This window comes from Drosophila obscura, unplaced genomic scaffold (genome assembly GCF_018151105.1).
Source record: "Drosophila obscura isolate BZ-5 IFL unplaced genomic scaffold, ASM1815110v1 contig_9, whole genome shotgun sequence".
In the NCBI taxonomy this organism is placed as follows: Eukaryota; Metazoa; Arthropoda; class Insecta; order Diptera; family Drosophilidae; genus Drosophila; species Drosophila obscura.
Window position 1 is genome coordinate 4,756,668 of NW_024542883.1, and position 121,896 is coordinate 4,878,563.

Consider the following 121,896-nt stretch of genomic DNA (forward strand, 5'->3'; position numbering starts at 1 on the left):
ATTAAAGCAATGCTGTGGGCGGACTGGGAGCCAATTAAGAGGACTGGGAATGCGGCGAATCCCCATCATCATCGAGACGTTGATATAGGCATTTTCGCGAGCATTTCTACTAATCAAACTAATTAGGAAGTTATTTCCATTTGTCTGTGGGATGCGTGGGCGGAATGCGCCCAAGTATTTGCATGTTTTTAGGAATTCATATGAAAGCGTATGTATCCTGAATATGCGTATTTACTTGCTTAAGGCAAGGCCTTGTGTGTAAAAATAATTTATGTATGATGTTTGTTATCTGCCTCAACCCGACACAGCACCTACCACACTGGCACCCGCCCGGGAAGGCCCCACGCACATTTGGTTCCATTCATTTGTTTGTAATTAGGGATTAAATAAGATTACAACCATCAATATCAATTATTGGAGCTACTATTTCCCTTCACCGATTTCCCGTTTCCCGTTTCCATTCCCCACCTCTCCACACATGCCAATGTATTAGTGTCCATTAGAATTTATGCACAAGAAAGAAAAACGAGGCGGGAAGGACACGTAAAAGTGTAACGTAAGCCACAACAATAGCCCTGAAACAATACATTAAATAAATTAATGTTAATTTAATGAACGGAATGCATATTCATTAGGCCGTGCCAAAATCGCTTTGGGTTTCCGTGTATTTAGTTAATTGCAATCGAACTCTGACAGTTCAGTTGTAGGTGGAGGCTTTTCTTATCCGTAAAATTGTGTTCTGTTTGCTTTCACAAAAGTACGCAAAGCCGATTACGGGGGTATGTTAGGCGGATGAGCAGGCAGGCTGACAGGTGAAGGGGGCTTGAGTGAACAGGGTATGCATATTTAAAGCAGTAAATATTTGGAGTTGTCCCAATGTATGATATAATGGGTATAGACTCATCATTTAGAAAACATTAAATTTTATTTAAATTGAATTTTTCTCGACAGCTGAGAAATTCGGAAAATATTATTTTTAATTAGAATTTAAGCACAATTGTGATTCAACTAACTAAAAATCTTATACAAATACCATTTTATTTAATTTCGAAAATATACGTATTTTGTATTATTATAATGAATAAAATGTCTAAAACAGCTAGTCCACAAATGTCACCATCAAAAATGTCCCTATCCTTCGGGATGAATGAGAACCATGATAACCAGCTTCTCCTTTTGTCGGAACGGACGTGTTGACTCTTGTGCCTGCACGTCATGTGCTAGACAGAAGATTCTGTGCCAGAAGACTCTGACAAGAAAACTACATTTAGGTAGGTAAGATTTTACATTATACACGATTGATATCATCTTAACTTCAATTCATTTTTATTTAAATTAAATTAAACAATCAGTAAGGTTAGGGCTCAACCTATTCTGCCCATTAATTGGACTATTTTAACAACTTTGCGCAATCTTTTTATTTTACTTATTGCTCTGGATATTTAGTGTCAGTGTTTTTCGTCAATTGGAGAAAAAGAAAGTTTTGAGTTCGAATGCTGTGCAACGAATGGTTGAGACTCACATCCCAGCGAATGCTCGAATGCTAAATTTAATAAATACTTCATACAACGAAAAATTATATTAAAAAGCTTTCATAGAAATATATCAGCTTGAGATTATGGAGAATATTTTTCCCTTATGAAACGAATTCCTCATATAAATTGCAGGAGCATTTCCAAAAGTTTAAATATCGTCTTTGTGCCGATTTTCCAGTCATTTTTGCAAGTGCAGACCAACAATTTACTGTGTTCTGACTCCGACACCCTCGAAATGTCCCTGCTACTTCCACCCCACCTTCCAGTGTGTGACATTGAAATATTACAATAACATGTATGCATGTGCACGGGTGTGCGTACATATATCGATTTTCCTCTGCTATAGGCAGAGTTTCCACTCCAAAGGAAAACCCCGAAAAAAGCAACCAAAAAGTCAAATTTTCTGTGAATGTTTTTGTCACAAATGACTTTTCCGTTTTAATTGATTGCTGGCAATAAACCGAACAGGCGCCCATTGTGAGTGGGAGTGTGAGTGGGTGAGTGTGAGTGTGAGTGTTTGAGTGCTGGCGTATGAGTCGTTTCCTCTTCTCCCCTGCAACCCGCAGCTGACGCAGAAAGTTGAAATGGAAAGCGTCAACGTCATGCATGGGAAAAGCGAATTGTGGGTGTGGATCGCCCTTTTCCGCTTTGGGCTTTGCGGAAAATTTTCTGTTTTATTCTTAGACATTTCTGCGCGACAATTTCAACTTTTATTCGCTCAGTCCTGCTTCACCTCACCCTCAACCCTGCTTCACCAGCCCTCATAAAATTCTCAATTACATTTATGATTTCTTTCGCTGTTTGTCCCGCTCTTCTATAAGATTTTTTCCGCCGCTGTTGTTCCGAATCCAATTGTGCTACACATATACATACATATACTCGTACATACTCGTATGACTGTTTCTTTTTTTGTTTCTGGTTTTTATTTTTATGCCACTTTTATTGCATTATTTTGAACGGGGGCCGCCGCCCCATTCTATGCATGTGTTTATTTTGGAATGTGCCAGGGAAAATGGAAATGGAGCCATTTTCCCGTTCGTCTCGGAACGTGACTGAAACGCAATTTGCCGAGCTTAGTTTAATTTGCTCGTATTAAGCCGGTCGAAATGGTCTGCAATAAAGAATCTCCCATTTTGCCACTCGATCTCTTTCCCTAGTCGGCGGGAACTTTTCAATAATACGCATACGCCCAGTCTGTTTGATTTTTAACGGCGACCGTCTATTGACAGGAGCATTCTCGGAAATTTGTTCTCCTCGTTGGAGAATGTCGAGTCCTAGCCATTTGTCCCTGATCCTGCTCTGAGGCCCCTCTTAATCCCTTTAATGGACTATTAAGCGTTTTTACGGCCACAACAGACCGTTGCCGTTGCCGTTGTCCTGGTCTAGGTCTAGGCCTGGGTCTGGGCCTGCTTTATGGTCCTGCTCTAGTTTACGATAATCTCATCATTTGATGTTGCAGCACGTTCGTCAATGCCCGTTTTATGCTCTACAATATTTGCATTGTGTGTGTGACCGTGTAGAGATGTAAATTTGTCGAGTCCACTGGGCAGTCCGTCTCGGTCTCGGCATCGTTCTCTGTCCTTGGCATTTCCAGAACTTGTCGGCAGCCGTGTGCAATAAATTGATTGTGCCAGCAGGGGGTTGTTCGCACACCCTTCCTCCTTTAATTTTCGCTTTGGAAATTGATACCCCTAATGGCTGGGACTCTGGGCCAGTGGGGTGGTGTGCGGTGTGCTGCCCTGATTGACATGTGAATAGGAAAAGACGCAGCCACTTTCTGTTAGCCGCCCAATTAAGAGCGCTTTTTGCCTTTGTGCCAGCAAACAAAGCCAAACACAAAGGACATAGCCAGACCCATAGCCATAGCCATAGCCAGAGCTAGAGTTTGAGTTTGAGCCCAGCCCCAGACATGGCCAGTGGACACCGGATGTGGATGGAGACGTTCAAGTCCCGGACTGCCCTGGCATGGCGTGTCAGTCACGCAGTTTTTTAGACTGACGCCGTTAATGCCAACGACCACAGACAGAGTCAGGGCTCAGGGCTCAGGGCTCAGGTCAGAGACAGTCGACTCTTCTGGAGGCAATACGAGGGTACTCGTACAAGATGGGGCGTGGCATCGGCGGAAGGGCGTTTTGTGACTTTGTTGCGTGATTACCCTAATTGATGGGCATTTCCGCTGAACAAATGAAGCCACTCAATTAACACCTTTCACGAGTATAAAAGCCGCACGTCAGCTGCCGCGAATCCAGATACACATTTCGTCTGGAACCCCTCCTCGTTATTTATTCAACTATTGTACATTTGTTCAAGTGAAGTACCACCTGTCTGCCTTAAATCTGTGAAAACAAGTTTTGCGGTGTATATTTCCATATTTTGGTTTATTCTACGGCAGACTTTCTACCTGAGATGCCGCTTGGCCTTGTTTGATTTCACCTTAAGAACCAATTGTTTATTTTAGTTGATTTTGCCGTGCTCCATCGGAGATAGTAATGCTCTTCCCACAGTCGGAAAACTAATTTCCCCATCTGGTACCTCATTTTAAAATGAAGAAAACTCTTGGCAAGCTTTCCACTAAAAAGAATCGCAAATTACATGTGTAATTATTTTGGCCACCAGCGACGCGACTGTCAAAAATGGTTCGTGGCGCGTATTATAATTCCATTTGCAATTCTCTTTCATTTTCCTTTCTAATTTAACAAAATTAGCAAATAAAAAAGTTTTTCCGCAAAATTACACAAATGTAATTCAAATGCCACGAGACTGCGCCACCAAGCTCCATTCTGCACCATCTTCCCTCCACCTCCTCCTCCACCCAGTCCATCTCCATCCCACACCAAATTGCACAAGTCAAAATGGCAAAGCGCCCAAAACGAACCCCAGGAGAAAGTGGGCTGTAATGACTATAGGGAGGGGTCTTTTGGGAGCCTGGTGGCCTCAGGGTCAGGTCAGCACTCATTTTCAGCGAAACTTTTTGAAATTGTATGATAATTTAAATATACAAACAAATTGTGTGGCGCTTTCAATAAAACTTTGGCCATTTCTTATGCTCTTTGCTGGACTGGTTCTGGTCCTCCTCTGGTCCTCGGCTTTCTTGCCCTGCTCTGGTTCAAGTTAGGGCTGAGTTATTAGCGTATTAAGTGTGAAAATTTGTGCTGTCCGTGGTGACAGTCATAGACTGAAATTGTTTTTTCCGCCCTGGCTGCCAGACGAATCTTCTATGCTTTCGTTCAAGTGCCTGTCAGGCAGCTTTGATTGATGGAACTGACAATTGCGGCGGCATTCGTGCAACAATAAGTCACACACACACACACACGCTCACACTCGCCATGGCATACCATTTCCACCCAAACACCCACAACTCCGGGGATGTGCCGGTGCCCATGTCAATTCCTCAATCTCGATGTACGATGCTGCAATTTTCGAGGCCTGTCAACTTCAAAAACAGAAATGGCACATTTGCATGACAGCTCAATTCGTGAAATATTCACCAAAAACATTCACAGAGATACTCGTACATGTGTGCATCTGTACCAGTGAGTTAGCCGAAAAAATGCTACCATGCGCTCACATTCTGCAACTGTTGGATGCAGGGTATCATGGGTATACTCACGCAGGTGCTTAGAGTGTGACAAAGGATATTCAGAGCAGAAGAAATTGTGCTATATATGGTATATAGTATATCCCAATATGTTTATGAATACTCTAATCAATACTATAAGAAGTTCGTTCCACCTTTCCGAATGGTCTTCCTGCAATTTATTTCGTTTTGGTTATTATATTTGAAATGGATAAGTTCTTTCATGAGGAACAATTTTTTGAGATACATGATATTTTTATTCGTAAACCTATTTAACAATAATTATAAAGCAATTGCGGCCCGGCCACGCTTCACTGTGGCACATTGTGGTTGCATGGATGAGGAGTGAGTCGAATAAACGTTTAATATTAATTTAATTTTTGCAATAGTTGGAGTGTATAAAATACCCAATATTCCGTCTCCCGCTATGCATATGGATGCTTCGTGTTTTTCTCTCCCGTTCTTCATCATTAATTTTTGAAAACAATCTTTTTATACTATTCCGACTAAGGAATACGATTGATTTACAATTTCACTTTGCCATTGAGGCAGCACAATCCAGGCGTTTCTCCAGCAAACTTCAATGCCCCACAATGCTCGCCAACTTTCGTGACACACAAACGCGGCGCTCTTCTCGTGCAAATTATCGATCTTCATCAGCTAATTGATTCGCAATGTACCGTATCCTAAAAGACGCTGACGTCTATAATAATATGCTCTAATATTTTTTACATAGAAGTGAGTACCTATCCTAACAGGGTAACCCTAAGTCGGTCAATACTGGGCAATAAAGTATCTTGATTTATTTGCCATTCTGCAGGTGTGCTTGCTGTCTTTCATCCTCGGCCTATGTGTGTGTGTGTGCCGTTTGTAATAAATATTTGACGCAGAGACTTTTTATGGCCTTAACTGGAATGAAAACAACGTCAAGCCGCACTTAAAATGGCAAATGGAAATTCTCACCAGTCGAAACCACAATTAATACACCGTAGAGCCGGTTTGGTCTGGGCTTGCATCTGTGTTTGTGTCCGGGTCCGAGTGGGGAGTCCATCTGTCCGGCAGTGGCATTGGCACTGCGGTTACTGCATCATCATCTCCGAGTAGCGACAGAGGCTGCACTGCAATTGGAGCTGGCCAATGCAATCAGAAACGATTCGCATCCGCAATATCAGCGATGACCTCAAAATCAACATGGCAGTCCGGGCTGACGTCCGGCCGGCCGCCGCTCGGCCAACCAATTTATTTGTTGACCCGTGGGCAATGCAGTCAATTTCTGTGACTGCCAGTCCTGGCCAGGCTGGGTCCACTCCCGCCCAGTCCCATGCCGGCCAGGCCCTGGCCAGGCTCCCTTCCAACCCGAGCCGAGTCGAGTCGCAATCTGTGCCAGCTGTCCGTTCGTCCCGCCATCTGTACGGCTGTTTGTCTGTTTTGCTGGAAATAAACCTTTGAGTCGCAATTTTTACGTTCGACTGCGGAAGACCACAAAATAATGACAGGAAATTATCTCACAGAGCACGATGGACCCAGAGGTCCGGCTCCGTCTCTGGACAGCTCGATTGGCCGGCATCCAAAACAATTTCACTCTGTTGTGATTACGACTCTTGACTGTGACATCTGCAGCAACTCATCTTGCCTCGGACTTATTGGATTTTCGCAATCTGCTCGGCCCGGCCTAGGCTGGAAGGCTAGCTGCATATTGCACTTTCCACATGCTCAGCTCCGACTAATTCAGGACTAACCAGTATGGAGGCCAGCTGGGGCTTTTGGCGGCCCGCAACACTTTGTAATTGAAAAATTAAATAGAATTCCTGGGCCGCGGCCCAGGCAAAGTACGACCAACAACTTTTTACACCTGAAGTGACGCCGGAAGAAATCGGCAAAGTTTTATAATATTGTTAACATCAAAAAAAATACAAGATGAAAAAAGAAAATAACGAGATGAGGGTGGAGCCAACCGGCACACGTTTTGTAAAAGAGAGTGGAAAAGTTTTGCTTTGTTTCTGCTTTTGGTTTCTTGTAAAAAGGTTTCCTTCCACCTCGCCTCTTATTTATTTTTTCATTATTAGCCAATTTGCAAAGTGCTATTAAGTTTTTGACAAAGCCTAGCCAACTTCAAATGAAAACTTTACGATATTGCACTGAGCGCAGCTCAAATATTTGACTTTTTTATGGATAACTAGTTTAGTTTGAGCATGAGAAAAACTCCAGAAGAAATGGTGTGAAAGAACGAATGTAACGAAGAGGAGATGTCGGGATTCTCCAAGAAAACCAACTCCGGGATGCCTCGCTTGTCCATCCTATCCTGTGTGATGGGAAAGCTCCTTCAAGTCAATATTTTAGATGTCCTACCGGCCGCACCTTCAGCTCTAATTAAACTTAAAAGTTCCAATGATAAGAACATTCTTGATTAAATCGTTTTGGGCCAGGATTAGCCTCTGACAGAGTAAGGTCACATTTTCGTAGTATCCTGTGCAAGGATATGTGACTATTTTTCTTGGATTTTTTTTAATATTTGTATCTGTGATTGACAGCATCGAGTCCCAACTAATGCAACTGCTTTTAAAAACACGGAATCTTAAGTGCATCGACCTCATCAAAGTGAGTCATTAGCCTAAACGTTGGCAAATACGAGTATGTAGGTCTCCGAGTGCACATTGCCATTTGCAGTTTGTTTGTTCAATAAATTGCACAGACGCATACATTTATATGGGAGACGAAGTCATTTCAAAATCTAAAATAAACATCAGAGTCAGGGTCTGTGGCACAGGAGCGGCCAGTCCGGAGAGTGCCGGCAAATCAAATGTGCAGCTGCTAATACTAAATGAACACGAGCCGAGGAGTTAATCCTTATCGACAATTTGACATTGGCAATTTTCGATGCTTTTGCTTTCGACTAACGGAAACCATTAAGTTGTCACATGCAGGCAGCGACCCCAGTGCCATAAAAAAAATATATCTATACATTTGGCTGTGAGTGAATCGGATCCCAATCCAGCGACCATGGTGATGTGGAGGAGGATTGGTGGCTGGGAGTGCCGTGCATTGGAAAAGCAAGCCACAAGTGGTCATTCAGACAAATGGCCAAATGGCGGGGCTCATGAATAATTCAGATTTTAAATTGCATTTATGCAAATGCGGATGCTCGCAGATTTTCGCCACTGGTTGTCGCACTGGCCATTGCCGGTTCGGTCCGGGTCCGGGTCAGCGTCAGCGTCAGCTCCAACCCGTCCACTAGGTGCCACTGGCGCCTTCACCAAACCCCTTCCCCGGTCTGGTCCTGTCCGGTCAGGTCCGACGCAATGCATTTGCAACTTAATGCGCCGAAAGCTGCGAGTTTTTCGCTAATGCACAATTTGTATGCGTCAACACTTTCGTCAGACCTGGGGCGTGGGGAGCAGTGCAGCATTCACCGGGCTTCATTTTTATCAACGCAAATATCAAAAAACTTATTGATAAGCCTTGCCACCGTCATCCGCCCCATCCCCCCATCCACCATCGGCAGCCGGGCATTACTGTTGAGAAAACCCAGCCAAATGGAGGCCAAGTAAATCAGTGACCTGCAAGACATAAAATGCTCCTCCACTGACGATGTCGGCCTGGCTCTAGTGCCAGTGCTGCTCTTGGTCGTAGTCGCCCTCCTGGGCCACCTGTTTTGCGCCCAACTCTTTCGCAATTTGTGTGCATCGCCAACTGCAGATGTTTTTCCTCTCGAGGTCTCGCTCTGGAAACTTGCAGATTTATTGCCCAGAAACTTTTATTGCCTGCAAGAATATGTAGAGGCAAAGATAAAGACGCAATCTGGAGCTTGTTTGGCGAGTAAAACACTTTGCCATCTGCCATCCAAAAGTGTGTGAGATAATTGAAGTCACTCAGGAAGTCAGGATGTGGCATTTGTCCAGGTCAAATTTGTCTATATGTATGTAATTTTCCATTTGCAATTCTGCTATTTCTTAAATTCAAGCCGGTAACTTTTCCTATTTCACGGTCGGCAATCACCTCCGAAATATTCATAGTGTGGGTGACTCTATTTATGTTTTCATTATTTTCCGAATTTCTTGCTTGTCAGATTTTCCTTGGATTTGTTATAGATTTTCTGTAACCTTCGTAGATTAAAAGAACAGCTGATCATAGAATTCATGTGACTGGTTAGATGATTCAGAAAATAATTTAAACTACAACTTGGCTGCCCGATTGGTTCAGAAATCGAAAGATAAATATTGCTCCAAAGTGTAGCCGAGCTGTGGCCCGAAGGAAAGTTTGAAATTTATTCGTTTTTCTTATGTGAACTAAATGTTTAAGTACACCCATTCGAAATTACGAGTGGATCGGGCCCAATGCCACGCAGCTGGGCAAGTCTCAAAGGACTTTGACTTGGTATTGGACAATATTTGTCGGGGAGATGATACTGGTCGCATACGCAGGTAAGTAATACACTTGTCTCCTCTACTACCTGTTTTATTTGTGTCAATCGTCTGTGCTCTAACAATTCGAGCACACAAACAGAATATTTCCCTTGAATGTCAGTTTACATTACCTCTCCCTGGGTCGTTCACCGTCTGGGACACATTAATGGTATCTCTTCAAGCGAAATCAATCTAATGGAAGTAATAGACCCTTCGACAACAACTGTGGCCCTACCAAATGATGATAATCGGATTTGAAAATAAGAATCGGGACGGACTATCACACACCACAACAACAGTGCCAAGAGGAGCCTTCTTCCTCTTGAACGGGTGCAAAGAAAAGGCGGAGCCGGCTTTTCCCCCTGTCCGTTTTCGGGAGGGTCTAACACCCTCATTTGGCCAGTGTAAACAGTCGACAGCCGCATGGAAATGGACAGCCACGGGTAACCCAAAGATGTCGGGGCTCTAGATGGGCTGTGTTGTTGCTAGTCTTTGAATGGAAATAGAATCGAAGCGATTCGATCCGGCTCAATTTTATATTCATTTATGCGCCTCAGAGATAAGCACTAAATAAATAAATCCCCCCATAGAAGGCCGGGGGCCCGGTCTGGCGGGAGTTGGCGAGAAAATGTAAATAAATGACTGCAAAAATATGGCGAAAATCGAAGTCAATCGCCGGCGGGCGATTCATATGGAAATTATATGGCATCTGTCCCAAATTCCCGACATCAGCATCCTTAAACGACAGGCAGCAACTGTAAATTTTTCACGGCCTGCTTTAAATTACAACTGTCAATTGAAGCGGGGAGAGCCAACCAGTCCTGAACAAGCTAGGGATTCATCCGTTTCCATGGGTTAAAGTTTCGGTTTCGGCGTGCTTACGCACATATGGTGGCTGAAATCAAAACATCATGAAATTGTTTTTCCAACATAATTTGCTTGGAAAAATTTCCCTTTCGTTGGATACACATTTCCGTGCGTTTACAGAAGGGATATGAACAACATCCGGCGTGTTCGGGCCATAATTTCTAACAGCATTTTACTACTCATTGCATCTGACCAAACAAGCAGGCAACGCCGACCCATCCATCCTCCCAAATCTATCCCCATCCCTTTCGAAACAAGGAACAAACCGCACGTCCAACCATCCAACCGATTTGCTTATTACAAACTCATATGTATCTTGTGTTCCTGCCGCTGGTCGGGCAAAACCAAAGTGACCGCAGGGCGAACGGAATGGAAGGCCTGGCCCAGGATATGGTTCTGGGTTGGAATTGGGGCAGAAAGAGCTCTGACCAATTTCGGGGCGCTGCTAAAAATTGTTCAAAATTTGCATTTTATATTAACGGAAACAGTTGTTGCCTTTGAGCACACATGCTCCCTTCACCCACTCACGGCCCTCCGTCCTGCTCATGTCCGGCCTGTTACACAATTCTAAAACAAATTTGACGCGTTTATGCATGTAAATTAAACAAATTTGATTTTAAATATCTTCTGGCAAAGGCAAAGCCATCGTAGCAAACAGACCTGACCAGACCATGTGCTCGGAGACCAGCATCATAAATAAAATAAATTCAACAAATTATGCCGGGCGAAAGGAAATCCCTGAGAGAGATAGGCAAGGAGGAGCATGAGGATGAGTTGGACTTAGGAGAGCTAAAGTCACCTTATTTTATGCGGTTCTTGAACTTGAGGTCCATTAATGTTTGGCATATTGAAATGCAAAACCCTCATGAGAGCCAACCACTTGTTACGCTCCATTGGAACTGTCCAATCTGGACATCGAGCCATTGTGTAGGGGGGAATCTATGACAAGGGTTTGGAGGGGCCCTTGCGGCCTTGGGTATTGATTTATTCAAGAAAACATTTGGTTAATTAATGGCAGGTTAGTGTAATAGATACACCACATATGAAAGGTAAAAAAAATATATAGGATTTCCGCACATATGCACTTGGAATATGTCTACTAAATTTCGTCTTTTGAATCTGATGAAACTTATAGTGAAAGAAACTGATTCATGCTATTGTAAGTAGTTCTTAAGCAGAGCTTCCAATATACACATGAGATTACTCATTACAGTACGTCGACTTCGTCCACAGTAGTACACGACAAGTGGAATTTATGGATTGGTTATTCTGATAAGGCGGAAATAAGACTAACAACAAACATTTTACTGTACGCTTACTTGGAGCTTTATTCTAAAATAACTAAGTAAGCAAATGTATGGCCTCGCCAACAGTTCCTTGAGCAACAAAAATCCATTTTCTATATCTATAAAATAAAGCTCCACTACAATCTTCCTATTTAAACTATTTAATTTTGTATTGCCACTTGGACCGAAAATTGCGATTTGTGGGGCAAGAGTCGAAAAAAAAAACCAGTGACGAAAAGTTCGCACGTGTCGGAGCATCAAGCCAAGGGATTATGGGCTGAGTGTCGCAGCAGCACCAGATGCAGAAGCAGCGTCAGGACCGAACCGCCAGGATCAGCACCTCGAACCTGAGTGGGGACTGACCCACTCGACCCATTGGGTGCGATGCTTTGGGGTTGGAGGGGGCTGGTTTCATATGTACAGCAAATCGGAAGAGAAGAACATTTCGCCACTAAAGTCAAACACAGTGGGAGAACATTGTTGGCCGGCACTTAAAAGTCCATTAATGGCATTAAGTGGACATTGTGAGAGTTTTAAGCACATTTGCTCCACAATGTTGGCAGATTCTGGGTGGAGAGAGAGAGAGTCTTACTGCTGGAAACTAAACTAGTTTTAGCTAACCAATCGGATGATAAACTTTCGTTCCTTTGAATTTTTCCAATTTAAGAGCCAGGCCAAACATAATTTTGATGGTCTGCTCACGTTGTGCCGGGGATTTGCATGACAGGCAACACCGAAATTCGACAATAGCAGTGAAATTTCAATGGCTGAAAAAGGTTCTCCAGGATGGTGTGGGTGTTAGTCCTCTTGTTGATGCCGCGGCTGGTGGGACCTGTTTGGTTGTTCGATTTTGCGCCGCTGGCTCTGAATTCACGGTTTCGGCCGGGAATAAAACGCACGAATGCCCCGCCATCGCAGCCTCCGCGGCGCAAAACAAAAATGACAATGGCAGGCAGCAAATTTTTGCAATTCCCAACAGCACTTCAACTTCCGGCTGCCGTTTTTTTCTCCCCCGTTGACAAAAGTTGTGCGCAGCCATTGAAAATGTGACTCCATTTGAGATTTGCCCAACAACTACTCGGTTTCGTACTATTTGTGTTGACAGAAGGGATCGACCCCATGATACCTAAATGGAGGAAAACTATGTGTGTGTAATTAGCATTCCAAAAGGTTTGTAATTTAAATGAAGAAGGGGATGATGATCCTATTGAAACAAACTATGATTCCTTTTACAGGCTCCAATATTCTTCACCTTAAGGTAGAATACCCATTTAAGGCAAAAATAAACATTTGTGATATTAATATTTATCTGCTTATCTACAATATTTAAAAATATCCTTTACTGATTTGAGGTTGATTTTTTTGTATTCTGTAGTTTCCATCTTCTAGTTTGTATTTATTTATTAGCAGCCAAATTATGGTATGGTTTATGTTTGTTTATGTTTATTTAAACTATCTCTTATAACAAAGGAATGAAAGTATCTCACAATTCAACTAAACAAACATTCAAGTTTCATCCGGCCTTCCATTGGTCCTTTTTAACCGAGTCCAACTCATCCTCTTACCCACTTAAATTTGGGCGTAAAAGAAAGAAAATATATTTGTTTTTGTCACATTTTAGATCCCGTGGAGTAATGGCCGTTGCACTTTTAAAGCGCACGAAACTGTTAGACACTCGTACTGCTACGTACCTCCAGGATCCTGACGGAGTGCTCGTCTCGCATCCGTGTACGTATGCAGTGCCGCAATCAACTTGCAATCGAATGCAATCTGATGTGCTGATGTGTAGAGTGGGTCCGGATTGGGTTGGGGTCTGGTTCTGGTTCTGGGCTGGGTATTGAGTGACTTGTTCACTGGCTTCCCCATACTTCAGTCACTCTTTGAATGACATCCGCATTGCATTTGCATTTCGCAGAGCTCTCAATCAAATGTCTGGAACAAAGTGCTGTGCTGTTGGGAAAAGTTGTTCAGCTTTCTAGAGGACCAGACCCCGAACAGGGGACTCGACTTGATGTAGCTGCAACGACAGGACCAGAAGCAGGAGAAATAGGAGAAAGAGCGGAGCATTAGATGGACACAAATTAGAATCAGAGCACGTCCTACGCTTGGCCATCAATCAAATCTCGATAAGGAGCAAATTCAATTTTGACAAATCACAAATAGGCTTTTGTAAACCGAAATTAATGGCAATCGCCCGATCTGGGCCGTGATGACGAATGCCTGCCGTAATTAAAGGCACATACTATGTACATATGTGTGTACAGATGCATACATACATACTTATGTATCTCAGGAAGACAATGTTTATTTCTGTTTAAACTGGACTACTTAACTACTTTTAGATTGAATTTTATTTAAGGCCCCCTTGGGGTGTGCACATTGATTAGGCTGTTCCACCATAAGGTATAAAAAGGCAAACAAACCCATAACTTTAATTTGCGCTTCCTCAGTCGTGAGCGATTTTGTGAATATGATGTGCTCAAATAAAAATAAATATTTCATTATGGCAAACAAAAAGAAAGACATAAAACCATTGTGGCTTAATGCATAAAAATGCAGAGCCGCAAATGCAATGTTCATGTGAATGCTGTGCAAATATTTACAGAAATGTTCTTTTGATTTATTTGAGTGGAACTAATTGTGGGCGTTGAACTGCAAAAAAACCGAAATAAATCATACATTTTGCAGCAGAGCGATAAAGATTTGTGATAAAAAAAAAAACAAACAGATGCAGATACACACGTTCCGACTGATGGGTTTCCATATGCAGTGTCATATTGAACTCCACTCTGCTCGACTGACACGGACTGAAAATTATTTAATTAAACTATCATCAGATAAGTGGAAACAGAGAACTCGGCCACCTCCTCCCGCCCAGAGAGCTTCGTGTCTATGGAAAATTAATTTCGACATTTACAGCGGGGATGGCATGAAGGCTGCATTCAAGACATTTGCGTGTTTACGTGCAATTTGTTGTTGGCAGAACAAAGAAAGCGCCAGAAATTTAACACTTACCAAAGTCACATGAGACCCAAGAAGCCCCTGCGGAAATTCAATTTTATATAAAAGACGAAAGGTCAGATATGTATATGAAATATACTGTGTTATAGGGGAAACTCAAGGAGATTTGGGCTTTCAGATTAGTTCTTGGAGGGCCAAAATCTAATTAACACGTGCTATCAGACGGCCAACAGAAATCCTCGCCCCGAGCACAGGAATATTACAATTTAAAAAATAATTATGAAAATGTCTGTAACGAAAACTGCTGGAAGGCAGCTTCAGAAGGCGCTAAATGTTAATGAACATTATAAAAACAATTGCAAGTAATTATAATTTGAATGATAATAGCGCAACTTCTTAATCCCCGGAACGGTAATTTTTATCGCTCCTCGCTTCTCCATTTTCCATTCGCACTCACAAAGGAGAGTCGGAGACAAAAGCAGAGAACGTGAAAAATGCATATTAAAGGATGCCGAAAGGAAAACACGATGCCACGAGACAACGAAGCGGGTAAGAGCTCGCGTTGTAATTAAATTTTTTAAATGAAATGAAACCTCAAAAAAAAGCGAGAAAGCCGATCTGAATCAAAGATGCTGGTACAAAGAGAGAAGGAAAGTAGGGGAAGACAGGAACGAGAGAAGGAAAATGAATATGAAAGCCAGCAAAGTTGAATTACAATGGAGCCATGCACAGTTCTTAAGTTTGACAACATTAATTTGGCAATAATGTATAAAGTACCACCACTGAAAATAGCTGATATATTGTTGTGTTATTTAATTATTTAACTAATTAACTAACAGGCAAATTCGAAATATCACAACTGCTCGCGATTTCAGTGTTCGGTAGGTTTTTTAAACGAACTTTGGAATGTCACAAAGTAACACAAAAGTCTCATGATAGTTTTGGTTATTCTAGTCCTGCGACTGGCAGGCATACATGACTGAATAGATTCTACTACTATGTACGTATTTATATGTATTATGTGTAATACCCATAATTAATCTATGTACTCAAAGGCTGCCCTGACCGGAACTCAATGGTCCTATGGATCTCGATGCTGTTTCGTTTCCGTAGGTATGGAACTGTCGAAGCATCATGAAAATGAATTCTAATTTGTAGTTTCGCCCACAGTAAACCACACGCCCACGATGGACGTGAAGCTCATCAAGTTTTCGCCGTTTGGTCCTGGCCGTCAGAGACTTTGGCCACTTTGCAGCTAATTATTCTGATGGAAGAATGAAGGGAAAGGGAAACAACGGCAAAGAGAACGACGGAAAAAATCGAGAGCGAAGAAATTTGCTGCGAAAAATCAAACAACGAAATTGCTACTTGCAATTTCTCGTCACGTTCAAAACTTAATTAGTACATCAGGCTATCACCGAGGCTGAGGCTGAGATGCGGCTGGAGCTGGAGCTGGAGCTGGAGATGGTGATGGCGATGGAGTCTGGTGAGGAAGCGGCTGTCATAAGAACGTCATGTTTCTTAATTAGTTCTTTGTTATCATAACTTTGCGGAACAGTTTGGGCTCGGTCAGCCCATAACCACTGGGCAAGGTCTGGCGCTTCATTAGCGCGGCCAGTGGGAGCCTTGAATACTTCCTTTGCATTTAAATCCAACCTGCATAAATGATGTTTTCCCGTCCGCACAGTTTACCTTGAACCCGTCCTGCATCCCAGATCATTTCCGATGCGGATTGTCAGTGGGAGTGGGATTCTGATTCGGATGGGTTGGTTCTGGCCCGGGGCGCATTTCTGTACCGTGCACATATTTCGGGTCTTGGCATGCCGCACACGTAGCAGATTTCCGCACGAATTCGCAAAGCAACTCTTGATCCCTTTGACTCACTCGGCGACATGTTTTCCCTGCCATTCTCTTTGATGTTTACAAATTACACCGAAAGTTGGCAAACAAATTTTCTTATTCACTTTTTCCCGAGTGCACACAATGAAATGGCCAAGCCGCACTACGACTAAGCCAACGGATGGAATCGGACTAGGACGGGATCCCATGCAAGGGGGGGACTGTTGAATCGGGGCATGCGATGAGGAATGCCTGTGAATGTGCCAAGTGAAATTGCGACCGAGAGAGACCGACAAAATTGTGTAAATACATTTACAGTGCATTCTTGAGCGTTGGCCAAATACGAAGATACGAAAACTTTGGGCGGCATTTGAAATCGATTTGGCAATTGGATTTGCTCAAGATTATGGTGCAAAACCAACGATACGAGTATATCTGGCATTCATCCCTCCAAGGGTGATGGAGAAGGTCCTTTGACGGCAGACTAACAACTAAAACAAAACTTTTTAAATTTCTCCAATTATATTTTTACGCTATGGAAAGTTTGATGCTTTTTCCGTGCAGAGCCCTCTCCGTCAGTGTACGTATGCTGATCTGTAGCCCCCGAACAAGAACTGAAACAACCCACTCGTACCAGTACTAGTACACAAAAAGGCGTAAACTTTCTGTGCCAGTGTGTGGCAGAGTGTGGGAATGTCGACGGTGGGGACGGTGGGGACGGGGGGATGGGATGCCGTTTGTGCAAACAACAACGATAAAAACATCTTGAGGTCTAAGGATGAGCAAACTTTTTTGTTCACTCATTCATAAGTTTTTAATTAAATTGACGTCACATTTTTTAATTCATTTTTTTTTGTTTGGCTCAAACAGAGAATGTTCCTTTTAATGATGCCGACACTGATGTCTGATAGCGCCTCAGGAAGGGTTGTGAGCGGAATTTAAAAGTTAATAGTTTACACGTGAAGATGAATGTTTTGTGTGATAGAGACGGTACATACATATCTACTTATATACGTATGTTATTTGTCTTCAACTAAGAAGAACAATTTCATTATCCAGGGTGCCTGAAAAATATAAATCCAATTCACTAATTTGGAGGACTCTAGGTCGAAAAGAGCATGAACTTAGTTCCAATATAGTCGCACGAAGTCCTTTCAGAATGCCTTTGCTGTGAAAACCTTTGTGTTTTTTTTAGTTTTGGGGCAGACCGCGACCAGCAGATTGAGAATTACAACCTTCCCTACCATCCTGTAGAAGCAGCAAACACTTTTTGGATTCATTTATTTGGTTTATGGATGGTATATTTATTCTATGAGAAATTCACAATCGCCCATGAAAATGCGTGAAATTTACTCCGAAATTATAGTTGTGTTTACTGTTACCCGATGAGAAAAATAACGTATTACAGCCAGAAGAACTTTATGAAGTAAAGTTGCGATGCCGCAACTTGATATCTCGGCCACTTTAGAATCATGTTGTTGTCAATCATCCCCGTTAAACTTATGCCGGAAGTTCAAGGTTTTCCTTCTTTGCTTTCACGCGATAGTCACGAAGCTCGAAGCAAATTGGCAAAATATTCATCAAAAACTTGGAATACAAACTCTTCTAGTCCGAAACTGTCGTACCAAAACCCTCGCGGATCTGGCTAGCAATCTTAATTGTTTGTTTGTTGTTGCTACTGTCGAGGCTTCTGCTGTTCGCTTAATGTTTTGATAAGCGTTTCGTTTTGTTCAATTGAATGGGTATATTTTTTTTGCGGCCGCATTGGAGTTATGGGGAAAACTAATTGCACGCGATGCTTACACGAAAGGTGAAACAAATTTCAATTGGGCCACGCCCTAGCCAAGTCAACTCAAGTCAAGTACGCGAAGGACAAGGGCAATGTAAGCAATTAAACCAACAACAAAATTTTCAATGAACATAAACGTAAATTTTTTTGGCACCCAGTGCTGAACGAGGCGTTAATGGTAATTATTAACACAGTTGCTAGGATAAGGCAGTATAATAACCATCAAGAAGTACAATATGGCCTGCAACTGAACTGCAACTCGCCTTTAATTTCGGTTCGATTCTAGATAGTAAGTTAACCCTCAATCGATGAGTAGGGTTCCAAACGTGCAATTAAGATTCCACATTTGTCCAACTGCGGCTCGAGTTGACAGCGGAATACGCAGTCTGTGACATGACATAGGCTTGGCCTATGGGATTCGTAAGCTGCGTATAGCGTTTGGGTTGTGGAGGGAGAGAGATACTAACGAGTACGAGCAACAGTAGATAGCTCCATCCCAGTAGAGCCCAATCCGTTGCTCTGGCAGCTCAATTGTTAGTGCCATCAATCACGTGATTGACATTTGGGTTGGCATTTCGAGAGCGACATCCAGCAGAGAACTGAACTTTTTGGTCGATGCTGTAATTGATGCCGAATGCCAGTAAGCCCCTAAGCCCATTTAAAAAGAATGATGCACTCGAAAGAGGAGCATGGCAGAGGCAAAGCAAAATTAGTAACATAACCGGATTCACAATTTACCAAATGCAAAGTATTTTAGAATTTCAACTGAAATCCCATTATGAAAGCCGTACACTGAAATTGCCACTGCCATTGGCTATGGCTATGGCTACGGTGCTGGTACTGGCTACTTCCGTGGCCCACACAATTTGGACAAAAGCGAAAAGCCAAAAGCACGAAACCGTATGGCCAAAATGGATAAGCTTCCCATGGGGAGTCGGAATGGGTACCGGACAACCCCCCACCCCCCTCCTATAGAAAATGGCATTACCATTGCCCCGTTCTCCAGTACCCAACATCCTACATCCTTCCTGGCTTTCGAACGTTTTCGCTTTTGTGCGTCGGCCACAAAAAAAAATAAATAAAGAGAGATGAAAGAAAGAAACGACAGGGAAAAAGTTTCGGGGACCAGCGAGGCGCATCCTCTGGGTGACTTAAATAAAATTTGTTGATTTTATTGAAAAGTGATGATGTGTCAAATTTTTTATCGCATTACCAGAGCGCGGCTCTTATTTTGCTTTTAACCTTGGCATTTGCATAAAATTCGCATTGAATAGACACATTAGCATTCTTAATGGCGTGACCGCTGGAAGTCATTTTGTTCCTCGTCTGGGGGATGGCCGGGTCCCGGTTCCTAGGTCTGCTGTCTCCGTCACGCCTGCAAATTTATCAATGCTGAACACGTTTGGGTTGCGAAAGGTCTGAACAGCCAGACCCCAAAGGCCGAGACAGAGACCCCAAAACCCAACGAAACCCAGGCTCAAGCCGAAGCGCATTCACTGAAGTGACAAGTGAGCAATATGTCTGGATCGCTTCTCGTTGGGGGTTATTTCTGGCTTATATGTACGTATCGCACTGATTTTTAGACAAATTGAACAGCGTGTCAAATGGTTTGTCTTGAATTAAACTTTTTGCTTGTTTAGTTTCTGTGATAGTTGAATGAATTATGTGCTTAAGAATTTTTGAGTTCGTTTGGGAACTTCTCATTCGGGCTATCAGTTCGGGAAATGGCGCATTTCCGACACCACAACCTAGCATACTCGTATAATAAATGCTTGATAAGCAAAAATTGCTGAGTGAAAATTTCTACTTTTATTGTTTGAAAGCCATAATTTGTATCTACCAAGTAAGTACCAATAGGGTCCGAAATTACATTGCGCTCCTTCAATAGTACTATTTGGTTACGTTCTGTTTGCAGTAAGCAAACCCATGTCGGGTGCTTTATTTCACCTTTTCTACAGAAATAGGCAATAGGTGGCAGACCTTGCCAGGGCCTACAACTTTCCCGCACTGCTGTGTATTTTATTTTGATAATTTTGCTTGATTTTTTTTAATCTAATAAAATTATTTATTTTTATAGACGAATGTTCCTTACGGTCCGAGTATCAAATCCCTTTCCGGTAAATGTATCTTCATTATTTTCTTTAGTCCATATGGTTTTTATTTTGTTCTGCTAGCCAAAACTAATAATATCTTTGTACGCACGTACGTCCAGGAGCCCAAGGGAAATCTCTCTGTGGAATGGATTTCTAGCCGGTGCTAAATGAGAAGAAATGCGTTTGCATTAGAGCGCATCCCAGCCATAAATAACATGACGTTTCATTAGCCCGGCGAAATGAAAACCTATGTATGATCACCCAGCCATCCGCCAGGGACAATCACGAGCTGACTGGGAGCCAGAGGCAGAGGGCAGTTGTCCCGGCAACTCCAGTTACTAATGGTACTGCTGTTGACTGTGTGTGCCCGGTCCTGGTCTGCTCCTGGCAGCTGTCGGCGCAGGTGTTTTAATCACACGGATGCGGCCACCGTCCCCGGACCCGAACCGCCACAGAGCGTATAAATTTTCATTTCCATTTTCATGGCTCAACGCATGAAACGCAGTAAGGAGACCGGGGACAACGACAACGACAACACCGACAACCACTACGTTTTGCCATTTGCCTTTGTCGCTTTTTATTGCCTGCACTTCATTTGTTGCGCAATTCGGACCCAGAACCGCCGCGTCGGCCCCGGGCCTCAGGCCTCAGGCCAGAAGCACCCAAAAAAGTACTCATAAACCGACTGCGGTTGTGCCAGTGAGGTCGGACCTCTTTGGGTTAAGCGGCCGCAAAAAGTTAATTAGAATTAATGCGCTGGGCGGCCTAGAATCGCATTTGCCTGCAGCCTGCCTCCTTCCCGTGGACAAACAACATCTGTAGCTATTCTTCTATGTACGCCCAACTCTACAAGTAAATGTATATATCTGGTATATGTATGTATATGTTTCTATTTAAATGTCAATGCTTTTCTGTAAAGAGCGAACCCAGCGCCATTTGCCAGAATGGTGTGCAATAATCATTTCTGAGTGCGAACAGGCTCACGTAGTCGTCATCGCGACGCTTTAGAGAGCGAAATAGGGGAAGTATAAGAGAAAAATATTAAAACCCAACATCCGCAAAGTCACGAAGCGACAGCAGCCGCAACAACAATAATAACAGCAGCAAAAGCAACAGAAACAACACCAACAAAAACAAAAACAACAATGCTAAGCAAATAGACAAAGTAATGAAAAAATGCTCGAACCCGTATTCATCAAAGGAAGTTTCGACTGATTGATACCCATTATGCAACAGCAGAGACGAGCTTGTGATTATTTGGCACAGATCACACAGAATAAATTTCTCATTTCTTAAGTTTTGTATTGGGAGAAAGATTGAATTTTTTGAATAATTTTAAATAATAAAATTGCTCCGCTCATGGACGTCTCTTGTTATATTTTTCACTGCAATCAAATCAGTATCATATACTTTTGAATGTAATTTAGTCATTGCATATTGGACAGACATGATTCCCCACAAGTTATGCACCCCTCTTCCGACCCAATCTATCAGCCAGGGTATATCGAAAAAACAAACACAGAAAGTTTTACTTGCAGGATGGGAGATACAAAAAAAAACTCATCAGCTGGAATGGAGGTCGCCACGGGTGCAGTAAACGTGGCTAATGAATGCTTTTGGCCCAGTCCTGATGGTGGCTCTGTGTTTAATTTAATAACACGCACTCACCACACACACACACACACACACACACAAACTGACGCGCAGATACTCGGGCCAACACCCACACCAAAGCAGAGACATGGACATGTGTACACCTCCTCCATACATATGTACACATGTACATGATGGCATCTGTTTGTGTGTTTTTACTATATTGAACAAATAAATTTGAAATGTTGACAACATTTTGCTGTTTGTTAATAAACGAGGCCATCGTCACCTGTGGGAGTTCACGTGCCCACCCGCCCCACCACAAGACCTGCAGCAGCACCACCACCCCCTCGCATCTCTGAGCCAGCCGTGGGCAATAAAAACTTTGAGCCACATACAACAGAACGAGAATGTTGTAGCTACTCTGCCCCGTGGGGGCTGCACACGCATAAAAAAAGGAAAACTTTCATACTGGCACATGACCATATACTCGTACTCGTATTCGTATTCGTAATGGTACTCGCACTCTTCGCACCCCAGCATGCACGAGAACTCACAATCCCGACCCATTTCAATGCAATAAACTGTCATGTAAAATCCCAGAAACTTTCATTTGCAATTTGCTTAAAGTTTACGCAATATATGCGCCATAATAAAAAGTTCAGCAAGGTGAATAGACAATAATAAACCAAGAGCTACGGACAAAGTACAAAGTTTGTCCAAAGACATCTTCCAGGAAAAACATGAGAGTCCATTGCTATAGTTTGCAAATATTTACTTTAAAGGAAACAATTCACTGCAGTGCACAGTGGACTGTATTCCTGAAAATATTACACATGGCCAAACATATTTATTGTTCTAAGCAATTTATGCATCTCAATTAATTCATATAGAACACAACACATCGAAAACAACCTTCATACTTATTTTATTTCCCTATTCAAGTTTTGTACATACATTATAAGGACAAATGCAGATTTTCTCAATAGACTTGAATTTGATTTTTTAAAATAGACTTCCATTTTGTACCTAATTTGTATTAAATTATAAATTGCAAATGATCTGAGCATTTAAGAGCAGTGGATCAATCCGCTAGGAACAACAGGATAGCATGGTATTATCATTAATTAATCCAGTTATTTATATAATTTCTCAAATATAATAAACATACGGTTTATAACAACGTCTGTTTTTTCTGCAACAGACATTTTATTCAAATCTAGAATAAAATGTCTTTCTGGACGTTATCAGAATTAATGTTCCTTTTATTTTAATTGCAATATTATCAATTGTAATTAGTGTATTCACAAATTAACTAATAAACATTTTAATTTGTATATGTTTTATGATTAATGCATATATTAATTAATAATAATTCTCTTCTACAACTTGCATACATACATCCATATACCCGATAATTTCGTCATTAGCCATTATGCAATTTAATTATGATTTTATTTTAACAGATTGGGAGTGATGGTTCATGATCAAAGCTGGGGAAGGAAATATCGATTTATTTTCGGTTTAAAACGAAGAAATATAATCCCATGTGAGGAACAAAGATTTAATTTTGCGTGTATTCAAGCGTGTTCCACGGTCTTGACGGTCATATAAAAGAAAGGAATGTGAGCTTCCAATCAATTTCAAAGTCATTTATTACAAATTTTAAGTGCAACCCTAATGTTAATCAAAATGAAATCCCATAAAAACAACAAAAACTTCTTATCGACTGCCACCAGACGGCACTCCACTCGGTTGAGTACAGCACGCGATTTGCTGCCTTTGGGGGGCGGGGTTCCCAGACCTCAGAAACAGATCCCAAGCAGAAAGGTAATGTTTCTTCATATTTCAACGTCACAACGGCATCGTCATCATTTTTCTGCGGCCAACGCAACGGCGATGACATCCACAGTTCTGCATAAATTTGCACCCGATAAAAATTTCAAATGTTTTCATCAAATCATTTTCGGTTAGCAGAGACGAGACCCTGCAAAGGAACCCAGACCAGGGAAGAGAGGAGGACGCTTGAGCTGTGGAGAGGTCTAGTCGACTCGAGTCGTCATCCATCATTAATGGAGCGCACGAGGGCTGAAGGAGTTGAAACGGCAACTAAGCGCCAGAGGCTACTGTGGGCAATGTTGGACGGAGAGGTGGATGGAGATGGAGGCGCGCTGAAATGTTGACGATGACATTACTTTTTAATGACTTTGACTTTCTGCAGCAATTGCTGTGCGTCTGGCCACCCCAGATCCATCTCCAAATACGCTCCTGGTCCTGCCTTTGTTTCGTTTTATGAGCCTCATTGAAGACGCTGGGCGTTCGCTCAGATTTTATACTCCATTTTTATGATTCTTCTTTAAATTTGTGCACTTTTTAGCTCTGATTTCTTTGTGTTCAAATATATTGTGAACAAAGATACAAAGATTCTTTTTGTAAATGTCAGGAAAATTAATTCTTGTACGCTGGATCAAAACGCATCTGAAAATCGAAACGATACAGGGAAGAACATGTTGTGCTTTGCTTAATTTTAAATCTATTTGTATTGGTTCCTGTATGTCTTCATTTTTGTTGGTGTCCTGATGAATGCGCGATTATTTGCTCTTAAGGCATCGCGTATCCTTCTCACCTTCCGTATCACCACACAAAAAATTTAATAAACCGAGCACAGTTTGTAAAGGAATCTGCCATGAAATTCTCCACATGTCCAAACTTCCCTTTGGCAAACATTAACGAAACCGAAAAGTGAAATTGAATATGGAAACTGGAGTGATTCAATATTGTGGGGCACGCTTCAACGTCAGGAGCCTTCCGCTGCAACTAAACTGCATGGTGATGGGGGTGGCACTTAAATATGACGGCCACTTCTGTGTGAGTTTTTTGCCACATGCGTTGCAATGGTACACCCACAGAAGATACCCAGAGTACCGCCCGTGCCCCAGTAAACGGCTCCAAACTCGGCCTTCCGCATGGGAGTCGGAGGCTGAAACCGCCGTCGGCTGACGGCTGCCAATATTCATATAATATTTTCACAGTGAAATATTTTCTGCTCATAAAAGAAAATTGACTGCGAAAATTGTTTTCACCGACGCGCTTGCAGCTCCACTACCGCCTCTCGGTCCACATTCACATCCCGCGTGCAACTCTCCAGCGGGGGCTTTGTTTGCTTTTTTGTGTGTGCATTTTTACGTTTTTATGTGTTATTTTGCATGCATGAGAGCGTTATTAAATTCCGTGCTCCCCAGAAACACAGCGGAGGAGGCCCACGAGTGGAGAGACGCATCCGGCATCCGGCAGGCGTCTCATTTAACCACAAGCTCCTTCTCATAAAAGCCACAAAATAAAAGCCAAAGACGAGCAGAAACATATACTCCAGCGCACGCCCACGCATCCGTTACCCCCTGCAACCGCCCATCAAATTCGGGACATTGTTCCGCGCTGAATACCCAATTGCTATGTTTGGCGTACACTCTCCTTTCCTTTCTGCTCCGATCCGATCCGTTCCCACAGAGCTTTGCATCCCCGTATCGTATGCAGAATGTAGGACACGCAACTTCTGGCTTGCACGCACATGAGCTCCGATGCCTGTCGCCTTCCCTTTAAGGCGGGTTGCAGCTTTTTTGTTACCTGTTCCTCAGGCACATGCTTAGTAACTAATCCAGGCTCAGCAAAGCTTGGAGGAATACGGCGTCCCGTAAGATACGGCTTGGGTGCTCGGTGTGAAAAACCCTTTGAGGGAAACTTTTTGTCAGTATGTTCCTAGAATTGCTTTATTTATTTTTGGAAGCCATATTCGTCTATTGAAGATGAAAAATATGGGACAAATCATATGTACATATGTATATATATAGATTACATATAATAAAAATGTCAAATGGGACTGATAAGGAAGAATGTATAAGAACTACGTTTCTGCAGTCGTTTTTTAGCCCAGTTTCTGAGTGGATGGTACTGTCAGTCGGTATTGTCGGTCTTAATTCAGACAATATTTAATTTGTTTATTTAAAGCAATATGATGACACACACATACTACTAAAAGTAAGTATAAGTATACAAAACTGCCAAATCGAATATCCTATATAGAAAGTTGTCTCCATTATTGCTTTTCCACCTGTTTCACCTGTTGTGGGGAGCAGACTTTCCATTTATTCCATTATTTCGTACCTGTAGCAGTCTGGGTCTAAGTAAAAATGCTGGAGATACTTTTGCTCCTAACTATTTGTGGATACCATAAGAGCACGAAGTGTAGACAAATTTAAGATTTCCCATAAGGAAATGGGACTGCGCACATGTCCATGCTCAACGATGATTGCGCTCGCACTCCTAAAAGGCCACTATCACATACGGCGTACGCTCAAATATATACATATGTATGTATGTATGTACATTTCATATTCATTCGTCAATTCATTTTTGTATTCTAATATTTTACGTACGGTAAAACTCATGGTTTGGTAAAAAATATAAGTGCACTACAATTTTCTTGGTTTTATTATACTTTTCAGTCGGGCCTAGTCACAGAGAGGCATTTGCTCATTCAGACAAACAGGCCCAAGATTTATACAAGTGAAAAACTTGAAAACCCTTGACTCCACAAGTATATCGTATTAACAGACTCTGTTAAAGCAACATTATCTTAACATATTATTGTCCGTTATTTCAAAAATACTGTTAAGTCCGCTTTAACAGAAGCAGATGTCTGTTTGGATACAGGAAATGTTAACTTCCCCGCTGGCAGCGTTAACCGTTAGCACAGTTTTCGCTCTGGAATCAGTTAACAGGCTGTTAAGTGTTGTATTTACAGTATGGAAATAACAGCTGTCAGTGGGCTGTAAAACAAGCGAATGAATTTTTTATACAATTAAGTAATTACGAACTTTAAATTAAAATATAGAATCAGTTAATTTTGATAATTTCATATCATTCACCTCTCAACACAACCACCCCACTCGAGCAAAGTCTGCTGTTGAGTCTTGTACCAATTTAATTGCTTAACTGCTATTCAATACGGGATCAGGTGATGGATGCTCACCTTTCAACTCGCCAGCAAATTTGCAATAAATACAAATTTCAGTGTACCTCGATAAACACATGCAATGCAATTCATCATTCAGACAGACACACACTCGCACAATCGATGGGGTAGAGGGATTGGGGGTGCAAGGATATATGTATGTACGAGCATAAACACTGAGTATGGGGATCGAATCTTTTTCAAAGGGACGAACCCGCCGCCAAAACGTCCCATTAACAGAAAGCCAATGCACAAAAAGTCAGCTAGCAGGGCCAGGGGCGAATGGCAGGAGCCAAAAAGCGAATGTCAACACTATCAATCATCGCTTTGACAGTTTGAGTGCTTGTTTTAGTATTTGTGCTTTTGATTATGTGACGTACTCCTACACTCACGTGGAAAACTCACACTCATACGTGGCACTCACACGCATGCATCACAGGCGCATCAAATGATACACTTACAACAAATTGTTTGTACGGGAACACGTGGGCGTAGGTAGCCCTCCTCTACGGATTGGATGTGGGTTGGGGTTCGGGCTTGGAAATGGGGATGAGGCTGGGGCTGGGCCACTTGATTGATGGAGCCACCGACCCGAGCCGTTTTAAACCAGAAAATAGGGCTGGCTTAGGACTCCGAACTTTTGAATACCCTTCAAGATTGATCGTTCCTTCGGTAGCCAGTCATTTGATTTCGTTGTAAAATTAAACTATGGATATGCCCGTAGCAGGCATAATATAGGGATCCAATTCTTAGCCAAAATACTGTGTGAACAGAAGGGAAGGAACTGGACAAATGAGCAGTTTACGGAAAATTGTTTCCCTTCGGCGGTGCGGTGCAAACATCTGGTGGCGATAGGAATATCCTCTGCCAGGGTATATTGAACAAATTGATTGTGCAGTCATTCACACGCATTCACATGTACATACGCACTCGTGTATTTCTTGGTGTGTGCTGATGATTATAGTAATTTAATTTCTTCGAACAACAAAACAAATTTAAACAAGAACTTAAAACAAAGAAACAAACTAAATTGAAAAACGTAAAAAGGGAGTCCAAACCACATTAACGCGGCGAGGAGCCGAATGGGTTGGGACGAGCCCGGAACGTGGTCATCTGGCGGTGCTTCTGGTAATCCTCACGTTCCGCACGGAGGCGCTCCTCCTCCTGCTGCTGACGACGGGTTTCCTGCATCTGGTTGGTCTGGGCATTGAAGAGCCTACGCTTCTGAATACGTTGTTCGACGGACAGGTTAAAGGGCTGTATCTGTATACGTGGCTCAACTAGGGACTGGCTGCTTAAAGACTTTGCAGATGGACGCGCGCTTTTGGTGCTGCTGCGCGTAATGGGCTTCGCCTTGGGGTATTGCTTCTGGACGTCCAGCTGCTTGAGCACCTCCTCAACCCGCTGGCGGCGCCGCATCTCCGACTGGACAGAGTTTTTGAGCACGTTGGGTGTGACTGGCAAGGTCACACGGTGGACGATGGGCTTGGCGGCCTGGCGCTCGTGGAACTGGCGAAAGTTTGGCATTGGACGGCTGTGGAACTCGCGCTGCTTACGCTCGTCCTCTAGGCACTTGCGCAGCTGCTGCTTCTTCTTGCCCTCATAGATGTCCTTGAAGCGATAGGCCTGGGGGGTCAAGCAGCAGGAATCCCCGCTCATGGCCACCTCCCTCTGCCAACTGGGATCCACGGCATTGAGCAGGCTCTTGGTCAGCGCCAAAGAGTGCTCTCGCGCTTGGGCGAGTATAACACTGCCCCGGCGCTGGATCTCCTTCAAAGTCGTTGTCTTCTCGTTGTCGGCCATGAAACCCTCCTCTTCGAAAGCCATTGGCTGGAATGTCCAGTCGGACTGATCGGCCCAATTGCATTCCATATTCAGATCAGACTGTTCACGGATTTAATATTTTGTTTTACTTTTTGTGATTTATTTATATTTTTGATGTGCTTTCAATGCTGAATGTTTATGTCGAATGGGATGTCGTGGTCCTGTTACATACAATTAACGGCCTACTTCGAGCCGAGCCCTGCTTTGGGATTGGGGAAAATTTCATTTGAATCAGCTCGTATGAATAATGTAAGGTGTCTCGGGCTGACACTTGGACACGGCCAGCTAGGAGACGACTCTGGTATTTCCTGCTCCACTATTAACCGACACCCGGACATAAATGGAGGTGGACCGTCGCAGCCGGTTGGCGCTGTCAGTTTCCTGTCCAACTGTCTGTCCCAGTCAGTCCTGGATGTCTATGTGGTGTCAATTTGATTGCAAAGGTAATTCAAACAATCTCATCATACACATTCTGGCTGTCTGACCACCTGCCCTCCCCACCTGTCTGTGGCTCTCCGTTCCCATCCCCATCCTCGTCCACATCATCAGCCCCTTCCACCTTCCTGCAATCGGGGCACATGCTGTATGAAAACTTCAAAGTGAGTGCTTTAAACAAATCAAATTAAATTTAACATGTTATTTGCATCGTTGTAAGGCAACAATTTTATTTTCAGCATTTTATTTCCTTGGATTTGATTAAAAGGTACCCTATGATTAAATTGATTAAGTAACGGAATTTCAAAGTGTGAAAAATATACATTTTACTCACATGAGGCCCGCTGACAGCATGGAAGGAGAGCTGGGATATTTGACATATTCTCTAACCAAACCAATTGGAACTGCAACACACCGTTGATGTCCCTAATTGGAACACACATTTATGTGTTCGATGTAGTGATATTCCGAGTAACCTACAAAATCAACGAGCACTTACCTTTAAATAGAAATTTTAGATGAAAGTTATTTATGTAGTCGAACTTGCTAAAGCAATTTTCTTGAAGTACACTAAGGCTTTGCTGAGGAAATCGCAGTAGCACTTACCTGGCACTCTAAATGAAGTATTTTCACGAATATTGTAGATACAGCTACACTGAGGTTCTTATACCATTCGTTCCTTTCACATATACCCACAGTGGCAGCTGGCCAACGGGGCAGAGAAGCCAGTTTAATTTTATTCAAGAACGTTATCCAAGGCTTATGAGTAGTAGATAAACTATACCTTTGGCACTACATTCCTCTCGTACGAGGATCGCAAAAATTAATTATATTGCACGAAGCTATGGAGCCCAAAATCGCTGCAGCACAATCGGGAAGAGCCACGACACACAGCTCTGCACCACTGGGAATCAGCCAAACGACTGTACATCGCCTTTGCTGGCCCCTTCCAATGTTTCAGCTCCTTCCTTCTAGTGGCTTCTTACTCTAAGTGGCTTAATGTATCCGTCGTCTGTTCACGTCAGCTGTCGACGCCATTATTTTCCTACGACAGCTTATCACCACTTATGGAACCGTATTTACGCCCGATGAATTCAAGGTCATCATGCATCAAAATCTAGAACGGTCCTGATGACATAGCCGAGTATTCTGCGCCTCCACAGTCACCACCACAAAAAGAGGCACCACGCAGATCTAGTCGCATCAGGCGCCCATCGGGAATCTGAGACCCACCTGGGATGATTAAAAGGCGAAAATTATACAAATATATTTACAATTGATTATTTAACTGATTAAGCTCACAACGACTATTGGTTGTTCCTAAAACAAACAAAAAATGCTCCGAGTCTTCAAATGAAGACGTGATTGCTGTGACTGAGGAGTTTTTTGGGGAGCAGGAAAAAAAAATTTTACCACAACTGTCTTTGATTTATATGATTTGATCCAGAGGGAACTACATATGTTAAAGAATAAACATTAAGATTCGGTATGACAATGCTTAAACTATTAACTCTCTTTGGAGAACGATTCGAGTGTGCGGATAAGAGGCGTTGCTTCTAATTACGCCATTAACTGGAATTTTGTTTGCTTACAATAAACGCTTTCACACACTCTTAATAAGTAGGAAAAGTTTGGTAATTCAGAAAAATAAAGAGAATGTTCGAGCGAGGGAGCATGTGCCATAATCCACTTGAATGGAGCTTGAAGTTCGCCGCAAATCACCCCGAAATACCCAGACTGATTAGAGCTATATAAATATGTACGCAAGTACATACGCTCGTACATGTGTGTTCGCTACGTGGACTGGCTTCAGAACTGATGTTTTAAAAAGCTCTTTCCCGAGCCCCCACATTGCTTACAAAATAAAAGTTTGGCCTTATATCTCTGATAGACATTAGTAAGGCAAAAAGTTAACAATGAGCAGGGCACACGCAGAGATACTCGAGAGACGCAAAGCTGGAAGTAGAGGCGGAAACTTACGGACTGATAAACGTGCCTCACAAACAGAAACCAAAAGTTATCCCCAAAACTTGCCACAAAACAAAAACTCTTTTGCCCTATCTCTGCGATAATTGCTTCTTTAACTAGAATTTTTTTTCTCTGCTACTAGCGGACAAGGAGGTCTTCCAGCTTCCCTCACAGTCCAACCCCTATTCGTATATCCCCTTGATTAGTTTGTACAAAGAGGGGCTGGGCTGGCTCTTTGTGTATTATCTTTCAGTTTCCAATTAGTGGCTCATTTAAAAGAGATTTGCAGCAGCGACTTTTACTGATTAGATAGAGTCTCGGTCCGGCGAGTCAGGGGAGACCAGCATTTCTCTTGTAATGATTGAAATTTGAACTGTCTGGTCTGGCCTTGGGGTGGTTTTTGGGCGAAATGTAGCCTGCAGGATGCGGCATGCAACACACAATGCCGCCAGCCAAGCGAACAGGTTTACCGTGCAAACCATTAAACGCTACGACTTTTCCTCCCACATTCTTCTCGAATCATTTAACCCAAGCGCCATTTCCATAAAACGAAATTATTAAAAGTGTTCATTCGGTCGGGTCTGGCGATGGGAGAACTCATGTGTGTCCATGTGTGTGTCCCTGTTCTCTCGTGTGTATCTGTGTTGGTGTACTCGCATCTGTGTGCGCTTTATGCCCTGAAAAACGCGACCCCAAAACCCCCCAAACATTCACCCAGCCAGACATTATTATTGAGCCCTTAACTATACAGAAGAGAAACTTTAAAATTAATGACAAAAGGCCTCTCGAAATATTGCAAACAAAAACAGTTTACACAGCCCTCAAATAAGTATTCATAAAAATTACCTTTATCGTTTTTGGTGTGTCGGAAATAAAAATGATTGGGCTTTTTGAAAATTGATCATTGAAAGCTGAGCTTAATTTTGATTTCCATTAGCCAAAATCTCCTTAACATTAATTCGTCATGTGTTTACATGTGTACAACTATCAGTTCGAAATTTAATATACTTTGTTAAGCAGATCCTCTCGTCCACACGCGGAAGATTACACCTGGAGAAGTTTTTCGGGCACAAAAAGCTTAGGCTGAGGGCATTGTAAAGAATGGGCAGATCAAGAGGACAAGAAGTGGGCTTTCACGTCGTATTGACTGGGAATAGTCAGTCTCAACTCAAATTTTATTTGGAACGGAACCTAAATTCTCTCTGAGACAAAGTTTTCCATAATTGTAAAAGTAATTCTCTGTCTACATTCCTAAATCCGTATTACCCATATCAAAAACTTACCAATATATACTTTGTGGTGTATGTAAATGTTATATCTATAAAAATCCATCCGGTTTCGTCCTTCTCAGGACTGTGGGCTAATAGGAGATCATACATATTATATTTCTCATTAAAACTCGAACTTGTCAAAATTTAATTTTAAACTCAAATCAAATGAAATAAACAAGCTTTATTTAAATGTATTTCAAAGCCATGATTCGAGTATATATGTATGTAGATATCGAGGCTTTGTGGCAAACTGCTAAAATTTGCAATTCATGAATTTTTCACATTATTTCGGCCACAAATCCTCGTCGAGCATATTTAAATAGAAACAATTTTCTACACATCATTTACATACCGGGAAATTCCAATCAACATTTATTCATCAATGTGCTTATGCCAGAGTAAAAGCGAACGAAATCACATAGACTCGTACACAGACACTCGGAATCGTAAAGCACTCGCCGATGAGTCGGAATGAAATGTGTCAGAACATCAATTAATGCAGCGACCATATTGTCAATCATAATTATTGATTGTCTATTACGACTTTAATTTATTCATACCGAACCAAAAGTGTTCGTGCTGAAAGGCGATAAAGAATCGATTAAAATGTTTGTTGGCGACATCCATTCGCCATTTATGGGAATGGATGGACCTCAAAATACTTTTGATAGATGGTTGACACTCCCTCCGAGACGGAATCGTGCTCTGCTGACATTAGTGGAATTCCACATTTCATTTATTTTGGTATTTTATGACACTGCTTTGCCGGGATTATTTATGTCAATTAATACTCAGCGCCACCTTCTCCACTGTTTGGGGCGTTGGTCAGCAGAATGCAAATTTAATTTGTTAGCAGTGTCAACTGTCCGGGTCGATTCCCATCCACCGGTCTCAAAGCCTAGGGCCAAACAATGCGCGTTTTCTTATCGTATGTCAACAGTAACAGCAGCACCACCAACTGGGTTTCCTTTCTGTAAGTCCCACATGTCCAGGCATATCCCCACCGCCATGTCCGAGCCCAGGCCCAGACCCAAGCAGAAGCCCTGCTTGACGCAACAGCAGACCAATAAACAAAAGCATTAAACCCATAAAACAGGGAACATGGCACTCTCGAGAATTAACACTACATTATTCAGAATGCAATTTTGGAGCATGTGAAAGGGGGAATCAGTTCATAGGTTCGACGGGCCGATACTCAGCGAAGTAGGTTAGCGCTGAAAAATTAAATTTGTTTTCTGAGGATACGGAAATATTTGGCTAAATTTGTTGAAAGAAATATGTATCTTCTGGAGAGAATTCATAAGTTTTTCAGTTACTCCGTTCACCGTCCCCACACATGGTTTGATTGTTATACAAATATCTGCATTAAATACTATCGGTCCATTTAAAAGAGGTTATTTTCCAGAAGAAATATTATCAGTTAGTTTTTAGTTAGTTAGTTTAACTAGTTTTTAGCCGAAAATTTGTATTTAAATGACTTTTGTAAGTATAAAATACTACGATCTATGAATATTTGATACATGATTTTGCCAATAAAGTTTCCTTAACTAATGCAATCTCTTGAATGCCCCCACAACCCAACCAACTACATCCCATCGATAATCCAGTTGGGCCATGGCCTCTATCCCAATATACCCCTAGATCCCCTGGGTAAATTTTGTAAAAAATGTTTCAACTCAAAGCGGCAACGTCGGATGCGACTCTGGATGTGAATACGAATGCATATGGATATGGTGGCTATACTCGAACATACATATGTACATATGTATGTACCTATGTATGTGTGTGTCTGCGGCGGTATTGGTGTTTATTTTTACGTGTGCAGTTCCATGGCTGTGTGACCCACATGGTTGCCGTTGCTGTGGCCGTGCCACTGCCTCCGGGCTGTCTTTCGCGCTCCGTAGGTGTCTCTGTGCAGGCCAGGCTTGGCTTGGGCCAGGCTGCACCTTTGGCTTGTCCGCTGCCGCTGCAGCCCTCCTTTTTTCATTTGTTAAAAAAATGTGAAAAATTAAAAATATTGTGTGCGTGCATATATATTTTCCTCCTCTCCTCTGCTTTCTCCATGTCACTTTTTGCCGTGTTCCTTTTGTGCATATTTCCCACAACACATTTTGGAGTCGAGGCATTCGCGCTTAAATCATCCAAAGGGGGGTGGGATGTTGCCACGGTGATACGGTGCCACAGGATGCCCCTGGTTCTCGTACTCGTACCGTTTGTAGTTAGTTCTCCGCCGAAGTTGGGCTTATCCCATCAGTAGCATTGGAGCAGCACAGAGGTGCAGCTCCAGCCCCAGCCCTAGCCCCAGCTCCAGTCCCATCCCCCTCCACTCTTTTGATTTATGTTCAGAGTTTGCGTTCATTTATCATTACAGTTGAAAGCATTGCCGCTTTGTTCTTTTATTTTTTGTATTATTGCACAATATGCACAGCAACAATAAGAGTAACAGCGAATGGATAATACTTTTAAAACAAGATATTTTTTTGTTGTTGTTTTTCAGGTGCCAAATGTGGTGCTTATCGGCGGAATGGTTTTCAAATTTACATTTTAAATAATTTCTCTGGAACCGGAAACAAAATTCTGTTTTTTTCAGTACCACTATAAAATCAGTGGAAAAACACAGCACAATGGAAAGGCCTGCCTCAGCGGATTAAAAAGATTGGAACGAATTATTTTTTACTTATACGCCTTATTGATAAAGGGAATTTGGCAAACAAAGCGATGAATACTTACAATTGCTTCACTATATGATCCAATTCTACAAGCCGTGACTTCCAGACCATGTTACGAAATCATTCCAGCGCTAAAGGCAACTTGGTTCAGAACGAATTTGTTTGCAGTTACACCCTTAAAGCAACGAGATATCTTCAATAGTATCTACATATACATACATACATATGTACGTATGAGGACATAAGGGGTAAATGTGTACCTAATGAGAACCAGACTATACAATCCTTTAAAAGCGTTTAAATTAGCGAAGGCTATCAATTCTATAATAATTTTTAATTAATTTTTTATTTTACATTCTATGCGGGACCTATACACTTATGTTCTACCTATATATATAAATAAAAACAGTAAGAAAATAACACTATTTCCTTAACAAAAAAACCCTTTTAGCCAGATGGCTTCTGTGACCTTTTTTGATACATGCTTAATTAAAGTTTCAGCCATTTTTTAATTCCATAAAAACAAATACGAAACACGAAAAGAGGAAAAGCCGGGTACAGGAGACAACATTGCGCCTTGTACAAGAGCCGAACAACGAGCTCGGAGCAGGCTAGGACAGGACAGGACGGGACGGACCTGTAATAAGCCCGGACCAGGCAGAGCCATCATCAGCAGTCAGTTGTGTTTGCGCAGCCGTGAGTAAAAAATTCAAAAACATAAACGGAAATTACCACAAAATAGAAACCGCAGAGCTACGAACCAACCCCAAACCCCAACCCCACCCCATCCACCACTCGAGGACACACTCGCATACGGGAGGCCCCACACATTCTGTGGGATGTACGGAACCTCATCGCTTGCAATCGTTCGCTGCTGTTGTGGCCGCAATCTAGCAGGACAATCTTTTGATTAACATTCTTGGCTTTTTTGGGGGGGAAATTAGTTTTTATGTTTATTACCTGGACCATTAAAGGGCGCTGACAATGCTCCGAGGGAGCACGAAATGAACTTGTTTCTGGCGAAGGAGAGATCCGCTCTGTTCCGTTCTGTTCCCTCTGCGGTAGATGATGGCGATGATGTGACTGAAAGTAAGGACAAAGAAATGATCAAAATCAATACTCTTGGCTGCTGGCTAGGTCCGACTTAATTAATGCAAATGGTAGCCTCTCGTTGATTTTAATTTAGATTAGAGACTTATTATGTAAATGGAAAATTGTGAAAACGAATTCAAAGAACCAATCCCCCAGTCCCTGTGGCTATCTTTTGCTTCTGTGTGTCCATCTTCAATTAAGCAATTAAATTCTGTGTCAGCTTCGATTGCACAAAGCTATCGGAGAACTAAAGTCACCTGGCCAACGTGTCATTACGAAATGTTATTCGAAATTAATAAATGTCAAACACAAGCCCAACAGGCAAACAAAGCCAGAATGTGCCAGACACAACCGGACCGCACCGCACCGGACTGGACCGAGCCGAATCCGAGTTCATTTCGAATGAAAGCTGACGTTTTAATTAACTAATCATGGGCAGAAAATATTTCCTGCCCATCTGGGTCCTTTACTTTTGTGCTTGGGTGACGGTTTGGTCGTGGCGCGCTCACATAAATTGAATTTCGTCCTTTCGGTAATCGGGTTTTTGGCAGGGAATGCCCTGCCCTGCCGCCCGGGACCGGCGGGGAGCGGCGTGTCCTGGTCGAATGCAGCTGCAGTTGTCAGGAGCCCCCTGCTAAGCCTGATGGCCATTTTGACGGTGTTTTGTGTGGGTCGCACACCGTAAATCAGATGGCATTAAGGGTATTTGTCACATGCACACACTCGTACAACTTACGAGACGATAACGAATATTAATTTTGCACCTGACCAAAGGTAAGCAAGAATTCAAAATGAAAACTGCCGCAAGCAAACTTATTATGGTTCTCGAGCCCGAGTCGTGCCATGGCAATGATAAATGCTCAGCAATGTCCCGAGATAAAGTCGTCCTCCATGGTGTGGTACTACTCGTAATTAAATCAAAGGCTTCCCAGACTCGTAATGGAAAACAAATATTTTCTATAATCATTTGGAATTTATGGGGGGACTTATTTTTACTACATTTAAGGATTTCAGAATTTCATAGATGAACAGTCGCATAGATGGGAAAATATTTAATATTAAAGATGGGCAAACATAAGCAAAAGGAAGATGCATAAAGTCGTACGATAAAGAAACGTATGTGACAAAAGAAAATGGAAACAACTGAATTTGATTTGCATACAATTTTTGTTGCTTTAAATATTTAAATGTACCTAAAAAGCAAAATACACCTAAAAAATTGTCGTACATATGTATGTATGTAGATTGAATTTGTCATTTTTTTGGATGGATTCCAACCACAAACGAAAGTGTTGGCATTTTCGTACACATCAGACTCTTTGCGGTTGGTCAGCAAAAATATATTTGGCCAAAAGAAATGGTAATTTCAAATGCTGTGTATTAATTTAGGTGTGGCAGCATAATGAATAAGTTAAGAGATAGAAACTTGGCTGTGGCTACGGCTACTCGTACTACAGCTCAATCAAGTCCATTAGGGGCTGTGTCTGGAACATCTTCTTTGAAAATTGATGCCTGCTGGCAGCCGGCATACAAGGCTTCCACAATGGCAATTAAATGTTTGCCACAAACTGTACAATTTGACATCGAAAATAAATTCCAAGCCAACAACGGACTGCAACTTTAACATTTGTATACTCTTGCAGAAGGTGCTATGCGTTTTTCCTCAAATACAGTACGTACTAAATCATTTCCAAGTCCATGTTCTTTCTTGCAAGCTATTCCATTCCATCCACGCGTAGATTAGAGTATTCCTGACATTGGAACAATCGATATGCAAAAGTATCTAAGTCTTCAGCCTCGTATATAGAGTTTTTGTTGTTTATTGTTAATGACTCTGTTGAGCTGGAGCATGAGTAAAAGTGTTGCAGACTGCTTGTATTTCCATTCCCTGCGTTTAGTGCATTATTCTGTGAGCCCGCATGGCTCTCGCTCCTGCCCTCTTTGTCGGTTTCCGGCGGAAGTTGCTGCTACCTTGCTCTGGCGCCAGAAGTTTTGCCCAAGTTGTCGGCAGGCGCTTCTCGTGTTGCCTAAACAGATTAAACTCCAAACACATGTGCTCTGCAATTTTACGCGTTGCCACCGCCGTCAGATCCGGGACCGTGGTTGCCCCAACCAGCGCCGGATCCGGGGCCAGAGGCCTCACATAACCGCCGCATTAATTCCTAGTGCCAGACACCTTTCTCGTTAGCGGTTGCCCAACTTATTTCATTTCACAGAGCCGCCTCGACCGCGGTGCCTTAACTTTGCTTGCTCTGGATTTTGCGTGTGCGCAGCGCAGCGGCTGCGGGTAAGGTTGGATTGGCATGGTCTGGAGAGAGTTATGTGGGTCACACTCGGGCGTACGTCCAAAGTTAAATAGCTTTCGTGTGTTTATTTAAATCCCCAATTGTCGACATCTTGTTGCCTTATTTAATTACGAATGCAACAGCAACAGTTTCCCCTTTCTGGGCGCTATTCACCGTGCGACATTTGCTCAAACTTCTCACGTGCAACGTGACCCTCAACCCCATGCGGGCTTTGGGGTTTTTTCCAAAAATGTTCGGTGTATAATTTATGGTCTGCCGGGGATTTGCACGAAGCCTTGGTTAGGTCTAACGAATGCACATACGTGCGGCCACGTAGACGTAGGGCCGAGATAGGAGGACAAACTATGCTGGATAATATCGGGCGGCGATATCTCAAGTGGAAACCCAGATCCGTGTTTACACGAGCATTTCAGTGGAAGTTAAAGCCGGAACCGGCTTGTAGGTCAATTTTCTCCCAAGTTAAATAGGGGTTTGGGTTTTAAATATTGGTCAATGGAAAATTGAGTGTCTTTCATCCAAATTTTGTTTCCAGGCTCATGATAGGATAAGTTTAAACGCCCCGCCCGCCTCCACAAAATCAGGCTTGTCGCTGGTGAGTCATGGGGCTCTTCAGTTCCCCCCCCCCCCCCCCCCCAACCCCGCCCCCCCCCCCTCCGGCCCCCCCCCCGGTCCCCCCCCCACCCCCTCCCCCCCCCCCCCCCCCCCCCCCGGCGCTGTGCGGGAGCCCACCGTGTCACTCCCCTATTGGTGTCCCCCCGGCCCCCTCCGTTCCAACTGGCCTTGCGGCGTCCCTGTGCCCACGACAGCTAACGAGCGCCATCTCCAGCGATGGAATTAGCTTCCCCCCACTTTACTATCCACTCACCAATCAACCCCCCCAAATAAACTTCCTCTGACTTTTTCACCGTCCCACTTTACGCGTATCCGATTATAAAATTAGGGAGTTTTCCACTCCCACAACTGCATGACTGGGGACCAAAAGCGAAAGCCGAGCTAACGCTTCCTTAGCGCCAACCTCATGGTCCGAAAAGGTTAAAGGGCCCTGAGTGAAAGGCCTACATTTCCCCTTTACCTTTTCCTCCGAAATTCCTTGACCCATCACCAATCTGACCCTAGAGGGCGCCACCTACCTTCCCCGCCGACAGAGAGCGCCACCCGCTAACACTCTAGATGCTGCTACAAGCGTTACAAAACCCCCCGCCAAAGATCAGACTTGGGGGTCAAACTCCCAAGGATGACAACAAAGCAGCTTGAAGCAGCTGGCTTACTGCCGCATATCTTTCGCGTGGAACCGACCTACAAAACGACCCTGCAAATCCCAAATCATAGTAAGCCTCCCTATCTTCTTCACCCTAGCCTTCAGGCAGGACCCAATTTCGCACTGTAGCCTGAGGGAAACTACTCTGCCTGAAATTCTTCCTAAAAACTTCCTGTCCAACTCGTAAGAAATGTCCCTTATCTAAATTATACTGCCTTTCATTTTTATGGTTCTGCTTTTCATGACTTCTAGAGCCCTGCTCCGACCAATCCAACAATCCTCCCAGAGAAACTGCTGACTTATCATCCACCATACGCAGTGCTCTCAGAAGCTTATATGTGGCTCCTGAAGTGATGAAGTGCTGTCCAAACACCATGTAATACGGAGTGGTATTAAGACTGGCATGCACTGCTGAACGCAAAGCGCAACAGATGCTGCTGAGCTGCTCGTCCCAGTCCTTTTGATCCTCGCGTACGTACGATCGGATGGCAGCGATTACCGAGCGATTCACCCGCTCGGAAGCTTAGCCTGGGTGAATACAGAGCTGTGAAAGTGTGTGCAACCCATACTCGAGAGCTTTTGAATGCCTCGGACTTAAACTGCGTGCCATTGTCAGACACCACTGTTTCCGGCACACCAAAAGCGTGAAAGAGATCTTGCTGCATATATTTACCACCACATCCGCAGTCAACTTCTTTACCGCCTTTAGAAAAACATATTTGGAATAGTGATCCAAAACAATAAAAATGCCTATGTGACCACTCTTGACCGGGTTGGTCCGAGATCCACGTACAACTTCTGGAAGAATCGCTCGACTCGGGAGCAACCCCCATTGGCGGTCTCTGGATTGTGTTTGGAGCTTTGGTTGACTTGCAGCTATCACAAGCCTGAATGTGCTTCTTGACATCTGCAACTAACCCTGGCCATAGTAATACCGCCGTATCCTCTCCAGAGTTTTGTGTATGCCTCCATGGGAAGCCAAAGGATGGTCATGCGCATTTCGCAAAACTTCTCCCACTAACCCTGCGGAACCCATAACTTCCAAATGAATACATCATGCACACCTCTCCCTTTGCATGATCTGACTTACGATACAGTAAATTGTCCACAATTTTTAGTCTGGCAACTTGTCGTTATTGGCCCTAACCCTTTCTACCATCTCTACATACTCTTCTGACTTAAATTCCGGCGATTCCAAGTCCACCAACAAACCATGGCTCGCATCCAAAGTCGCCAACTCCTCTTCATTTACCCAGACAGAGCATCCGGCACCACATTGAGCTTCCACTACGATGCTCGATCCTAAATGAGAAACTTTGCAGCTTCAACGCCCATCGAGCTAGCCGCGAATGCAAATCGGTTTGTGACATGAGCCACTTCAACGAGGCGTGATCCGTGATTACGGTGAACTCATGCCCCTCGATGTAAGCTCTGAACCTGTTTATACAAACTATGGCGGCCAAACACTCTGTTCAGTGACCGAATAGTTCTTTTGGGCCTTGTTGAGTTTTTTAGACACAAACGCGATTGGGTATTCATCCCCTTCAAGCGTCTTCTGCACCAACACGCCGCCAACGCCTGTTTTACTCGCGTCGCAGTGCACGTAGAACGGTTTGTTGAAGTCGGGACTTCGCAGAACTGGTGCTGAACAAAGCATTTCCTTCAGCTTTTCAAAAGCCTGCTGACCCTCTAGAGTCATTGAAAACTTTTGCTTAGGCTTCAACAAATCCGTAAGAGGCGCGGCCACGGAAGCGAAATTGCTTATAAACTTCCGGTACCACCCAACCATACCCAGGAAACGCCGCAACGATTTTAGAGACTTTGGCAAAGGAAACTCTGACATCGCCGAAATTTTATCCGGATCTGTGCGAATCACTCCTTCGCCGACAATGTGACCCAAATAACGCACCGATCTCATACAAAATTTGCTTTTCTCTACGTTAAGCGTTAATCCCGCCGTTTTTATATGTCCTGCCACCACACTCAACACCCTCATATGCGACTCGAAACAGTCCGACACGATCAAGAGGTCATCCAAGTAGACGAACACCTCATTTCGTAGGCCTGCCGGAATGACCTTATCCATTAGCCTCGTCATGGTCTGCGACGCATTTGTGAGGCCAAACGGCATTACCTTGTATTGGTATAGAGGTTTTCCGGGAATGGTAAAAGCTGTTTTATCGCGTGAACTTGGCTCTAATGGGACTTCCAATAGGCATCCTTAAGATCAAGGCTCGAAATAAACATCGCCTTTGGCAGACGGCCTAAAATGCCGTCAATCTGTGGTAACGGGTACGCGTCCTTTTTGGTTACACATTGACTTTTCTACTATCCAAACACAGACGCACCTTTCCTGGCTTCTGCACCAAAACGACCGGTGAAGACCACGCGCTATCCGACTCTTCTATTACCCCTAAACTAAGCATCCTGTCATCTCCGCGTATAATAAACGTTCTACCGCAGGAGATACAGGAAATGCCTCTGCTTCACGGCTTTTGCATCCCCAACATCAATTGAGTGGGACAGCAAAGTAGTTTTTCCTAAACCGGAAACGGCGAATGACGGAAACAACTTAATGATGGCTTGCAGTTGTTCCATCTCCCTTTCACTGAGGTTTTGTGACTCCTGAGCTATCTCCGATATTGTCATACTGGGTGGCAATAACTCAAAGCTTGACCAAAAATCAATCCCTAAGTATAAGTCCTGACTCAGTGATGGGATTATGTGAAATTCAACGTCTTTGACCAAATCCTTATACTTCACAGGTGTCCGCAATCGACCCACTACCTCCTGCTTTCTCCCGTCAGCCGTGGATGCCGCTACCATACCCCTTTTAAAGGAATACGGCTTTGTATTACCCGCTCAGCTAAATTTCCGCCTATCACGCTTATAGCGGCGCCAGTATCTAACAACCCCAGCATCGTTTGGTCGAGCAGACGAACTTCCGCATATGGACGCTTATCTCGCTGCTTGTAGCGAATGCAATTGATCGCCTTTGCCGCCTGCCAAAACGCTCTCATCCTTTTTGCACTTCTTGCTGAGGGCCTGTTTCTGGGTTCGTCCTCTTTAGGGTACGTATGGAGCCTGGACGAAACTATTTGTGGCCACACTAAGGCTTGGCCTATGTCTAACTCTGATTTCTCCGATACGCACTGGGGGATGGTATCATTTTTTCCTACTGGGAATTCGCCTCTACACTTAACTGCTTGTGACGCTGAACACCGACCGGCTGGCGAGGCTGGGTGTTCGCTTTGCCGTTTTTTGGCACTTGACACAGGAAGGCTTATACTTGTTAGGTGCTCCACACCCGAAACAAAACACCCTCTTGCTATCACAGTCATGATAGCGATGCCCCTTTTCGGCAATTCCAGCAAATTAATGCCATGGCTGCAACCTCATCTTCTCCCTCAGCGTCCGAAAATTCAGAGGCATCCTCCAACTGGACTTCCTCATCAATTCTGCGCCTGTTTCCGGAAAGGAATCGACTTCTGGTAACCATGACTCCGCTTCACGTCATCGAGAAACCCTCTCTTCGACGACAGACCTCCTCAAACGGTCCACCGAATCTATTTGTACATTGAGAAGCTCATGCCTGATCTCGGGTCGCAAATTTCGACGTAACGTCTCAACTATGGCTTTTCGGACATGGGAGTTTCCAAATCGTCCATTAACTGTATTAGGGCGTCATGGAAGGAGTCGAAATTTTCTCTCTTTTTGTTTCCTATCCCAATTGCTTCCCTAATATCTAGATCCGTTCGCGAATCCCTGAATTGCTTCCTTAATGCTGGCATAAGGTCCCACCCATTGTAGTGGCAGACTTATGGAACCCCATAAAAGTCTCTAGCTTTTCCATCAAAAGCAGCTGGCGTTGCTACACCACCGAAAAATTCCCCCAGAGTCTGATGTGTCAAGCTTCTACTCTGTACAGAAAATTATCCACGCTTAAACCTTCTTGTGTCCCATTAACCGCAGCTTCCAACTGTGAGGATATGGCCAACTTTGTCGGGTCGTGACTTAAATCGAACTGCACTACTTGGACGCTCTAGTGAGGATACTGCGGGAAACTGACTGTTCAGTCCCCCCGACCTGAATTCTGACTTTCTTCCCTTCTGCTTGTGGGGCTGGATCAGTCGACCTCCACATCTATTACCCTGAGAAGGCTGCTGCCTCCCGCCTGGAAATGATCTGCCATGCTGGACTGTATAATTTGTGCCATTCTATCCGTTAGCTGGGCTACCACCTCACTGCATGGTGCTATAGCCTGTGTCACCATGCCACTTACTATTTCGGAAGTCATAGCTGCTGTCCAATTTGCTTGGCTTGTGCCCCATATGGGTACCCTTCGACACATACCGCCTTACATGTGGGACAGGTGGTGTGGGTCGACATATGCCTCTATGCAGTTTTGTGGACTCGTGACCGCCTTCGTTTTAACGTAGGGCGCTCAAGTCTCCCACACAGCTGACATGGGCCCGAACCCGATGCCGGGTCATCCTCTGGTTTTCCCATCCAAACAAAACGAATTCTATTCTTCCCAAGACTATGAAGGACTTGACGCCAGAACACAAAAGCTAAAAACTCAGAACAAATTACGTAATACAAGTAGAAGACACGTATTAACCAAAATCTTAAACCAAAAGTGAACGCAAAGTAAAAAAAAATAAATAAATAAATAAAATAAATAAATAAATAACTAATAAATAAGGCAAATGAAATAAACAGATAAGTGTAACGTAATTTGAATAAGCTGAATAAATAACTAAACGATAAAATGCTGGTAAACCTCAGAATGTATATGTTTAAAAAAATGAACAAACTGTTGTTTTTCGGATTTATTTGGCTCCACTTTGTGCGTTGCCGGCAGAGGGTCAATGACCGCCGCAACAACTACAGCTGTTCGCACAGCGAGGAGCCGAGTAGTACTCACAAAACCCAGCATTAACAACGCTTTGAACCGAGTACACGAACATATATCGAGCAAAAACCACAAGAATAAAACGTAAAGAATGAGACAAGACAAAATAGAGTCATAAAAATATTTGCCTATACGCATAGCTATCCCCATGCAAAACAGAACCATGCTATTGGAGCAAGCCCCGCACAAAAGGATAGAAGTGTGCGCGCGCCCCTGCCTTGTCGCTGCAACATAAACCAACACACGCGCGCGAGCCGTGGCCGCTGCTGCTTTATCCCCGCTGTAGTCCAAACGTCTCGGCCTCACTCTACCCACACGGATGCTTCTCTGAACACTCGGGCGATTTTGGCAGTCACCCCAGTATGCCACTCCCAACCTCGACAGCTCCCCATCAACTTTCAAACGTGGCCGGGTTTCGTTTCGGTTCCCTGTCTCCTATCCCCGAGCCCTCTCCGGGTATGTGCCCGCCTTCGGCCTCCCCCCCCTGCCCGACCCCCCCCCCGCCCCCCTGCCCCCGGGGGGCCCCCGGTGCCCCCCCCCCCCCCCCGCCCCCCCCCCCGGTCCCCCCCGCGGTGCCTCCACCCCCCCCCCCCCCCCCCCCCCCCCCCCCCCCAAACTATACAAACCCCCCCCTCCCCCCCCCCCCCCCCCCCCCCCCCCCCCCCCCCCCCCCCCCCCCCCCCCCCTCCCTGCTCCCCCCCCCCCCCCCCCCCCCCCCCCCCCCCCCCCCCCCCCCCGACCCCCCCCCCCCCCCCCCCCCCCCCCCCCCCCCCCCCCCCCCCCCCCCGCCCCTCTATCGGACGAGATGTCCGAATCTACATGGTAGTTCCCAATTGGCAGTTGGGCCAGCAATCTTCCAAAAGGTATTTTTTGTTCATTTTTTTCATATTTTAGGTTTGGTTAACGAATTTTAGCTCCAAAGTCTCTCCATAGATTTTAATGAGCGATACCTTAAACGACGCCAAATTAACGCACCTATAACAAAAAAATAGAGGACACAAGATATAATTTTTTTTCGACTTTTCCTGAGTTTTTAAAGTCAAAATTTCGTAAAAAATACCGCACAAAAATCATCATTTTTGCATTTCAATGCTTTATATTTCCCAGACGGTAAGCTGAAATCACAAAGTATTTGGGCTTAGCTTCTAGCTGTTTTAATTACCTTTTCAAAATAGCAAAGTTCTTTACAACCAGACGTAAGATACTAGAGCTATGTGAAAAAAACAAGAGCTACCTCTGAAAAAAGCTTAAAAAAAAATACCAGTTTTCAAAAATACTTCAAAAAAAAGTTCTGCCATAGAAAAAAAAAAAAATATCATCAAACCATTTCTAAGCCCCAAATCTTTAAGAAAAAGTTCGTTTTGTTCCTTGAGGAAAAATCGTGTTGACTAGTGTTATCTAAAATAGTTTACAGAACCTCTGGTAATTTTGCTATTGAAATTCCATTAAGAATATTACACAATATTCGTAATTAAATGAAATGGCCGCTAACCAAATTGAAATTGCTCGCCACATGGCTGATGCTTCTCCAAATTCGATTTCTTGCGAATTCTGGCATCCGTTGTGATATTTTTACACATTTCATGCCGTGCCGACGTTCGACTGCGTTAATGCTGAACAAAGTTCGGATTCCATAGTCAGATCATAGGACTTATGGCATGAAGTGCTTCGGGCATAATTAAACGCTGTGGAATTTCATTATAAAATTCACAGAAATTTGCCAGATGCCAGCAGTTCAGTTTTCCGTTTCCACATCCAGCGATGCCGCTGCCTTCGTTTTGGGGTTGGAGGCTGGCATTCAACTCCTTGAGGCCATTTATTCGGGAGTGAAACAAATTTGCTCGCTCATTTCTTTTCGTGGCTCGTATTTTCTCCAAGTTTATTTTATATTGAAATTTGCTCGTTAAGCGGCAATTTTCGTTGTGAGAGTCAATTTTCCGTGCAGTAACCCCCAGACCAAAAAGAGGGGAGCTCCTGCACTGTGTGGCCCTTTGACCGAGTTGATTTTTCACAATTTCCGGTCAAGCGAGAGCTGCCCAGTCCCGAATGGCGGAAACGTAATTTGGCTCTTGGCCATTATTTTCGGCTCTGACCGCAGACCCAAACGACCAGAGAGGACCAAGGGAGGGTGCGTGTGTGTCCAGCGCCTCATCATAATCGAAGCCACGAAATTGAAGTACTGCGGCACAATGCGGTTTCCGCTGCCAGCTGATTGGCTTCCGTTTCCGCTAATTTTTGGAAAGTTGGCGCCGATTTACGGCCGCTCTTGCTTTTCCCAGCTGCCCTTCTGGTCGACACTATTTGTATTTTTAGAGCCGGACAAGCTTCAAAGGCGCTCGCCCACGGTTGATTACATAGGAAGCTCATTCCGATGATGCAGCTCCGATCCCATCTGAAAACAAAAGCGAACAAGACTTCCCTTTCAGTCGTTGGGTGATTGGAAAAGGATGAAAGTCGCATTTTTCTTTGCGGATATTCTGACAATGCTAATCATTGAATGTAGCTCATTCCTTTTCGCTATGACCATATCAGAGACATACTGTTATCAGTAGAAAAGGCTAACAAAACCAATCAGAATTTCGTTTCTTTAGGTCTGTGGCTGTGACTTTTGACTTTAATTAAATTTCTATTAATTGGATAATTTCAATCGATCTCAGAACCCGATAAATTTATATATTCTTTATCACCATGAAGATCTGATTCAATCTTCCATAGAATCATAGATAGTTGAACGGTCAGTCGATCTATATATAAAGATGTATTTAAATAGCCCAACATGGCTCCGAAAAGAATCCTAGTATCCATTGCTCTTCTAATACATTCGCAGACTGCCAAACCACTAACATATGAATTCAATAAGATTCTCAGTGGGAAATTCGACTTGAGAAATTCACAAGAAACTACTTGTTCAGAGTTTAGTGATAGAAGCTCGAGAAGAAAAGATACCGATATACATATCTTTGAAGCCACCAAAGCCACGAAATTAATTAAGAATAACAGAATGTTAGAGTTAAGCAAAAACTAGCTCTGAAGCAATTTTTAATTCACGAGTATTTAATACACTTGCAGTAAAAATATGAAGGATTAGGTTTATACAAATTTATGCATTTTATCTGAAAGTACTCTTAATAAACGAACTACGACTTTTCAACTTATTTTACGTGAGCCATTAAGAATTTTATTTTCTTTAAAGATCACAAATACATAAGTATATCCTTTCTGCACTCAAATCATTAGCAAGCGAAGCAAAAACTCTGTGTTTCTCGTATCTGCCCCTGGATCATTTTATTGCCTTGCACATTCGCTGTGTCTGAGCATATCAAATATGTATTTCAAATGGAAAAATGGAAATTTAAATCCTTATAACTTGGAGGGAGAACAGAGAAAAATGTAAATATTTTATGGCGAAAATATGGCAGCTAGCAAAGGGACAATGTATGCACAACTGACCCGAGTCCGAGTCGGAGCCCAAGCCCAAGTCCCGGCAAGGACACGGCATGGACTTGGACTAAATCTAAGCCCGTGGCCTGTTGTCCGTTCAGCAAGATTCCCATTTGGCATCTTTCTCCTTCTACTTCTTTTAAATTGTGTAACAAATTGTTCCCCGGGGACGAATTTGGATTAAGTAAAAAAAGGGTTTATTTACGATGCCATACATAACGGCCGTCCGGGCAGTTCGGGCTCTCCGTTGCCTGGCCAGGAGACTCCAGGCCGTAGCCCTTTTTTTATTACGTGCCCAATACTCAATTTGGCCGTATTTAAATTCATCGTCTATTCAAGCCAGCCGGCAGCCATTTCGTATGGACACGAACAGAGATGGAGGGATGCGGGGGAAAGTTCCAAGGAGTTCCTTGGAGTCTAGATCTATTGAGTGGTTATTTGAATTGAACTTTGAGGTTGAATTCGCTTCATTTTTATGTTATTTATTATGCCCAAAGTTGGCCCCCAGGCACGACTGCGTGTGTGTTCCTACCCTTGCCTGGGCAGGGTGTTGAAATACATCCCACAAAAACTCTAGGAACCAGGAACATGCACCGAAAATTGTTGGTTGTGATGGGATACGAGTATAAATTGCGGCCCTACAAAGGTGGGCAAAAGTTGTTTTGCACACATTTCTACTGCTGTTGTCGTTGTCCAGAAGGCGCCACTGGGTCGGTCGGTCTGAGAGAAACAATTTGGTTGCGACGCGACGAGCTGGCATCTTGATAATATTTCGATTTATACCCCTAAATTCAGCTTTGTCGAGCGATGGAGTAGATAGGGGAGAGTTACAATTTACTACAATATTCGAGGCCGTGAATAAACCTTTGCCCAAGAGTTGATCCGATGGAGATCTGCCTTCCAGCTCCACTCAGTTTCCCAAAAACAAATCCAACCCCAACAGCATTTCTCCGCTTCCTACCGGTCTCGGCCAAAAGTTTCTGCTCATCTTTTTTGGGTTTGGCCACACCCACCGACACAGCCTGCCTGTCACACACTGTAAACCTCAAACTGTAACGAGACGGAACTGATGTCACGTGAGCGGGTTGGTAGGGCTTTTGCGCTCAATTTGACAGACAGACAGCCGTGGGAGGGGCTTGGGGCAATGCAATGTTTGCGGATGAGCCCGTAACTAAGTTCGAAACTGAGACATCAGTGCGACACGGTAACCCAGATGGACTCGAAATGCTGTCAGTCGCATCTATTTGATGGATAAAAGTGCACTCTATGAAAATGCATCTTTCCGAATGCAAATGCAATACATTACTGCATGAAATCCCCGGTAAAAATCCCTGTATGTGAAACCAATGCTCTGTCCATCTAATGAAGATGGAACAACAAGGATGTAAACGATCCCGGCAGTCTTCACAAGGGTATTTCTTGAGTGCATAAACACCGTACAGATCATTGAGAAAGCTCTCAGCCGTTGCATGTACGAAGTTTACTTGCTCAAGAGAGAACTGTAGTAAGTCTATGGTATATTTTGGGCCAAGTCTGATGCCTGTCAAACAAAATCTACACTCCAACGTCTCCGATAAAACTCCTAAAAATTGTTGGGGGCTTCTGTGTCTATGTCACCGCATTGAAAACCCTTAGGCTCTCTGAGCTGTTAATGATTCAGTAATTAGCTAAATCCAGGCGAACGAGGCCAATTAGCTGGAATACGGAAATTAAACACACATCGCATTAGCCAGCGATGCGATCAAGAACTGTTCGAAAGGGATCCCTGGCCAGGGTCGAGAAGGGCTGAATGCATTTCTTTTCTGGCTTTTTTGTGTGGCAATTAGCACGCCCCGCCGCACTTTCCGCCGTGAGGGGACCTTGGCAGCCGCATTCTCGCCGCAAAGCCCAGCTCTGGAAGGAGCTGCATAAAGCGCACATTGAAAATTAATTGCGCCCTGCTCCTGCCACTGCCCCATTCTCCTACTCCTGCCTCATCCGTGTGGGTGTACGAATACTTATGTCTGCGAGTGTTTGTACAGGTACGTGCGTGTGTGGCAACCGCAGCAGCGCTCTGCTTTTTCCCCCACTCTGACGCCAGGCGCGGCCGCTTGGTTTGCCTTTTATAAAAAATTAATTTGCTCTTTGTACCGCAATAATATTCCCCTTTATCCGCGCGAGTTCCCCTTGACGCGGCTGGCAACCGGAGCGTATGATTAATTTTTTGTCGTAGCCACAGAAAATTGTTGGCTTAACTGCGATGGAAATTTGGTAAAAGGGGGAAGGAGCTCCTAGAAGCAACTCTCTCAATATTCCGTTATCGTTTCCACCCCATAAATGCACCGTCTCCAGATCTGCAAGAAATTATGACGATTCATTTTAAGAGAAGAATGAATGAAGAAAGAAAGAATTCCTTATTATTTGAGCAGTTAGACCATTCTGTACAATTCTCCACCAGAAAAAATAAATAGAAGCAATCCTGACTTCTAACTTGAATCCTGCTCAGAAGTAAGCACTATCAACATTTCACAACTTCACTTCCATCACATGCCATAGAGGGAGAACTTCCTGCCCAGCCATGTTCTACCATAAAACTTTTCGGTCTGTTTAGTTTTGTCCCGGGGAATGGCAGTGCAGAGCAGCAGCTTGGCGTACACTTTCCCATCCAGAAACGGTTATTTGCACCACAGCAAACAATGCATATTCGGCAACACCGCAGTACTGCAACAGTAACAACGAACAACGACTCAACTAGTTCCCAGAAAGTTCTTAGAAAAGTTTTCACAGTGTCGGGCGTCTGGAGGGTTTTTTATTTCCTCGCGCACATTTCACATTAGAGGAAAAACGGCAGAAAATTATGCAGCCCAATATGAAATGCATTTGAAAGACAAGTGAATCTTGTCAAGTGGCGTGCAGGGTTGGAAGCCTGTAGCCAGCTTCCAGGACCCAGAGCCTCAGCAACAGAGCAGAGTACTTGAGCTGGTGCTTTAATCAAAAGTCAAATATTTCATGCCAGGCGTCGGAATGAGGACCGGCCAGCCTCTGGAAGGCCTCCATCCACTCTGCCAAGTGTGGGTGTGTACGAGTATGAGCAGCATCTGCTGGCGGGATGCAAATGCAGCCACTGCTAACCCGCACAATAGAAGCCGCCGTCAACGCCTCGCCTGTCTCCGAGCAAAAACTTTCCCCGCCTAAAAATTTGAATACCCTACAATAGTATAATAAAAGAGAATATTTCGTTTATGTAGTGGGCTCTAAAAATTTAGACCTTGGTGATCTTAAACTCTGACTATTGCAAAAAAAAAATAGATAAATCAGATTGAAAAAGACTTTTGAAGCACTTGAAATCTTGTTTATCTCTGAATAGTGTCCCACGAGTTCAGTCAGGACATCGACTATCAAGTTGGCGATGGGATCAGAGGGAAACTCATGGCATATCCCGCATGCCTGCGCACTTGCAGCCACTCCGGATGACTCCTACTTGGCTCATGACTCTAGTGCCGCCGCCGACTCTCACTCCCACTCCCATTCCCACTACCGACTCCCTGCGACTGCCGGTCCGTCTGGTGGCTGCTTTCATGGAAATTACATTTTTGCATTGCCGTTGTCGTCGCTGCTACTCAAGTAAATGCAAATATTTCTCATTTCTCTTACGAAAATTGTCAAATGTATTCAAAAATGTGCGCCGCATGCGAAATCTTTCTGAATATGTATGTGCCAGTGTCTATCCCCATTCTGTGCTCGAATTCCAATGCACATCAGAGATGCAGAGCTTTCAGCTCTTAAAATCACACGACCAAATCACACAAAATTGGCTTTAGCCATATGAATCAGAGTCTGAGGGGAATATAGTTCATACTAGTAACTGTTCTCTGTAGATACAAAGGTTCAACTAATGAATTTTAAATAAATTAAACAGATTCGGGGATGAATGCACCACACGGCCAGCCTCAAATAAATTTTAATAATTATTTTGACCACTTGTGTTCAAGGACCAAAAAAAATTTTGAATGCATTTCAAAATCAAAATTGCGGCTTGGTGGCTGACTTCTTTTGCGGGGCATATCGAATTTTTAATTAAAATTTTAATTAAACTAATTGCCAGCCAGCCTCCAAATGGCATGACCAACATATAATAGAGTTTTTAATCAATTAAAAAAGCCAAAGAGGAAGCCATTTGCTAATTTATTCAAGTAATTGCTGGCTAAACAGAAAAATCTGAGGTAATAAACCACCTAAAATAAAGGCAGTAATAAAATGAAAATTCCTTGCATTTAAATATGTTTTCTATGAACCCACCTGGTGTATACACAATCCTAAAGTATTTCCCAGTTTCACTTCAGTTACGACTTTGGGTTCCAGTTAATGGTGCGGCTTAAAGGTTTTCGCTAACTTTTTTTGGGGTACTTAAACGTATTTCCGCTAAAAGGGTTTCACGGTTGGGCAATGCATAATTATCGTAATTAAAACGTTAAATGACTTTTTATGCAATTTAATTTTAAACCCTGTTCAAAAACCTTTCAATCTGGGGATTTGTAATTATTTAATGCATTTTATTTGAGCTGAAAATTTTGGGCTTAGCTTTGAAATGGTTGCGATTAATTTCAACTCAATTTATGATTATTTCCACACAATTAACTATCGTAATTGATTTTCCCATTTGTTCTGGACCGATTGGAAAAACTATATGCAGGCGAATGCATCATCTATAATTGACTGATATTTTTATTCGAATTATTATTTATTTTGTTCAGCGATACAACAACAATCCAAGTCCAACATAGTGGCAGCATTACCAACGGTTTAAAAATGAATTAAAATTCGTACGTAATTAAATAAATTTATTAAGCGACCAGACGGCAAGAAAAAAGAAAAAACACTTGTCATCAGGCAGTGGACACCAAGTGACCCAGTAACTAGACGACAATTTTTTTCTTTAAAAACTATTAGAAGTATGTATTTATTATTAATTCTATAGATAGAATGACGGAGAGATAAAATAAAATAAAAGCCACCTAAACAGTCTACTCATATTATAAGATTTAAAGATTTTACTCTTGAATTATGCTAGCTTCGAAATTTGTAATCATTTTTTGAGTATTTTAATAAATAAGTAAACTTACAGCTTACACGCCTTATGGCTAAATCATACTAGACTTAGACAATTTATGGCCTTACCGATTGACTGGAGGGGGAGAGCAATAGTTAAAAGCAATCAGAAGCAGGAACAGAAATTCAAATATATTTGAGATACATTTTTTGCATAAAGTGTAAAATGAAATACGATATTCTGCTTGTTTTACACCAAAACATTGCCAAATGCCAAAATTTCAATATTCTTATTTATGATATTCTATTTTCGCATTATTTATGGCACATTCATGCTTTGTTTTTTCTCCAAACGTATTTATGAGAGAATGCTTTTGCACTTCCATAGCTGCAACTTGCGACAACGAATCCAAAAAATATTTACATTGCTGCAGCATCCTTGCCAATGGATTGATACACATTTCTCTTCTTTTCGCACTCCGAAAAGCAATAAATATTTTTTACATGCAAATTCTTATGGGATTTTTCCGTTATGCAGTTATAAATTTAAGCTTTGACTTGGCTGGTACTATGCATGTACGCACAAATTCAATTAAACTAAAAGAGTTCTTCGAAAGTGGAAATAAATTTAGCAATGACTCTTTTAAGTACTCTCTTATAGTTTTCCTCATAGATCAGGAGAAGGAACTCCATGAAACTTTAAGATAATTATATCCGTATAGGCGAATATCGATTTTAGTCCTTTTCTCAGATAACAATCTAAAATTTTATTTTTATTTCATATAATTGGTGACTTACTTGAACTATGAGCTATATAGTAAAAGCTGAAAAGTGCATCATACTAAATTGTTGTTGTCTCCTCCATAAAATCCAACGAACCTGCATAAAAAATCAAACTATAAGCTCCGTGCTATATTTCATTACATCAGTATAATAATGAAAATAGATAAAATTGTTTACGTTTAAAGTAATTGATTTGAAATGTTAAATTTTGTAGCAAAAATCTTATAAAACTAGGAGAAAGTATATAGTAGTACATAGATTATATGGTAGTTACCGAATTATCTTCCCCTCATCTACATATACGTATAGTCTACAACTCTTATACGGGGAACAACCATCCACAACCAACATACAAACTCGCAATCCACACGACCACAAAGGCAAAAACAGTTTGTAGCTTTGCTTTGGCTGGTGCAGAGTAGCTTTGTGGCTGTCAATTTCGTTTCTTTGGTGGTGGATTGAGAGGCGCTGAATGCGAGTGGAGAGTCTGTAAAGTAAATATCTGGTAGATAGCATTAGCTGTTAGCTACAGGGTTTCTTGGTGCTCTTTCTGGTTCATTGGTTGCCTAATTCCTAACGTGTTCTTTAGACAACTTAATTTTGATTAAAAAAAGTATGAAATAAGAAAAAAAATGTAATGAGAACCATTCGCGTTAACTATTTACATAGCGAATAGAATTCACTTTAATTTCAATATTAATGTAATAGATGTATTAAAATTAGTATTAAAATTATTGTCATGTAATCAATTTGTAGTAAATATAGTAAATATTTTATATGTGAAATATATTTAGATAAAAGATTTCCTTCTCGGTTTTAATATGTATATTGATATACATTTTTAAATCTGAGGCCTTTTTTCTCTGGGTGTACATGCATATATTAAACTCTTGAAGCCAATTATTGATGATTTTTAAGTGGCAGACCAAACTGTCCGCATATGAAGCTAGACATTTCAATATTTCAGCCCCATCTGTCTGTCAATCAAGATGAATGAAAGCGAGACATTTTTATTTTCCCATCCTCTCTCCCTCGTCGTCCCTTTTTTGCCGTGTATCGTACGGAGTTGTGTTGTCTCCAGCGGATACAACGGCTCGGCTTGAGCTCAAACTAGGCCCTCCATCCGTCACGGGCCTCTGATCAAATTGAATTGACATGTGTGACTCGGTTTGCATTTCAGAATTTGGAAAATGTCTGGCTAGTCCCTAGGCCAAAATGAGCAAATGGCAAATGGAAAATGGAGGGCGTGTATGTGTCCCTGTGAATGAGTCATGTACTCGGAGCTTTAACTTGCCAAGTGAATGAACTCCGGCCGCAATAAATTTCAAATTGAACCGAAACTAAGGAATGGCACTTCTGCACTTAAGTTTACTTCGCCCCTTGTAGAGTCAACACAATCAAATCAGTGTGCCCGGGTGTGTGTTTTTCCTCTGTGGTCCGGGGTCTCTCGGTCTCTCTGGTGATTGTAAGTTCGATTGCACTGCGTTTATTTGCAGAGACTCCACTGCAAAAGTCAATTGACTCAATAAATTATTTTTAAAGCAATCAAAGCTATTTCTGCGACAAAAATGCAATCGAAAACTTTGGTACTTTATGTCTTTGGAGAATTTTCCTACAACTAGTTGGCATTGAGGTGCATTTGTACTTCAGCTGACTCTATATATGAAGGTATATGCATGTCATACATCTTGGAATTGTAAAAGTTTCTCAGGCGAAGGATGTCTATCCAGAACGAGAGAGCATAGAATAAAGAATAGCCCAAAGCACTTATTTTTTCGATTTATTTAATTTCTTCACTTTCTAATTGTTCCACTGTTAAGTAAAAAGGCATTTGGGTTGCTAGAATCGGCTAGAATGCAAGCATTTAACTGAATGGCAAGCAGCAGATAGGTGAGATAATATTAATGGCTCCGCGACGATCGATGGAGCCGTGCTCTGAGATATAATCAGTTTCGACCAGATCCGTTTCCTTGTATAATAATTCGCTGAACAGATTGACCGCAGGAACGGTTGAGTATCTCTTTGTTTTCTCATCTTCAAATTTAACCTCCCCTATTCAGCTAACAAAATTGTTGACCCCATTGAAGGTTTTTTGAGATATCTCAATCAAGGAAATCTCTTGATAAATGTAGATATATATAATATAAAAAGCGATAAGCTGCTAGAAACTAGCTGAAGCTTTTTACAAATTTATTCATCATGAAAATATTAAAAGTAGTGCCAAATTTATACTGCCAAAGTCTATCTGGTTCAATGCCTATGCAAACATTCCCTCAGCTCAATATGTCTCTTACGACACAAAGGTGCGTCGAAGACTAGTTCTGACTAGCTTATGATGATATTCATATCATTCAAATAATAACCTAATCGAAATATTCTCTAAGGAGTTTAACTCGAAGCCAAAGCGTGGACTTTGATGAAATTATTAATTTCGAATTAAAATCAACTTGCCACATTCTAAATATAGATTCAGCTCTCCGATACTCAATTGAAGGAAACTTTTGATTAAATTCAGATCAATCCATCCGAGAGCGCAAACAAATTGAAGAGCTGTCTTGCGAGATGTCATTTGTGGCCGAGATGAGCAATGTGAAGTATTTTCAATTATTAGCAGGCTGCGAGTGGGACGACAAGGCTTCGGCTCCCAAGTGAAATTAGCCAAATTATGGCAGCAAACAGGGGCAGAGCCGTCAAGTCGGCTTGTTTGCGCTTAAAATTTAATTTCACGCACAATTGAGTCCATGCATAATTTTGGTCTGGGTGATAAATTATTGCTATTATTGCACACGAAGGAGGCGGCGCCACACCGCACCGCACCGCACGGCACACACAAACACAAACCCATAACTGACCAGGCCACAATGTGTTGCAGGAGCAGGAGCAGGGGCACGGGCAAAATAATGACCCTTCCTGGGTGCATCGTCGCCGTTGTTGCTGTTCCTGTCGCTGCCGCTGGTTTGCTTGTTGGCTGCGTTCATTAATTCGCTGCCATAAAACCCGGCCAGGGGCATATTTCGCCTTGCCTCGGAATTTGCATACTTTCTGGGTAGAGGCACCTGTTACCGCGCTGCACGACTCGAGGATCCTGGCCAGACGCCTACAACACATGTCTGCTCATAATTAATGTGTAAAATGTAAAGCCTCGCTCGCCCATTTCCTCATTCTGCTCCTCCTGAATCTGCTTCTCTCCTGTTGCAGCCCCCAGCTCCATTGTGGCTGCGTACGAAGGTGGAGGGAACCAGCTCTGCATACCTAGTGTGTGGAAAGTGTGGGTCCTAGCCTAGTTAATACAAAAACCAGGAACCCAAACATCCCAAAATGCGTAGGGACGTTAAACAATACTTAATTGCATTTATGTACTGCACACGCAGCTGACGATGGCAGAACGCATTTTTTTTTTAAATCTAAACGAGGCTTAACCGTAGTCCCTTGTTTATCAGGTGTTTTGGAAACGAATTTAGGGCACACTCATTTGACCCAAGCTCAGAAATTGCCACAAAATATGTCGGACTAGGTGTCTCTCAGTAGATCTATCTGCCGAACAGTTTCACAGATCCTCAAATGAAAAAGTGTCAGTAAAATACAGAAACGCGAGGATCAAAGAGTGCAACAGCACCAGCAAATAAAGAAAACAACAAGACCAAAAAAAATAGGGACGTCGGTCCCAGATAATCTCAGATAAATGGAAGTTAAAAAATCCTTTTTAAACGTAAATAGCGCATTTTTTTCATCTACGAATTATATTCCAGTTCTTGCAATACATGCATATATGTATCGCCAAGCTGTCAGTACTTAGTACCTCTCTAATGTTTACGAGTATGGTTAGTTCCAGAATGCCTGAGGGTCACAGTTAGTTCCGTTCTCTCTGGTATAAAATGGCTTGGTATTAATGTAAAAATGAAGTTGCAGTGCAAAAATAAATCGAGCTTGGGTCCATGTAACTTCAACAATCACTAAGTTTATAATTAGTCTTATAAATAGTTAATATGACGCAGGTTACAGACGGAACAATTTCAGAATACATAAAGCTTATGAGTGATTTGCTTGATGAAAAAATGGAGCTACACATAAGGATATGTGCTTGTATGTACATATATACCTATAGCATTAGGCATGGGAAAATATATTTGCAATAGACTTAAAGGTTAAAAAAATAAATAAGAATATCTACTGCAGCCTAAAAAATATTCTTTCACTCGAAAAAAAGTATACTGAACTATTCTCGTATGTAGGTTATTCAGCTTTTGATGGCTTTGTCTAGTGGGTCTTTTGAGAGCAGAGAATGGAATTGTCGTCTGCAGCAAGCGACCTTTTTGACATGAGCTCGAGAATCTGCTCTATTGTGCCCACAGATAGAAGCCCTGGCGACCCCGGCACTTTCCGGTCCCTACCGCTGCTGTTGCTGCCATTAGTGAGATTAAAACTATGACCAAAGCGAAATGCTCACAAGGGGCACAATGTCGCAGAGCTTTTGGCTTTGTTTCAGCCCAAACAATGGGCGTATCTCTCGCAGTGACGCAATGCGTACATTGTTCCCTACCGGACAACTGGAGGGGGAGGCCGGAGTGCGAGTGCACACATTGAAAAAGATATATTGCTCACTAATGCAAACATCCATAACAAAACCAGTGGACACAAATGCAGCGACAGTGGGCCGCTCCGTCCCCTGGAAGGTTGAGTGAATTGCAAATTGTCTTTCTAATCCATGCTTTGTCCGCTTGGCAGCGATTCAATACTTCCGAATGAATTCCGAATTTATTTGATTTCTATTCGAGAAACAGTCGGCAAGCGGAGATCTGACAGCTCCAATGCCAATGCTCCCTTGCAATTGACAATAGAATTTTTAATTCATTTAATGATGAATGATAAAAGTCCGCACAGCAGAAACTGGGCAAAAACTGAGCTGCAAAACGTTGATTAAAATTGTAACAGGATATATATCAGATTAGCTTATGTCAGGATAGTCAATGATAATCTCCTTTATTTCCCTACTGGGTTGGTGTGGCTCCAATTTAATTAGAACAAGCTCTAGTGTCAGCCTTATTTCAGCACTTAGTGTTTGCAACCGAAACCTCTTCATATATACATTTTTTTGTTCTAATTAGTGATGTTTTAGTGTGTTAACTCTTTTAAGACCAATTTCTTGTTTTCTTCTTCTATCTGTTGCCGCACTTCTAATGAAAATCTTAAAAAGAGTGAAAAATTGGGCAAACTGAAAAATTGTTCGTTTAATGCGCGCATACTGTGGTCTGCGTCTGGTGCCTGAGTTAAGAGCATAGTCAAGACTGGCATCCGTAATTAAATTTCAATTTCACCGAACCGAGAGCTAAACTTCTTTGAACAGCGTGAGGCACTCCAGAGACGCCTTTATTGTGGTGACTTTGATGCTCTCTTCCGGCCACATAGAGGAAACAGCGAGGAGAAAGTATGTACAAATATACAAAAAGTATTATACATTTTCTTAAATTTCTAGGAAACTTTGCTGCGGTTTTCCATCAAACTTGTTATTTATGCTTTGTACTTTGATTTTGCGTGTAGTCAACATGAAAGATGCTCATGAGTTATGCGGGAATAATTCAGGTTTTTGGCTAGATAAAATACTTCACAATTCGGCAGCCCCTTGTAAAGGCACAATCAAATGGATCTCATTTCTCACGTTAAACTGTGCAGAGCGTTTCAATAAATTCTTGGGGAAAAAAAGACGAGGGCCACTTTGTCAGGGATAGAGAGTGGGATTCCCTACTGACGAAAGAGTGGACCATTGTGCATTGTTTGCTCGACAATATGGTCACAGAAGTTTTATTAAATTCCTACAAAGGTTTCGCTACTCACTCGCCTGCCTCCGTGCGCTTTCTTCTTCCTGCTGCGCCAAAGAAAGGCAATAAAAATCATTTAACAAAGTCAAACAACAATAAAAATTAAACTTTGCCGTCAACACAAGAAAAGAGCGAGCGGCATCAGCAGTCAAGCGGAAAAATACGCCAAAGTACACAGCGGGCACAACGGGGAAAAATTAAATAATAAATATAATATAGCACATAGAGCAAGCGGGGAAAGCCAGATTTGAGCAGGCAAAAGTTTTTCGCAAATTAATTTTCAAATTTCAAATCTGGGCGCAACAATGCCAGCTCCCATCAGCTCATGTGAGTGGTGTCATCGTGAAAGCACCTTCCCGGGACCCAGCGATTTATTATGTCATGCCCCGTCAGTCAGAGAGAGTGGAGACTCACATCATCATAAATCAATCCATTTGATAAGAAACAGCAGGGGGGTGTACGAGTAGCTGAACGAATTTAATTACATTTAAGCAGCAGGACTCAACTCGAAATCGTCACACACTCTCCCTGCTCGAGGCCACAGGACTTGGAAAGGCAGCCCGTTCCCATAGGAGGGGGCTGGCAAATAATTCCCTGCCGTTCTAACCACTTCGATTCGATTCCGGTTGCAATTCAATATTGCTAAGTGCTCAAGCACAGGCTCGGGCTGAGAGTCAGTTTGCCAGGACACGAGCCTGAGTCTTGGAATGACTTGACAAAAGGTAGGCACACAACAGAGCTGAAAGTTTGTCTTTGTCGTTAGTCCGATATTGATTTTGATTTGAAAGGCTCTGATGTACGGATTGATGTTAGTTGAGGTATTGCAAATTTACAGATTCTGTTACACATGCTCCTTTGTCCATTGCCATGGGTTTGAGCACTTCTTTAAATTTGTGGCCTCTTCTGCTCTGGTTAAAGGTACAAAGATACTTTTTGGAAATTTCATGTAAATTAATGGAACGGTGGTGCACTCTTCGATTACCAAAACTCCTCTGAATATCAATTCTGTATAGAGAAGAATATTATGTGGTTTACATATTTTTTTGTATATATTTGTATTGGTTCCGGTCATGGCACTGGGCTCGAGATCTTCCTTTGCGGCGATTGCGGACTCTTTCCCGCATCCACATGACCGATGACGATCAAGTGGATGTGGCTCTTCTGGCTCTTCTCTCGCCTTCTCGAACAGGTGCACTGCATTACATATGTATATGTATATACTAGCACACTCGTTGCTGGGCAGGCTATTTCCTCTGCTATTCCAATCGGAAGAAAAAATGGATGGTGTCGAGTTGGTAATCAGCAAAATGTCGCTCATGCCCAGCTGCTCATCGAACTCGGCACGCAGATCTTCAGACTGCAGCAATAGACAGTCCTGGCGAGGCCGATATTAGAACTCTCATTAACTAAAATTGCCCAGAATTTTATTACCTACACAGTTTTGTCTTTTTGGTTGGAGTAAAACTAAAAATGAAAGTCCTTGAGCTATTCCTCCTATATAAAATTCGTTTATATGCACATTTAATTTGAATTGGAATGTGTTAAATTAATTCTTTGTTTATAAACAAATACTGGGTTGTATTAAAATAAAGCTTGCGTAACTGTTTTTAGTGTTATTTTATCATTTTTTTGTATCAGAAATTGTAATTTTTCAGAAATTAATAGTCCACATTCCGGTTTATTTACAGACATACTTTTATTTACTTTAATACCAATTTTCAAGAAACTCCTTACATTCGTATGTACATACATACATGTATGTACAATCAGTCACATTCCATCACCTTCACAGAGTTCCCAAAGTATTAACATATTCGAAAAACCAATCAATGAACTAGAAACCCATTCACTAGAAATTCAAATTACTTTGCCTGGCCCACTGGCCCCCTGCCCCCTGCCCCACCACTATCAGAGAGTCCTCCGAATTCCATTTCCATTTCGATGGAAAGCCACATGAACTACTTCGAGTATTTTAGCTCCCCACTCCCCACTCCGCACCTTTTTGATGAAACATGTAAAATGCAAACGAGTTTTTTATCACGCACACACAACATTTGGGGGCGCTGCTCGTGCAATTACACTTTAAAGGAAGCAAATACTCTGGGAAAGGAAGCAGGTTCAGGCACTCGTTGAGTCTTTGGGTGGGACTGGTTGGGAATGGAGTAGAGCCAGTCCTAAGTTTGTCATGCGAAAATCATACAAACTTGGTTTTCGTGTGCTCGCGAAAGTAATTGAGGCGGAAATCCCTAATTGGCACCTTCAAGTCAGCCCCGACTACGAGGACGAGGACCAGGACAAGAACGACAGTGTCGGCAAAAAGAAATCGCGGCAGCCGTAGATGAAGGAGCAGCCAAAGATGAAAACTCCCCACCCATTGGCCCTAGAGAAGGAGGTGCCCCACGTAGCCCCATGCAAATGGGAAAACTTTGCTCATCAGCGCACACAAATTGAGTGAAATTATCAGTTCAAGTGAAATTTACACTTCGCTGTTGTCGCCTGGCAGCTGCCTGCGGCTGCGGTCCTCCATGCGAGGCTTCACTGCTCAAATATGCAAATATAATTCTGCCCCTCCTTTTGGCGCTCTAATTCAGCTAAGCCCCAAATCCAATTAAACATAGAGTGAATACTGCCAAAAAAAAAAAAGAAGCGAGAGACATGTGTGCGATACTTTCGCACTCCCACGAACATCTGGCAAAGGCGTTTCCAAATAGATTAATGGCCAACGGGTTCAGTGCCAAGGAAGTGGCCACATATGCTGAATGGTTTCCTCTTGATTCCGCCAAGATCTAAAGAACGCTAAACAGATGGTGCTCATATTTCAACGTACTTGCAATGGCACTTCAAGGGCCGAAAAGCTACGACATTTTATAGCCATTTAATGAGTTAATGAGTTTTCTATGAATGTGAGTACGATATTTTAAAAATTGGATCATAGAACCCAGACAAAAGCCAAAGAATGTACATGCCCGGCTTGTATTTCCCCCAGGATGGTCGACGTCCAAGAGGAGGTATTTTATTGGGATTCGAAGCCAGACGAAGCCATGGAACCTTTCATTTTGGATGGGCAGTAATTATCCATCGTGGAAAAAGTAACTTTTGAAAGCTGGTTGAATCTCGGTGAATAGTTATCAACAATTGCAATTTTCGAAAGTGCACTTTTTCTTGTTATTAATGCGTCTTCTTACATATGTACATATATGTAGAACCACAACAGCATCAATCAGCAATTATATACAATTTCTCTTCCTCCCATCCAGGCGGGTTCTGTGAAACAGACTGTGAAACATTTCTGGTCTAGTCTGGGGGACTGTGAGGGCCAAATCAAAGTTCATTATTGCTGCAGTTGTGGTAAGCACATTCGAGGAGACTTCCTCGTCTCTGTGTCTCCACATGGCGTATACGCAATATAAATTCGTAATTGCATGAAACACTATGCACTCGTACCAGGACAGCAAGGGAGCGGACAGAGCCATTGATCAACTTGCAGCCAGCAGAAAGATGTGAACGGAGGAGCACTGGGGCACAAAGGACCAAGAAAATGAGACATTGGATGGAGCAGAAGGGGAAGCTCATCAACTAAATGCAAAGTTCCTCCATGGCCGGGCTTGGGGCTTGGGGCTCGGCAAGAGTGCTGGCTGTAGAACAAGAATAATTGACGACGACACGATAATGAGGGGAGCACACACAGCTCAGCTGCAAGGGGAGCGGAGTAGAGTGAAGTGAAGTGGAGCACATGACAAGGCAACGCATCATCAAGTGTATGCAGCCGGCTCCTTGCAACGGCTGGCTGGCAGCACTATAATCCTGCGGAAACACTTGAAAATGATGGATGAAAATTATCGTTTTCTGCAACGCATGCAAATGCGCAAAATTACTTTCACATGATTAATGCTCCACCGGGGCAAAAGTGTTCAGCGGCAGCCACAGTAAATGGCTTCAGGCTCTACATATACGTATGTATCCATCTATGCTCCCCCACTTCAATCATCTTCCTGCCATAATTAATCCAGCGCAAGACCACAAAAAAGAAAGCGCAAAAAGGGGGCAGACAATTGTTGAACTTCATTTGAAATTCATATTTTAAATATTCGTCAGTCAATTAGAGAGCAAAGGACTCTGACACCAAATTTGCATTCAACAGTAAAATTATCAAATTAATATTCCGCCCCAGAGAGTCCCACTGGAGTCTGTTGTGGAGCTAGTTGTGTCCCTGTCCCCTGCCCCAATGGCTGTCAAGAACTTTGCATCTTCCATCTTCAATGCGCACATTTCGGCAAGTTGTCAAGCCAAATACGAAACTTGTCCAGCCCAACAATGGTAATTTGATGAGCGAAATTTTAAAATATACTCGTATTTATAAGCCCCTCACTCCGGAGAGGTGTTGCCGTTCGCTTTCGCAGTCGGGTTCAGGTATTAAGGGGTCGGGGTCCGTGTCAGAACTGTCCAAATTCGTTAATGGGAATCAAAAAGTTTGTCAATGAAAATGCGAAATAACTTTACAAAACAAATTAGATTATTTAGAATTTGAAGAGCACGATTAGGCCTGCAATAAATAAGACTTAGTTTGCTTTTCTAAGCTTATAAGCTGAGTGCAACAAAAAAGGATATAGAAAAATCCTGTTTCGCTCTTGGCAAGTGGTTTCTATTCGGCTCATACGAATCGAATGTGTGCGTCCGATTATTTATGTGGAAGCTTTACATCCAATCAATGTCATCATTTAACGAATATGTCCGTTTGTTTGGTAACCGGAATGTGAATATTTTAAATTCAAATAAAATGATAGATTTCGTTTCAATTTAATTGTGAAAATATTACCACCGACAAAAGTCCCATTTTCTGTTCAATTAAATTTACAAAAGTGTTTCCAACAATTCGCAATTCGAATTCGCAAAGGGAAAGCAAACAACAATGACAATTGTTATCGAATAGCTGACATGCAAATGTGTATGGTCGCCCAAACTTTTACATCTAATATTCTCGTCCACTCGAGGCACTATCGAATTTTTGAATGCTTAGTGTACCGGGCGACAAGTATCCTCGAACACTGATATAACACGATAAAATCGACAGATGAGCCCATGCTCCACCCATTGGTTTGTCTGTGGTTGGGTCCGACGATGAGAATGGGGCTGGCATCCAATTCATGTAGCAACCGAAACGGGCCACAGCCACGCCCGTAACATGGGCCCCTGGCCACATGCAAATCTCGTATCGGGCACTTAAGGCCAGCCCTATTGTCCCTTTTCCTCCCATTCTATATTCTATTTGTGCTCATAGATGGCTTCTGTACGAAGCCTGACCACTTGGCTGCTGCTTCTTCCTGCTTTAGAGTTTTTATCTATTACCAGGGGCCAATATACTGAGATGGTTTCGACAATCCATTGTGGTGTAGTGCTCGTAGGTTGGATAGTTGAGGGATAGGGGCAGCAGTTTCGGCCCATATCATTAAGTCTGCACAATGGAGGACACACATGCGCATTTTGTTTGTCAAGCAATGGCCAAAAAATAAAATCCTTAAAAACGAACTATTGCCGGAGTGCAGGGAGAGGAGTGAAGTGGCATGGAACCATCTATTGTTGCCTGGCACTTTGTTAAATTTTTCAATCGAGCATTCTCGTTGTGGCTTTTGCCAATTGAATTTTCAACAGAGTTGGAAGAAAATATCGGCAAAAGATAAGATGTGCAATTTAGATGAATTTTGATGCATATTCTTGTACAGATATTACTGAATTGTGAATATAATCTGAATTTATATGTACACTAGCAGACCCGCTGCTTACTAAATGCATTTAATTTTTAGGAATTCATCGAAACTAAACAATGATAATTATATTTTGATTATAATCAAAAGCAACAAATATGCTTACACAAATTGCAATTTTTTCAGAAAACAATTTTTCATACAAAAAGGTATAAAAACAAAATCTATCATAAAATTTTCTGTTCTACAGAATGACACAAAATAGGCGTTCAAACACACATATTTAGACCAAATTAAATGAAATAGGCGTTCAACACACTTTTTGACCAAATTTAAGATTTTTTTGATTTTGAGGAACCTATTTATAGAAAAGTACAAATTTGTTTGTCCAAACCAGGCCACATTCTCTGGCTATCATCTAAAATTTTTCTACAAATTTATAATATAGATTATACATACATATCCTTAATAGGTCACCTTTGTATATGAATTCAAACTCTTCTTTTCACCTGCCTCATGACGATGGCCAGTTCTTTTTAGTTGAAGCCCGTATTCGGATTTTTGTATGTTGTGAGGCGGCAAAATTAATTTCGAAAAAGTTTTTACATGACACCCATTATTTGGGACCCGTAATAATATTTACAGGGCGAAAATAAAATTACCGACCCAGGTTATTTATGTTCAAGATTTCTTATTTTTGGACCGAACTCCTTCTTTGCATTTTCTTTAGTCTGTTATGTCTATTCTGTAGTACTGTGCCGTCTCCGTGGTGATAGTTAAATGTAGGCCACCCCAGGCAGTGGATTTTGTAGGCACTTCCTCTAATTCGAATTCCAATCCGAATTGTTAGTTCTTTTGAAGATCCCGATTGTGTTCCGGGAAAACTTTAACCGCTGGTATTCTTTGCGGGCCATGGGCCATGACCCATCAACCCAAGGAGCTCTGGAGGCTCGGCCTGTTCTTTCTGATCGTGTTCCTCCCAGCTCTGGTAGTTCATAGCAGGAGGTTGGCGGGAGGTGCAAAGTTGAGCCTACAAAATGTTAAATTTATAAAACTTTCTTGAATGAAAAAAAAAAGAAAACGATATTGTAATAACTTTACTTTTTCTGTTCTTCAATTTTTTCAATTCTTAAAAAAAAAATGTTTTTATATATTCTCATTTTGAAGAAAGTAAAAATTAGAAAGAAAGAAATAAATCTAAAATAATAATTAAAATAATTATTCAGAGTCGGAACTAGACTTGCAACCGGAAACATCAGAATGCCGAATGTGTGTGTTCTTCAGTCGGAAATGGTCGAATTTTTGGTTTTTACCTTGCAGCAATTTTTTTGACAGCAATGCCTATTTGAAAAAGAAAAATTAGATATTAATATCGGGGCCGTAGATTAATATTTTATGAAGGGGATTACCCTTTTTTGGCAGAATTCAAACCATCGTAAGCTGGATAAATCAGCTTGAATTAGTTTTTTGGAGTCTTCATCCATCAATGCAAAAGCTTATGCTGGTGTGTACGGCATGGAAAGTTGAGCGACTGATTCAAGGCATTCCTTAATGTTTTTTGGTGAATCCACATCAGCTTGCAGCATGGATATAACTTTCGAAGCTTTTCGTTTTCCAGCCTTACATAAGCTAACTCGTGTTGCCTCCATAAGCTCATAGTATGTATTTGAATTGATTAACTTGGATACTTTCATAGCCTTATATTTCGCAACGTCCTTAGCTGATCGAACTGGATCACTAAGTATAAGTTTTCCATCCAACCATTCCTTGTTTTTTTTTGTGAACCTTTCCTTTATCCTATGCACTTGCTGCCATTTTTTCGCCACTGTTCTGCTGAAATTTCTTATTCGGTTGCAAATTGCGTCTATCTTTTCGTCATTCAATTTTGATTTATCGATGACATTTGCAAAAACATACGCCTCGACTGCCGAAACTTTGTTGGCAGTTACTTTTTCGCTGTACCATACCTCGAAAACTGTACGTTTGTCAACGGACATAGTGCCTAAGAAGTATTCTGTAGTTAGAAACATAAACAAATAAATATGAATTAGACCGCATCCAGTTGAATCAAAACAATTGAACTCCACGAAGGTCGAGAACCATTCCTATTCTATCCAGATGTATGTAAAATATACAATAGTAGGTATAGTAGTTCTGCACTCTTATTTTCTCTTTCTATCTACAGATAGGATATATGTAGAAAGGATCGCAAGGAACAACGCTAGCGAGTTTTTTGCAATACTTTTTTTTCTCGCTTTTCGAGTGTCTCTTATTACTTTTGGTTCGCATAGATCGTTTGCGAGTCTCTCGCAAATGGTTCATGTACGCACTGAAAAACTGCTCTATAGCCCTTAAGAACTGGGCGACAGACAAGACGGACCGACAGACGCACGTGATTATATCGAGTCAGCTTTTGATTCTGATCAAAAGAATATAAACTTTATATTGTCGGAAATGCTTCCTTCTGGATGTTACATACTTCTACACGACTTTAATATACCCCTAAACGCTTTGATTACCGGGTATAAACAGCTGATCCTCCAACGCAAGCTTCTGCCCCCGATTCACATTACAACGCATATGCACAGGTCACGGAACATATTTTCTTTTTAAATACATACCTTCAACACAAGCAAAATCCAAACCTAATAAGTTTGCTGTTGTTTTCACCGAAAATTAAACGCAATAAATACGAGTCGTGTTAGGCTGATACTGGTACTGGTTCCGCGGAGAATTTTTTTCTGCCTTACGTGATTGCGTTGATGTGTGTATTTCTCGATTTTGATATTCGGCTTAAGATACCTTGCTAGCTGGAGCCTTCAGCACCGATCATATAATTTTCTACGATAAATTGGTAAGTTTCCTAAAAGATTTGCTTATTTTCAGTAATCATTTCTATTTGATTATTCATAAAATAAGGTTAAATAAAATGGGTGTGATCATAATTTCGGCTGTTTGCGGTGTTGGAAAATGACTTAACATTTAACATCAAAATACATTTTTTACACAGAAACGAATAGGTAAAATATTCATTTAGCGTAAAAAGATCTTAAATATTTAGAAATGTATCAAATATTGCGAAAAAATAACAAATGGTGCGCCAAAAACCCAAATGTTCTCTTATTTGAATACAGCGGGGTTAAGTTGTATATTTTCCTCAGTATATTTACGGTATATTCTGAAAATGATAAGGTATATTTTGGTATTTGTCTACGGGTAGGTCATACTGGAATGCAATTTGCAAAAAAAAAAAACAGCGTCAACCAAAAAAAAACCAACAATTTTTTAATGTGTGTGAAATAAATATATAATCGAGTCGAAAGAGATCAAAGCCACAGTCAGCACTCAGCAAACAGAATGGAAGCTCTAATTCCAGTTATCAACAAGTTGCAAGATGTCTTCAATACAGTCGGCTCTGACTCAATACAATTGCCGCAAATTGTTGTACTCGGGAGTCAGGTAAGGTGGCAGCAGCGCAGCGTCAGCAGCGGCCCCGAAACGTCGCCAGGTCCCAAAATTACCGCCTTCCCGGGACGGTACCGCGTCGGGGGTTCCGCTGGGAATTTTTTCCTTCCCCTTCCCCACGATGTTTAGGTGTCTCGCGGTCCTCCCCAGGATTATATAACGGGATTAATTTTTGCCGGCAAACGGTGTTTTCCTCCGCCCTTCCCTCCACCATGGTTTCTTCAGCCTACGAATAAATTACCCGTTTATATAATTTCTCATTTTTGGCTATGTTTGGGGTCTGCTATGAAAAATCAATACTCCGCAGCATTCCCCAAAGCAGCTGTCGCCGTGACACATTCCGCAACATACGCGTACCGTACTGGTGCACACTATACATACATATGTATGTATGTATATGGCCTGTCTATGATTCGATCGCAGCTTTAATTGCACTTTGATTCATTCGCCGATGACGAAACTTGAGAGCTCTCAAAGCCAGAGCTGGCCATTGAATTGCGGCTGCAAGATAACAATTGCGGCTGCTAATCTGTCGGGAACACTTCCCTGATGCACGCGCTATCGGCCCCGTCACTAACCGATCCTCTAACTCTACTCCACTGATTGCAGAGCTCCGGCAAGAGTTCGGTTATCGAGAGCGTGGTGGGACGCTCGTTTCTGCCTCGCGGGACGGGCATCGTCACCCGCCGGCCCCTTGTGCTGCAGTTGATTTACTGCCCCCTGGACGATCGCGAGAATCGCTCGGCGGAGAATGGTGAGCATGATAGCCGTCTAAAATTATACGAGACCTCCTCTAAAGCAGTTCCCTTGCAGGCACCTCCAATGCTGAGGAGTGGGGCCGGTTTCTCCACACGAAGAAGTGCTTCACGGACTTTGATGAGATACGACGCGAGATCGAGAACGAGACGGAGCGGGCGGCGGGCAACAACAAGGGCATCTGCCCAGAGCCCATCAACCTGAAGATCTTCTCCACGCGGGTGGTCAACTTGACGCTGGTGGACCTGCCGGGCATCACCAAGGTGCCAGTGGGCGACCAGCCGGAGGATATCGAGGCGCAGATCAAAGACTTGGTCCTCAAGTACATTGAGAACCCCAACTCCATTATTCTGGCTGTGACGGCGGCCAACACGGACATGGCCACCAGCGAGGCACTGAAGCTGGGAAAAGATGTGGACCCCGACGGCCGACGCACCCTGGCCGTGGTCACCAAGCTGGATCTGATGGACGCCGGCACCGATGCCATAGACATACTCTGTGGCCGTGTGATTCCCGTCAAGCTGGGCATCATTGGCGTGATGAATCGCTCGCAGAAAGACATCAATGAGCAGAAGCACATCGACGAGCAGATGAAGGACGAGGCAGCCTTCCTGCAGCGGAAGTACCCGACTCTGGCCACCCGCAATGGCACTCCGTATCTGGCCAAGACCCTGAATCGATTGCTGATGCACCACATCAGAGACTGCCTGCCCGATCTGAAGGTAGGATACTCCTCTGTCCTTTCCTTAGTAAATGCATTAATGGATTAGTGAATGCTCTCCCCAATGCTCCACAGACACGCGTCAACATCATGTCCACGCAATTCCAGTCGCTGCTGAACTCCTACGGCGAGGATGTGTCTGACAAGAGCCAGACCTTGCTGCAGATAATCACCAAGTTTGCCAGCGCCTATAACGCCACTATCGAGGGCACGGCGCGCAACATTGAGACCACCGAGCTGTGCGGCGGTGCTCGGATCTGCTACATTTTCCACGAAACCTTCGGCCGTGTCCTGGACTCCATACACCCGCTGGCGGGTTTGAGCAAAATGGATATACTCACGGCCATTCGCAATGCAACAGGACCGCGCCCAGCTCTGTTCGTGCCGGAAGTCTCGTTCGAGCTGCTGGTGAAGCGGCAGATCCGTCGCCTGGAGGAGCCTTCGCTGCGCTGCGTCGAACTGATACACGAGGAGATGCAGCGCATTGTGCAGCACTGCGGCAACGAAGTGCAGCAGGAGATGTTGCGGTAGGCGAACCATAGAGTAAATAGAGACTGTGATCCGTGATTGACCTGTGATCCCTGTCTTGTAGGTTCCCAAAGCTGCACGAGAAGATTGTGGATGTGGTCACGCAGTTGCTGCGTCGGCGTCTGCCTGCCACCAATGTCATGGTGGAGAACATTGTGGCCATCGAGCTGGCGTACATCAACACCAAGCATCCAGATTTCCACAAGGATGCTGCCCTGGTACCGAGTCTGCTCAAGACAGACAACGATCCCTACTCGCAGGTGAACATGGGACAGCGTCGCGCGAATACTCCGCGCAATCACATGTCGCCACAGGTCTCGTCGCACACCACAGCCTCGCAGCAGCAGCAGCAGCAGCCGCAGCAAAATAATCAACAGCAGCAGCATGATGGCCATGAGCAGGTGCTGTCCCATTTTTGTTTTATATTTAATCGGGATTCATGTTTTTTATGCTCTTTTGGCGTTCCCATGCTAGAACCACGTTGGCGAGAACTCGTCCCATTCGATGGCCAGCAGTTGGCTGTCCAACATCTTACCACCGGCCCCGACGCGTCCGGACAGCATTGAAAACTCGGCCAGCAACACGCCAGTTCACAACAACCTTGTCAGCCCAGTGAAGCCGGTTAACCTGCTGCCGGATGTGCCGGCGAATCACAATCCCCGTCGTCTGACCGACAAGGAGCAGAAAGATTGCGACGTCATTGGTAATTGTCCAATCGCATTCGCCTTTGCATTGGAAGCTAATTTACTTACTGATTGTTTGCTTTTAGAGCGCCTGATCAAATCGTATTTCTACATTGTGCGCAAATCCATTCAGGACTCTGTGCCAAAGGCAATTATGCATTTCCTGGTTAACCACGTCAAGGACAACCTGCAGAGCGAGCTGGTCACACATCTGTACAAGTCGGACAGGGCTGAAACGCTGCTCAACGAGTCCGATCACATTGCAGTGCGCCGAAAAGAGGCGGCAGACATGTTGAAGGTGAGCGCCATGCATGATATGATATGTTTTTATTGATTCGCTTGACACACTCTGTTCTTGTTGCAGGCTCTGACTAGGGCAAACCACATCATTAGCGAGATACGCGAGACCCACATGTGGTAGGGTGTCCACCGAGTGGACACTGGTACGGGCGCGATATTGCAGCCTGTTTCGACTTAATAACCCACAAACAATACATATATGCAGCATACAAACTATTTATTGAAGACAACGTTTGAAGAGAACGAACGCCTCCTTTGTTGAATGTTTCCCCCAGGCACTTAAAAATCATCAAATTGCATGCAGACCCACCATTTCTGTGGGCTTTTCATTTCTTATTCGAGCATTTTGAGTCGTCAGTGAAGACGCAGCCGCGGCCTCGGACGCCAAGGCAGCCAGCATTTGTCTTTCATCAGGCGACTCCACTCTGTCCCCGCTTCAAAGCAGTGGCCATCAATGTAGAAGCCGTAGGTTACTCAAAGCACTTATTACATTTTGAATAGTCTAATAAAAGAAGAAAAAGGTTGATTCAAACTATTCGTATGTTTACATGGGATGCGAAGGTGTGCCAAGCCAAAGCCAAGCAGTGGCGTGGCAGGTTTTCCACCACAATTACTCTGCATTTTCATATTTTATAATAAAATCTTTAATACTTGAATACCAGTTAAAATCTAATTTGGAAAACGTCATTTGTATTGCGGCAAAATGAAAGATAGGCTCAGGTGTGGCATTTCCTTGACGACATCCTATAGTGGGTGTCCACGGTGATACGGCGATACGCTGGTGCGGCAGTTGCTGCCCGCGTTCCGGTCATGACTAAACGTTGCGTTGATTAAATGCTCCGCGACGTATTCGTGTACGTACGTGGGTGTGTGTGTGTATTGGGTCGTATAAATAGGGGAATGAAGCCAGTGCGAGCCTTTGGTTTTCCTGCTACTGCTGCTGCCGGGCGCCCTTAGGCGCGGTTCGTGTCGGAAAGAACACGGACTATGCAGCCGACGCCCCCTTGGCGAATGCCTTCTCGTGCCACTGCAACAGATGCCCGCTGGAGCCCTCCGAGGGTATTTCAAAGCCGCGGTAAATGTACTTCATCAGCACATCAATCAGATCGTTCTGGTCAACCGTATCAATGGCCTGGTCGATTTGTGTGGACTTGATTGATAAGAGTACCCGCAGCGTGATGTTCAGGGCGTGGTCCTGGAAGCGAAGACAATGATTACGATTCGCTCGAGCCGATTTTGCAGGTGCTTACCTTCACCATCTGGTTTTTACAGCGCAACGGAGCGTTCTGGAGAGCACTGAGCAGCGCCTCGACCACCTTGCCCTGCGTCAATAGTGTTGTGATTTCGGTCTCGTCCGGCCCGGCTGCGGCGCTGTCCACGCCGTCGTCCTCCCTGAAGTTGTCCTCGTTATACTGATCCACATCGATTTTACGGAACGCACTGCTGGAGGTGTTCTTTGCCATCTTTTACGTTCGTTCTTTACCCTTTCTTTGCTGAGAAAATGAATCACGAAGAAGACAAGCGGCGAACAGATGTGAAGGACAGGGCTGCCACACGCAGACAAAAATTGGTATTTTGGTTAGTATTTCGTAGTGTTGTGCAGCGCTGAACAAAACTCTCGGCTCTGGTCACACTGTACATTGACTTTGTTGTTGTTTCAAGTGAGTTTTCGTAATGTCAAAATTATTAAAATTGCTAAAACACTAGTTTTTCACACAGCATGGCAAAGTTCCTGGGCCTCAATCGGCTGACCAAGCTTTTCCAGATCATCCAGGAGTGTGGAGGTCTGAAGCAGACCTACCTGAAGCTGTATAGGTGAGCGCCCTGTTCTTATATAAGATTGCAGGAACTCCCAAACACAACACGGATTTCTTTTGCAGAAACGATGATCTGAAGATCGGCACCCTGGTGGGCATCGACAAGTACGGCAACAAGTACTTCGAGAACCCGTTCTACTTTTACGGCCGCAACCGCTGGGTGGAGTACACCCCCCATGTTAACATGGACTACGATGGCTCCCAGATTCCCGCCGAGTGGTACGGATGGATGCACTACAAGGTATAGCTTCTGTTTGTTGTTCGCATAGCATACCTTACTCGTTTAACTCTGCCCGCAGACGGATCTTCCCCCGATTCGCGATGGCTGCAGACCCAAATACAAGTGGATTGCGGACCACAGCGAGAACCTCTCGGGCACCAAGGGTAAGTGCATGCTCGGATTCAGATCCTTTTAACTCGCGTCTGAAATGTGTCTCTTGCAGAGGCCTACATGCCCTACACCACCACTCCCCCCAAGGTGGAGGCCTGGGATCCCTCGGCAAAGAAACAATAGGAGTTCAATAGCTTTACAGTAATATTAAAATTCGAGTGCAAAAGGACGCAATTATGTTAATAAATTTACATTTGTTAACTTATGCAGATGCATGTTGTTCCCTTGAAGAGACTTTCGTCTTTGCGGTAGATTCTGCTGAAGAGATAATTTTATTTTCTCACAATGAATACCTTACATTTAAACATAATTATGACTGGATTATATCTAGCCACTCGTTACTTATTGTAAGCTAGAACAGCTTCTGTTCATAAGGTATAAGCTAGAAGGGTTCCTCTTTGATTTTAAGCGCCTTCTTGGCCCGTCGCTTGTACTTCTTGGCCGTGTCGGCACACTTCGTGGTGATGGTGGCTCGAATGACGCGCTCCTTGCCGCCTGTACGGTTCACGACGCACAACACAATGTCGTCCACCTTTTGCTGGTTCAGCTGCAGTTTGGGAGGTCTCTCGCGCCCATAAAAGGCGGGCGAGGGCTTGCCGGTCAGCGTGTGCGTGGCCAACTCGTCGCTGCTGAAGACAACACCCAACAGCGAGCGGGTGGCCACAGGAGCACTTGTCCAGAAGACTTCCCCGTACTGATGGGCACTGATCTCCGTGCCGTTCGGCCCCAGGACGTACACATAACTGCCGTCGCCGTTCTTTACACGTTGCGGGTATGCAACCAGGTTCTCCCGCTCGTGGTCAGCAGTGGTGTCCTGCAGGTGGGACTCGGCCGAGCTGGTAGATATGTGGCGTGGTCGCTTTGAGGGTGGAGCCGGCACTTCTTCGCAATCCTTGTCGTAGCGCTGGTTCAGCGTCTGCAGCATGGTTGTGAGCCTGCCGAACAGCTGCTCATAGTGGTGCTGGCTCTTCTGGATTTTGCCCACCTGCTGTCTGAACGAGTCCTCGACGGCAGGCAGTGGCTCTATGGAGGTCTGCATGTTTCGTATGCTGCCGCATGCAGTGGTCATGGCCATCAGTTTGGCATTAACAATGCGACGACCAGCAGGGGGCTCACACCCTGTCATCACATTGGTCTGTTTCGAAACCATCTTCTGGGAGGTATGGTCCGTTTTGGTATCCAGCAATGGCTGGTGTTGGCCCAAAGGCCTGAGCACTGTTTTTCGCATGAGTGTGGTTCTTTGCGCCGCCACCTCGCAGTTGATGTAGTTCTCAATGTCCATTTCCTCCAGCTTCACAATCGGACGCGAGAGCAGTCGGTGGTAGTATGGCACAAACGTGGGGGCAAACTGGCTCAGATACTGGTGATACGGATGCGAATACTGTATAGGAAATCGAAGAGATGTCTGCGGATGAATGTGCGTTGCGGCAAGTGGATGCGACGCTGTCTTCTTAATCACTGACATGCAAATGTAATTTTCATCGCTATTTGTAGGGTTATATTTCGATCCCTCCTCGTTCGCCATTCCTTGAAATTTCGTCAGCAGGTAGAAAGAATGTTGCTTCGATTTTGCAAATGTGCAGCTGCAGTGGATTTCTAGATTTATTTGCGAATTTTTTAAGCTCCGAATTGTTTTTATGATCGAGGATTAACGGCATTCCCTTTTCAGCAGATGGCAGCTCTACCTGTCAGTTTTTAGGGCTGGCTAATCTGCGTCTTCATTCCTTCTGCGAATATTAGGGCTAAGGATCGTGGGTTGGGTATGGTGTTATGACATTAGACTTTGCTAACTGACTAGCGGGAAAAATAGAGAAAGCCCCATGGGAAATGCCTGCAGTCAGAGCGAGATAAGTATATGCGTCAAGCTGGCTTTCCAGTTGAGCTGTTTGTTCGCAGCAAATTAGCCAAGTCTAATGTCATAACACCTGTAATTAACAATTTTTGAGGGCAAAATAAATCTAAATATGCACAAAACACTATAAAAGAATTCCACCAACATTGGGACTATTATGTACAAAATATTCTCAAAATATTTAAATCATAGCCGCATAAGTCTAAGTTTACTTAAACATATTTTTGTATTTTTTTTGTTCAAGGCCTTCGCGAATAATATCTGAACATCTGTATTACTTGAATATCCCACCTACCTGACCGAATTATTCATGTTTTTACCAGAACCAATACCAGAATAGTCGAATTTAAGGGTGTGTTTCCTATCAGAGAGGATCATATAAGTGAATGTGTGTGTGCACGCTCGTTTTCTAAAAGGATGTGATGTGGTTTATTGGTAGTGGTCCCATTGCATTCGGATTCCAATGAATTTCAATGAGCCTCAAAACCGGTTTATTACAAACCAAATTCTATTGTATATTTTGCTTCTTAGGAAAGCTGGCTGGAAACCACAAATCTAAAATAATATGTATTATTAGGATGCACACATTTCACATAGTACATATAGTGAATACCACACTTTCATTATAATTTCAACTGTAACTGCAATTTAAATATCTTCTGCATGCTGAGCGGAATAATTTCATTCCATCCCTGATATAGCGAAATATTTGCGCTGCTCGACAACTCTGCCGCTCGCAGCAATGTTCCCGCGCGAAACATATGTATGAAATATAACACGAATGAGAGGGACGGAGCGACAGCTGGGCCGGCTAGTTGGGAAATAGAATACAATACAATATATGGAGAATAGAAAGTGAAGAAGTGCCACAACGAGGGAGAGATTCCAGCACCACCAAGCGCAGCACAGCCCCTGCACATGTACATATGTATGCAGTTTTGCCATCGTGTGCGTGTGCGTGTGTGTGTCTTCTGCGCTCCAGGTAGCTCTTACTGTAGTTGGAATCCATTGTTTATTAAAACCTACCCCGAGAGCCTGCAGTCTGGTTTTCGCGTAGCGTTCCCTGACATTCTGCCGCCAATTTTCCCCGACTTATGCGCTCATTTGAAGCTGATCCGGCGAGGAGAACACTAGAACACGACTCAACTGGGACCAAAGACAGTCATGGATTCGAACGTAAGTGCATCATTTGGATACCAGCGCATCCACAGTGCTCACTCTGACGATCCCTTGCAGGAATACAAACGCATCGTGAGCGCCAACGGGTCCCACTTTGTCAGTGTGCTCGACGAGGCAAAGTATCACCGACAGCAGGCGCCAATGCTGCTGAATGCCTGGTCCCAGACCACCAGCGACGACTTCGAGATGCTGCGCAGCGTTAGCATCGACTCCAATATGGATGTCGAGAACCGTGTCCTGCGCGAAAAGGTGCGCTACCTGGAGAGCAAGCTGAAGGAGCACACGGATCTGCTGTCACAGATCCATGCCACCTCGGCGCGCATGCAGCAGACGCTGGGAGTGTCGGATGCTGCCTCCTCAACTCCGCCCGCCTATCAAAGCCATCAGATCCTGACGCCGCCCAGCTCTGTGATCTGTGCACCCGTTCAGAGCTCCCAGCAGCAGCGGGCCGAGGTGCTGGACTACAAGATCATTTCGGCATCGGACGACGCCGACGCCATTGAGATTCGCCTGGCAGCAGAGAGCCTGAACAGCCTGAGCACCTCTTCCGACTCTGATCGCCTCGAAATGTGTATGGGGGCGGACAACCAGCATCGGATGCATCAGACGCATCCCACGCCCCAAATACTGAACAGAGACATAAAACGAGAATTATCCAGACAGCCGGAGTTTGAGCCCCTGCAATTCAACAAGCGGCGTAAGTTGCAGGAGATCCAGGTTCAGGAGACTTCGTCTCCGAAGGCAAAAGGCAAGTTGCCCTTGAAACAGAAGCTCAGAACCAACGATACCAGCAGCGGTCAGTCCAATGACAATGTTATGATCTCCCTCGGGCCTAACAACACCTGTGTCCCGGCCAGCGTGTTTGAGAACATCAACTGGGCGGCCTGCTCCTTGGCCACCCGGAAGCTGCTCGTCACAATCTTCGACCGCGAGACCCTGGCCACCCACTCCATGACGGGGAAACCCTCACCCGCCTTCAAGGACCAGCCGAAGCCGCTTAAGCAAATGCTGGACCCCGCCAAGATCCAGGACATTATCTTCGCCGTCACCCACAAATGCAATGCCAGCGAGAAGGAGGTCCGCAATGCCATCACCACAAAATGCGCGGACGAGAACAAAATGCTGAAGATCCAGAACGGAAAGCGTCGGAGCAGCGGTGTCAACGGGAAGGAGAACATGGTTTAGCTTAGTTTTCATGTTTCAAATGGAGCACCAAAAGGAAAAACTCAACCCACAAATTCATCCACCATAGATAAGGTTTATTAATTAATTGATTATGTACTACTTTAATACATATACATAGGCATATGTAGGCTATTTCACAGATCTCGAAGATATTATTCCAATCTGAACCAAATCGTTAGTTATTTCATTTGTATCAGGGGGGTTCTAATTAGATTGGGGCCAGTTTCTGTCGATTTTCGTGGTGGAAGGGCAACCACTGGGCAAGTGCAGGACATAGTAGCTTTAGAAGTCAAGTAGGACTTGTGGTGCGAAAAAAACCATTGAATGGCGCCAAATATTCATATTCTTGAAGAATTTCTAGAGTGACCATCTCAATAACAGCTTAGTAATTTTAAGCGCTGCCATACTTTTGCCGGACAGTCAGCTGACAGCTGTTTACACTCATGTTTTTGGCGCTTTGTTTTGCGGCTTCGTCTCTTTTGATTTATTAAGATATTGAATGAAAATGGAATGTTAAACGATTGAATGGCGTTCGATTTAGAAAATATTACAAACTGTTTCTTACCCCAATTGGTTGAACAAGTCTTCGAAAACTACCAAGTAAAATCCAACAGTTGCAGCCTCACGAAAGGTAAAGTAAATTTCCTGCACAATTATTTTCAATTATAAAACTTATCTTTTACAGAGGACCGAGAGCAGCTGTTTTACGACCTTTCGCAATTGCTGGGAGAAGAGCTAGTGGAGCGATCCCTGCATTTGCTGGACGCATATAGTTTTACCTACTACTATTCTGAAAACAATCGGAGGCAGTGCCTTGTGGAACTCCAAAAAGGAACGATTTATTTTCGAGTGATCCCGGGGACTAACTACTGCAAGTGCGACTTCTTTCAAAGCTATGTCCTGCAGCTTCCCGGTATAGTTCTATACCACGACCTTCCAAGTGGAATAACCACTACACTTGACGGCTGGTGCGCAGGTAGCAAAGTCTCATACACATGCCCGCACGTTTTGGCCCTTAAATTGCATCGATTGCTGCAGAATCCTGCGGGACGCAAGTCAACTGAGCAGACAATCGCTGCTAAAGAGTTCCGGATGCTGCGCAGCTCCATCTTCCAAGACTAGAATGGATAATTTGGATAATACATCGTCGTACGGTGACTACAAATTTGTGGGTCGCGTGGATCACGTGAAGACCTTCAACGCCGCCATCAAGTCGATTTGCTTCAATGATGTAAGCTCAGTTTTTCACCAAATAGTTTGTGCATTACATTTTGTATTCTCCCACAGTATGGCATGCTTCAAGTCTCCGACGAAGGACTGCGTATCACGGTGGAGCAGGGCAGGTCGATCCAAGCCACTCTCTTTATGCCCCCAGGCGCCTTCAAGGAGTTCTACGTGCAGGACTTTCAAAGCTTTGGCTTGAAAATGAACGTCCTCTCGGAATGTCTAAACGTATTTGGTTCGGCCGATTGCAGCGTCCGAATGATGTACAAGGACCAGGGCGAGTCCCTGCAAATTATTCTGTACCCGTACGACGATGAAGATGTGAGCACAGAGTGCGCCATCAAGACAATGGACTGCGAGGAGCCCATCAACTATGACATGAACCTGAAGGGCCCAGATCTGAACGTTATTTTCATTCGTGGTCCAAACTTGTACAAGATCTTCCATGAACTGGATAAGTCAGCGGATGAATTCGAGTTCATCACTTCGCCCAATAGTCCGCACTTCAAAATTACCACCATTGGCATCATGCAGGCGGTGATGAGCGTGGAGGTGGCCAAAACCAGCACCATGATGATGATGTTCAACTGCCGCCAGACTGTGGTGGCCAGATATAAAAGCCAGCAAATACGGCTCGCGAATAAGGCCATGCAGGCGGCCACCAAGGTGGCCATCAAAACCAATTCCATCGGCCTCCTGGAGCTGCATCTCGTGATGCAAGGAGAGGGTCAGGAAGAAATCTTTGTACAGTTTTATATCATTCCCTTGCTAAATAGTGTCGACTAGAATCGCAGGCATAAGCAGCATATGCCAAAATCAACAAGAGTTCCATACTGCTACTGATTTACAATCCTCTTGGGTTTCCTATAGCAACTTTAAGCAGCAGTTTACCCTGTCAGAGGTGAAAAAGTCACTCAGGAAAACATTTCATTTCTAATCTAGCTACTTTTCGTATTATTCATAATTGATCGATACATCTACTTTATGATAAGATTTCCGACTTTAACCACATTCGGTCCTCAAATTAACAACTGCGTTTTGCAATCTAGTTCCTTAGAGATAATTTGACCTTAAACTTAGCCAAAAAGGATTATAATTGGATGACTTTATCACATTGTTGGTATAAGAGTAGCGCTGGGACTGATCGTGGTGCACCTGATGCTGCGTCCCATCTACGTGTATCTCACCTGGTACTGGCGCAAGAGGGGCTTAGTCACGGCCCGTCTGCTCACTCTATTGGGCACCTATCCGGGACTGCTGACGAGGCAGAGCAATTTGGTGGAGGATGTGCAGAAGGTTTACGAGTGAGTTGTTGACCAACTATTTGACGGTTCAGGTTACGGAGCACAACAATCTCCTTGAGACCAGAGATGTGAGTAGAGCTAAAATACACGAACCCCATATACGTAGGATCCCGTTCGGTGTCTCTACTTTCTCAGCCCCAGGAGGATCCAAATAAGGCGCAGCAGATGGCAGAGTATATAAGTTTTTTTAAGGTTTAAAGTGAAAAGTGCTTACTGGAAATGAAATGTTTTCTTTGTAGTATTTAGTTGTGATTTTGTACTATAGAAATAAAGAGCACCCCCGCCACAGGCAGACCGAACTAAAAAACCCAAAAGGAGAAAAGGGAAACGAGACAACGTCGCTTCATTGCGACTCATAAGTAAACATATTCAACAAAATAGGTGCGCATATTAAAAATATATATTTCGAGTTACAAGAGTCGAATAGCTTCTTGTACTGGAATTTATTTTCTTGTACTCTCATATTTTTGGTAATTCTTTTTCCTGCATGTAGAGTCGGCTTTGTCCAACATTTCCAACTTTGTCAGAGATGCATGGCCATGCCTCGAAAATTTAATGCGCCACGGATCCGAAACTCCAACGACTGGCAGTCGGACCCCGCCGACGCCGACGGAGGACGACTCTGGCTGCGGCTGAGGGTGTGGGCCAAAAGCAATACATTTTCATGCCCACTGTCAGAGGCGAGAGCGGAGCGTGTTTACTTTTGTCTGACGTTCTGAGAGGGGACAGGTCCAGGTCCTGTTCCTCTCACTGCAGCTAGTACCGTCGGGCTGAGTGTCATATTTCTGTGCGACACATCTTACGGAAGGTATTTTCACTGGGTAATGCAAACGGAATTAAAAATGTTCAGAGAATACGTAGTGCTGCAGCGCTAGAAGGGGGTAGCGTAGCAGCGGCAAATTAATTTCTTCATTCTGGCTATAATAATGATTCGATATGATCCAGAGTCGGCAATCAAGAATAAATATAACTCATCTTCAACTATGACAATTGGCTCTTAGCCTTCTTCCATGAAAGAAACAAATACAGAATCACTTTTTTTCGCGATCGATTCTTACGTAGAAGCATTCTTCTGGCAAATACGAACAACTGAATAAAACGTAAAACAAAATCTGCCCAGCCGTTCTCACGTGATGATGCACTATACATTTTTATCTCTCCATTTTTATATACATACATATGTATATAGATTATTCGCGTGGTTTTTATTGTATATCAAGGTGATATATTGGATATCCTCCTCTAAACACTAAGAAAAAGTCGCAATTACAACATGAGTTTTATTTTTGAGCAAAAATGCAAACATTTTCCGTCACGATGAATATTGGTAATGAAAGTTATTATACATCAGTCAAAAATGTTTGTATTTAAAATGAAAACAAATATTCATTATTTGCTGTCCCTGGAAGAAGTATTCAAAATAGTTAGGCCCTTATGACATATTGTGACATTTTTTGTTGGTTTATAACTTATTTATCTATTATATATATAAAAAGATTAACCACACCGCTAGGGCGTTTATTTCACTTAGATTTTAATATTTATGCCATTGATTTTTATCCAAGAGTGGTTGTATTAAAATTGAATATTTTTCACTAATTTTGATATTAATATAGAAATATTTAAAATTAATATATTTCATATTTAAATTTAATATGATTCATATTTAATGTCCAATATGTTTCATATTTATATTTATTATAAGCTACCTGGCAAACTTCGTACCGCCTAACAGTCAATGAATGTCGTGTTACTTTTTAGCTGAACTAATTTGGCTTTGATGAAGTTAAAACAATGATACAAAATAATAATACAAGATAGAAACCAAAAAAGTATTTATTATGATGAGGGAGAGCTTGAACCACGTTGGGAATGAGAATAAAAATAAAAGAAAATAAAAAAATAATAAATAATAATAAAAAGCAGGGAGCAAAATGGATCTGGTGGCGGGACCAATAATGGCATTTATCTCACCCTAAGGAAAAACAGGCGTTTCCCCCTTCAATGCTTCCAAGGGAAAAAAATCTTTGGACCAATGCAAAGTAAACGATCAAGCTGTAGTCGATGGTGCAATCATACAGAAACGCAGCTCGATTCAAATCAATACTTGAAATGTTAATATTTATAGTTATTTTGAAGTGTTTTGTATTTAGATTCAATATGAGAGTATTAAGAAAGCATTTTTAATACATTTATATTTGAATCAAAGTAAATTCTATTTAATTTTAGTATGTTTGTATTTAAAAATCGCCTTTTTTAAATTCAAATATGATTGTAGTTATTTTTACTATGACTTTTTTCTATCAGTGCAGGTTGAACAACCCCACACAAAAGGGGACTTACATTTAGGTTTGATATTTATTATGATTCACCGCTTGCCTCGCAAATAAAATACGTCTTAAATGTACATGCGTTGTTATTCATTAGGAAGTCAGATCGAAGTTCTACACATCTTTCATTTTTACCACGATTGTTGGGTTCACCAGAACTCCACTTTAGAAAAGATGCCATTTTTCCAGTGGCCACCGACAGAAACAAGCCCTCATTGCCCAAGTCAGAAATTCCAAGCCAATAGTATCTGTCTCGTGTGAGCTTTTCCTTAATGCCATTCAACTCATCCTCACTTCTCGGACTTGCCAGATAGCCACCCATCTGACGGCATATACTCGTAGCGGAAAACCAGTTGACTCTGTGATGCTGCTCGATATAAAAGAACCTCGAGCCGATCTGCACGAAGTATTCCTTTTGCTTTACTTTTGGCACCTTCCTGTCCAGTATGGCCTTGCATTCCAGTGTAGTTACGTCGAAGGCATTCCACCGCTGCTGATTGGCAGCGATGTGTTCCAGAAAAAGCTTTATAGCGGAAATGCAATATCCACCGCACTGGCTTTCAGAGTTCTGAGTTAACAATGCGGTGTTCTGTTCGAAAGAAACTCTAGTTTTATATGCCAGAATTTATCTAAAATTCCCACTCACCGAATCACTTGTAACATATTTCTGCAGATACAAAACAATTAACATACACAAAAGGAGCGACGCAGACTTGGACATTCTGTAAATTGTTCAAGATGTACAACCGCTCAAAGCAAAAGCTTACAATGAATGACTTCAACATGAATTGTTGAACAAGTCCTCAAGTGAAACTGATATCCATACTCATATATATATATTTATATGTATACTCATATCTTTAGGGGATGAAACTATTTTTAGCCTTATCGAAAATATGTCGGGAAATATATGTATAAATTTATTTTAAATTATAAACGTTGTGAGTCACTGCTGTTGCAGCGACTCTACTTTTATACCCGTACTGAGTCAGTATATATGTGAGCTTATGATTTGTGTGGAACCTTAAAATATTTTATCTGCTTCATTTTTTCGGTAAATCTGTCATCTAAACCCACATCTCTCTTCTTACACCCCCGCCAGAAGGTGCACACTTTTCGTGGCAGAGTGTGTGAGCGAGAAGGGAGTAGCGTAGCAGCTGCCAATTTATTTCTTCATTTTGGCTATAATAATGATCCGATCTGATCCATAGTCGGCAATCTGGCAATCAAGAATATATTATCATCGCACATCCATTTCGGCCACAAATCTAATATATCCCTAACTCTACGAGTATCGGGTATAAAAGTCACCCATATACAATTATGTGCTTTACAATTTAAGTGTTGGGCAGAACATTGGTTCCTATTTTCTCACGAGTGCTTTGATTTCATCCCAATCATATAAAGTAAGCTTGATTGGACTATTAACGTGTTCGCCAAAAAGATCGTAAGACTTCAACAATGCATTTAGCATTGTAAAAGTTAATTCCAGCGAGTAGTAACATCCAGCTCTGGTCTGGTCTGGCAAACGAAAATTAAAGTTTTGAAATTTTAGATAAATTATTTGATATATATAAAAATGACTTTCAAAATCGCACGGGTATGAAGGAGTTTTTAGAATCCATACAACTTTACGTGCTTTCGCAATAAACTCAAGGGAATTCATGTGTTTATAAAAATCTATTACAGAAAGCTGCAGGATATGTGTTGCACATTTTATGGCCACATACATTTTCAGATGTGTGTGATTTTTGAAGCACAATAGGACCAAGAGCCACGATGCAGTCTAGTGGCTGTATCCATTTTTAGGCATAGCATTTTGTCTGTCTATGAAGCCACGATTTCAGATTTTATTTTATCGTACTTTTCGACTACCAATCTCATTACATTTCCTGACGTCACTACTGGCATTTAATACAGAAAACGACATTTTTTAGGTGGTCACGAGATCAACGCACGCCACTTGATAAAATTTTTAGTCACTGTAAATGTAATTTCTTTGTTTGGTGTTTCAGAATTCTTTTTATTATTTTTTATGCTGCTCAACCAAATGCCGCTTGAGATTGCAGACATATGTACATAAGTAGTTTTCTTTGAAAATGTTTTTTAAATATTTTATATAAATATATATAAATATTACTTTCTTCATGAAAAGTAAAAAATCCGGGAAACACAATTAATTTTGCGACCAATATTAACAATGCGATAAGAATGATCAAAATAAATAAGGCAAGCTCTTATCTTTTGGCGTAGCATTTACGAAAACATAAATTGCTGATGTTGTTGTTGAACTCACTTACCGCACTTGTGGCCAGCCAATACTGTTAATACAAACATTCTTTAACATACTAATAACACTAAGCAAATAGTTGCAAGGTGCTAATGCTAATACTATTTGGGCCATAATGACATATTATGACACTTTTTTTTATTATTATTATTGATGTATATAAAAAAATGAATTATCTTGTACCGGTAAGACATTTAAGTTTGCAAGCATTCAAAGAAAAAAGTCGCAACGATGGCCTGGACTGGGAATGCAGCAGCATTGATCCGTATGGTCGAACAGCTCACAAAACTTTAATTTGCCTTTATCAATTAATCAAATTTGACCAGCGGAAAAAAAACAACAAGAATTTAGGTGTATAAATATTCAGAAATATATTGTATAGTGAAATATTGTCGGTTGAAAGGTGATATGAGAGGTGATCTTGATATGCGAAGACTATAAATAGCAGGTGCAGACTTTTGATTTTGTTGGTCTGATAGCTAATGACGCAGAAATGTTTTATACTCATGTACACTATTATGAACATGCTAAGTTAATAAGAAATATTGTTAAGTTAATAAAAAAATAAATAAAAAAGCAAAAAAATACTTCGACTGAAAACGTTCTGGATGCTTATCCATTAATCCATTTGTTCATCGCTTGCCTCGCAAATAAAATATGAATTAATCGTACATTCAGCGTCATTCATCAAAAAATCATATTCTGATCGAAGTTCCACGCAATGTTCATTGTCGTCCTTGTTGTCTGGTTGGCCTCCATACCACTTTAAAAAATATGCCATATTTCCAGTGTCCTGCGACAGAAAAAAGCCCTCTTTGGCCGAGTCAGAAATTCCCAGCCAATATCTTCGGCCTGGTGTGAGCTTTTCCTTAATGCCATTCAACTCTTTCTCACTTCTCGGACTCGACAGATAGCCACCCATCCGACGGCATATACTCGTAGCGGAAAACCAGTTGACTCTGTGATGCTGCTCGATGTAAAAGAACCTCGAGCCGATCTGCACAAAGTTTTCGACCTCGAAGTTCTCCAGTTGCTTTACCATCCTATTTAGTCTGGCCTTGCATTCCAGTTTGGTTGCGTCAAAGGCATTCCACCACTGCTGATTGGCAGCGATGTGGTCCAGAATAGGTTTCATAGCGTTAATGCAATATCCATCGCACTGGCTTTCAGAGGTCTGAGTAAAAAATTCGGTGTTCTGTTAGAGACTCTATTTTAATATGCCAGAATTAATCTAGATGTGGCACTTACCGAATTACTTGCAAAAGATGTCTGGAGATGTGAAACAATTAACATACACAAGAGGAGCGACGCAGACTTGGACATTATATAAATTGTAGAAGATGTACAACCGCTCAAAGCAAAAGCTTACAATGAATGACTTCAAAAAGAATTGTTGAATAATTCCTCAAATGAAACTGATATCCATACTCGTATATGTACATATGAATGTATATTTGATTTATATGTATTCTTACATATGTATGTATATCTTTAGGGTTTGAGCACACACTAGCTGAAAGCGAAACTGAGTCAGCTTGCTGATAAAAAAAACATGCTTGATCATTGGACGAGCTTTCAGCTCAGCTAAGAAGCATTGTGCGTACTTGCACTGGTGCAGATTGTTTGATTTTTTCTTTTCATGCTGATCGAAAATGTATGCAGTATCTTTTGGAGATAGAATTGGAGATAGATTTATTAAAAACGACATGGAACGTTATGAGTCGCTTCTGTTGCCGCGACTCTACCTTTATACCCATACCCATATATGAGCTTATGATTAATGTGGAATTCTTAAATATTTTATCTGTACACATTTTTATACCCGTACTTAAAAAGAGTTAAGGGGTATATTAGATTTGTGGTAAAAGTGGATGTGTGTAACGCAGAGAAGGAAACGTTTTCGACCCCGTAAAGTATATACATATATTCTTGATCAGCATCAATTGCCGAGTCAATAGAGCCATGTCTGTCTGTCCGTCTTTCCTCCTTGTTTATCGCCTGGATCTCAGAGACTATAAGAGCTAGGGCAACAAAATTTGGTTTCTAGACTCATAATTATAGCCAAAATGAAGAAATTAATTTTCAGTCGGTTCCCCTCCTTCTCCAGCAAGAGACCTTCTACTCATTCTCTTTCTCGCTCGCACACTTTGCCGCGTGCCCTCTATGGGAGAAGATTTATAATCTAAATGGGACATCTAAATGGGAATATACTGAGTACGGGTATAAGGAGAGTCGCGTCCCTAGAAGCGACTCCCACGTTCCTTCTCGTTTTGGCTACATCTGTAATCTAAATATACAATGTAGATTCTACATCTCCTCCGCCAGAGGGTGCACGAGGCAGGGTATGCTGTGGTGAAAGGGGGTGGGGCAGCAACTAAAAATTAATTCCCCTATTTTGGCTATAATAAGGGTTCGATCGGGGTCGGAAACGTTTCCTTCGGACATGGACATGAATCGGACATTAATCGGACATGAACGGACATGAATCGGACATGATTTCACATGCATATCCGATGCATGATGCATGAATCCGAAATGAATCGGACATATGAATGTAAATCGGACATGAACCTTGATGTTTTGATGTCAATTGATGTACAACAAAAATAAAATATTTTGAAAAAGTCGCAGATCCTGCCAAGAGGATAGCACTTATTTATTAATCAAATCCGGTAATTATTTTATCAAGTAAATGAAGAGATGATCAAGAGTGCAATCTGTGCGATGTCCAGGCCCCTGGAGAGTGAAAGCGATCTGGAGAGCGACAATAAAATAATCACGCTGCAACAGCATGCCAAACAAGCAAGCCAAGACGTTGGGGGATAGGACCATATAAAAAAATGCACTGGTGAAGCCAGTGGTGGTTCCGTAATCGATGCCGAGGGAGGCAGATGTACGATAATAGTAGAGGTATCAAGGAAAAGAATCGTTCAGTTCCGCAGGCACTCAACACAAAAAGGAATGCAGAGAAGCCATAATTAATATTCACCCATAATTAAGGAGAACTACAACGATGGTGACTGTGGAATCCACACCAGTCTGTGATTATATAAAAACTCGTCCATCTTCTAGGCTCCTGCACCTGGTTCATCAAGACCTCCAACATACCTGGCCAATAAACTCGAACTAAGCAAAGCCTTGGTCTATCCGCGACAAAACGATGTGAATCAGGACATTTAAAACATTACAGATGTATAATAGCAATAGAGCGGAGGTGTGATTTATGCCTAAATTGATTCATAATATGAATAATCTTAATCTTACCTGAATCAGCTGCAGGATGTCGGAGCACTGGGGACAAATGCCTTGGCCAGCTGTTTCCGCAACTCCTATCTGCCACCCAAGCAGCATCTGGGTTGTTCGAGAAAGTCAATGCTCGATTTCCAAGTAAACTAAGTGTGTATGTTGGCTTTGATATAGGTGACCGCGAGCCTGGTCTCACTGATCTCAATGAGAGATATTCCCTGGGTTATGGCCAACTCTACAAGCTTTAATCGGCTACTTGGAATGAGAGGTTTTCAGGTGATTAAGTTACTTAGGTCCCTTTAACATCTTCTGCAATTATATCCGCTTGCGTGCTGCTGGTTCTGGGCCTTTAGTTACTGAACTGAACAAATTAAATGGAATGCAAAATCGCTATGAGGCACGGCACTTATCGTTTCGATAGCATATTGATCGACACATCTACTTTATGATAAGATTATCAGGTTTTAACCACATTCGGTCCCCAAATTAAAAACTGCGTTATGCAATCTAGTTACTTATAGATAACTTGACTCAAAAATTAGCCTAAAAGGATTATAATTGGATGACTTTATCTCATTGATGGCAATTGAAGCAACGAGCTTCTCCTCATATCTCATACATGCAACCAGAATGTGCCATAGCTGCCATATGGTTATGAATACGGAATAAAATATACAAAAAGGGAATTAGTTGTTTGTATAGCAAACACTAAATTATTTTGTAGAGCGCGGAAATGAACTTAGTCTATTTTATCGACTTGATCAGTAGTTGACATTTAATTTTAAATTCTGGGGGAATGAATTGGCACATAAATGTTTGTTCCTCTGGTTAATTTGCCATTGGGTTCATCAATCCGTTTTCCATAACAAAAGCTGGCTGTGCTGATAAGTCATCTATAAATATCGGTGAAAAAACATCTACACAGCTTTTAAATATATTAAGTATATTATACACCCGGGCTCAACCCAGTCACTGCTGTGCTCCCACAGAGAGCCAGAAAAAATATATGGAAACTAGCAAAGGCAGCCTGAACGGACGGTGCTTGATTAAGTCAGAGCGACGACGAAATCGAGTCGACCAGTACCAGCCGAGAGTCAGAGGTGCCTGCAAATACACGGATCGCGGCAGCATGTATATAATAGTAGCGCTGGGACTGATCGTGGTGCACCTGATGCTGCTCCCCATCTACGTGTATCTCACCTGGCATCACAGGTACTGGCGCAAGAGGGGCTTAGTCACGGCCCGTCCGCTCACTCTATTGGGCACCTATCCGGGACTGCTGACGAGGCAGAGCAATCTAGTGGAGGATGTGCAGAAGGTTTACGAGTGAGTTGGCATTTAGGTATTTAGCTGGTGTTTAGTTTCATCTGAGAGTTCCTTCTAAAGTAAATACAAGGGCAAACATCGGGCCGTGGGAGTGTTTGTGACACGTCAACCTCAGATCTTGGTGCTCGACCCGGAGCTGGCCCACGAAGTTCTGGTACTGAATTTCCGCTGCTACAAGGACTCTCTGACCAGCTCGTACATACGGCATGCCAAGTGGGACAAGTACGCGCGCCAAAATCCCTTCTGGGCCTCCGGTCAGTCCTGGCGCAGCCTCCGCAAAGATGCCCAGGCCGGGATATCTGGGCATCGACTAAAGAAGGCCTACGCCATTTGGGAGGAGGGCGGCAAGATGCTAACCAACTACATGACTGCTCAGGTTACGGAGCACAACAATCTCCTTGAGACCAGAGATGTGAGTAGAGTTGAAATTCACGAACCCCATGTACATAGGATCCCATTCGATGTCTCTGCTTTCTCAGCTCTGCTTTCGATACACGGCACATGTTATGGCTGACTTTATTTGGGGCATCGATGCCGGGACCCTGACCCGGCCCCAGGAGGATCCCAATAAGGTGCAGCAGATGGCCAGCAAGTGGACCAGCTATGCCTTCTATATGATCTCCGTGTTCATGGCCTCGATTGTGGCTCCTTTCATCCGATGTCTGCTGCGCCTGCGCTTCTACCCCAAAGAGACGGACGAATTCTTCTCCAAGCTAACCAAGGAGTCCATTGAAATGCGCCTCAGTGCCGGCAGTGATAATTCCCGCACAGACTATCTCTCCCATCTTCTGCAGCTGCGCGAACAGAAACTGGCCACACACGATGATCTGGTGGGGCATGCGCTGACAGTAATGCTAGATGGTTACGACACCACAGGAACTGCTCTCCTCCATGCCCTGTACTATGTGCGTGAGCCAACAATTCGACTTAAACAATACTCCACTGACCGCTTCCTTTCAGCTGGCGGAGAATCCGGCAAGTCAGCAGAAACTGCGCATGGAAGTCCTGAGGAACCTCGACACCGACAAGAGTCTCAGCTTCGAGATGTTGTGTGCCCTACCCTATCTGGATCAGGTGGTCTATGGTATGTTCTCTCCCCATTTCAATTGGAGCAATTATTTTATCGGATATTGTAGAATCGCTACGGCTAAGCAGCCTCGTTCCGCAGTTCACCAAGGTCTGTACGAACGCCACAAACATTCAGATCAACGAATTTAAAATACTAGAAGTGGAGGCAGGCATGACAATCATGATACCCAACTATCAGTTCCACCATGATAAGAAATATTTCCCCGATCCGGAAATGTTCAAGCCAGAACGATTTGATGATGCCGCTCATCTCGAACTAATTCGCAAAGGTGTCTTCCTTCCGTTCAGTGATGGACCGCGTAATTGCATGGGTATGTCTCAGGGGGAGCGACCCACCTTCACTTTGCTTATATGTAATCCATATCTCCTGTATCTCCTGTAGGGATTCGTTTGGCTATGCTGACTCTGAAGTCCGCCCTGATCCACATTCTTAGCGAATTTCAAGTGGTGCGAGGCAAGGAGAAACTCATCCCAAACGGCGACGCTGGCTTCGGCGTTGTACTCCAGGGGAATGTTAATCTAGAGTATCGACGCTTTTTTAAATAGAGTTGAGTATTCGTAAAATTTGTATCTATAAATATATATAATTTAATTATTTGGAAGATTAGTAATAAAATATTCACGATTGAAACAAAATTTCCTAATAGTTTTATTTATTGTGGGAAGCTGTAGCTGATAGTGCCGGGCGATGGCAACGCATTGACTTGTACGTTATAGCCAATAGGAAGATTGGAAGAGATAATGATCTACGATCAGTAATCAGATCGTAGCTCCAACCGTAGCTTAATTGTCTGATACATTATGTACTCGCACTCGTACTTATCGTTAGAGTCCGCGCGATAGTGCTATCAGTATGTTAAATGAATGCTCTTATAAAACTGATTGTAGCAATATAGAATATAACACATTGAAAAAACGGCAGTAAAGTTTCATTGTATCTGTGTGTGTGTGTATTTGAGATGCCCGCGATTACTCCAATTGTTTTGCCACTTGTGAGACGAGTGACGCTGTGTTCGGTGTTATCTGTGAAATAAACAAACAGTTTTCATTCGTTCTTCGTGCGGATCTGTTCGATTAGTAGGGCAGCATGTGGACTACAGTCGGCCTGCTCTTGTGCGCTGTTCACGTTGCCTTTGCCGTGGTATATTTGTACTTGACCTGGCACCACAAGTACTGGGAGAAGCGGGGGGTGGTGACAGCGAAGCCCCTGACCATTCTGGGCTCATATCCGGGTGTTTTAGCTGACAAAAGCCGCAGCCTCATACTCGACGTAGAGGAGGTGTACAAGTGGGTGAAGATGAATCCTCCGCTTCCCATTTGTAAAATGAATAATGTTAATTTCCCATAGCAAGTATAAAGCACAGCACCGAGCTGTGGGAACCTTCCTCACACGCCAACCCCAACTGCTGGTGCTGGACCCGGCACTGGCCCATGAAGTCCTGGTGAATAAGTTCAGTGACTTTCGGGACACCATAACCAGCAGCTATGTGGGTCACAATCCCGATGATAAGTTCGTGCAGGGATCTCCGTTCTTTAGCGCCGGAGATGAATGGAAGAAAAAGCGTACTGAGAACGGGGGCGGACTCACTCAGAATAGACTGAAGATGGCCTTTACGATCTGGGAGCAGAGTGGGAAGAAACTGATCGAATACATCGAGCGGGCGAGACAAGAGAAGGGCGACGTCATCGAGACCAAAGATGTGAGTTATAGTTTGGATTCCAAAGGTGCTGATAAGGTCCACCAACTGATCCCCATCGGTTTCAGCTCGCCTATCGCTTCACGGCTAACACGATGGCCGACTTTATTTGGGGAATTGACGCGGGCTCCCTCACCGGCGCCGTTGGAGAAATAGGTCACTTTCAGAAGACATCCACGGACTGGACCTTCAATGCCTTCAAGTCCATAATCAAGTTCAACAAGTCCTTGGTGGCCCCATTCCTGCGCAAGATGCTGCAGATGCGGTTCTTTACCAAGGCGTCGGATGAGTTCTATCTGCAGCTCACCCGGGATGCTCTTAAGCTGCGCCAGAGTGGCAGTGGGTCGGAGCGGACGGACTACCTGTCTCATCTGATTCAGCTCCAGCAGCGGGGCAACTCCATCACGGATACGGTGGGCCATGCCCTGTCCGTTCTCTTGGACGGCTACGAAACCTCCGGAGCCGTTCTCTATCACATGCTTTACACGGTAGCTATGTAATTTAAAAATTTTCAATCAAACCGTTACTTAGTCACCACAAATCTTATCAGCTGAGCGAGCACCACGATGAGCAGGAAAAACTACGTTCGGAACTTATGGAGGCTCTGGATTCCGAAGGGCATATAAGCTACGAGCAGTTGAGCACCCTGCCCTATCTGGATCAGTGCTTAAATGGTATATAGTATGCTATCCATATACATACGAGTAATCATTAAATTAGCCATTGTTCTCTTTCTTTCAGAGTCTCTACGCCTGACCACACCCATTGGCTTCTTCATGAGGATATGCACGAAGCCCACTCAACTCGATTTGGGCAATGGCAAAGTGCTGGATATGGAGCCTGGCACTAGTGTTATGGTTCCCGCCTACCAATTTCATCACGACGACGCTTTCTATCCGGAAGCAGCTAAATTCCAGCCGGATCGCTTCTACAATGGTGCGGCGACTGTCTTGACCAAGCGAGGCTGCTTCCTGCCCTTTGGTGATGGTCCTCGCATTTGCGTAGGTGCGTATTCAAATTTTTAATCCGATTTTATGCTTTGAATTGCTATCAAAGTCAAAATGGTTTAAAAAGTGGGCACCGACAAGATTGGATAGATTGGATTGCATAAAATACGTTGCAATGAATTTGTTTTTGTACCCGTACTCGAAGAGTTTAGGGGTATATTAGATTTGTGGTAAAAGTGTATATATTTTTAATCAGCATTGTAGATAGCTGAACTGGTTAGACAGATTAATATACCCCCCCGCTACAGCGCTACTAACCGTACCTCAGTGTGCGCCCTTCGGGGGGAGAAAGTCTTTTTTGTTGAATATAAAATATACTGACTGCTTATGGGTATACAAGTAAAGTCGCGTACACAGAAGCGACTCACAACGTTCCTTCTCGTATTATTTATTTATTTATACTCACAATATTGATGATACTCTTAATAGTAAATAGTTTTTTGTTAATGTTGGATGGGGTGGGTGTCATTATTTGATGATCCTAACATCTATTCCCCGCTATATTCTGTAATATTTATATGACAAACAATTTTATTGTATACTCTTAGACACGAAGATTAATAACCGTTTTATAACCGTTTTATTGTACATTTTGTAGGTATGCGTGTCGGGCAACTGAGCGTTAAAACGGCCATCCTGCACATCCTCTCCCAGTACCGGGTTGAACAGACCAAAAAGGTGCCAGTGGGTGCAGACACCGGCCTAGGGATATTCCTTAATGGTGATGTCGAGCTGAAATATACAAAATTGCAAAAATAAAAAAGAGATGCTGTACAGATGTGGCTACAATATTCATGGACTTTAGTAGTTTTTTCTATATTTTGTCGAAATAGTAATTTGTGTACGAGCAAGTGCATGTGCGCTCGTATGAGTGCTCAGTTGTATAAGTGTGTTGGACTTTGGGGGCCAGACGCGTCGAAATTTAATTTAGCGCAAACCGACCACAGACCTACTGACACTCCCCTGGCCACCATCCCGTGCCACCCTCTTTCCTATTCAGCTTTCACCCTCAGAACTGAGCCTTTATATTATATATTCCTTTCATATTGAGCGACCGCATGCAGTGGACGTCGACGAAGGACAACGGACGCCAAACGAAGGACGACACCGATCCCCAGCCACAATGCCACCGAGTGTGTATGAGTATTGTGTTGCAGGCGATGCTGGCTTTCTCTTTCTCTGCCATACCCTTCCACAGTGTAGCATTAATTTTTTTTTGCTGGAAAGATGAAAGCTTTTCTGAAACTATAAAATTATATATATTTGCCATGCCTGTCTGTTTTTATATAACTTCCGGCTTACAGAAAGAAAGCCCTAACAAATTGGGTTCCTACGGGAAAAACATTTTTGTTTTAAAACTTTGGTTTAGGTAAAACAAAAAATCAGATGTGTATGTACCAGTAGAGATAGCTCCATTAATTCGAAAGCTGATTATAAATGATATTTCCGGCATTATAAGCCAATGTTTTGCGTTTCCTGAGCTGAAAAGGTATACAAAATTCGTTGTGCTAAAAGGTGGTATTACATTTATTTGTATTTTTTTTATTTCCATTTTTTCGCTTTTTTTGTTTTTGCAACAAGCCACAAAATTTCATTTGAGCTTGCAACATGGCGCATTTAAATTTGTTCCATCTCTCTGACACCAAATGCATAAAGGTTGCTGCTGGGCTGTCGAAGAGGAAGCCGAAAAAGTATTTCCCTGTGTGGAAATGAAACTTTATGACGACCCTAAGCTGGGGCCAACGCTTTATTTATGAGGCTAAACAAATTGCGAATTAAATACGGAAAAATGAAGTTTGGGCTTTGCAACCGCAAATATTTGAATTCAATTTGAATGCTGATATATTTTCCCGAGGATGGGTAAGCCACGATCAAACAGACAAACAGTCGTAAAAAGTTAATGACTGGCGCAGTTAACGCGAAAGCGGAATAAATCCAGAACTGGGAGGAGGAAACTCAGGGGAACATTTCCGCAATGGGAAAGGCAAAGCCTTCATTTCATGTTGCAACAACACTCGAAGATAAGCAGTGGCAGTGGCAGAGGCAGAATAGGAGCAAAAAGCGAGAAGGTGGAGACAGAGCAGGACATGCCCCAGGCACAGGCAGAGGCAGAGGCAGAAGCAGAAGCACAGACCGGGTCACAGATAGAGGCAGGGTTAGGAGCTGCCATGCCACAGCTCCTAGCTTCATGCTACGTTGGCTTTTATCCAATTTACCTGATAACCACAAATGAGCGTTAATGGGCAAATAAATAGAAAAGTGCCAACTACGCCACTGCGAAGCGTTAACTGAATGGAGCGGTGGATGGTCGGGGCTTGTGAGGGTCCAACTTAGGATCCCATAACCATTTGTACAGCTTGATGCCCTGTCGCGCATACTTTAGTACATATACTAAACAAATTTAATATGCCTCCCCGTTTTAGGGTTTTCGGGGTTAGCTCATTCGAGGGGGAGGCTTTTAATTCCGCCAGTGTACTCGAAATGCGGGTGCGAGTTGTGGTCGGGGGTAAGTGCGAAGATCTGTGATGCAGAAATTTTAAATCCTCGAATCGGATTTTATGGCTTACCGCACCACTGTTGGGGCATTAGTAAATATTGTAAGCACTTTTGCTAATGGAGGATGAGCGTTGCAAATAATTCTTCTGACAGGAAGCTAAGGGTTGTAACAAACAAATGGAATCGCTAAACTCAGATGTGATAAAGTTGGGTCGAGAGCCGAGAGTCTCTGCGCAAAGACTGTACGTTGTACAAGTAAATTTAAATGGGTAAATGGGTGCCAGATTATTACGATTGATTACGATACTTCGATGTTCAAAGTTCTTGAATAATTTATGCTGCATCCTACTGGATTATAAACAAACTCACACTAGAATAAGTCCTGCGATTTCGTCCGATTACCAATATATGTAAAATAACTGGCAATAAAGCTGATGCGTATAATTACCTAAAACTATTATTTTTCAGTTGGTTAACATAAGCCTCATTCAGGATAGATCCTACCAGATGAAATCTTTGCAGGCTAATTTCTTCCGTCGAAAATATTGGGGCTGAGCAGAGGGCTGCCCTTTGGCCATTTGTGAGTGGGAATTCCAATCAGCTTCTGTCCTCACACCCATCCTCGAACACGTTTGACAAATCTGCACACCCTAGCAAACAATGTGCCAAATTCGAAGCGGGCCGATGGAGGTAGGGACGGGTGGCCGCTCCAGGCAGGGGTCACGGTACTCGAGCCTGGCCAACATTGCGTCAACGTAACATTAATTTGTGCACGTTCCATTTGCCAGCGACTCCCCTTGCCGGACCCCCATTGGGTTCTGGACGGGTCTGGACTGGTCTAGGTCCTTGTGTGCTAGCGGCATTGCAACACTTTGGCCACAACACACACAACAAACACCAATACCAACACAGACGGAGACCCAGACACACACAGATAGGGAGCACAGATACAGAAGCACACACAGATATAGAGAGGTAGACAAAATGGAGGCCAGCAAACGGGTAATGGAATTAGCAACAATTTAACCATTAAACACATCATGTGCATTGGCATGTTGCACATTCAGTTGGTAGATTACCCTGTTCCTGCTATCCCTTTGTCGCCCTCTGGCTCGCCAGCTTCCGACCCCATTAAGCATTGTTTCGAGTCCCAGTTCGGTTTGGAGGGCGTCCCCCGGTTCTGGCTGGTTAGCTCAGTTACAAGTGTGTTCCCTATCCCGTGTCCAGCTATCTACTGGATCCGGGCGCCTCACGCGGCTCATTGGAATTAAATCCGAGCGGAACGCTGCCATTTTGGCTTTGCCCTGCTTAATAGACTTTAGGTTGCTTTTATTGCATTGCAATGCAAGGGCACTGATTGGACGGAGTCCCTGTCAAACGTGGCCATTAACTAAATGGAAATTTGACCAAGCTCTGGTCATCAACTTTCGTCTTTACTAGCCCACATCTTCAGCCTATTCCTATGTTGAGATAGTGGTTGAGTAGCAGCTCAGGTTAAGTATCTTCTGCCTTTATGGCAGCTACTTATTTGTCGGTAAGCCAGAGAAACAAATTTCTGCTGACGCGGCCTTACATGTTGGCCAAATGGTAGCCATAATATAAATAGTTGATGCTGGAGCTGACTGAAAAAGTTGCCGAAGTATGAAAGTCTGTTGATAGTTCCGTTTGTAAGAGAACTTTTCTTCATAAGTATTAAAATATACGTACTCCTGCATGTGGCAGTTTTATTTATATTATTATTTACTTTAAAAGTATGTTGGACTTTATTTAGTTTAGCTCCAAGTACAATTTGTTAACCGTTATGTGCTTACGCTCCGCACACAAAGAACTAGTTCCAATCAGTGCACAGCATCTAAAAGCAATTTGTTCAAATAAAATACACACATGACTGTAGGCATTGGGGGAAGTGGTTTCCTTCTCGTTTGTGCTGATTTTATTTGTGTGTACGGATGATCCGCGCTTAGGACTGGGCAGGTAATTGTGCAGGAAAAATGGCATCATTAGCACAACAAATGTGTTGTTTCCCCATAAATCGCCTAAAAGTAAGCAACGAACCAACTGGACCAAGAACACAGAATACAGAACCCAGGCCGAGGCCGGCTCCATTTCTGGCTCAGTGGGGTTCAACCTTAATTAAAATTGAAAGTGCCCCCAAAAAGTCAAGCGAAATTTCCACTTTGAGGGCAGCGAGGGGTGTCTAACATTTTCATTAGCGAAGCAAATGAAAATTAAGCGAATTCTAAATGAAAATAGACAGCAACTTTGGGTCTGTTGCTGCGTTTGTTAATTCGTTATTCGCATCGTCCCCAGACACCCTAGACGCTGGCCATTCATAAATCATTAATATGCAAAAATTACGGGTGAAGGGGCCCCTATTAAGTCCATATAGCTTAAATATTACGAATACGCCCACTTGGGCAGCCAGCGAGCCAGACAGAGCTCCAGGTCCCTCTTCCTCTCCTTGTGTCCTTTCTCTTCCTGGATCCTTGGGGTGTGTGTGTGTGCCTGCCTCTGTCTCTGACTGCGTCTCTGTCTGGGGTGTGTGGCAGATAAAAACTTAAAGAATTATAACTTTGGGGCTTTTGGATGTCTCTGAGGCAGGCGCACAATGACCACAAAAGTAAATACCATGCCATCCACAAGCCAGGAAGGGAAACTCTGCAAAAAAAAAGTCAAGGAGAGACAAGTTTTAAATATAATTTCTGCTTTTGTGCTGGTGCGTCAGCATGAAACATGATACGGCTACCAGCCCGAAAAAAACAACAAAAAAATAAGGGAAATGTCTCTGTGGACTGCGAGACGACGCAGCCCGATAAGTCACTCGAAGGACACGGCTGGGAATGTCCAATGCCCTCCCAGGCCCTGTCAATATTTGTTTCGCAATCAGCAAATACGTGTGCAGTCAATGGACTGGGCCCTATCGGGCTTAGGGTAGATTCAATGCGAGAATATATGAAGTTTTCTTGGTCAGTAGAGGAAGTTGTAGATAACTGAAATGTTGTTTGACTTTGGGAAAATCAGCTACACTCGTAGGAAATTGGAAACAAACATTAAGCACACAAGAGGGTACCAATGGAATAAAATTGGAACTGGTCAATTAGAAAATGTAAGGGACTTTTTCTCAGTAGTTTTCATATTATTGTAGAAATTAGCTTAGGTTAACTTGATCTAAATGAAGTGTTCACTTCTGCACCTACAATAAACTTTTGATGCGTCGTTTATTTTGTTTCGATGTTCTTTCGCGCAAGTTTGACAGTTGTCCGTGCGCATTCGTATATTGTTTGGTCTCTCATACCACTAATACTCGTAGCATTGACAAGTGTCAGCGGCTTCGCGGGAGCAGCTGTCATAGACAAACCCACATGAGGCACACATCCACACTTAAAGACCGTCAAGAGCAGTGACAACTGCCAACTGACATCACGGAGTACAAGCCGCTTAGTTCTTAACTTTTTCCGCGCTTCGTTTGCACTGCCAGCTTTTAAAAAATCATGATAAGGGATTGGGTGCACTGGGACTTGAGTGGTAGGTCCTTACTGGTGATCTTATTATAATTTTTGTAAGTGTAGCAGAAATTCACTGCCTCTTTACTTATGTTTAGTTAATTTACCTTGAGCACCTTTCTTCCATGTATGATTCATCTGTGTATCTCCCTCTCTCTTACTTCTCAGAGAGGGAGAGAGTGGGAGAGAGATAAGATAGAGGAAGCGCATGGAAGGGGGTAGCGTAGCCACTGTAAATCGATTTGTTCATTCTGGCTGTTATAGGTATACGATCTGAAACAGATTTTGCAAATCTGATAACTCTGATGCCCTTTGTGCGGTAAAGGGTGTGGCAAAATTTTCAAACGAAATTTGGTTGCTCTAGCTCTACAGATAGACATACTTACGGACAGACAGCTAATATATCCCTATATTCTTAAGAATATTGGGTATGAAAAGAATTCCACCAAAAAACTGAATTCGAACAACACGAATACGGGAAAATATATTTTGAGTTCACTCCTGGGGTAATAAATTGGGACGTTTTATGCACGATCTTATCCCACCAAGTTAATCGCTAACGTAATCGCTGCACAGTATGACCTTCGGCCATTTCTGATTTATTTTCAGATATCAAATGTCTAATAGATGAAATATATCAAACATTTAGTTTATTCACCTCATTTTAGGTTGTTTTTCCACTTTAACCTGAAATTAAATGAGAAGGAACGTGTGAGTCGTTTCTCCGGACGCGACTCTACGTTTATACCCGTACTCAGTCAGTAAGATATTATTAGGTATAGTTTTATTGATACTAAATCGCTGTGCACAGATAATGGTAAGAATTATTGGGCTTCTGTAACTGCTTGATATCGGCTGATTTCTGCTTCTGCTGTTCCACGCTACGTCCGGCCAAAGACAATATAAGTATAAGATGCGTAACGCTCATTCATTTCAGTTGCCATATGCAAGCCAATTTTTCGGCAAGCGACGAAATTCGCACCACCTAGAGCGGCTGGCTCTAGAGCGCTCTCTCTCTCTAAAAAATTTCAAAAGAGCCTGGACCCAGCTCTAAAGCAGCATGCAAAATTCTTATATTGTCTTTGGTTCGGCTTCTTCAATTATCTTCTTAGTACTCTGCTTCTGCTGATCTTCTTCTCTGCTGTTATTCGTCTGCCTTCCTCTGCTGTTCATATACTTCCCTGCTGCTGCTCTGCTGTTAGTGCTGTTAACCTTCGTCTTTAATGCTCCTTCAGTGAGCCGAATTGCTCATATATATATATGATATATGTGGAATTTTTAAATATTTTATATTTTTTTGCTTCATCTGTTATCTACATCTACAATGTCTACAATCTACAATTTTATCTAATATTCGGTTTTCACAACAAAAATAGGAATTCCATAAATTTTTACGCTGAAATTTTCCCTAATCTATTATATATCCATGTAGACTATATCCATGAAAATAATAGGAATCGGTGGACTATTTAATATATCAGCCATAGAAACAACATGCTAAATATGCATGAAAATCTTTTTTTCTTTGATAATAAAAAAAGGGTCATATATAATTTAATGTTTATTAATAAAAACAAAAATTATAAATAAAACAAGAAGGAACATGTGAGTCGCTTCTGGGGACGCGACACTTCTTTTACCCATACTCAGTCAGTATATACATTTTTGAGATTATGATTTTTTAGAATTTTAGAAATAAAAAAAAAAATTTGACATTTTACATTTGTTTGCTACATCTTTTATATACATCTTCAATGTATATTATACATCTAACATGTAGATTCTACATCTCCTCCGCTAGGGGTTGCTCGCGCACTTAACGAGGCAGAGTGTGCGAGCGAGAAAGAGAATGAGTAACGTGTTTCTGGCTGAAGTAGGCGGGGGAAGCCACTGAAAATTAATTTCTTCATTCTGGCTATAATTATGATCCGATCTCTTTCAGATTCGGCAATCTGATAGATATGGTATTCTCTACGATACTGCGTTTTTAGTTTTATCGTATCTTTAAAATTGTGCATGCCACAGATTTTCGTCCTTTGTGGGGGCGGAAGGTGGCGGCACGAAATTTTGAAATACACTTGTAGCAGTGTGATGTCACATGAGTCTAGAAACCAAATTTGGTTGCCCTAGCTCTTATAGTCTCTGAGATCCAGGCGCTCAACAAGACGGTCGGACGGACGGACAGACACACATTCACATTTAACACAAATTTAATATACCCCTTAACTCTTTTTTGTGTACTGATATAAAAAAAAATTTAATAATACATAGGTTAATCAGATACATTTTCGCTTTCTTTACTTTGGTTGTCACTGTCATTCATTTTTGAAGCTTTTAAAAGCTTTTGAAATGTGTGAACATTTTTTTCGGCAACTTCCGTTTGCAATATATTATTTGATCAGAGCTTATTAAAAATATATTCAAATATCTTGGTTGCTCTTTATTCTATCCATTTTTCTCGAATAACACTCTCTTTTTGAAATCATTGTTCCCAGCTTCTTGAGCTTCTTCTGAGAGTTGGCCAATTGGTAACAAAGCGTTGGAAATAATTTCAGTACAGTCAAGTAAGAATTTGTGTATCTCTGGTGGCATGTACATAATAGCACATTTGACACTCAAAAATAAAAAAAACAACTATTTTCTGTGATCTACCGCGCAACTTTGAATTTAAATAACTGATCAAGTTATTGGAAAAGTTTCCTTCTCTGCGTTGCACACATCCTTTTTAACCACAAATACAATACCCTTTAACTCTAGGAGTACGGATTTAAAAAATATATCCCTGAATTTTCGCGAGATTTTGTTGTTTTACATGCTCTTTGAATATTTCTTTACGTAAGTTTAAAAGTATCGCAAGGTAGCGAAAATAATGGCAAATTTTGTGTGACTGAATAAAAATAAATAAATCATTAAATAGATATTTTTATTTGAGTAAGACATTACAATTACTCGTAAGCTTCAAATGCATTGCCTTCTCGGCCTTATCATCATCTGAGCACGCTTCAGCGAGTAAGTATGACCCTTAAACTGATACCAGTTGATGCCTTTTCCGTGGGTGTTATCGCCATATTTGCCAGCCAAATTGCTAAGAAATTAATGAAAACGAAAAACTGAATATGTATGCTGCTATTTTGGAAGACATGTAAGTATTATTACCTGTGATGACACGCATTGTACCACCATGCACTGGAGTAAGTGACCGCGCAGTTACTCGCGGCATGTTTGTCATTATCGCGATCCCGAGTGGTGAACTTTTGGCCCAGATGGGTGGCAAGGGCATCGCCAGCATTCCCAGAGGTATTTCCTAGCGATTCCAGGGTATATCCATCTTCCTCTGAGCCGATTTTAAAGTTGTCGTACATCTGGTATCGCCGCTCGCCCTCATTGTCCTCCAAGAGAACGAGGAGTTCCTGGGCCTGAGCTGAGCACATAGCGTGCAGTTTATCGAGGCCTAGGAAGAACTCATTTTCTAACTTGCCAAAACCGTTCTTGTAGTCATTCCATTCCCGGTAGAAGTTCTCACTTCCGTCAGTACGCCTCAAGAAGATGGTCCAACCACCTCCATGAGACAGCTGCTCACAGGCCACCACAAACGGGTGTTTACTGTACTCAGGCACCACAATTACATTGATTTCGCTGTGCTGCGTTAAGATCGAGGGTTCGGCGCAACTTTTCCCGTACAGCTTTGTCTCCACCCCTGTTTTGGACAGGCAAGTGTCCAGTTTCTGTGTCAGATCTTCCAACAACTCTCCATGACGCTCCTGCTCCACTCTGTGGATGGATTGCATAAGATAAAGAATTTTTCAAGCGATCCGCGCCTTATATTTACCGCACAGCAATCATCTGAGATCTTATTGAAGCAGCATTACCGCAGATCGACGACATTTCGCATACTTTTTCGGCACTTGATCGTGAAAAAATACTTATCACTAAAAATGAGAATAAAATTCTGAAGTGCAGCATGACTACTGTAAAAGTGAAGTGCTCCGAGAAGACTGAGCTGAGAATATATTTGACGTATTATATTAAATATACTCATATTGGAAGCTGGGAATTTCTTATCGCTGTTTTCTGAGGGGATTTTTGTGGTTTGGCTCTATTTACGTCAAGGTGTTTTACATATAATGAGAGATGAATAAACCGAAATTAATGCTCAACAAATAATTTTTTGTTTGTTAAAGTTTGGTTTATTGTAGGACTTTCTTGCTCTTGCTATAGCCAAATGTAGAATATATACATACATATGTACATATAAAGTGCACATTTATTGGTGAACCGGAAGGTAAATGATTTTCGTAAGGTTTAAACCTAATAATGCTTACTGAAAATATATTCTTTGTGATCTTTAGCTATGACTATTGCACTATAGAAACAAAGAGAACCGCCGCCACAGGCAGACCGAATTAAAAAACCAATGAAAAGAAACGTTGTGAGTCGCTACTGAGGATGTGATTCTACTCTTATATCCGTCCTCAGTCAGTATATAAATTTGTGAGCTTAAATTTATGTAGAGTTTTGAAATATTGTATATTTTAAATTTTTTTGCTACATCTGTTATCTACATCTACATTTACAATGTCGATTCAAAATTTTGGAATACACTTGTAACAGTGTAATATCACATGAGTCTGGAAACAAAATGTGGTTGCTCTAGCGAACTGGGCATTCATCAAGACGGACGGACAGACAGACAGACATGGGCATATCGACTCGGCTATTGATGCTGATCAAGAATATATATACTTTATGGGGTCGTAAACGTTCCTTCTCTGCGTTACACACTTTCACATTTACCACAAATCTAATATATCCCTAAACTCTTCGAGTGATGGGTATAAAAAGGAGAAAAGACAGCTTCGCTTCATTGCGACTCATATGTACATAATATGTACATACATACATATGTATGTACTTGAGCAGGTTCCTACATTGGAAAAGAGAAAAGACACAGTTCATGGCTAAAGTAAACATATTGAACAAAATACACTGTTAGAAAAAAGGCATAATACACTCATTTTTGAACTTAATATGTGATTTTTAAATACAAACATAGTAAAATTAAATAGAATTCAATTTACCTTAAATATAAATGTATTAAAAAGGCTTTTCTAATAATACAAAACACTTTAAAATAACTATATTAAATTTGTAGTTTAATATGTTTCATAATTAAATTGAATATTATTATGACTTGTTTTAAATTTTTTTTTTAATCAAATGGAAAAAGTTTTAATTTTTTTATTAAATATTCCACATTAAATGAAATTAAAAATTTTGTATATTTATTTATGTTTATATTTATTTTGTATGTCTCTAGAATTCCCAACTGGTTCAAGCTGCTCCCGCAATACAGTTCTACTCAGGTTGCGCTTATTTCTAGTTGAAAACTCTAACTAATTCACACCATGAGGTCATGAAATGTAGTCCGCTTAGGCAAGATAATAGCTAATTGGTTTAAAAATAAAATATATTTAATTTAAATATGAAAAATATTGAATTTAAATATGAAACATATTAAATTTAAATGTGAAACATACTTACTTTAAATATAAAACATATCTAATTTAAAAATGAAATACTTAAAACTCTGTTAAACTGATATATAAAATATATTATATTTAAATATTTTCATATTGCATTACATATTGATATGTAAGTCAAAAATGTTAAATTTAAATTCAACCAGCCTTCGATTAAAATGAATGGCATATACATATATTAAAATCTAAGTGATAATATTTAAAATTTCATGGATTTTTTCTTTGGATGTAGGTGCGCATATTAAAAATATGTATTTCGACTTACAGGAGTCGTATAGCAAGAACTCCTTTGAAGCTTCTTGTGGTTGTACTCTCATTTTTTTTGGTAATTCTTGTTCCTGCATGTAGAGTCGGCTTTGTCCAACATTTCCAACTTTGTCAGAGCTGCATGGCATTGCCTCGAAAATTTAATGCGGCACGGATTCAGAACTCCAACGCCTGGCAGTCGGACTCCGCCGACGCCGACGGAGGACGATTTTGGCTGCGGCTGAGGGTGTGGGCCAAAAGCAATAAATTTTCATGCCCACTGTCAGAGCCGAGAGCGGAGCGTGTTTACTTTTGTCTGACGTTCTGAGAGGGGACAGGTCCAGGTCCTGTTCCACTCACTGCAGCTAGTACCGTCGGGCTGAGTGTCATATTTCTGTGCGACACATCTTACGGAAGGTTTTTTCACTGGGTAATGGAAGTATATTACCTCTGGAAACGGAATTAAAAATGTTCAGAGGAAAATTGAGTACTACATGGGTATCTACATTAATAAATTACATTAACCTTCATTGTATTTTAATTTAATATAAATATTGCTTTTTGTTTTTGGCGTTTCTCTCAGAGTATTTCTACAGTTTCAGTTAGGTGGAGTTTGCGTACATTTTAAAAATTATTTGTCCCTGTAACGTAGGAAAGCGTATTTCTCTTTCGCTTTGGCGACAAAGTCATTTCATTTTTTCTTTTATTTCAGTCGCAGTTATTTGCTTTTTTTTAACGAGCATTTTCTGTCCGTTTCATTTTTTGCAACTTTTGTAGCGTTTTACAGTCATATGAATATTAAATTACATTTTTGTAGCCTCTTCCCATTTAAATTGTATGTGCAAAAGGTGAAGGTGGCACGGAAGCACTGTGCAGAGGCGGGGAATTGGAATTGAAATGGCAGAGTACGTATACGTATAACGTACACGCCTCGACTCTGCTTGATAATGAAAACAGCAGAGTGGCAAGAGCAGAAGATGCCACATGTGCCATTCATCAGGGGCGGCTATCCGCTTTTAATCAAATGCAAAGTTGACCAAAGAACCGGAAAGAGCAGTGAGAGATGGAGAGAGGTGAGTGGACAAGGACATTCCTGACGACGGCTGACGTCTGCAGCCTCAAGACGGCCAAGTGTGCCCTTCCTTCCACTTCCGTACCCTGTTTTACCCGTACCCTGTCTCTGCCATGCATCGGCAAATGCAAAGCAGTTAGAGCCGCTGGCTGCTGGCTGCTGGCTGCTGACTGTGCCTGATATGGCTCACTTCTGTCATTTATCTTCTTTTACGGTTTGAAAGGGCGTGCCGGAGACCATTCAGTTCCAGAGGTGCAAGGCAGCTGCTGAGCAACGTATGAGGAACTCATTCACACACACATATAAACAGCCTATATACGCAGTCCACTGGCAGAAATAATAGTGGGTAAATATGTACATAGGATTTACTAATAATTATAATCTGCAAAAAATATAAAAATAATAAATCTAAGAATGCTGCTCAAGTGCTCTTTAAAATAGGAAAGCGGCTTATCACTTGCAGCCAAGGTGAGACCGGGCATGGCAATAATGTCACTGACGATTCAATAAGTACAGAAACAGCTGGGGAACGGTCTGTGATAGCTCCCTCAAGCTAGTTTTCTAGCACATCCATTCGGGCGACTCAGCAACATAGTTATAGTTTTCGGCCGATCACCAAAGAGAAAACTCCTATCCGATAATTAGGGTTTCGAACGCTGACCTTCTCGCCAAACTTTATCACTCTGCTCTGTATCCTGTAGCAATAAAGATTAATTACTATTTATAAGTTATATTCGTTTGATACATGCGAGAAAAAATTAAGAATGTTATTTTAATATTTAGACACATTATAAGAACAAAGAGAAAAGTTAAATAAACTGTAGTTTATTTTCGCTCGGTGTACGCCTGGACATTCTCACACACACAAATTTGTACGAGTGTGTGACTGTGGCTGTGGCTGTGCGTAGTTGAGAAATTGTGTTTGAACTTTGGCTTTGGTTTTCGACTTACTTCGGCCGGCATCTCAACTGCAATTGTTTTTTGGGGCCGTCTGCAGCCGCCAACACAAACGCACAATCTTGCACAGCGATTGAAAAATTGCAAACATTTTTAGCTGGACTGCCATTTTGACACTTAATCCTGGCCGAGTTCGAGTGATTTCTTGCCTGCCACTGTCATTGCCATGGCCCATAATAAACTTGACACTTCAACGGACTCGCACCTTCTGCGATTCACCTTTCCTCATTCCTCTGTTCTGTCATCCAATGTGAAAGTAAAATGTATGCTTTTTTAAGATATTCATTCATACACAACTTGACAACAAACTGCACTTTGTCTTAACAACAAAAATCCATTGCGCCCGCAATGCACTCCCCTGTGACTCCGTTATGACTCATCGTCCATGGAGCGCCATACAAGCTACAATTAAATTGTATGCAGCCAACAAAATGTAAGTTCGATTTTTTGGATCTCTTTTTGGGTCCGTTTCGACCATTGCTCGATAACATGTGCGCAAAATTGGAATTCGGTTGTTGTCAGCACCGCTTTAAAAAATTAAACTGCGAATTCGTGTTATGCAAATGGACTGGGAACGTGTCTAAAATTGCAAATAATGCAATTTGCAGCACAGAATGGCACATAAAATATCAATAAACAGAGCTCCGGTAAACAACCATCCGCTCTGCATGTAGAACTCGCTCTGTAGGGACGAATGTGAAGGAGACACCACCAAATGGGTATTTGTCGCAGAAATAGGATTCGTGGATAATCGAATGGTGGCAATTAATGCCCACCAGTTTGTGGCTACGGCTGTGTGCAGAGTAGAGATAACCCGGACGGCCAGGGAGGGAAGTAGATCCTTGCTAACCGAAATGGGGAATAATTACGCTACGAGTGTGGCTCTAAACTCAGTTGAATCTAGACTCTAGAGTATGGTGAGAGGGGAAATCACTTTCAACTGGCTATATCCTGTGGTAATGGTTAGGTCGATAACAGATTTTCTTCACGTAAATTCAAAAATTCATCTATCATATTTAACTAAATAATTGGTTGTTATTTGTGCACGAAATGGTAATTTGTCCCAAGCGTCATCTCGAAAAATCTATATTTTAATTTTTTAATTCATACTAAATTTACCAAAATCTGCGCATAAATTTACGGTATATGTATAAGCCGTAAAAGTATACTGGAATATATTGCAGCTATTTCTGATGTTAAAATATAAAATGGTTTGCCTTAATACATATCATAAAGGAAACGAAAATTCTATCTAACGAGTGGTGTCTTGATTTATTTTAGCAAATGTTTATGTCTGCTAAGCTAGGCCGAACTGCGCACATTGTACAGTCCACTTGAGAAGGGACAAAAAAGAAAAGGATACCTGAATTCATGAAAGGTTGACTGTTAACATATAATTTTTTTTTAGCAGTCATATATAATTTTCTTGGTAAATAATTTTTGGTAAATAAAATAAGTTCGAACATACACTTTAACTCTGGAACTCATTTAATACTGACATCTTTGGTGCTTCGTTTTATGAAGAGTATACTCCAAATAAATTTAAAAAATCTTTTTTGTATGTATTGTTTTAAATAATATTAATAATGTTTGTGAAAACATGTCAATGATCCCATAGGTTCAGTGTCAGGTATTTATTGATGCCTACTTTTTACAAAAGCAATAACCGTAATTGATATTATTAATATTATTTGATCGAAAACAATTATGGCGAAACCCATTCAAATGGATAATAATAATAATTCGAAATTGTTTCTGCTCAAATACAAATAATTCAATTCGACAATCAAAGCCGCAAATGCGCAAATTGCAAGCCGCTTTTTTCGTTGTTTTCACCTGGGATCAATGCAAATTTCTGTGGCACGAGGCAGCAAGCTAATGCGGCAAATTAATTACAAATGATGCTCTCAAAGGCAGCACTCCCAAACCCAGCCTCTATTGGGGCTTCCTGTTTGTTGTTGCGGCCTGATTTTTAATTTATGCACACCGCAGTTGATTTTCACATAAAATCCGATTCACAGCCTCACAAATCCACCGCAACTTAAAAGCTTAAAACGCCACGCCAGCAATGACTGCTTGGTACGACTCCTGCTCCTGGCTCAGATGCTACGCCTGGTCCTGGTCCTGGCATTGGCGCTGAAGCTGGGTTGGGCTCGGTGCCAAATCCCCGACCAAGGCTTATAAATTTTAATTAAAATGCGACGCCAGAAACAGCATCAGCATCATCATCAGCAGCCTCAGCCTCAGCTGTGGCAGAGTGCGTTGCGTGTACGAGTATTCTCGGCGCTTATTTCCGCTTACATTACAATTACATTTGCCCCAGGTCCACCCCGACAAGGAGAGGGTCAGGCAGCGGCACAATCTCTCGGCTAATTCTAATACAGGTGTTGAAACCTCGACAGATGCATTAACTTGCATTTCAATAGGAAATTTGGAACCTTCCCAGGAGAAATTTATTGTAAAAATATGAAGACAGGAACATATACATATATCTAAAAGTAATCTAAGTAGGGGTTTTTTTCTGGATGTAGTTGTACTGGAATAAGCCAATGATGGCCGATAATTCTAAGACAATTAAATATAAAATGACACACGGATTTCCCTTGGTTCCTTTTTTTTTTTGTTTTTGTTCCTGTAACACAACGTATAATACAATGTACAATACTATTTAAAGTGAGATAATGAGGTACTGGATTTTTTCACAGCAAGAAATAATATTCAAAACTGTCGGCCCCAATTCACGAAAAAGTTCATTTTCAGCTTCTGGTATTTCTATCAATTATTACTATGAAAAATTTTCTCTCATTGGAAACTGCTGCCGGACTCAGTTTAAGTTAAGTCCTTAGCCCCGGCAGAAGAAACATTTGTTCACAATCTGGAGCCGGGGCGACTAGGCGTGAGGGGGTCACTGCACTAATGACGCAAATCGGTGTAAATAACAAGTTGCTGGCACTCGGTCAACAAGTGGGGATTGGAGTAGAGGGCAAACTGCGTTGCCAACTCAGCAGTCGGTTTAATTCTTCGGCCTCCACCATGAATCCCCACCCACCACCATTTCAGACCAGCTGTCTACTAATGAGACGCAATGAAGAGGAAGAACGGGTCCTGGGACATGGTCCCGAAATGGAAATTAAAATGCAAGCCCCGCTGGTCGCCGCTCTTCAGAGCAGTGCCCGTCTCTGTGCATTTTTTGGGCGGAGCCTTCGGTTGAACATTTGATTTAATTAAGTTGGGGAAGCAGAAAACTCAAATCTTTCACTTCCGTTTTAATGAAAGTCAAGGAACGAAGCCAATTGGCTGTGCCTTTAATGTCACATTTGACTGAAAAAGTCACTAGGAAACAGAGAAAAACTCATCCAGTTAATGCTAAGTATGTCTATGAGACTGAATGACGAGGCCATGCGCCAATTCACGTTGGCCAAAATACAGGATGGGACCAATATGCGCAAGAGCTCTTTGGACTTCTCCGCCGATGGACGTCGCTTGCTTGTCTGCGACCCCTCGACCCTGACCCTCATCAGCAGCAGCCGTCAGTCCGTGCTCTGCCAGGTGCACATGCATCACTACAGTCCCGAGGTGGCCTGCTTTGCCCAGCCGGAAAACCGCGTTCTGCATGGCTCTTCCAAGGTGAGTGGATGGAAACAATAATGGAATAATACACCGAAAGACTTAACATTCGGACGACAGCTGTGCGTATAGTTGACATTGACAGGACAATGCCATTGTCCTTATTTAAAAAACAAATAAAAATAAGGCTATACCGTGAAAGCTGTTGAGGATTAATCAATCAGGATAATCAGTCTAATTTTCCCAAACTTATGGCTGCTTAATGGCTTTGCCCTGTTTTCCCACAGACGAACTATTCCATCTACTGCCAGGATTTGAATATACGCAGTGTCGTTCGCCAGTTTTGTGGCCATTCCAAGGGTGCCCATATACTGAGCACTCAGCCGGCAAATAGCAATATCTTCATCAGTGCTGGACGGGATGATCAGGTCTACATGTGGGACTTCCGTGTCCCCACCCACACATATCATCTGAAGAAGCTTCTCAGTCCGCTGTGTGACTACGATCCGACCGGCATGACCTTTGCCACAACTTCAAAATCGATGCGTGTCGACATCCACGATGTGCGGAAGCTAGGTGAAAAGCCTCGTTTGAAGTTTGAGTACAATAATAACGACGGGGCGGATTGGACCCAGCTGCAGTTTTCGCCCGATGGGAAGACACTGTTGCTTAGCACGAATCGTTCACGGTTCTTTAGTTTGGACGCCTTGACCGGGTGCTTACACCAATCTTTCTCTGGGTATTGCAATGAGCAGTGTCTGCCGCTGAAGGCAGCCTTTACTCCAGATTCACAGTTCGTACTGTCGGGAGACGATCACGGCCAGGTCTACGTCTGGCGAGCTTCAAGCGGAAAGGTAGCAGCTTTGTTGAGAGGCAGAAATGTGGGTCCGGTGCGCTGCCTGCGCTTCAATCCCAAGGCCACGATGTTTGTCAGCAGCAATCAACGCGTTTCTTTCTGGATGCCTAAGCGCAATGGAGTGTATGACTGGGTGGAGGCGCCAGAGGCACCAGAGGCGCAGGCAGTACGGAAATCCAAAGCAAATCCAAAACCGTTTCCAAAACCAATCATGATGCCTCTGCCTATGACAGAAAGGAATCAGCCGCAATCCTGGCTATCAATACACAATCGACATTTGAAAAGGAGGCGCATGGGACCTCCTACAATTGATCTTACCGGAAGTGATGACGAGAGCGAACTGGAGGACGGGGAAATACGCAACTAAACCAGTCAGTGATAATGGTCGCTACCAATAGAGAGGAGCTGCAGTAGTCAATCAACCCCCTCCCACAATAACACCGCACTTGGCCAAAAGTTTCCGGTCCAGGAACCCTTCACTCGCTTCCCAGCAGGAGCTCCCTTAACTTTGCTGGTCTCCTTATGCTTTTGAGACACAAATTGTTGAGTTTAGCCAGCAAATTGCACAGCTGGCTGCGTTCGACTTCTGCCTAGGATTGGTGGGGGAGCTGGAAACTTTTGCCAACTTTTCCCTCTGTGTATACTCGTACTCTATATGTATATATGTATGTTCTTGTAGCACTGACAAGCGTTTCATTTAGTTTTTGTGGCCATAAAAAGAATTCCCTCTCTTTTAATATTAATGAAATCTTTTGCCAAGGCCCCAAAAAGGAGTCCCTAGTACCCGCACACACAAATTGCTGTTGAAGTTCTGAAGTTGTAACTCTAATTGAATATGTGGATGGGTGCATTCGGTCCTATTCAGTTCTCCTCTAAACTTTCAATGAGCGATATGAAGTTTTGAATGCGCCTCATCATGCAACTGCAAAAGGCTTAAGTTATCACAGAATCTCGTCAGAAGCTGTGGACGAAACTCAACCACAAGACGAGTGTGTATTGCTCTACGAATATGTGTGTATTGTATGTTCCTAGATATTCGATCTTATGTTTTTTTGATACTGAATCTATAAAAAATAGTTTTGGTAAACACTAACTAGTATGGGCTCGTAAGCCGAGTTTATTTTTCTCGTACTTTAATAGAAATCATAAAAAACCGATGATAGACCGCCATTTATCTAAATTTATTTTATTGTATATAATTGTGGGACCCAATGGTGTACGGGAGAGAGACAAAAATATTAGGCGTTGCTCTAAAATGCAATTGGTCATCGGCTAAGTCACATAAAAATATCGCATAGCTCAAGTAAGAGGAAGAAGAGGGGAACCGGGATGATTCGTCTGTAGAAGCTCGTCGCAGAAACATCGCCGAATAATTAAATACATTTTGAAACAATCAAATAAACGGAAAGCAGTTCAAACCATGAAAGTTTAGAACTAAGACAGATAATACAAAATTAAGTAGTTAAAATCCAAAAGGTTTGCAACTCACACAATTAAATTTTTTTTTTTTTAAATATGAATGTACATATATGTACGTATGAAGTAAAAAGGGTCAAAGGGTAAAAGGTCAAAGCACTCATTGATGATCTCTTTCCATCACAATAAGACTAATTAATTGTAGGATGGCAGGAATGGGAGTAGAGTACTTTACGCCTACGAATCTCATTTCGATTGAGTGATTGAGGGAGTAGAAAGTACAAACTGCACGCAAAAACTAACCCCTTAACTATTAAGCCACACAAGGAGAGAGAGTGAGAGGATGACAGACACTGAAACCGGTGAAACTGGGGAAGTTGATCGCAACTATTGAGAATGGAGTAGTTACATAATTATTGATGATTCTGCTTAAGTTCCAGAATCTCCTTAATTGTAAATGGCAAAAGATTTTGGATTTTCAGGTGTTTAAATGGTCAGGCTTTGGTATTCTTTTCTATTCCCTCCTAAGCAAAATCTGAATTTGTCTGAGACAGAATGAGACAGGAGAGAGTACAACGAACTCTAAATAATATGCAAGCACACTGATAAAATCTCTATTCACCTGTTTTTGAAAAACCGTCAAGCTCTTTTGTCCACCTTAAATAAAAAACGAAATTAATTAGAATAATTAATGTTTCATAAATAAGGTTCACTCCGCAGCTGGTTTTTATGGCTTCAATTGCGGTTTAAAGTATTATTTAAACGTTGAAATTTTCAATGTTTGATCAAAGTTGGGCTGCAAGTGTGCAAAAGCTGGCAGGCACTCGAAAAGTCAACAAACTAACTAAATACTCGTGCACTCCTCTTGTAGTAGTTTCAAGTGTTATAGAAGGAAAACAACAGTAGCAACGACAACAGCACATTCTCATTATGCTAATTAAGTACAAAAGTTGAAAACTGAAACTAAGAAAACATAAATTAACGCATGCGACAAATGTGCAGAAAGAATAAGCATTAGTAGGGAAAGTTTTAGAGTCTAAAATTTAGACTGACGGTAACTGGAAGGATACAAGGGCGAGCGTCCAAAACGGAAGTCAGCGTGTTGCTATTTTGATTTGCATGGACATTAGTGTTACCGGGACAGCTCTGACGAGCATGCTTTGAAACGGAGAAATTAATTAGAAAGGTAGGCAGGCAGGCAGGCGGACAGCAGTCAAAAGGCATCATGCAGGGTAATGTAAAAGAAATGATCCTGGCGCGTGACCAAATTGTGAAAAAAATCCCAATAGTCAGACCTTCCTTCAACCCCCTACACGCACCACAAATTCCTTTCCTTGTTTGGGGAATAACGCAATGACGCGAGAATATTTAATGCGTTCGGTAATAAAATTGGATTCCGTTGGCCCAAAACACTAATCTTGTTTGGGGTAATCAAATTTGGAGTGGGCCGAGCAGGCCTTCTATTTTTGGCAGCATGCGCCGGTTCGCTAGGCCTTTTATAACAACAAAGTTCAGGGTAAGCTTTCCCGAATTGTAAAGAATTTTTGTACATTTCCCAGGCCCGGGATTATGAAATACATGACTTAAAGTCAGGAAACAATGCTGATTTCTTATTACTTATATAAAGAATCAATTTGACCTCAATACATATGCCCCTTCTACGGGTGTCTACAAGTTAAGACTTGGAGCCAAACTTTTAAATTACTCAACGGGCACTTTCAATAATGGGGCACCACTCTCCAGCCCATGGCCGTACCTGGATCTACGCCCTGGATTTCCGCCCTGTCCGCCTGACAAGGTCTTAACATCTCCGCGCACAGAAAAACTTTTACCAACTGCCTCACAAAATGTACTCCTTCGGTCGACATTGACTTCCCCATTTTCATGTCTCCCCATGTTCCGTCCCGCTTTCGACTCAAGTTGTGTTAAAGTTTTTCCGTTCGTAGGACGAGGAAGGGCCGGGCAGGATGTCTATTTCCGCCGCTGGCATAAAAATAACAATCGACTTGCAGTTTGAATACGTCAGAGCGAGGGGCGAAACTTTTAGCTGTTCCGCTGTTCCACTGGCCCATGGTCTATAAGCTCCCTCTTCCTCTTTTCCAGCTTTTTGTTATTTTCATAAGACGGCGGCATTAAGTGGATTTTTAAGTGGCAGCAGCAAAAGTGGCCAAGGGCTACGGGTCCCGGTCTGGATTAGGCCTGGCTTTCCCATGCGACACAATTACTCGCGCGCTAGGGTAGTTCTTTCCCTAAACTTTGACTTTCGGGCCCTTGGGTGGTCGTGGGGTGTTACGGTCGGCCTCCTTGCTGTCGCCGGTTGGGGGGTGGGCGGGGGGGGCCCGCGGGGCCGCTGTTCGTCTTCGTTTTAGTGCTTCGAGGAAGCCATATGTGGTGGCTGCTTTGCAGGGCTTTGTAGGATATTTGTTTCGATATTGAAAGATAAGATCTGTGGGGAAATTTACTTCTTCTCAAAGCCAGACATAAAAGCCGCAGGGAGGGAGTATTTTATCCCTCCTCGCAAGCGGGATATGCATATACACAGTACATTGCGGTTGGCGAAAATGTACGACTCTCCCCAGTCACAGCTGCGTGATGTCATGACACGGAATTGCGGCTAACGGAAGCACACGTAAAACACATTTATTGCATGCATCTAATTATACTATAATGCCCTTCTTTGGCAAGCTTCCAGGTAAACCTCGTTCCTGATCTATTTTTAACTTTCTGCTTATTTATGCATCGGATAAGCTGTATGCTTAGATGTCGATACAGCCTTGCTTACGATATTAACGTCATTCATTTGGTTAGTTTGGGTCAGAATCACAGCATGTGTTTTTCTGTTATAAGGATTTATCAGCTCTTCAAAAATACACATATGTACAAGTGTACGAGCTGACCTGCCAAACGCTGTTGTTCCCTATAAATTATCAATATCAAGCAATGGAGCGTACAATATTTTTGATCACTCCTGTTTGAGCTAACATATAAAAGCCCACACGTGAAAATGACACGTAAGTATAATGGTCCGTGCGAAAAAAAAGGAGTGCCCAAATCTGAGCCGCAATCTTAGAGCATGAGAGCATCATATAGTTGAATCATGTTTGAATTTAAGCGCATGGGACATTTTTTGTTCATGGCACCAAAGTGCACTTTCGAATATTCAATATCTGGCTCGTATACGAATGCGAAATTTGGATTTTGTATGGGAATTAGAGCTGGGACAGCCCATTTTTGGCCGTTTTTCGTGCGAGGTAGCGTCACTGTTATCGATGTAGAAGACAAATAACGCAAAACTGCAGATAGGGATTTTAAACATAGGTTAAGGATTATGCAAAGAGAACGTATAAAAAAAATTTCGGGAATACAAAAACTTTTTTGAAATTTAAGTCAAAGTTGAAAAACAACCCATAAACTAGATAGTTTGGAAAATACGTTTTTCGCTATAACTGTCTGTGCAACGGACCAGTTTTTTATTGAATAGTGATAAAAATTAATGCACCTAGTAATAGATACCAAAAACAGAATGATACCTCACACTGTTTACTTTTTATTCTACCTGAAAGACGCAGCATGTTAATAAAAGTGGAACAAACCAGACGTTTGTCTCAGTTCCAATTGTTGTTTTTTATTTCATTCAGCTCGGGTCTCTTGTGATTGATGTTCACGAAATTGCGAGATGCTCACACGAACATTTTTGTTATCATGTTGGATCTTCGTTCAAAATAACTTCGCTCGGAGCAATAGAAATAGTTTACAATACTGCGGCAAATGGTCAACAATTCAATTCAACATTTAAGATAACATTTTTCAAAACAATTTCAAATTATAAGATAGAGGCATTGAAGAAGCTGCTATCAATGAAAATACTGGCCGGATGAAATTGTCAATAGATATAGATATATATAGCAGCTGTTGCCAGGGGAATCGGTATAATAAAAATCGATTGATACAGTTTGCGATGTGAACCAGTACCAGAACCAGAATTTGTTGGATACTAGTGACTTAAGTTTTTCTTTTCACAAGATTTTCTGTTCGTTAAAGCATTCTCAATATTGTATTCTCTCCTTCCATATTCTGCTGACTAGTGGGTGCCGCTTGCTCGTTTCTCAGCATTTTGTTGTTTTGGTAAGCCCCAATACATTTACATAAACAGTGACCATTCCAAATCTCCCTTGGACTGCTCAGGCCATTGCCCATGAACAGAAATCCTACTTCTGTCTGGTCAATACGCACCATTGGTTGATCCATTCTGGAACTTTAGCACTGCCTCTCTATCAAAACCCAGCACACAAACACTACCGAGTCCCAGTCCTACTATTAGGGAGAGTAACTGTAGCTTGCTGTAGGTTCAATTTGGTTTGTGATTGCCTCAAATTAACCGACCATTTTGTGCACCCTTTTCGAAGTGCTTCATGCTGGGAGTGTGCATGTGTGTATGGGGAACAATTGTGTCGATTTGGCAATTGCCCGTTCTTGCCTTCAACCACTCTGAGTGTCTCCACACTGCTGTCGGACAGTTGTCAGTCACTCAGTCAGGCATTCAATCAAGCAATTTTCATACAAACACTCGCAAAAATTGTGGACCCGACAACCCTAAACTTTGATTTGCAATTTTGACACGCCGCTAAAATTGGAATTTTTGCTTTCAGCTTTGTGAATGGAACGGAAGAGTCGCTTGAACAAACAGAGATGTGAGGTTACGCACGGAACTGAACTAGTTCTAAAAAGATATACTAGTTGAGAGATTAATTGGCGTTTCAAATGTAATTTAGATGTTTTGGAGGGGTATCAGATATAGAGCAATGCAACATATGGCTATAATATGAGAGAACCAATTACAAATTGTTCTTATTGAGCTAAGTTGTCTTTCAAAGAAGAAATACAAGAAATGGCTCTGCCCCAAGGAGAGCTTGCAAAATAGTAAGATAGTTTATATATATATACACATACATATATTCTATATTTGTCTTTATTTGCAAAGCAATGAAATAGTGGATTTCTTCAACGAAACCTTTGCCAGTCTTGGCTTTTGAACTAGCTCCTGGATTAACCCACAAACAACCACGCCAAAGAGCAGCTATGCACCGCTGATTCGCTTTTAAGTGACGCTTCCACCGTCCAACGGCAAAACTCGTGGCTACAAAAGGTTTGTTTTTTGTTTCGTTCGCTTCTGCCTCTGCATCACAGGGGATGCGGCATGGCGATATGGGATTTTCAAGGGCCAGCTTTACAGCTTACAGCTCAAAGGATTTGGTGGGGTGAAGGAAAGAGAAGGGACGAGTCGTGGGTCAGGGTGGACAGAGACACAGAACATCGGCGGCACCATCGGCCTGCATCGCTGTTGCAATCAGCTTAACAGTAACTAGAAAATAAATTGCATTCGATTTCGTTGTTGTTTCTGCCGTGCTGTGTTTTTCTCGCGCTTTGCACTCTGCTCTGCTTTGCTTTTTTCCTTCTGGCCTTATCTGCCGCCTCGCTGGGCGGGACTGGGCCTGGGCCAAATGCGTGATTGGCCAGCGCGGAAAACAGACAAACAAAGGCGCCCAACGACGGGAAATGGAAGACGTGGAAGCAGAACTGCAAGCTAAGTGAAAAATGCGCTTTGGCTAACACAACACAAAAAATTGACCACGTCTTCTGAGGCCTGTACTTTGAATACCCTTTCCATTAAGATTTAAAGACGCTAAAATGTTAAGCTTTTAATCCTGCTACTACAAAGTACTAATAATGCTAAAAGAATTTAAAGATATTCTTTATCCAAGAAAACAACATTTTCCCATAAGATCCGTTAAATATTCTGACCAAAAACATCTTTCAAAGTTATTTCCGTAAACTTGTTGGAAAAATGAATTATGAGAAATGCACCGTGTTGCATAAACTTACATATGTATATACATATGCATATAAACAAATGTAGAAATGTAGAATGGACCGACTCGCTTGTTATTGGTGATTAAAAATATGTATAAATCAAGGCGAAGGCCCCGATGCATGCGCTCCACAGAATTAATTTTAATATATTTTCATAATGTATTTAAGTTAATTTTAATAAATAAATAAAATATATAATTTAGGAGGTCGCATACACCTTGAAAACCGCAATGACCCTCTGCAAGAGTACACAAAATAGGAAATGCAGAAATGCGGGCAGAGTGCAGCCTCTCCTCTGTTTTTTGCTTTCATTTTCGCAGGCTTTTAATGCGATTTTTTCTGTGACCACCACCCGATCAGAAGGTACGGATGGTGTTTCTGTGATTTTATCCGGCTTCGTCGGCTAACAAATGTTGCCGTATTAAATAATGGCAGAAAGTATTTTTTAATTGAATTCTGTGTTCGTTTCCTGCTGCTTTTTTCCCGCACTTATAGAATTTATCACATCGGACAGTTATTGATATTGACGATGTTCAGGCCACTGCATTGTGGGCACCATAATTAGTACAATTGAGCAATAAATTATTTACGCTGGAAACTGCTCGAGCTCCTACTCAAGGTAAATAAATTTCACCTACAAGGCTTCTCTGGTAAAGAAGAGCTGGACTCTTGGGCGGCTAACTCGAATTAGTTTAAAATTGGAATAATATATATAGATTGAATAGACCTTGAGTCCTAAAATTTATATGCCTTAGAGTTACTAGAAGTCGAAGCTTTATACTTTACTCCTCAAACTTACTGAAACTTGAATTACCATTTACATTTTCTCATTGCAATGAACTGAAAACCAACACCATATAGCACACGATGAGCATTAGATAAATATTGTCATGGATTACTTGGCAGACAATCAGCAAGCCAGTCCCACACCATTAATCATAGCTGAAGGGACCTTTTGATAGCAATTAAGACTTCATAAAAAATGGCAACCAACAATATACTGGACCCGCCACACCTGACACTTTGGGCCTGTTACGTGGGTTGTTTTTCCCGTGTCTGGTAGTACTTTTATTATAGGACACTTGGGATCCATCTGGGCCATTTTGGATTTGAACTGCTATGAAATTTGTTAAAATATCATTTTCTTTTTGGGGGAGTGTTCAAAAGAATAAATCACATTTTATTGCCTAAGCGACAATTGTGTTGGCCGCAAAAATCAAAACGTGGAGCAAGCAAATGGCGGGAAGAGACGCTTTTATATGGCATGAATAAATTCAAAGATACAAGTGACACTCGCACAAGTTCGGCCTGATTTATGCGAAAATGACAGAGAGACAGGCATCCCCGAGTGGGACAACGCTGCGTATGAGTTATTTTAATTACAATAATGGCCTGTCAATTACGAGCACCAGCTACTGACACTGTGTCACTTTCTGGTCGCTGCGACATTCTTCTTCCATACTCTAATTAATTACGAACCGAAAATGTCATTACTTTTGGTTAGAATAAATAACACGTTGAATAAAAACCAAAATAAATTCCAAGTTAACACAATTAATTAAAAGGCATTTTCTGTTGTTACTGCCTGTGTGTGTGATGCTTCATGCAACAGATTTACAAAATGTATTTTAATTACACGATGCGTAAACTAATTAAAGCTATCCATAAGCTCAAATTCACATTCATTTGTACACTCCGAGAAAGTCTAATATTCTACAATTTTTAATTGTTTTCGACTATTGTCGATGGGTTACGATATTAAGTAGTATTAAATTAGAATAATCTGAACTGATTTGATTAGAAAACTATATATTTTATGAATTAAAAGACTGTTTTTTTCTGTGTGTATCTGTGGACTTTCTTCTGGGGATGGGTCGGTGGCATGACTGTGCCACACGCAGCAAGTTTTAAGCCCTATTTGTTTACTTTAATTCTCGCAGCTTTCCAGGGACCAAGGCCGGCATAGCTACTGAGAGGTAACACAAGCGGAGAAGGTGTGGGCGGACGCCATGGAGTACGATATATGTATGTATATATGGGATTTGTGGGTGTATGTGTGGTGTTGTGTGGCGCAAATGAAGTGCGCTTGGACTGGCCGCAAACGGCAGTGGAGGCATAATTGCGAGCTAGACTGTGGAATGGGGCGTGGATTAGATGGTGTGTGGTAGGGAGTTGGAATAGAGGCCAGGGCGGATCGAGTGGTACCGCCCACTTGACACAAGAAGTGAAAAACGTATATGGGATTTATGAAGATTTGTCTGGCATGCGATATTCAATTAGACAGTCCGCAGGGCGATTACTTAATGCGGTTATTTATGGAAGAAGGTGATTTAAGGTTAGTGGCTTAACTTTAAGTTAATTGAAATAGGCAAAATGGATACTTAGCGACTGCAGGAAAAGAAAAAAATTAGTTACATATCTATTTAAATATAAGAAAGTGGATGTAAAAGTAATTAGTTTTTTCCTTCTGTAATGAGCCGTTACATTTTCTTGAATTGAATCAAAGAAAATATACCTGCT

General features: G+C 42.4%; 14 protein-coding genes across 15 annotated transcripts; 8 read left to right on the plus strand and 6 right to left on the minus strand.

Annotated features, from left to right (window-relative positions):
- Positions 1–27,903: 27,903 nt before the first annotated feature.
- Positions 27,904–28,932, minus strand: LOC111069253. The gene has a single exon (XM_022359230.2). It carries the CDS (start codon positions 28,824–28,826, stop codon positions 28,017–28,019), a length of 810 nt encoding a protein of 269 aa, XP_022214922.2. The 5' UTR covers positions 28,827–28,932; the 3' UTR covers positions 27,904–28,016.
- Positions 28,933–68,699: 39,767 nt separating this feature from the next.
- LOC111069197 (dynamin-1-like protein) lies at positions 68,700–72,576 on the plus strand. The gene is made up of 8 exons (XM_041595920.1): positions 68,700–68,921; positions 69,537–69,681; positions 69,741–70,405; positions 70,480–70,931; positions 70,997–71,333; positions 71,407–71,635; positions 71,702–71,913; positions 71,980–72,576. The coding sequence occupies exons 1-8, from the start codon at positions 68,820–68,822 to the stop codon at positions 72,034–72,036; spliced, it is 2,199 nt and encodes a 732-aa protein (XP_041451854.1). The 5' UTR covers positions 68,700–68,819; the 3' UTR covers positions 72,037–72,576.
- LOC111069199 (actin-related protein 2/3 complex subunit 5-B) lies at positions 72,116–73,465 on the minus strand. The gene is made up of 2 exons (XM_022359142.2): positions 73,166–73,465; positions 72,116–73,110 (listed from the first exon to the last, which is right to left on the minus strand). The coding sequence occupies exons 1-2, from the start codon at positions 73,376–73,378 to the stop codon at positions 72,901–72,903; spliced, it is 423 nt and encodes a 140-aa protein (XP_022214834.2). The 5' UTR covers positions 73,379–73,465; the 3' UTR covers positions 72,116–72,900.
- A 31-nt stretch (positions 73,466–73,496) lies between these two features.
- Positions 73,497–74,328, plus strand: LOC111069200 (probable NADH dehydrogenase [ubiquinone] 1 alpha subcomplex subunit 12). The gene is made up of 5 exons (XM_022359144.2): positions 73,497–73,576; positions 73,635–73,730; positions 73,796–73,973; positions 74,032–74,116; positions 74,176–74,328. Exons 2-5 carry the CDS (start codon positions 73,636–73,638, stop codon positions 74,244–74,246), a joined length of 429 nt encoding a protein of 142 aa, XP_022214836.1. The 5' UTR covers positions 73,497–73,576; position 73,635; the 3' UTR covers positions 74,247–74,328.
- Positions 74,329–74,354: 26 nt separating this feature from the next.
- LOC111069198 (early boundary activity protein 2) lies at positions 74,355–75,872 on the minus strand. Its single transcript, XM_022359141.2, has one exon. It carries the CDS (start codon positions 75,646–75,648, stop codon positions 74,506–74,508), a length of 1,143 nt encoding a protein of 380 aa, XP_022214833.2. The 5' UTR covers positions 75,649–75,872; the 3' UTR covers positions 74,355–74,505.
- An 849-nt stretch (positions 75,873–76,721) lies between these two features.
- LOC111069243 (protein insensitive) lies at positions 76,722–78,516 on the plus strand. The gene is made up of 2 exons (XM_022359215.2): positions 76,722–77,151; positions 77,212–78,516. Exons 1-2 carry the CDS (start codon positions 77,140–77,142, stop codon positions 78,337–78,339), a joined length of 1,140 nt encoding a protein of 379 aa, XP_022214907.1. The 5' UTR covers positions 76,722–77,139; the 3' UTR covers positions 78,340–78,516.
- Positions 78,517–78,775: 259 nt separating this feature from the next.
- LOC111069204 lies at positions 78,776–79,461 on the plus strand. The gene is made up of 2 exons (XM_022359147.2): positions 78,776–78,970; positions 79,025–79,461. The coding sequence occupies exons 1-2, from the start codon at positions 78,865–78,867 to the stop codon at positions 79,459–79,461; spliced, it is 543 nt and encodes a 180-aa protein (XP_022214839.2). The 5' UTR covers positions 78,776–78,864.
- Position 79,462: 1 nt separating this feature from the next.
- LOC111069202 (cell cycle checkpoint protein RAD1) lies at positions 79,463–81,323 on the plus strand. 2 transcript variants are annotated; one of them, XR_002607262.2, is made up of 3 exons: positions 79,463–79,570; positions 79,627–80,935; positions 81,003–81,323. XR_002607262.2 is itself a non-coding variant. In XM_022359146.2 (2 exons), the coding sequence occupies exons 1-2, from the start codon at positions 79,463–79,465 to the stop codon at positions 80,347–80,349; spliced, it is 831 nt and encodes a 276-aa protein (XP_022214838.2). In that variant the 3' UTR covers positions 80,350–81,323. The 2 variants fall into 2 exon arrangements, 1 of the variants encoding a protein (XP_022214838.2); XM_022359146.2 differs by having other exon boundaries at positions 79,627–81,323.
- Positions 81,324–83,080: 1,757 nt separating this feature from the next.
- LOC111069251 (C-type lectin 37Db-like) lies at positions 83,081–83,964 on the minus strand. The gene is made up of 2 exons (XM_022359229.2): positions 83,844–83,964; positions 83,081–83,786 (listed from the first exon to the last, which is right to left on the minus strand). The coding sequence occupies exons 1-2, from the start codon at positions 83,916–83,918 to the stop codon at positions 83,229–83,231; spliced, it is 633 nt and encodes a 210-aa protein (XP_022214921.2). The 5' UTR covers positions 83,919–83,964; the 3' UTR covers positions 83,081–83,228.
- Positions 83,965–86,106: 2,142 nt separating this feature from the next.
- Positions 86,107–86,622, minus strand: LOC111069250 (C-type lectin 37Db-like). Its single transcript, XM_022359228.2, has one exon. The coding sequence runs from the start codon at positions 86,620–86,622 to the stop codon at positions 86,107–86,109; it is 516 nt and encodes a 171-aa protein (XP_022214920.2).
- Positions 86,623–89,651: 3,029 nt separating this feature from the next.
- Positions 89,652–91,755, plus strand: LOC111069206 (probable cytochrome P450 309a2). The gene is made up of 6 exons (XM_022359149.2): positions 89,652–90,059; positions 90,120–90,471; positions 90,539–90,964; positions 91,020–91,143; positions 91,196–91,459; positions 91,531–91,755. Exons 1-6 carry the CDS (start codon positions 89,740–89,742, stop codon positions 91,692–91,694), a joined length of 1,650 nt encoding a protein of 549 aa, XP_022214841.2. The 5' UTR covers positions 89,652–89,739; the 3' UTR covers positions 91,695–91,755.
- A 430-nt stretch (positions 91,756–92,185) lies between these two features.
- Positions 92,186–94,643, plus strand: LOC111069205 (probable cytochrome P450 309a1). The gene is made up of 6 exons (XM_022359148.2): positions 92,186–92,435; positions 92,497–92,848; positions 92,914–93,333; positions 93,396–93,519; positions 93,587–93,850; positions 94,451–94,643. The coding sequence occupies exons 1-6, from the start codon at positions 92,236–92,238 to the stop codon at positions 94,609–94,611; spliced, it is 1,521 nt and encodes a 506-aa protein (XP_022214840.2). The 5' UTR covers positions 92,186–92,235; the 3' UTR covers positions 94,612–94,643.
- Positions 94,644–102,757: 8,114 nt separating this feature from the next.
- Positions 102,758–103,840, minus strand: LOC111069239 (ryncolin-2-like). The gene is made up of 3 exons (XM_022359212.2): positions 103,681–103,840; positions 103,008–103,622; positions 102,758–102,936 (listed from the first exon to the last, which is right to left on the minus strand). The coding sequence occupies exons 1-3, from the start codon at positions 103,812–103,814 to the stop codon at positions 102,810–102,812; spliced, it is 876 nt and encodes a 291-aa protein (XP_022214904.2). The 5' UTR covers positions 103,815–103,840; the 3' UTR covers positions 102,758–102,809.
- Positions 103,841–110,995: 7,155 nt separating this feature from the next.
- LOC111081423 (WD repeat-containing protein 82) lies at positions 110,996–113,123 on the plus strand. The gene is made up of 2 exons (XM_022377490.2): positions 110,996–111,293; positions 111,521–113,123. Exons 1-2 carry the CDS (start codon positions 111,030–111,032, stop codon positions 112,454–112,456), a joined length of 1,200 nt encoding a protein of 399 aa, XP_022233182.2. The 5' UTR covers positions 110,996–111,029; the 3' UTR covers positions 112,457–113,123.
- Positions 113,124–121,896: the final 8,773 nt, after the last annotated feature.

Excerpts from the sequence above, each read along its gene's own strand:
- LOC111069253 (XM_022359230.2), bottom strand. The coding sequence starts at position 28,826 with ATGGAATGCAATTGGGCCGATCAGTCCGACTGGACATTCCAGCCAATG.
- LOC111069197 (XM_041595920.1), top strand. The coding sequence starts at position 68,820 with ATGGAAGCTCTAATTCCAGTTATCAACAAGTTGCAAGATGTCTTCAAT. Across the intron at positions 70,406-70,479 it reads ACTGCCTGCCCGATCTGAAG|ACACGCGTCAACATCATGTC; the intron begins GTAGGATACTCC and ends AATGCTCCACAG. Across the intron at positions 71,636-71,701 it reads GAAAGATTGCGACGTCATTG|AGCGCCTGATCAAATCGTAT; the intron begins GTAATTGTCCAA and ends GTTTGCTTTTAG.
- LOC111069199 (XM_022359142.2), bottom strand. The coding sequence starts at position 73,378 with ATGGCAAAGAACACCTCCAGCAGTGCGTTCCGTAAAATCGATGTGGAT. Across the intron at positions 73,111-73,165 it reads GTAAAAACCAGATGGTGAAG|GACCACGCCCTGAACATCAC; the intron begins GTAAGCACCTGC and ends CTTCGCTTCCAG.
- LOC111069200 (XM_022359144.2), top strand. The coding sequence starts at position 73,636 with ATGGCAAAGTTCCTGGGCCTCAATCGGCTGACCAAGCTTTTCCAGATC. Across the intron at positions 73,731-73,795 it reads ACCTACCTGAAGCTGTATAG|AAACGATGATCTGAAGATCG; the intron begins GTGAGCGCCCTG and ends TTTCTTTTGCAG. Across the intron at positions 73,974-74,031 it reads ACGGATGGATGCACTACAAG|ACGGATCTTCCCCCGATTCG; the intron begins GTATAGCTTCTG and ends CTCTGCCCGCAG.
- LOC111069198 (XM_022359141.2), bottom strand. The coding sequence starts at position 75,648 with ATGGCGAACGAGGAGGGATCGAAATATAACCCTACAAATAGCGATGAA.
- LOC111069204 (XM_022359147.2), top strand. The coding sequence starts at position 78,865 with ATGGCGTTCGATTTAGAAAATATTACAAACTGTTTCTTACCCCAATTG. Across the intron at positions 78,971-79,024 it reads CAGTTGCAGCCTCACGAAAG|AGGACCGAGAGCAGCTGTTT; the intron begins GTAAAGTAAATT and ends TATCTTTTACAG.
- LOC111069202 (XM_022359146.2), top strand. The coding sequence starts at position 79,463 with ATGGATAATTTGGATAATACATCGTCGTACGGTGACTACAAATTTGTG. Across the intron at positions 79,571-79,626 it reads AGTCGATTTGCTTCAATGAT|TATGGCATGCTTCAAGTCTC; the intron begins GTAAGCTCAGTT and ends ATTCTCCCACAG.
- LOC111069251 (XM_022359229.2), bottom strand. The coding sequence starts at position 83,918 with ATGTCCAAGTCTGCGTCGCTCCTTTTGTGTATGTTAATTGTTTTGTAT. Across the intron at positions 83,787-83,843 it reads AATATGTTACAAGTGATTCG|AACACCGCATTGTTAACTCA; the intron begins GTGAGTGGGAAT and ends TCTTTCGAACAG.
- LOC111069250 (XM_022359228.2), bottom strand. The coding sequence starts at position 86,622 with ATGAAACCTATTCTGGACCACATCGCTGCCAATCAGCAGTGGTGGAAT.
- LOC111069206 (XM_022359149.2), top strand. The coding sequence starts at position 89,740 with ATGGAAACTAGCAAAGGCAGCCTGAACGGACGGTGCTTGATTAAGTCA. Across the intron at positions 90,965-91,019 it reads TCCTCCATGCCCTGTACTAT|CTGGCGGAGAATCCGGCAAG; the intron begins GTGCGTGAGCCA and ends GCTTCCTTTCAG. Across the intron at positions 91,460-91,530 it reads TGGACCGCGTAATTGCATGG|GGATTCGTTTGGCTATGCTG; the intron begins GTATGTCTCAGG and ends TATCTCCTGTAG.
- LOC111069205 (XM_022359148.2), top strand. The coding sequence starts at position 92,236 with ATGTGGACTACAGTCGGCCTGCTCTTGTGCGCTGTTCACGTTGCCTTT. Across the intron at positions 92,849-92,913 it reads ACGTCATCGAGACCAAAGAT|CTCGCCTATCGCTTCACGGC; the intron begins GTGAGTTATAGT and ends CATCGGTTTCAG. Across the intron at positions 93,334-93,395 it reads TCTATCACATGCTTTACACG|CTGAGCGAGCACCACGATGA; the intron begins GTAGCTATGTAA and ends AAATCTTATCAG.
- LOC111069239 (XM_022359212.2), bottom strand. The coding sequence starts at position 103,814 with ATGCTGCACTTCAGAATTTTATTCTCATTTTTAGTGATAAGTATTTTT. Across the intron at positions 103,623-103,680 it reads TCTCAGATGATTGCTGTGCG|AGTGGAGCAGGAGCGTCATG; the intron begins GTAAATATAAGG and ends ATCCATCCACAG. Across the intron at positions 102,937-103,007 it reads TACAATGCGTGTCATCACAG|CAATTTGGCTGGCAAATATG; the intron begins GTAATAATACTT and ends TTAATTTCTTAG.
- LOC111081423 (XM_022377490.2), top strand. The coding sequence starts at position 111,030 with ATGCTAAGTATGTCTATGAGACTGAATGACGAGGCCATGCGCCAATTC. Across the intron at positions 111,294-111,520 it reads TTCTGCATGGCTCTTCCAAG|ACGAACTATTCCATCTACTG; the intron begins GTGAGTGGATGG and ends GTTTTCCCACAG.